This window comes from Balaenoptera ricei, chromosome 2 (genome assembly GCF_028023285.1).
Source record: "Balaenoptera ricei isolate mBalRic1 chromosome 2, mBalRic1.hap2, whole genome shotgun sequence".
NCBI lineage: Eukaryota > Metazoa > Chordata > Mammalia > Artiodactyla > Balaenopteridae > Balaenoptera > Balaenoptera ricei.
The window spans coordinates 161,114,122-161,236,017 of NC_082640.1; the positions used below are offsets into that span (position 1 = coordinate 161,114,122).

Consider the following 121,896-nt stretch of genomic DNA (forward strand, 5'->3'; position numbering starts at 1 on the left):
GATTTGATGCAATCCACATAATTTTCCAACTACCTGTTTTTGCAAAAACTGATAAGCTGATCCTAAAATTCATATGGTATTATAAGGGTTTCAGAATAGCGTAAACAATCTTAAAAAGAATAAAGTTGAAGGACTCACATTTCCCAATTTCAAAATTACTACAAGAAAACAAAACAAAACATACTACAAGACAGGGTACAACTGGCATAAGGATAGACATATAAATCAATGAAGGAGATTTTAGAGTCCAGCAATAGACCCACACATTTATAGATAATTGATTTCTGATAAAGTTTCCAAGACCATTCAATGGGGGAAGAATGGTCTTTTCAACAAATAGTGCTGGGACAATTGGATATCTACATGCAAAAACATTAATTTGAACCCATACTTCACACCCTACAAAAATTAACTCAGAATGGATCAAAGACTTAAATGTAAGATCTACAACTATTAAAACTCTTAGAAGAAAAATGTAGGTGTAAATCTTTGTGACCTTGGGTTAGGCAATAGTTTCTTAGATATGACACCAAAAACACAAGCAACCAAAAGAAAAAAAATTATGTAACTTGGACTTCATTAAAATTAAAATTTTTCTGCTTAAAAGGGCCCTATCAAGAAAGTAAAAGACATTATTTCAATAGAAAAAGTAAGTCATCAATCCAGGTTCAGCTTTAATTTCAGCAATCCCATTCCAAGAGACTTGAAAATATATCTCCATACAAAACTTGTACACAGATGTTTCTAGCTGCATTATTTATAAAAGCCAAAATGTAGAAACAACCCACATGTCCATCAAATGATGAATGGACAAACAAAATGTAGCTTATCTACACAATGGGATATTATTGGGTCATAGAAAGGAATGAAATACTGATACATGCTACAACATGGATAAACCATGAAAAGATTATGCTATATGAAAGAAACCAGTCACAAAGCCTGTGTGACTCTATTTACATGAAATGTCCAAAATAGACAAACCCACAAAGATAGAAAGTATGTTAGTGGTTGCCAGAAAGAGAGGGGAGGAGGGAATGGAGAGTGACTGCTAACAGGTACAGAATTTCTTTCTGAGGTGATGAAAATGTTCTGAAATTAGATAGTGGTGACAGTTGCACAACTCTATGAATAGACTGAATTTTTTACTTTAAAAGGGGAAATTTCATGGTGTGTGAATTATATCTCAATTTTAAAATCCTCTAAGAAGTATGAGCAAATAAAGTAATCCCAGGAATGCAAGGTTGGTTTAACATTCAAAAATCAATTAATGTAATTATCATAAAATGGAATAAAGGAGAGAGATCATGGAATTATATCAATAGATTAAGAAAAAGCATTTGACAAAATTCAGCAAACATACATTCAAGATGAAGGCTCTCAACAGACTAGAAATAGAAGGGAATTTCCTCAACCTGATGAAGGAAAATCTATAAAGTATAAAACTGTATAGGTTACATTCTACTTAATGGTAAAGACTGAATGCTTATCTCTTCAGATTAGAAATAAGGCAAGGATGTCAACTCTCAATACTTTTATTCAACACTGAACTATACACAAAGCCTATGCAACAAAGCAAGAAAAAAAGGCAAATGGGTTGGAAAGGAAAAAGTAAAACTGTCTTTATTCACAGAAAACATAATCATCTAAGAAAATCCTAAGGAATCTACATAAAAGCTACTAGAACTAATAAATGACTACAGCAAGGTTGCAGGTATTCCTATCTAGGTAGTCACCCAAGAAAAATGAAAGCATATATCCCCCAAAAGACTTTTACATTTAATTGGCGTAGCAACTTTACTCATAATAGTCAAAACTTGAAGACAACTCAAATGTCCAACAACAGGCAAATAAATAACAAACTGCCCTTGGAGGAGACATCTTTGTTCAGGGGCCAGTTGCTACTGAACCTTTGCCCTATGGAGCTAGGAGAGGGTGGAAAGGAAGACAATGGGACAGTAAGGTTAGTGATACTAATCTGGCCTGGCCAGCCTATGAACAAAGAACACTTGGTTGGGAGGTAGAGAGGAGAGTTGCTTAGCAAGAGAGGAGTGAAGGTCGCAGACAGGACTGTGAGATTTGGGAAGTAGTAACAAAGATCTCAGAAGAGAAAGGATAGCCTGGTACAATAGCTTTGAGGAGGGTGACTCTGGGGAGAAACTGTGTAAAGAGGACTTCAGAAAGTTGGTATGTGATGTGATTCCCTCTTCTTAATGCTTCTTTTGGATGAGACACTGTACTGGGATAAGCCCAGATCTATTTGGGCTATATAAAATAAATACAACAGCAGTAATACCTATAGGCACCAAATGCTTACTAGGCACCAATCACTGTGCTAAGCAATTTAAATACGTTCAATATTATGAGGTGGGTACTGTAATTCCCATTACATAGATGAGGAAACTGAGGCACAGAATTTTATGTGCTCTGCCCAAGATCACGTGGTTACTAAGTGGCAGAGACAGAACATTTGATTGCATATTCAAACCCAAAGCTAAGAAGCTGTTTCCCTTTTCTCACCTTCTTCCATAGAGCTTTCTCCACACCCTTTCAGGGCTGGGTGGGTGAGGGAGGGGTGCTGAAGAGTGATTTGGTAGACCTCACATTCCCAAAGCACCTTATGTCCAAATGAGGTCATATATCCAGCCAGAAAGACTCAGCCAAGCCCGAGAGAACATCCAGGGATCCATCCAGCATTGAAGCTACTTCCCACTGCCAGTCAGTACCACCTCCAGCGAGCCATGAACTAATAATTGTATAAATACCATAATTATCTGGTTCTAGTGCAAATACCTTGCTTTAAAAATACACCATAATTTTTGTTACCTCATCCTGATATATCTTCAGTTTTTAATCCAGTCGGCAACTAAAAAATGGAATGGCCTCTCTCATCCTTTGAGAGCCCCTGTTCCCTCCCCTCTGGTCTGCGAGGGGCAGATAAGAGGGGAGCCTGCCGGAAGCAGCTCTGAGGCTCACCCTAGGAGCTCCCCATGGCTCCGTGGTCAGCATGGCTACACCCACAGGCTGAAGTAGGTCCAAAACCTGGGGACTCAGAAGCTGCATGGAACAAAGCATATCTGTCCAGAGGTTTCCTGAGCTTTGAGGGGGTTTGTGAGGAGTTTACCAGGTACAGGTTGATAGGGGGCATCGCTGCTTTGGGGTGCATGGTCTTTAATCCATTGGTTCTCACCTGGCAGTTTTGATCCCCCCCTCCCCCCACCAAAAGGACATCTAGCAAGGTCTGGAAACTTTTTTAAAAATTTATTTTATTGAAGTATAGTTGATTTACAATTTATGATGTGTTTTTTTTAAACATCCTTATTTATGATGTTTTGTTAATTTCTGCCATACAGCTAAGTGATTCAGTTATACATATATATACATATACATATATATATTCCTTTTCATATATTTTTCATTACAGTTTATCACAGGATATTGAATATAGTTCCCTGTGCTGTACAGTAGGATCTTGTTGTTTATCCATCCTATATATAATAGTTTGCATCTGCTAATCAAGGTCCGGAAATATTTTCGATTTTCATAAGTGGGGAGTTTTACTGGCATCTAGTGGGTAGAGATCAGAGATGCTGATAAACAGCTTACAATGCACAGCATAGCCCCCCACAACAAAGATTTATCCATTCCAAATGTCAAAATGCTGAAGTTGAGAAACCCTATTTAACCCTTTGGGACCAGCACATTCATGGCGGCCACTCCCTCCTAAGAAGCTTCCTACAAAGCTTTATCTGGGTTTAAAGCCCAGATTAAAGGGTTGGACTACAGGCCCTGCCCATGCCCTCAGGGGGAATTTCCTTATTATCACCTGGCCACCCACTCTGGCCCCTTTGCTGGAGGGCTCTGCCCTCAGGTAAATATTTTCCCTACTTGTTTGGGAAACTTTGAGAAAAATCCCCTTTAGCCATCTTGTAAGCATTGAAGATGTACCATACTGTGCTTTGTGCTTTACCACCAAAAAAAAAAAAAAAAAAAAAAATTTTTTTTTAATAAGGCAGCTAGGGGATTTTTATTATTTTTGCTCAAATAACTAAAGAGTTGCAGTCAGCTCTTAAGATTTCAAAGGTGGCACATCCAGCAAGGTGCTCAGATAGAGCTCAGAAAAAAGAGTGGGTTTGGTGTCAATGCATTAATGGTCTATATGGGAGGGGTGATAACCTAGAAATTCTGACCTGGGCGGGGGCAGCCTGGAAGGGTGGGCAGCCGCTGATGGGAAGGCCTCCCACCTCCCCCCAGCCTCCAGCCACCAGTGAGGGGCCCTTGGGGACCCCGGGGACATTTGCCTGCACTCTCAGGAGACTCTTCTTTCCTCTTCCTGGGTTTCATCTTTACTAACTAGACAGTGAGCTATCAGGGAATGAGGCAAAATGCTCTAGGAATGTGAAACTGCCTCTCAGAGGAAAAGGCACAGGGGCCTGAAAATGCAGCCAGTGGCGCCAGGTGCCCGCTGAGGGCACCTGAGCATCTACGAGGGGAGGGGAGCGCTCCTAACCCTTCCTGACCCTCATCCCCCTCCGCGGCCACCCCCCCTTACCTGGCCTGCTTCGGTGGACTCAACCCTAGGGTTCATGCACCCAGGTCCTGTATCAGCTCAAAGCGGGTGAGGAAAGTAGATTTGGAGCCTGTTAACCCCAGGGTGTGAGGGTCTTTGTGTCCCAGGGCTGGTGAGAGAGAATGAACAGAGATGAAAGAGCTGGGCCTGGAAGCTTAACTGGACTCTGAGGCCACAAAGTGCCCCCTCCTGGAGAAACATGCTCCGCGATTTCCCCTCCATCCAATGGCTTCATGTTAGAACCATCAGGGGAGCTTTTAAAAAATACCTGCGCTCAGACCAATTAAATCAAAATATCTGAGGGGTGTCCCAAGCAAGTATTTCCTTCCTTCTTTTTGACATTGGGTGATTTCCCACCTCCTTCCAGGGAGGGAAGCCTGACTCCTGAAATCACTGTCCTGAAGGAAAAGTACCTAGTTCTGTAGTCAGCCCCCCCCAACCCCCCATGCCGGGGGACATGCCACAGACACTCAGGAAGTTTCTGCTTTGCTAGGTTTCTCAGTTTCAACCCATTTTCTTAACAATTTGGTCAGAGCATCTCTGCTTTCGTAAAACCCGGGTCTTGGAAATGAGCTGATTCAGTAGGGGTTGGACTGAAGTCTATATTTGTGCTGGCACTGGGAAGAGCAAAGGACCAGGAGAACTAGACTGGTGTGAATACAGCAAGTTTGTGGCACTTAAAAAAATATCTATTTTCAATTACCTTAAGAAGCCCATTTGCCTACAACGTATCCTGCTAATTTTAAACAAGGCTGATCTAATAGGCACTTGCATTATGATGCTAGTTATTTAGACACTGAAATACATACTGGCAAATGGCTGCTGCCCTAAATTCCCAGAGTTCCCTTTCCCCCCACTTATGCCCTCCCCTCCTCAGAACCACTCCCTCTCCCACCTCTGTGATCCCGCAACTCAAAAGTTATTTGCTTTCAAAGAATTACACTGCCTTACAGTGTGCCTCTCTCTCTCATGTAATTGGAGATACTGCCTGTCAGCCTATCACAGGTAAAAAGACGTAAAAATGTTTCCCAAACTGTATTATAAATATGACTGTAATACTGTATGCCTTAAAAATTTTATACCAATTCGTTCATTAGCATATAGGCTAGGCTACCATAAAGCAATCATATTGCTGCTTCTTTGTTACCCATGCATGAATCATTATACCTGTAAATAAATATGAATTTCTTCTTTTTCGCATTGTCTTTTTTAAAAAATATTTTTGTTTATTTATTTGGCTGCGTCGGGTGTTAGTTGTGGCATGCGGGATCTTTTGTTGTGGTGAGCGGGCTCTTCATTGTGGCTTGTGGGCTTCTCTCTAGTTGTGGCACGTGGGCTCCAGAGCATGTGGGCTCAGTAGTTGTGGCACATGGGCTTAGCTGCCCCATGGTACATGGGATCTTAGTTCCCCCATGGCACATGGGATCTTAGTTCCCCGACCAGAGATCGAACCCGCATCCCCTGCATTGGAAGGAGGATTTTTTTTTTAATTAATTAATTAAATTTTATTTTTGGCTGTTTTGGGGGTCTTTGTTGCTGTGTGCAGGCTAGCTGCGGCGAGCAGGGGCTACTCTTTGTTGCGGTGTGCGGGCGTCTCATTGTGGTGGCTTCTCGTTGCGGAGCACGGGCTCTAGGTGCACAGGCTTCAGTAGTTGTGGCACGTGGGCTCAGTAGTTGTGGCTCATGGGCTCTAGAGCGCAGGCTCAGTAGTTGTGGCGCGCACGGGCTTAGCTGCTCCACGGTATGTGGGATCTTCCCGGACCAGGGCTTGAACCCTTGTCCCCTGCACTGGCAGGCGGATGCTTAACCACTGCGCCACCAGGGAAGGGAAGTCTGGAAGGAGGATTCTTAACCACTGAACCACCAGGGAAGTCCTCTCACATTGCCTTTTCATTTTTGATGTCTAGTGTTAGTAATATGTATAATATCTACAGTCTTTTGTATCATATAAGACAATATTGATGTAGGTATTGACAGACAATTCATCTTATAAACAGATGATGTAAACTTACAGTATCGATAAATGAAATATAGTACTATAAACATATTTTCTCTTCCTTTTGATTTTCTTAATAACATCTTCTTTCTTCTAGCTTACTTTATTATAAGAATACAGTATACAATACATATTACATACAAAATATGCATTACTCGACTGTTTATGTTATTGGTAAGGTTTCCAGTCAACAGTAAGCTATTAGTAGTTAAAGGTTTGGAGGAGTCAAAAGTTATATGTGGATTTTTGACAATGGGGGGGTCAGCATCCCTCACCCCTGAGTTGTTCAAAGGTCAACTGTACTTACCTCCTGTGACGGTTGTGAGAATTGAGTCATTTTATGTGCCTGACACATAGTAAGTGATACACAGCAAGGGTGCTGGGTACAGTTGTACAAATTGTTCACTGTTCAAGAGCCCTGACCTTAGAAGTCAAATAGGGGCTCACCAGTCCATGCCCTTTGGCCTGCGATTGCCTACCAAGAGGTGGCACTGTTTTCTAATTTGTACCAGGGCCATGCATGAGCCAACAACTGTCGTGACAGGTGTTAGTTGTTAGCATAAAGGATTTAAGTGTCTAGCAAATGCTGCCTTAGCATTATCCTTAGGCTCTGGGCTGATGCTAGCTGAGCTGATGCTGGCTGTTTTACAACAGTTTCTTGGAGGCTTTGTGGTGTTCTCCAGAATAACTTCAGTGAGAATGCCTGTATTCCAAGCCTTGCTGTGACCATTCAGATACTGTGTAATAAAAAATAGAAATTAAATGTAAAAATATTGACAATGTAAAAAGTTAAAAATCATGCACAGCAGCACTATGTATTGCTTAGGTATACATACAGATACGGTTCAAGTATAGAGAAATGCATAAGAATGATAAGAACCACATTCTGGTTAACGGTTACCTGGGTGGAGAGGGAATGGGATTAGGGAGGGATATACAGGGGTCTTCAGTTCTATTCATAACTTATTTATTAAGCTTAATGGTGGATATGCAAGTGTTTATTATTCTTTAATCTTAAATATTTAAAAATAATTTATAATCAATACTATTGAAGAGACCATCTTTCTATGTAAGAGCTAATTTTTCATTTCTCTTCTCATTAGTCTCTGTTAAATACTAAAGCAGTATGTTGATTTGGAACCACTGAATCAAGCAATCATTCATTCAACAAGTATTTACTGTTGAATGGTAGAAAGTTCAGAGTTAAGACCTTCACCTGAACATTATATAACACTTCTGATAGCCTTTTTAGTTATTTGACTTCTTTCTAGGAGGGCAGGGTCTCTGTCTTATCAGACTTACAATTTCTGCTACATAATAGGGATTAATAAATGTTAAATTAAATCGAATGAAACACAAACGTGAAGGTTTTTATCTTTACAGAACTTTCAGTACACTAAGGGTGAGAAAAGTTATAGGACAAGGTAGATAAGAGCCATAAGTTATGAGCAAAGTTCTCTGGGAATTCATTCAGATATTGAGTCCATTGACAACTATTTATTAGGTATCTACCAGGCACTGGGTATATAACTGTAAACAAGAGAGTCACGGTCATCAGTTATTATATGGCCCACTTCTCACCACCTTCATCATTACCTCACTGGTCACTGCCACCAATATTTTTAACTTGGATTCTTAAGATAATCCAATGCTGTAATCCTAACTGGTCTCCCTACTTCCATTTGCTCCTCTACAGTAAATCTCAACTGTGTCCAGAGAGATCCTGTTAAAACCTGAGTTAGAGCTCATCACTCTTCTGCTCTAAAACCTCCAATGGCTTCTCTTCCGTGGGAGACCACAGACATGGCCACAGTTCTTTAAATTCCTCCCATCAAGAGGTGAAGTCTCTTTCTCAACCCAGAGTGCCTGGGCTGGCCTTGTGACTGTCTTTGTCCAGTAGAATGTGGCAGAAGGACCGTGGTGGGAAATCTGAGCCTCAGGAGGCTTTGAATGCTTCCACTATTCCTCTTGGAATCCTGAAGGGCTGTGTTAATGAGCCCGGGTAAGTATGTTGGGGGAGGAGAAACCACGTGCAGCAGAACTCTCCTGGCAAAGGCCATCCTAGACCAGCCAATGATCAGCCAATTTACCAGCTGTCTGAGGACACATGATGCAGCCCTGCTGGAGATCAGCCCAGCACAGCTGCTACCAGAGGAATCTTCCAGATGACCCGCCGACTCACAAGCTAACTAAATGGCTGTTGTTTTAAGCCACTGAGATTTTTTTTTTCTTTTTTTGTGGTTTGTCAGGCAGCAAAACTAACTGATTCATCATCATCTCATTCAGAGAAACAGTCAAAATACTAACTGTATCCTCCGAAGTGGTAGTCGTACAAGGTAGGTGCTCAATAAACATTTGTTGAGTGCAATTCACAAATGGAGCTAACATTCTAATGAGGGAAGCCAGGGGAAACCAAGTAAGTAGTTACCAAGTTTTGTAAGTGCTGGGAAGGGAACAGACAGTGGCTGAGGTAGAGAATCACAGCGTGGAAATGGGAGGGCAGGTCCTCTAGGGAGCTCCCCACTTCTTTCAGAACAAAAGCCAAACTCCTTACAGTGGCCTCCAAGACCCGAAGGAAACTCCTGGTACCTCTCTGACTTCATTTTCCGCCATGCACTGCTTCTCACTCCAGCTACACTGGCCTCCCTGCTGTTCTTCTAACAACCAAACACTCCCACCTCAGGTCCTTGCTGGAATGTCCTTCCCCTAGATACCCATACCATTCACTCCCTCCTTTCCTTCGGGGCTCTGCTCATATATCCCCCTTTCAGGAAGGCCTTCCTAACCATCCTGTAGAAGTAGCAACCCACTGACCCACAGAATTCCCTACCCCTTACCTGCTTTATTTTCCTCCATAGCACTTGTCACCATCTGCTGTATTAGATATTAACTTCTTTGTTTACTGTCTGCTTCTGCCACTCAGATATAATTTCCACGGGGTAAGGAATTTTGCTTTGCTCAACTTACCTCCAGGACAGTATTGTCTTAGGGCAGAAATTCAGCCAGTGGACACAACATCCTTCAGGGGCCAGACTTCCTGCCAATTAGGACTAAGCAAGGCAAGTATTTAGCTTTAAGCCATGCTGGGAATAAGGCAAGACAGTTTTTAAAAGCCAGAATGCCCAGGTGTGTGGGGGATTGCTTACCGAGACCTATTCCAACGTGCTCACAGCAAGACAAGTAACACTACAAGTAACAGCTGACTTCATGGCATATTTTATAGTCTGCTGGGAGCCTTCTAATCCACCCTCTTATTTGCTTCTTGAAACAGCCCTGAGGGGTAGGCAGGGCAGGTTCTATCATTCTCCATTTACAGATGAAGATAATGAGGGGTATAGAGTTCAAGTGAGCTACCCAAGGCCACAGACAAACTAAGTGGTAGAAGCAGAATTCCTGGTTGTTTTGACTCCAAGTACAGTGCTCATTTCACTCTGTGTGTGTGTGTGTGTGTGTGTGTGTGTGTGTTTAACTGTTTCTCCATTCTGGGATCTGACCTTGTGACCTTCTTGAATCATTAAGATTCCAGGTCAATCCTGACCCCCTGAAAGACCTTCAACAGAGGAGGCATCTTTTCTCTAAAGACAGCACCTGCCAAGAGGCATAGGTGATGAGTAAACGTTTAGAGCATCAATTCCAGACCGGCCCCTGTGGCTTTCAGACCTACCACAGTCTCTTCTGTCTGATAGTCAGGAAAGGACCGTGCCCTTGGGTCCCTTCACCCCTAGCCCACCCCAAGGCAGGCCGGGCTGCAAGGGGAAAGGGGAAGGCCTCCCACAAGACAGGACCGGCAGCTGCTTTCAGGTGAAAACCAGAAAGAAATCCCAGCCCCGCTGCTTTATTTTGGTTTAAAAATCAAGTCGGGTGACAATGGAAACTCTTTCCTTGCTGTCCTCTCCTTTCTGCCCATGTTGACAGAAGACAGATCTGCTAATTCTGGCTGGGGTTTTTCCCTCCCTGGGCTGTTTTTCTCTTTTATCTTCATCAATTGAAGAGAGATGTTCTGTCTTTCAAACTGTCGAAAGGTATCTGGGGTTTTGTGTGTGTTTTTTTTTTTTTTCTTTCTTTCACATAATTCTGTGGGTCTTTTCCCAGATATGTATTTTCTCTCAAGTTAACTTCTAACTTGTTTAAGTTTCCGCCCATGTGACTTCCAGCGCGAGTTACCAGAAACCACAAGAGAGAGAGAGAGGGCGCAAGCCCCAAAGCAAGCGACATGTCCCTGTGGGGAGCAGAGCCTCTGCACCCCAGAGTGAGAAGGACGCCGGGGTCAGAGGTGTCTGCAAGGCGGGCAGAGGAGGGCCCTGCGGAGGGGGGGTGGGCTGGTGGCCCGGGAGCAGTCAGGAAGGGAGGCCGGCTGGGGACAGGAGAACCCAGAGGCGCGAGGGGCTGCGTGGAGAGCCCGGAAGACTGCGGCCATGCCTCACAGCTCCGACAGCAGCGACTCCAGCTTCAGCCGCTCTCCGCCCCCCAGCAAACAGGTAGGGTCCTGCCTTCTGATTCTCCGGGGAAGGGCGGGGAGAGGGCCGGGCTGCCTCGGCCTGCCCCGGGAGCCGAGAGGCCAGGAGATGGCTGGTGGCAGGAGCCCTCTGTTAGACTTAAGACACAGGATCTGCGGTGAAGCTGTGCATCTCGGCGGAGACCCTCATCCTTCCGCCCATCCTGCCAAATTACGCCCTCCTCATCCCCCGATGGTGCGCGTCGCCTCCACCTCACCTGGGGTCCCACCCCATGAAGCTTTCGAGGAAGCCAAGAGGAGAATGAACACCAAAGAACTCTGGTCTCTTAGAGGAAAGAGTCTACCTCTCTCCAAGGCAGTAGCAAAATGAGAGGAGGAGTCTTAACGCGGGCTCCGGGCACACACACCCTGAATGCTAGATGGTTGCCCAGGAGACAGCCCGCAGGACAAGAGAGGAAAGGGATGGGGGTAAAGTAAAAGGGGGCAGAAGAGCAGGTTGGAAGGAGGAGGACGCCGTGCCAGCTCCGAGGATCTATCTTCCCTCCTGGGTATGGCTACTGCTGCTAGCACAGGTGGCGGAGAGAGGGCTGGGGGAGGAAGGAAATGAATCAGGAGATGGTTCTGGGGACTTGGAGACATTCCTTAATAGCTCAGCTCAGCTCTGGGGAAACCAGAGAGATGAAGGTGGAGATTCTGGGAGCATTGGGAGTCTAGGTTGTGACTTCCAACTCAAAAGTTTTCAGCTTGAGGGTTGCCAAAAACAAAAAAACAAAAACGGGAGCACCCTCGCTGCCTTGCAGCTCCTGGGGCTTTCTCCTCACCACATCCCTCGACAGCGCCCTCGATAGGAAGCCCTCTTCCTTCTCATCTAATACACCAGTGGGGGGCAATTCCTTATCCAACTCTGTGGTTTAAAAACTGCATTCTTTCGTTAGCATGGATATCCAAGAGGGCTTTCAAAATGCTGCAGCCCAAATAACAGTATGTAAACATATACTACAGCTTCTGTCATCAATATCTAACAGGAGAGCAGCAGGTAGGAAGAAGTCCTAGTGGAGACCTCTAGAGGACAAACAATCCAGTCCTCTGCTCAAGATGGTATCAGAGGGGTTCAGACTGCCTGGAAGTTTGTACTCTTCTTAGGAAGGAAATTACTCACGGCTTTCATGGTAACCTCGTTCCCCATCCCCCTTAGAGAAAGAGCACTTCCTTCCTATCTAACCAAATGCCCTCCGACTGCAATGGCCTGGAAGTATTGGGCACATTGGTGAGACATATGCTTGGTGGGCAGAGTCTTGCCCAAGGAACTGTGTCCCTCTAGCCTGTGGGGACGTGAGAGGGGACAGGGCAGAAGGTACAGAAGGGTTTCACTCAGATTCCTCCACCTACCCTGCAGCATCTGGGGGAAAGCCAGAGCTAACCTCTCTGCCCAAGTAGAGCACATGCCCATCTGTGGGGTGCACTTAGAGAACACCCAAAGTTCCCTGTGTCCTCCTAAGCACCCATCCACTGTCTGCCACGGCCAGGTAATCTCCACCATTAAAACTGTTCTTGGTCTCCAGTTTGTACTAGGCATTGTGCTCAGGGCCATGGGGGATATCAAGGTCACTGAGCATAATGAAGGGAATGCAGGGGAAGAAGAGGCAGATCTGGGGTGGGGACCTCAGTCCAGGGGCACAGCAGAAGACACAAGGGGTACAAACCAGGAAGGTAGTGGTGGCAGGGGCGGGGGCGGCTTGGAAAGGCATCAGACTTAGCATTAGAAGATGTAACTCTCAGATTACTGTGAGCTCTTGGGCAAGCTCTTTGAGCCTCAGTTTCCCCCACATATAAGATGGAAATAAGGGTATCAACTTCACAGAATTGGGGACTTCAACAAGAGCACCTCTGAGAAAAAGCACTTGCACAGAAGCTAGCACATAGTAGGTACTTAACAGAGTTTTGGGAAAAAAAAAATAGCAAGAAGGTTCTAGGCCAAAAGTGAGAGGGTGAGGGTGGAGCAGACCTGAAGAGGAGAGGTGATAAAATACACTTCATCGCCTTAACCATCTTTTTCCAAATACAGCCCTATTGAGTTCTCAAGCTCTTTTGCCCTCTTCCTGTCTCTTTTGGCCAAAGTTATAGAGACCTAAGAGAGTGTAACAGAGTGTGGAGAAAAGTTCCCTTTTGGGTTCAGCCTTTTGGTAAATAGGGGGGTGGACGGGCAAGTAAAGATGAAGAAATGGAAGGGTGGACAGCCGGATATCAAACACCATGAGAGCCTGCCTCCACTCAGAAGAGAGGGTTAGACTCCCCTAATTCTCATCATCCTCTGCTTCCCAGGACTCATCTGATGATGTGAGAAAAGTTCAGAGAAGGGAGAAAAATCGCATTGCTGCCCAGAAGAGCCGGCAGAGGCAGACACAGAAAGCTGACACCCTCCATCTGGTGAGTGTTCAGACCTTTCTTCACCCTCTTGAGCCGTAGGCTTAGCTCCCCACCACCTGTGGACTCCTGGACCATAGCTTTGAGTCTGCCTGCGTGGGGATGTGTATGTGGGGGAGTCGGTGGAGGGATGCAGGTGAGGTGGGGAGGGGAGGCTCTCCTGTGAGTGCATTGAGAAGATTCTGTAACAGGGGATGGGCCAGGAGGCTGAAAGAGAAATGAGCGCCAAGAGGGCACGAGGAGTAAAGGAGCTGAGTGTGGGCAACCCAGAGGCTGGTGGAAGGCAGATCCACCTGCTGAGAGACGGGGTAGCCTGAGACAGCTCCATCCCTCATGAACCCAGAGAGCGGAAGGCAGGACTGCCTTTGGGAGGAATGTAGAGAGTGTTGAGGAGCCCATTGTCCCACAGTGCTAGGAACGCATATAGTCCCATCCCCTGGGAGGCCAGTTGGGCGGCCACCCTGAGGTCTGCATTTGGGACAAGGAGGTCCACAGGGTGCTGCACCCCATACCTCTTTTCTGAACATTATTAAGGTTTGATTTCGAAATTTCTATTTTGATGATATCCCAAGGGGTCTGTGAAAGATACAGTTTCAGGTGCATGTATCTGGGATGGTCACCATCCTGGTTGAGTTGCCTCCAGTCTCACAGTTTCTAGGGAAGCCCTGATCCCTGGCTTGAGCAGGGGCCTTGGGTGATCTGAACTGCATCTCCACCAGCAGCCCAAGATCCTGGTCAGTGTTTCCAAATTCTGGCTGTGTGCTTCATAAAGCAAAGCTTCCTCCTCATCTCCCACACCTTACCACCTCTTCTCTCTTCGCTCTGACCCTTAATTTGCTCCCTGTCCGACCAGCTCTTATTTCACTGGCTCCTTCCTCTTCCATCCCTTCAGCCCTTCCTCTGACGCCTCTGCCTTCTTGTCCCTCCTCCTGAGCCATTCCCAAACCTCTGGCATCCCAGTAATTCATTCCAATGGTAAAAAGGGCAATTGACACCAAAAATGAATATGCTTATGGTTATTTGAAAGATTAGCCTGGTAATTGGCCAGTTAAAGAATAGTTGTTTTATTCCTATCAAGAAAAAGTAAGATGTAGTCTTAGGTAAAAAGATGCTGCTTTTAGCTTTGTAAGGAAGTAGAGAGCAGGCTGCACCAAGATCTCTGATTGGATGCTTGTGTTTTATTTGAAACGTATTCAACATGTCTTCCATTGCATACTAATGTAGTTTTATGTTCATGAGTATTTGTTGAATTGAAAGAAAGAATGAATGAACACCAAGTCTGTTCTTCTCTTTGATAACTGTGATCAGCAGTCTAAATGTTAAGTTGGTGGTGGCCCTGCTTCTTATATGTTCTCCATGATTTCATTATGGCTTAGGGGCTCACAACACTCCAGTTTACTACTTTTTTTTTAAATTTTATTTATTTATTTATTTATTTATTTATTTATTTATTTATGGCTGTGTTGGGTCTTCGTTTCTGTGTGAGGGCTTCCTCTAGTTGCCGCAAGTGGGGACCACTCTTCATCGCAGTGCGCGGGCCTCTCACTATCGCGGCCTCTCTTGTTGCGGAGCACAGGCTCCAGATGCACAGGCTCAGTAATTGTGGCTCACGGGCCTAGTTGCTTCGTGGCCTGTGGGATCTTCCCAGACCAGGGCTCGAACCCGTGTCCCCTGCATTGGCAGGCAGATTCTCAACCACTGCGCCACCAGGGAAGCCCCAGTTTACTATTTTAAGCTTGAAAATCTATGATCACTCACTTGTCTCCATCACAGTCTGATTCTAATTCAATATTCTTTGCAGCAAGCAAATGAACAAATAAATAGAAATTAGTAAGGATAAAACCTACCTTTTTGTATAAGTAGACAATGTCCCAAGACTGGAAATATGCTATAAGCTTTATAAGTTTGTAACATTAAAAAAAAAAACCCTGGAAACTAAGTATAGCTCAGCAGTGCCGCAGTCATAAGGACATGGTTTGAATCCCAGCTCTGCCATTTGTTATCCGTATGACCCACCTTAGACCTTAGAGATGTTCTTAACCTCCCTTAGACTCAGTTTTCTTATTAGGAAAATGGGACAGTAACTACCTACCTCATAGAGATAGTGCATATAAAGAGCTCAAGCATCAGTCGCTGATATATCATAAATATTCAAAAATTTTGAGGATAATAAGAGTAATATTAATAATAGTTATTATTAGAAAAACAAGATAATCACAACTAAGATTTTATGTATATGAATTTATACTTATATATAAATCACAGGATCTCAGGGCTGAAAGATTTCTTAAAGGCTGGAAAGTTCAGACACAGTTTGATGCTTGAGACTTTCTACAACACCCTCCGGAAATGGTCCCCAGTGTATGCCTGGTCACTTCTAGTGACAGAGAGCCCCCTGCCTCCTAACAAGAGCAGAGGAGTCTTCCTTATCTCGAGCTGCGCCACTGTCTCCCTGGAAATTCAACCCCCTGGTCTTTCTTCAACCCCTTGGGGATGTATCAGTGAGGGTGACATGTATGTTTCTTTGCTGTGGCAAGGTTTTCAACACTAACTCAGCTGTCTCTCTTTGCAAGACAAGAGTTAGAACCAGAAGATTTAGCCCATCTGATTTCTTAGTTCCCAGACCAGGGATCGAACCCATGACCCCTGCAGTGGAAGTGAGGAGTCCTAACCACTGGACCACCAGGAATTCTCCCACATTCTGTTTTAATTCTCTTTTGGTTGGTGTCTTAAACAGCACTCATCACACTCAGTTCCTTTTCTGCCACAGTCAACTATAGAGTCCATTAGGCATAGTAAAGGCATTGATTAAAAAGGAGAAAGTCATATCTTGACCCATTCACTTTCAAAAGATATTAGTAGCTAATAAGTGGATCCAAGATAATCAGCTGCAAAACTATGAAAAATAATAGGAATCCAGTCAGTTTTCAAAGTTAACACAAAAAGTAATAACTTTTCCTAGGCAAATTAGATTAGAAAATTTAATAGGGAGAAAGATTCTGTTTATAATACCAAGAACAGCAAATGGAAGGAAGGAATAAATTTAACAAAAAATATGCAGGGTTTAATTTTTTAAACTTCAAAACTATTCTAAGTGATTAAAAATCACTCAAATAAATGGAAAGATATACCTTATGTAAAGATAGCAATTTTCCTTAAGTTAATTTTAAAATTGAATTAATTTAATATGATCTTAATAAACTAGGATTTTCTGGGTATTGGAGGAAAATGAAATTAGCTATTCTAAGTACCTGGAGAAAAATAACCATGTGAGAGTTTCCAGGAAAATTCTAAAGAAGGAGGGTAATTAGAGACGATTAGCTGAATAAGATATTAAAGTGAATTACAAATATAGATTTCAAAGCAGTGTGGAAAAGACAAAACATTGGACAGAATAGAACTCATAAATAGACCCACAAGCAAGCTCAGATTTAAGACCCCAATACATATGTCAGTTCCTAAGACACAAGTACAGATGCAAAATGTCTAGGATGGCATTTCAAACCAGAGAGAGAAAGATGAATTATTCAATAAATAGTGTTGGGACAACTGGCTAGTCATTTGAAAAAAAAAAAAAAAAAAGAAGGTAGAGTCTTCATTTCTTTTTTTTTTTTTTTTTTTTAATATTTTATTTATTTATTTATGGCTGTGTTGGGTCTTCGTTTCTGTGTGAGGGCTTTCTCCCGTTGCAGCAAGTGGGGGCCATTCTTCATCGCGGTGCGCGGGCCTCTCACTATCGCGGCCTCTCTTGTTGCGGAGCACAGGCTCCAGACGCGCAGGCTTAGTAGTTGTGGCTCATGGGCTTAGTTGCTCCGCGGCCTGTGGGATCTTCCCAGACCAGGGCTCGAACCCATGTCCCCTGCATTGGCAGGCAGATTCTCAACCACTGCGCCACCAGGGAAGCCCGAGTCTTCATTTCTTATACAACACACACATAGATTAAATGTGGGAAAAGATTAAAGAAATTTGAAAAAAATAGCATTAAAAATATTTATCTTGGAATGAAGTCTTTTCCAGATAAAATGCAAAACCCTGAAGCCATAAAGGGAAAGACTGATATACATTACCTTTATACATAAAAAGTGAAAGTGTCTATACAGCTCAAAGTACCTAACATGCAAAATCAAAGGCAAGTGAAGACTGGGAAAAATACCTGCAACACGTATGACCAAAAAAGGGCATATTTGCTTAATATATGAGAGCTCTTATGAATAAGGAAGCGATCAACAACCCAAAAGAAAAAATGAGTGATAATTAGGAATAGGCAATTTACAGAAAGAGAGAAATAAATGGCAAATAAGTATGGAAAAGGTGCTAGACCTTACTTAGTTAGGGAAATGACAAAGCAACAGTTAGATCCCCTGCCAGATTGGCAAAGACAAAAAATGTTGCTAATACACCATGTTGCCAAGGTGATGGATAAGCTGGTACCACCACACACTACTAGAAGTCTAAGTGGGTACAGTTCCGTTAGAGGGCAATTTGACCATATCCATCCAAATTACAAGTGCACATACACAGTAACTCGGCAATTTTACATCTGGGTGTCTGTTTAGAAACATACCCACAGATTTCATAATTATGTACATGTAAAGATAACCATTGCTGCATTGTTTGTCATAGCAAAGACTGGAAACAAGCTAAACATTCATCAGTAAGGGACTCAAATAAACTATCGTTTGTTCATTCAGTGGATACCACGAAGGTGTTAAAATAACGAGTTATATCCAGATGTGCTAATCTGAAAAGATTATCAAGCCTCTATACTCTTAAGTGAAAAAGTATGAGTATGGTGTATAGTTTTCTCCCATGCATATTTTTAATAAAAAGAAAAACATATGTGCATGTGTGTATAAACTTTAAAATTTTCAAATAGGTTTTCCCCCAAAATTGCTAACGATATATATTTCTGAAAAGTAGGACAAAAGGTCTAAAGCAGGAGAGAGATACTTTGCATTTATTTTTACCTTTTTATATAGTTTGGATGTTTTTATTATGTGCTTTTATTTTTATAATGTAGATATTTAAATTCCCAATATCGATCATTATTACATATGCATTAGGATGATTTCTTTTCTAATTTGATTTCAAACATTGAATAGTCTTCCACTGTGACATTTTATCCCTTGAACATCCTACATAAATATCTCAGTCCTTTGGGACAACCAACTGTCAGCTGGGATTTGTAATGAGTAATCCTAAGGTCTCCAGCGCTAGTAAGAGATGACAGACCAGTTTCATTTGCGTGGTTATCCTGGTAATTGTAGGATATCTCTGGTGCCTTGGAGCAGGAAGGATTTTGAGTCTGTGTCCCAGGTTAGTGGGAAAGAAAGTTGAGATCAGTTGAGAAGCTTTGTTCATGAAAAGGCTAAAAGTAGAGGGGGTGGTGGGCAGACAGTAATATTAGCCCAGAGCTGTGATGTTGACAAGTCAGATCTGGCCTTGAGGATGGAACTAGAAGAAAAGTACAGTAACAGGGCCAGATCTGGAAGCTGGAACTTCAGGTACTTAGATGGGGGTGGGACAGGTGCTTGCCTGGGGCTGGCTCCTGAAGGAGCCTCACATTAGTTTAAGAAAAGAAAAAGATTTACAGGTTCCAGGGTAGATCTTTAATGCCATATATAACAAACATCATGAGTGTAAATTATGCCTGAAATTAAGCTGATGCTGTGAGAAATAAGGTATTTACAATTGGAGGAAAACTGAGTAATGGAGGAAACGAAGCTCAGCAAAGATGTTAACTTCCTGGGCCTCCTTAGAAGGAGACACTGTTGTTCTTGGTTTTCTGGGAAGGCCTGGGAGAGAAGCCTGTTCATGGTCCTTTTTCATTCCGTCAGTTTTTTTTCTCTCTCTGGGAGACCATGCCATAAGATTTATTGGCATAGAGAAATCACAGGTAAAATAAAATAAAATAAAACAAAACAAAAAGCTAGAAAGTATGTTCTAGCTAGTTCCACCCTAAAGAAGTTCAGTGTTGGGCTTCCCTGGTGGCGCAGTGGTTGACAATCTGCCTGCCAATGCAGGGGACACGGGTTCGAGCCCTGGTCTGGGAAGATCCCACATGCCGCGGAGCAACTGGGCCCGTGAGCCACAACTACTGAGCCTGCGCGTCTGGAGCCTGTGCTCCACAACAAGAGAGGCCGCGATAGTGAGAGGCCTGCGCACCGCGATTAAGAGTGGCCCCCACTCGCCGCAACTAGAGAAAGCCCTCGCACAGAAACGAAGACCCAACACAGCCATAAATAAATACATAAATAAACCCAAAGTTTAAAAAAAAAAAAAGTTGTGCCATTTAAAAAAAAAAAAAAAGTTCAGCGTAAAATCAGTGAACTTTCTGTGGAAAAGAACCATTTCTCTTGGGCCTCTATTGCTATGAACTTCTTTTTATTAAAAACATATTAATTGTATTAGGTTAAGTAACTTGTCTGAGGTCATACCTCTTGTAACTAGGTCTGTCTGACTGAAGAGCCCATCTTCCTAACCACTAGGCAACACAGCCTCTTCCTTTGGACTCGCATGAAGATGTATTCATCTTCCCTAACTGATCCTCCTTGAATCTCTTCCTGAATTTTTTTCTCTTGTTCTTTAAGCAGCATCCTCCAAAGTTGACACTTTTCCTCCTCCATCATTAGGCCTAGTCAAGAAATTAATGATGTCGCTAAGCAATAGATTGATATAGCCATTGAGACCATTTTTAAATAAAGCTGTGTAGCAATAAATATTAACATCTTGCTCTTTGGTGCAGCAATTCCACTTACAGGAATTTGAAGAAACAGTGATGCGCAAAGATGCTCAATTCATCATTATTTGTGAACAGTAAACACTTTATCAATACTATAAAATTGGACATATACCCCACTACTGGAGATTAAGTATATTACGACACATTCATATACTAGAATTTTATGTTGGCAATAAAAATGACTAAGTGGATCTGTATTTATCAACACAGATAACACAGATTTCCTTAGTCTCCTCTGTAGGACTAGGTCTGGCCCTCTGAGTCCTAAGGGGTTCCACAGATTGGTTCCACAGGACAAAGTCTCCTTCAGATTGTGGCGTGTCTGTAGAGGATCCTGTCATGGGTCCACATGGTAGCTTGTGGAGGGAATAACAATAACTATAGTCATACCCCATTCTTGATGGAATCACAGAATTAAAAGGAAACTCAGAGATACTCTAGGTCACGCTGCTGTGTTACCAGTGAGGGTACTGATGTCTTCCTTAAGGACACCCAAGAACCCAAACCTCTTGCCTTCCCACCTCTTGCTTTTGTTTTTGTGCCACTTTGCTGAGCAGGACTTTGCTCGGCAGATGGTGTTGCTTCACATGTCCTTTTGCAAAGGGTGAGCCAAGAAGTAGGCCATTAACTAGGACACGTAAACGGCCTAGGCACTCTTCAGCAACAAAACCCAAGCACACAGCAAGAGACGAAAAAGGCAGAGAGTCCCAGGCTGAGAGGGGCTAAGTTTAAATGTTCCTTTATTTAAAAAAGGTCTTAAAGTTGTAATCCAAAATCAAAAGGACAATGACATATTGGGGGAAATATTTGTGTCAAATTAAATAAATTCAGATTTAATATTTTCTTTTTTAAAGATTTTTTTTTTTGATGTGGACCATTTTTAAAGTCTTTATTGAATTTGTTACAGTATTGCTTCTGTTTTATGTTTTGGTTTTTTGGCCGTGAGGCATGTGGGATCTTAGCTCCCCGACCAGGGATTGAACCTGCTCCCCCTCGTACTGGAAGTCGAAGTCTTAACCACTGGACCGCCAGGGAAGTCCCCTTGATTTAATATTTATACTATAGAAAGAACATTCTTTTTAAGAAAAACATCAAGACTCCAATAGATAAGTGGGCAAAGGCTATGAACAGAAAGCTTACGTAACATTTTTTCCTACCAAAATGAAAATAACCCAATTTTCTATTCTGATTGTGCAAACAATATACACTATGGATTTCTCAACCTCAGCAATATTGACACTCTGAGTTGGACAACTCTTTGTTGTGTATGTGGGAGGGGGTTGGCCCCCCTGCACTGTAAAATGTAAAATCTACCCACTAGATGCCAGTAGCACCACCTCACCCCTCTAGTTGTGAAAATCAAAAATATTTCTAAATCTTCCCAAATGTTCCCTTGGGGGGCAAAATTGTCCTTGGTTGAGAATGCTGTACTAGGGAGTAGACATGCAGAAATCTTACTTCTTGGTAATTGATAACTTGTAACATTAAAATGAAATTAAGAAACCTTCAAAAAGTTAGTTGGCAAAATAAATTATTTAAAATTACAACACCTAAATCCCAACGAAGTTGTAGTAAAATTAATATATACATTCACTGCCGATGACATTGTATATATTACATAACACTTTTACAGCAATACTTACGTGAACTGGAAGATGTTCACTGCAGCATTATTTATAATAGCAGCCAAAATGTCCAGCATTAGAAGGCCATGTTAAGTAAATTGTGGATCATCTATTTGTTGATGTCACCATTAAAAGAATAATTATGGTGATTTTTTAAGTATGACAAAATTATGACAAAAAGGAAAATACAAATTGTATATGTACTCTGAGATTTTATAAAAATAAGTATCCATGTTTGTTAGAAAGGACAAGATGGCAACACATACAAATGAAAAGAATCACGTTTAGAGGACTGGGATCATGGGTGGGTATACTTTTAAAAAAATATCTTTAGTTATACTGTATATTTTTTATTTAAAAACATAAAAAAAAGATCAAATAGAGCACTGAGTGAATTCTGGTAGAAATCGAGCATGAGAGCAGAGAGGGTATCATTGAGTTAGAATTTGGGGGGCAGGCTTTGGTAGGAGATCTTATAATTTATCATCCAAATAGGAACATTTTTGAGTGAAAAGAGGCACTAGTAAAAATTACACTAGGACGATAGCTATGAACTGGGACTGTCCCAGTAAACATCTGGTCACGCTAGATTTAGGGGAACCAAGGAGGGTGACCTAAAGCTAAAGGACCTGAAGGAAAATTCAAGAGCAGTAATAAATTTCAGAGCCAAGCAGAGGGGGCTAGATTCCTGGTACCAAAATGCAATTTCCTGCACTAGATAACCCTGTAACTAACATATTTTCCAGGTACTCAGCTGGCACGAGACTATGCCTTATTGCTAAGAGTTTGGGGAGGTCCAGAAAATGATAAAAGCAAAGGCCATATTCCTAGTACTAGAGCTCACGTCAGCAGAAATGATTCATTCTGTTGTACAAATATATATGAAATGCCTCCTACGGGCATTTTTTCTAGGCGCTGAGAATTCAGCTGGGACAAGACAGACTAAGTCCCTGATTTCAGGGACCTTACGTTCAACCAGAAGTCAGACTGGAAAATCAACTGATCAATCGTTATTTGTTATTTCACTAATCACACAAAGGGAAGAGGGCTTCGAAGAAAACCAAATAGTGCAATACTGACAGTGACTTAGGGACAGAGATGGGGACAGTGATCAAGGAAGGTCTTTCTGAGGCCCTGACATTTGAGATCAAATATGAGTCAAGAGAAGGAGCCTGGGAAGATCTGGGGAAAGGATGTTCTCTTGCAGAGACTTCAGGCCAAACTGTGAGCGGCCTGTCGGGGTCAGAAAGATGCCTTGTGGGGCCCGGGACTGTGAGAGCATGAGGAGGAGCTCAGGAACAAAGGCCATTGTGCTGCAGGGAGCAGGAACCAGACTGGGGGTGGGTGGTGGGTGGAGGGTCAACAGAATGAATTCATATTCAGTGGGGACAGAGTGGGGGCAGATATATCTGAACCTAAATTCTGATCTACAAAATGCGAAGCAATTACACCTCACTGGGCTGTTTGAGAGTTAATGAGAGAGCAAATGTAAAAACAAAGCAATAGTGCATTTTTTGTCTGTTTTGCATTGGAGAGAAGACTTTATTTGTTTGTTTGCTTAATGCAGAGAGGTTGGCATTTTCCTATAAATCAATCAAGTAAAGATATCAGATGTATTATCATATATGAAAACATATGCCCTACTTTCCAGTTGTTTATATGAACTTTAAGAACACAAAGGGACTTCCCTGGCGGTCCAGTGGTTAGTGCTCCGTGCTTCCACTGCAGGGGGCACAAGTTCGATCCCCGGTCGGGGAACTAAGATCCCACATGCCAAAAAAAAAAAAGAACACTAACTGTTTCACTGGCTGGGCTTTTCACCGCCACTGGTCAAGTCTCCTTTGCTTGGTATGGTCCAGACAGGTCAAGTTCAAGCCAGGGAAACTGTATGCAGGGTTCTCACAGTGGTGTGATTCTGCTGCCCCCATTCCATAGCTTCAGTTTGGGGAACAAAAGCAGGGGTTTGACTGGGCCTTTTTTTAAAAAATGAATATCTTACACTTACTTGTAACTATCCTAGAGTTAAAAGTAGAAGCTATAAAAGTACTTAAATGCTTGGTTAAGCACTCCCTGGGAAATTTCATGGACATCACAAACAGCAGACCCTTCAAATGCAGGTCTCAGATTTCGGTAAATTATTATAGACTCCAAGTTGGCAGTCAAGCAACATGATTTTACTTAACACCTACTATGTGCCAGGCACAGTCCCAGTCACTGAGGACAAAACAGTGAAGACAAGGATAGCTCCCGGCCTCATGGAGCTCAACAATCTAAAGGACAACTAATTTGATAAAGTTATCATTAATGAGATTCCAATAAGTGCCCTACCTCTCACCTTTCCGTAAGAATGAACTATTCTGGGCTATTTGAAATTTTCACCAAATATGATTCTTTGCCTTGAACAGTCATTTACTTTTAGAAAAAAAAAATTTTTTTTAAATAATTTTTTAAAATTAATTAATTTATTTATCTTATGGCTGTGTTGGGTCTTCGTTTCTGCGTGAGGGCTTTCTCTAGTTGTGGCAAGCGGGGGCCACTCTTCATCGCGGTGCGCGGGCCTCTCACCGTTGCGGGCTCTCTTGTTGCGGAGCACAGGCTCCAGACGCGCAGGCTCAGTAATTGTGGCTCACGGGCCCAGCCGCTCCGTGTCATGTGGGATCCTCCCAGACCAGGGCTCGAATCCGTGTCCCCTGCATTGGCAGGCAGATTCTCAACCACTGCGCCACCAGGGAAGCCCTAGAAAAAATTTTTGACTTAGAAATGTCCTCCTCCTTCTTTAAAGTTCTTTATATTATATTATTCATACTATGTTATACAATAAAATTATTTAATAAAATCAAAAAATATAAATATATAACATGATATAATAAATTTAATAAAATCAAACATTGCATATATTTATATTGTTATATTATTTTAAAGAGGAATCCACTATGAACATAATTCTCAAGCTAGTTGCTCATTAAGCTCACCTGGGAAGTATTTTTTTAATCTTGATGCCTGAGACCACGTCTGGAACAATTAAATTGGAACCTGTCAGGGGTGAAATCCAGTAATTAAGATTTTTTAAAGCTCTTCAGGCAACTGCAGTGTGCAGCCAGGGTTGAGAATCAGGGAGCAGTGACATTTGAAGCCTGTCAGGTGCATGTGGTAGAATGTGTGGAGTGAATTTGGGGCAATTTTGTGGGTATATACCCAGACACTCTGTCTCAGAGGCCCGGCAGCTTAAAACAAAACAAACAATTCAAACCTTGATGTTGATGGCAATTATTAGTTGTTTGTTTTTCAAAATTGGACTTGCTAGTGATAACCTTTCTAACTTGAGGTATCAGTCAGGATTACATTCTGCTATGAGTTATAGAAAAACTATCAAACAGAGGCATCAACAAGTCACCATTTGTGTTTTATATTTTTCTCATATACTAAGAAGTTCAGAAGTAGACAGTCCAGGGATAGTGCAAGGCTGTCGTCAAAGAACCAAGCTCCTTCTTTCTCTCTGCAGAGCCATCCTCAGTATATGGATGAGTTTTCATCCTCAAGACTGCAAGATGGCTGCTGAACCTCCAGGCATCAATCCGTGTCCAGGGAGGGTAGCCTTTGTCTGGTGAAGCTTTGCCTTTTTCCCTGAGGAGTGAAGCTCGTCCCCTCCCTTCCTACCCCCTGCCCCCCCCCCATTTCTGCTTATGTCTTATTGGTCAGACTCTGTCACATGGTCATACCTACCTGCAGGGGAAGCCGGGTAATTGAGGGATTCTTTTCCCAGCCTCTCTAGAGGAAAGCAGGGGGAAGGAGTTTGGAACAGATATTGAGTGAGCCAACCTATAGTGTTTCTCACATACGAGGTCAATGAAATCATAGCCCTGAAAGCCAAAGAACAGGAGACAGGAACCCAGGCAGGGGCCTGAGGGGCATGGCTGATGTGGCTAAACATCAGTGGATGATGAGGTGCTGACGGTCCTGGAGCTTCAGCTTTAAGGTATGAAAGTGAAGATTTCTCCCGAATTATTCAGTGCAAAGACCTGTGGTTTAGCGATTCCTCTTCTCTTCTCATCCGGTGAGGAACAGGAGTTGGAGTTAATTTCCCCAGGATTCAGGGGAAAGGTAGGCATAGATCCCACTATGGCTTGGGATGTGCCCTACCTCTCAGTTCACAGACTCCTCCGGGAAAGCTGGGCTCCACCCTATGTCTGCATGGGGGACGGGGGCTGGAAACTGCTGGAGACTGAACAAATAACTGGGTGTGAGGGACATGAGCTTGACACACTACTCTCGCATTGAAGTGTGGGTGGGAGCTAAAAGGTCACCTTACCAATAAATGACTGCATGTTCTGTCGAGGAGGAAACACACAGGGACTATTTTCACCCTTCTGGAAAGTGTGATTAGAAAATTCAAGGAGAAGGTCAAGACACAAACCAGAACTGGCAGGAAGGAGGACCAAGCCCTGCTCAGAAGGCCTGGAGAGTCCCTGCCAGAGCCTTGGGTCAGAGCCTGTCCTCAGCCTTGGTCCCAACTGGCTTCCCTGTGGGTAAGGGACCCGCCTGGGGATTCCCCATCATTCAAGCACTCTGCAGTGACCCGCTACTTGGCCCCTCCACTAGGGAATTTCCCAGAATGTTCCCACACCCCCAGAAGCCTCCTCCTTAGCCACCCCCAAGCTGCTTGTGGTTCCTGGTAGGGGTGGCATCAAGTAACCTCACAGGTGAGTGTGAATTGTGAACATTGGCATCTCAATTTGCACGAGGCGGGCAAAGAGGGAAGATGAAATTGGAAAGTCAACCAGGCTGAGGCCTCACAGGAGATAATTACCAGATATCATAAGATTTAAACAGACTTCAAAGGCAAGAGAGGATGGTGGGCACAGACTCTGAAGCCAGACTGTCTCAGTTCAAGCCCTGGTGCTGCAACTGACAAGTTGTGTGACCTTGAACAAGTTACTTAACTTCTCTGTATCTTAGGTTTTCCTCTTCTGTAAAATGTGGCTAATAATATTATCTACCACATAGGATTGTTGCAAAGATTAAATATAATGATAATTGTAATTATGTGATTGGGCACATGGTAGCACCCAATAAATGTTAGTTATTATTAAATCAAACTGGATTATTCTTTTAAAAATATGGTTTCTACTAATCTTTCTCATATAAATTGAGTCTATGTACCTCTGCTCCCAACACACCTACCCCTTCCCAACAGTCAGAGGCTCTGGTTGGCTAATATACACAGGTAGTCAATTTAAAATCTGAAATATTTGAGTTGCAGAGGGCTTGGAGATCTTCTAATCCTGTGGTTTTCAACATTCACTGCACATTAGAATCCCCTGGGGAGCCCTTAACAACCCAATGCCCAGGTGCACCCAGACGGATTAAATCAGAATCAGGCATCAATATTGTTACAACTTTCCAGGGATCCCGCTGATCCCAGCGTGTGACCAAGGCTGAGAATCATTGTGTTGGTCCAGTCTTCCTGTTTTAAAGTGAGGCAACTGGGGCTCAGAGTGGGAAAGGGAGTCACCGAGGGTCACCAAGCCAGGACCAGGACCCCTGTCCACAGTTAACTGATGGAGCCCACCATTGTCATGTATTTCGGACCTCACTGTGCATCTGGGGAAGGTCTGGCCCCGAGTCAACCCTCTCACAGAGTAGCTGGACAGGATATTCCCTCCCAACTCAGGTCAGGAGGCGATGATCAGCTCTGTGATTGGAAGAGTGTAACCGACTCAGGGTTCTTGTACTGTGTTTAAGGATCACCCAAACCAAGACCCAGTTTTCTCTTGGAAGGCTACTGATCTTAGTGACCTCCAGAGACCCTGAGTCACCAAGTCTCTCAGGAGAAGCCATGGGTGTGCTAAAAGGAACACAGGGCTGAGGATGGGGAAGCCCTGAGCCCAGCCCTGCTCTGCACCTACATGGTTATGGGGCTTTGGATCAATCACTCAAAGTTTCTGGCCCTCTGAGAAAATAAGTGTCTTGAGGTGAATCTATAGCCCTTTGTCCTAGCAGCTGCTGCCACCAGCCTGTAATCATTTTGGGGGGTATGCGCAATAGGTTTGTCCCAGGGTCTCAGTTGGCCTCATCTGTAAAGTAGGGGTAATAACAGCTGGCCTTGCATAGCCACCTCAGAGGGTTACTGTGAGGAGCCTGAAGTGCCTAAATGAATTCCGAAAAGTAAAAAGCAGGTTACTTGGAAGCCCAAGGGCAGGCTCACCCCTCCCCCATCAGAGGAGAAGGCATGCATGTTAGAAGCCAAAATTTACTTTCTAAACATTACTTTCCTTTTCCCCTTGAGTTCTTGGTTTCCAGCCCCCACTGGGAATTTAGGGGGAAATTAGAGGGGTGTGATCATGGTACCTCTGGGTCAAGAGCTGCTCCCATGGCCACCTTTGCCATCTGTCCCTGTGTGAGAGCCCCTTCCACAGCATGACGGCCCCAGGGAGGGTCAGAGTGGACCAAGCGGTGGCAGGTGGGGATGTGGAGGGCTGAGAACCCCAGATCAGCCACTTCCTTCTGCAAGCGAAGTCAAACTCTTCCTCTGCGAAGTGTCTGGCTGGCGGCAGGTCCCCTGGGCTGGCAGTACTGGTTTCTCTGGGGCCCTGGCAGGAAGCAGTCTTGCTTCCCAAGGTAAAGACAAGTTTCTTGTCACAGGTGGTTGTTTTCTACTTAGAGGCGGGTGGCGGTTATGAATGCTCTCCTAGCGCTCTGGGATCTCCCAGGGGGGCGGGGAGAGGGAGAGGAGAAAGCCAGAGCTCAGCAGGGCTCGCTGAGGGAGGAAGAGCCTGCTGTAACTTCCCGAAAGCTGGGCCGGCCTCTAGGCGGAGAGAAGGTCGGAGCAATTGGTCCCTGTGGCCCGCCTACCCCACCCCTCCCTTCTGCCTCGGGGTTTGCCCAGGCTCTTTGGAGCACAGAACTTACAGTAAATGTTGTCACCAGTGGAAACTCTCAGAGGGGGTGAGGAAAAGGGCTAGAGGAAGGGGCCAGGACTCCCGGCCCCCAGTTCCCGTCTTACCAACACCCCCCAGTCTCATGTGTTGCTTTATCTTACCTTTTGGTAAAGAGGGGATGCCCTCTCTCTGGGATGTGCCCGGAAACAACCAAATGGTAAGATGAACGAGCCGGTCACACCCCGCAGAAGCAGCAGCCCGTGCCCCTGACTCTACCATCATGGCTGTTGGTATCCCAACTCCCCCACCCCATTTTAGAGATGGGGGTTTTCTTTGTACCGACCTAGGCGCGTTTTCTAGCTCAGTGCCACATACAGGAAATGCCAGGCTGAGGCTGAGCACGCTCACACTTGTTCTGTACAAACGGATGGAATCTGGCTTGATGGATAAGGCCACATTCTCCTCTACCACTTAAAAAGAACCCCCAGGTGCATGGGTTAGGGCAACTGGCAGTGTAACTAGCTCTCATTAACCTGTAGCTCATGCTCCTGATGGATTATCTAAGGCAAATTTTAAATGTCAAGTTATCTCACATCTGCTCACTGCCCACTGTAATTCTGAGTCAACTTCTGGTCCAGCCGTTGATGTCATCAGGCAGCCAATCAACAAACACTTGAGTTCATACTCTAGGCCAGGCACTTAATAAGTGCTTGAATAATTAAAATAAATTTATTATCATATTTAACATTAATATCTATTGTTTCCAAACTTGCCTGATCATCAGAATAATCTGGGGCACTTGTTAAAACTTCAGATTCCCAGAGTTCACAGAAAATCCCAAACCCACTGAGTTCAAATCTCTAGATTTGAGGAAGGGCCTGGAACTATATTTTTATCAGGCCCTCAGATTAATTCTAACGATACAGCAAGTTTGGAAAATACTAACCTAAGTGAAACAGAACTAGAAAAATAAGACCTGGACTCCAAATATTAGGTCACTTTTTGAACTGAAATGTAATTTATTTGCATCTCCAGTGCCATTTTTCCTTCCTCTGTGGGTACCAATGATTAGCCCAGAAGGTCTATTTGAGTCAAGGAATGTGAACCTTAAAATCACATTGGAAATGCAATTCCCCTGGGTTTTCTGAAGGTGGGATCGTTTTCCAGTAAATGCTAATTACCAGGGTGTCACTGTTGATTAATTAATGATGTGATCAGTAATCAGCGCTCTTTACCCTGAGTTTTTCTGATTAGCATGTATCTGATGGGTCCCTTAAGCAACAGGGGAAAGGTGTTTCTGGAAAAAAGGAAGCACAGGTGCTTGGGACACACCCAGAGTACTACAGAACAAGCTGCTGGAAGAGCAGAATGGCGTGGAGTCGAACACTGTGCTGGAGTTTGACTATTTACTATTTAGAAAGACCCTAAACATTCTAGAATCTGGGTGAAGTAGACAATTAACCATGGACTCCATTTGTAAGACTAAATGCAAATGCTGGTAACGTTAGGAGAAGACACTGTACAACATAGAGAAGAAAAGAGTGAAATTAGTTTAAGACGGTCTCACAAACTCTTTTCCATTTTGCTGGGCTCTGGCCTCCAGCCGGTTTCCCTTGACATGTACTTGCCACTCTCAACCCTCATACACACTCACAGAGATCTATGCATGTACACCTGCACACAAAGGAGCACACATGCAAATTCACACATGCCTTCACACACACGTCTCTCTTAGTTGGGACCATATGAAACTGCCATTCTTATAGGTCAAAACAGACAAATATCAGCAATTTCACATGGTTCAAGCTAATAGCTATGCATATACATGCACAAATATACGTGTGTTATAGATGCACCCATCCACACACAGGACACATACAAATATATATCACACGTGCACACTCGCATGTGCAGAAAAAGTCACCGATGCCCTTCTCCATGGCTGTCCTAGTGAAAATTTAACGCAGACTCCCGCTTCACAACGCCCCCCCCCCACCCCCCGCAATCTTGCCTAGTGCTGACATTAACCTGCAACGTCCATCCTTTCCGCTCGCAGGAGAGTGAAGACCTGGAGAAACAGAACGCGGCGCTGCGGAAGGAGATCAAACAGCTCACGGAGGAGCTGAAATACTTCACATCGGTGCTGAGCAGCCACGAGCCCCTGTGCTCGGTGCTGGCCCCCGGCGCGCCCTCGCCCCCCGAGGTGGTGTACAGCGCCCACGCCTTCCACCAGCCTCACGTCAGTTCCCCGCGCTTCCAGCCCTGAGCTCCCCGAGGGCGGGAGAGAGCGGAGCCCCCAGCCCCAGCTGCTCCCAGGCCTCGGGAGGGGCACGCAGACTGTGGCCAGCGGCCCTCGTCCCTCAGCACCCTCTCCACCCGGAGACCCGGAGGCGGAGGCCTGGACCGGGATGGAGCACAGGACGCAGCTGCTGGACGTGTGTGCGGCCTCCCGAAGTGTGGCCGACTGCCCGGCGCCGTGGGCTGGACCTTCACGTGGGTGGGAGGCCGGATCCAGAGCTACGTCAAGCATAACGCCCAAGTCCCGTTGCACAGAGGGAGGAGGGGTAGGGAAGGGTTATTTTTCTAAATAAATGTCTTAAAAGAAACCAGTCTGGCCAGGGCTTGAAACCTTAAGTTCTGTGGGGTTGGGGTCTTTTTTGGTTCTTGGCCTCAGGAGCCCTTAAAGCTCAGGAGACTCTGCTAATATCGCTTCTTTTCCATGGCTTGTTAATCTGCTTGGGAAGCTGGGTTTTTGCAAAGAATCTTCAATTCTCCTTCTAGGCATCTTCTTGATTTTCCTCCCCAAATCACCTCACTGTGACCTCTCACTTTCCATTCCTTGCATCATGCTTTCTAGATTGTCTAGACGTTTCTAGGGTCATTCTCTAGACAGGAGAAGGACCAGCGCCAGATGTTGTGGAGTGGGATGGTCATTCGAGTTGGTACCCTCGTCTCCCACGACTTCACTGACTCAGCCCCATCCAGACGGCCAGCGCTGGGGGATGCTGCGTGCCAGGCCCCATGCAAGGAACTCCAGTAACACAAGGAGCACCTCACGTGAAGGCGAGGCTTTCCTCATGCTCCCGTGGGGCAACACGTGGTTCAGAGACACAGGTGCTACGTGTCCTGCTGAGGACTCCACCTCCCCTGGGAAGCTGTGATAAAGCACACACAACTTTGCCATCTCCACAGGCTGCCATTTTGAGCACAGTCTGAGGACAGCAGCGGCTCAGATAACATAGGACTATCTTCAGGGCTTCAGATCCACAAGTCTGGCAGAGCTGAAACCAGTGTGCTCTGCTTCCCCTGCTCTGATGTCCACCTGCTCCTCAGAAATCCCCAGGCTAAGTGCCTGCTGGCCTTACCCACACCACTCTCCAAGAGCCATGGCAGGGCCTTCCCACACACGTGGCCCCTGTTGAGCCAGCTGGGGCCCAAAGCGACAGGGATCGCCATGGAAGGTGTCGGGTGCAGCCCCTTCAGCAGCCTCCCCATCTCACCCCTTGGTCCTTCAGTGGGCCTGCCACTGCCTGCGGCCCCCCTGCTGGTGGCCATCTTGGTGAGCACAGGAGAAAGGGAGGAACAGGCCAGCTCCCCTGTGCCGGCACCTTCTCAGCCTGCCCACCAACAGCTCTGGTTGGCTTGAGGCAAGGTTTCAGCTCTGGACCTCCCCTGCCCAAGTCTCTCCTAATGCCTGGGATTATGCCAGTGTTGTGCTAGTGTGATTACTAAACTCTGCAGAGGCCTGGGAAAGCTGTGTCCTAGCACGTGGGCACCTGACTTCCTTGCAGCCTAACTATGGGAGGAGTCCAGCCCAAGAGCCTCTGAAGGCACACTGCCACCGTTGGGCCGCCCACCCCTGAAGCCAATGCCTGTGGATGCCCAGAGTGCGGGAAGTGGGCTCAGAGCCTGTTGGAGACAGGCCAGAAGACCTTCCCCAAGGATCGGCATTGCGTCCAGTGCAGAGTCCTGCATTTTAACCTTTCGTCTCCCTACAAAACTTGGTAAATGAGGCTCCCCTTCCAGTGCACGGACTCGGTGTAGGCTGGGGTGTGTGATGAGGGGCTACAGCAAGGAGGTTCTCTCTCATCAGTTTCCTCAGGGCTTGGTTTCCGGTAGCTGATGCTCTGGGTAGCTCCTTCCCACCCCCGCTGTAACAGGCAAAGCAAAGAAGCCTATGGTCACTTCAGATGTGGCCTGCGTTGAATAGAATTCATTTTTCTTTCTTAGTCTTAGGAAGCAGAACTTTCCAGCTAGCTCTACCTGCACCAGGCCTCTCGTGGGCCTCCTTCCAATCAGAGATGTTTCTCCCCCCAACCCTGCTCTAGGGCTGTGATTTCCCCCCAGAAACCCCCACAGAAGGCACATGACCAGCGCTGAGCATCTTCAGATGACATTCAGAGCCAGAACCAGAAATGCAGAGCTCACATGTGCTGCTCCCATCTCTCGGAAGGACTTCTCTTCCCCTTTCATTCTCTACTTTCTAATGACCCGGGGCAGTTCCACTTCTCCTTTCTGATCAGTCTGACAGAGGCTGCAGAAATCTAGGGTGAGTACCAAAGCTGCCTTCATTGCCACACAGGGAAATTGGAGGGGCAGCTGCAGATAGGTATGAACTTCCAGAGCCTTGAACACGGATGTCGCACCATACAGGTTCTGTCTCAGCCTCCTACCCATGACAGGGATATTTCCCTCAGGCTGGTGGACCAGTGACACACAAATGCCTCCAGGGCCCAGGCAGGGACTATAAATACATGAAACTCACCAGAAGCAGGACAGTTGGGAGTGGCAGGGAGTGTGGCAAACTGAGGAGTGAGTGCTTACCTGCCTAAAGCAGACAGCCGCCCCTCGGTTCTACCCCATGCTGCCATGGATAGCACAGGGAGCACAGGGAGAAACAGCCCCCAGACTGCAGCCTATTCTCTTCTCGTCTCTCCCCCGGCTCCTCCTCAGCGGCCTCACGTGCATGTTGGTGGACATACCAGCCTACAAAACTGGTCCATCCACACTCCTCCCCCACAGCAGCCATCCCTGAGCCACCCCCTCAGGTCCAGGGGTGCACCTACCAGTGTCTGATCTACTCTGGCAAAGAGTTATCCAGGGAAGAGGACTACAGCTGCTGGAAGCCAGCTCAGGGACACGGACAGCGGATTCCGATCTGCTGGGTATATGGAGCTTGGTCTAAAGAGAACAGAGGGCTCTGGGTAGGCATGTCCCCTTGGTCCTCAGGACTCCCGGCCCCATGAGAAGGGTATAGCAGGGGGAGGGGAGTCCCTGTAATGTGGGGAGTCCAGAGCAGGGGCCTCTTTTGCTCGGGTCTGAGGGTGGCCCTGCAGAGGTCTGCCAGTTTGTCACTCTGATCTAGGTTAACGACGTCTCCGTGGAAAGCCCAGGCAAGGGGAAGGCTCCTTGCAGCCAGAAATGGGCACATCGCTATCTGTCAGTTTGACGTGAGGGTTCCTGGGGAATGTTTGTTTCCCCACCTGCCGTCTCAGTGTCTATCTCCTACTCACCGCAGTGTTCTTCCCTGAGTTCGTGTCAAAACAAATGACAGGAAAGGCAGAATTTTCGTCTTCGGGTTGAGAAGTGTGGGTGGGGAGAGAAAGGGAGGCAAATTCAACTCAGAGGTCATGGGGTTGCCATCTGCTGGACCCAAACTTCCCAGCAGTGTTTATTCATACCGCCAGCCAATGTCCCAGCTGCGGTTGCGGCTTCACAGTGAAGGAACAGAGCCAGCTGGGGAGCCCACTTCTCTTCAGGACAGACAGGCCGGCTCAGTGTGCTGCCCTGGCCTCCTTCTCCCTCACGGGATTCAGTGCCCCCAGGCTGCTCCGGAATTCCAAGGGGCAAAAGGATAGTCAGGCGAGCTAAGATCAACACCAAGGTGAGAAAGACTGAATCATCTTTACCTCTGTCAGAGGGCATTGGCATTTTAAGAGGTACCTAAGGAGAGTAATGCCTGGCCCAAAGGAACAATGCCTAATGGTGCATTTTAGGCTTGGCAGCCAGTGTGTATGTAATGGAATTCTTGCTATGTGGATGACAGGCTACCGCATTGGCCTTGTGTGGGTACGAGGCGACTGGGGGCTGGGGGCTGGGGGCTGGAAAGGAATATAGACATATCCCTCCTGAAAATCTTGTTTCTCAACTGCTTGATATGTGATTTGAGTTAATCTACTTCCAGGAAGATGGAATAAAAACTTGATCCTGGTTTAAACAGTCTACCAGCAGGCAGAGATAAAGAGCCCCCTCTTAGAGGAGAAATTTACGGAGGTAAATTTCATTGCTGCTTAGGAAGTTTGTCTGCCTCCTTCTGGAAGATTCCTGGTGAGAGGGCAAGGTTAGGAGCAGTGGCAGAGACTGACAATTGACCTCTCAAGGCCATTCTCCCCTTTTCCCTTACTGCAGAACCCTCGTTTTGTCTAGGAAGGCAGTGTGCCCAGCTAACAAGATTACATTTCCCAGACTTTCTTGCAACTAAGGATGGCCATGTGATGCAGGCCAATGAGATATAAGCAGAAATTGTTGGGTAGGGCTTATGGGAAAGCTCTTTAAAAGGTGGGGCCATCTCGGGACTTCCCTGGTGGTCCAGTGGCTAAGACTCCATGCTCCCAATGCAGGGGGCCCAGGTTCGATCCCTGATCAGGGAACTAGATCCCACATGCATGCCGCAACTAAGAGTTCCCAAGCTGCAACAAAGATCCCGCATGTCGCAACTAAGACCCGGCACAGCCTAAATAAATAAATAAATATTAAGGAAAAAAAAAAGGTGGGGCCATCTCAATTGGCACATGCCTTTCTCCTTTCTGGAAGGTGGGTGCAATGTAGGAGGTGGGGCAACCATTTTAGGACCATGAGACAAGCATGTATACAAAGGAGGAAAAGAGATTCCAGATCCCTGGTAATGCTGAAGAAATGTGATGATACAAACTCTGGAAGGCCTGTCTCTGGGTTTCTTTTAATTGAAAGTGGATAAGAGTTTATTTGGTTAAGCCACTATGCATAGCAGTATTAAATGCCGCTTACCTTAGTCTGTCTAATGCAGGAGCCAAGAGAAGCAAACAACCAAACAAGGAATTTAAACCATTACCCCAAGTCAGTGGTGCTCAACTCAGGGTGATTTTGTCCCTCGAGGGACATTGGGCAATGTCTGGAGACGTTTTTGGTTGTTACAACTTGGGAGACAAGTGTTACTGGCATCTAGTGGGTAGAGGACAGGGATTCTGCTAAACATTCTACAATGCACAGGACAGACTCCACAACAAAGACTTATCCAGCCCCAAGTGTCAGTAGAGCCAAGGTTGAGAAACCCTGCAGCTAGGGAGTTCCCCGGCGGTCCAGTGGTTAGGATTCGGCACTTTCACTGCCGAGTGCACGGGTTCAATCCCTGGTCAGGGAACTAAGATCCCACAAGCCTCACAGCATGGCCAAAAAAAAAAAAAAAAAAAGAGAAACCTTGCAGCTAGCACTGTGCTTCCAGAGCACTAGACCTTAGCCTACTAACCTGCCCTGGCACCCTTGTCCATCCCTCTTCTCTTGGAAGCAAACCCTGTATACTGGCCAGGCTGAAAAATTCATGTCCTTGACCATATCCTGCACTTTCCTTTCGCTAAGCCTTTGCTCATGTGCTGTTTCCTTTGCCTAGAATCTCTCTATCATCTCTTCAGTGAGTCTTTAAGTGAGTCTTCATTTTTAATAAGATTCCCTGTTGTTTCCCATATAAGTAGCATGAGGTGAATCTGATCTAAATGGCATGAGATGCATGACTTTACTATGCCACCTTAGTTTTTTGAAATTCTACCCGCTTTTCAAAGTTCAACTCGGTCACCACAGGGCCTGCCAGGAATGCAAGATGATTTTAGATGATACTCGGATAAAACTTATTTACTTTAGTCAGTATATATTTTTTTCCAATAAGGTTAGAGGTTTTCCATTTCTTATAATGATATACATCTTCCTTTACATATAAATTTACTTTCATAAAAAAGTGAAATGATTTAAAGAAACATGCTAAAAACTACAGTCGATTAGGAAACATCACTTGTTAATGTACGCAGTATGTAAATATTTGCTCTGTTTTCTATGTTGTTGCTTTTTAATGTGCATTGAAGACAAGGACAAAAGGGGTAAAAGAGAGATGAATAAAACTTCCATGTTGGTCAAAACCGACTCTCTCTCTCTCTCTCTAGATATATATATCTATATATGAATATATATAGATTAGATAGATAGATTTAGATTTAGATTTTTAAAGCTGGCAAATATAAGGTATAAATACTAAAGTTTGGAAGCCCAGCAGCATCTCTGAAATTTCCCCTTTCTGTTTTCTCTAGAGAAACATACAAGTCTGAAAAGTGAAAAGCAACATATCTCATTTCCCCATCTGGAGGCATTTCCAGACCATCTTGCTACGGTGCAGTCATAGATCAGGTGTGGAGATCGGCTCTTCATAGCTGTGCATTGGAGCAGTGAAATTAGGTTAAGAGTCTCATCAGTATCAGGTCCCGCCCCATCCCTATTAGTGCATCTTCTCTGAGTGAAGTCAGCATTATTCATATCAAATGCTTATCAACTGCCCACTGGCACAGGGCATGTTTGGGGTGTAATAGTTACTCCAGGTGACTATTAAGGTGAAGACCCAAATCCTTGATGGGACCCTGGACACCTTACATCCTCTACCCTCCAGCTCATCTCACACCACCCTCATCTCCTCTGTACTGGCCTCTGTCCCTTTCCCCAGTTCTCTGTCCTCCCTCCGACTTCAGAGTCTTACTCATGCTGTTCAGTGTCAACTGACTGCTCTTCATCCTGTACTCCCCCTCCATCTAGTTATCTCCTACCTTTTCTTCAAATATCGGTTTAGGGAAGTTTTGCCTGATTCCTCAGCTAGATCAGATTCCAACTATCACATGGTTTCATAGCACCACACACACTTCCTTCATAGCCATTAACAGACTGAAATTTCACATATATCTGTGTGGTTATTTGGCTAACATTTGTCTCCATTCCTAGACCATGAGGTTCTATGATGGCAGAACCTTGCAAAAGTTTTGCTCACCTTTGTATTCTCAGCCCCATGCACAGTAGCAAAGAGCCTGCCACACAGTAGCAACTCAATAAATATTTGTTGACTGAATGAGTGAAAGAATGGATGGATGAATGAATGAATGGATGGATGGATGGATGGATGGGCGGATGGATGAAGCACAGGGCCTGCCTTTTAGGAATATATAATCCAAGACAATTCTTGTTCTGACAGTGGAATACAAGCAACAAAATGACCATTTGCCCAACATATGGAGAGTAAGCATCAATCAGATCTTTTAAGAGCAGGAATCAAGGGAAGGGACTCATTCCTGCAGAGATGGTAGAAATTGGGGACAGGAGCCCTAGATGGGGCCACAGGAGACATAGGTGAGCTGTGTCTCTTGAGTCACACTGTCGTCTAGCTTTTAGTCTTGTTTCTAGATGTCACCAATCAGAGGCAAGGATCAAGATCAAAGTGAAAGCAAGTCGGAGTCCTAAACAGGACTCTCTAAAAGGACATTTGTGTCTGTCTACCCTCATCAGTCTCTGTTCTATTCCTCAAAGTCCTGTTTCCATGATAATGTACAATGGAAGTTTGCCTGCCTCCCTGCCCAGCTGGCTCTCCATGCCCTCACCCCCTATACACGCGTGTGTGTGTGTGCACATGCACACACACACACACATACACACACTCCCTCTCTATAAACCAGTCTTCTGACCCAGAAAGCAAGAGGACACATTCTTAAGCAACCTCTTCAACTGGAGCCTCAAATATGACTGCAAATACATTGGTTTCTCCTGAGAGATAATGATAAAGACAAGCCATCCACCCATATCATGGACAAAGCCACCAGTAGTGACTAATGGTGGACAGTCAAATGGCTGTCTAAATAGGCCATTCATAACCCATGAGCAAAGGCAGAGACTGTCTCTGTCTTGGTTACTTCTGTATCCCTAGTGCCCAGCAAAGGAGACACAATATTTGTTTGTTCGATAAATGAAGGAAGGGAAGAAGGAAGGACTTCTTGTAGTCTTTTTTTTTTTTTTAATGTATTTATTTATGGCTGCATTGGGTCTTCTTTGCTGTGCACGGGCTTTCTCTAGTTGCGGTGAGCGAGGGCTACTCTTCGTTGTGATGCGCGGGCTTCTCACTGTGGTGGCTTCTCTTCTTGCAGAGCATGGACTCTAGGCGCATGGGCTCAGTAGTTCTGTCTTGTGGACTCTAGAACACAGGCTCAGTAGTTGTGGTGCATGGGCTTAGTTGCTCTGGGGCATGTGGGATCTTCCCGGACCAGGGCTTGATCTCGTGTCCCCTGCATTGGCAGGAGGATTCTTAACCACTGCACCACCAGGGAAGTCCACATCTTATAGTCTTAAGGCTTGTCTACTTCAGGTTAAAGTCACGTATGGCCCCCTCAGATGCTGTCCCATTGTTTATCCCCAGGGGTAGGAAGAACAAAGCTGTAGGAACCTGAAATCCTGAGGAACCAGGCTGACTGGGTTGATCTGGTGGCCTCCAGGAAGTTTATTAGGATGGGGATCTAGTTCTGTCTGGGTCTAACACCTGGGGGCTGAAGACAGGGTGTCATTTGAGCTGTGACCTAGAACTGAGATGCAGGTGCTTAGAAGGGTCATTTTTCACCACCCAGAATCCATGCCTCCTTCTTTTGGTAAAGCACCCTAATTTCCTTTTCAAGAACTGCCTCTTTCCCATGTGTAGAGCTGTCAGTCAGGTGCCTTGACTTACCTGTCCAAGGTGCAATCATGTGACCCAGGCTGGTTCAATCAGACTCTGTCCTTGGAATGACTCTTGAGCAGAGCAAAGGCAAGACCCAAAAGAGAGAGGGAGACTTCCACTCCCACTGTGAACCCTGACTAGAGAATTCTAAGGCAGAGAACTATCCTGAATCCTGCCTTATTTTGAGCCTTTTCTTCAGCATTCCTTTGGATTCTGTGAGCCACACCATCTCCTTCCAACAAATTCACTTCCTCCTTAAATCAGCCAGAGTCACCTTCTATTAAGAAACCCCAAACTCAGGAATGATGACTCATACCTGGGTTTCCCAGGAAGGCAGGGGGCACTGGATCCTAATTCTCAGGGGCCAACAGGAGTAGACTGTATTCCGAGAGGGTTCTGGGATGCCCTGTGCTCCAAGAGACGTGGGCGTTCAGCCATCCCTGCACCAGCCTCTGGTGTGCCTGACCTGAATAAGACCCATCAATGCCTCTGGCAAGAACCAAAGGCTCTAATTTGAAAACCATCCCTGAGATGGACTTTGCTTGCAACTCAGCCTCCAGGCTGTACTCTCCATCCCCCTTAGTTGATTCTGTGTGGAGTCCAGCCAACCTGCTCAGGGGTAATATTCAAAATTCAGGCCAGGCACTGGCCAATCAGAATGGACGTTGACGCTGGAGCAGAGTGGCGTGTGCTCTGCACTGCAGCGAGGAGCAGCACGAGGGCAGGGGTTATTGACCAGCGAGAATGTAAATATGTTAACGCTTTAACAACTGGTTCAGCTGCACTGGGTGCACACCACCTGGGTATCAGCTCGGCGCCTACAGGACTGGGAACACCTCTGAGGGAGGACTCTCTCCAGTGTGTATAATTCTGCTCTCCTCTGGGAGTTCCCTGGTGGTCCAATGGTTAGGACCAGGTGCTTCCACTGCAGGGAACCTGGGTTCGATCCCTGGTCAGGGAACTAAGATCCCACAAGCCCCGTGTCAGGGCCAGAAAAAAAGAAAAAATTCTGCTCTTCTCTCCGTTTGCACACCCCACCCCTGACCTGTCCCTACCTAGCCCAGGGCTTTGCATTTGCCAGAGCAGGTGGTTAACATACATTTGTAAAAAAAAAAATAAAAATCCCAGGGTAGAAGAAAGAAAATGACGAGAAAGAAAAGGGGTAGAAGGAGGGAAGGAAGGGGGAAAGTTGAGTCTGTTCTAGGAAAATCACACTGGACCTTCCCCCTGCCTTCCCACTCCCCCAGCCCAAAATGTTTATCTATGTGCTTATTTGAAATAAGCAACAGGGGTGCACTTGAAAGAGGAAAAAGGCGCAAAATAAGAGTGATAAAAGAGGAAGGGGGCTATGCTGTTTAATCTTCTTGCTGGGGGCAGGGATGATAGTGGCTGCCACTTATCAAACATTTACCTTATTGTCTGTTCACTATTATTTTAGGAACTATTATTATCCCCATTTTACAGATAAAGAAACAGACTCAAAAGAGGTTAAGTGGTTTGCCCAAGGTTACACAGCTAAGTGCAGATATGGGACTCAAACTTGCCCTTGTTGCCTCCAAAGCTGGAGCTATATACCAAGCTTGAGCGCACGTGAGGGAATTTCTCAAGTTCCAGGTTACAGGCAGGACTATGGGGACAGCAGCCTTGAGTTGGTGCTGCCACCTAGTGAAAAGGCAGAGAACTGTGGAGACAAACCCCCTCTTTCCTTCCCTTTCCTGGATCCATCCTCACCTTCCAGCTTGAGAGAGACCCGGAGAGTTTGCATTCTACCTCTGGCAGCCAACCATTTCTGTGTTTCTGGGATACAGAGAACTGACCTCTAGATGCAAGCTGGTGCCTCATCAGGCTTCAGCATAGCGCTGTAGAAACATCTGTTGAATAAATGAATGGCCAGGGATGCAAATCTCTGCAGGTCTGGGGATCAACCTGGTCTCCATAGACAACATCTGAAGACACTTCACTGTGAAGATCTGGGTTGATCACATCCTGGTCTAGGGCCAAGACTTCTGCCTCACTGTGAGTCCTGCACAATCCATCTCACTGAGCACCTTCTACTCCTTGGGACCAGGTTCATGCAGCATGTTTTGCGTTATCTAATTTCATCTGACACTCAAAGAGATCAACGTGGCAGGCCCAAGTTCACAGGGCAGGGAATGGAACCCAGATCCTTGGACTCCAAGTGCAGTGTTTTTCTTGCTCCACCACTCTGCCCTGCCACCCAGCTTCCCACCAATTCGACTCACCCCCCGAAACCTTGTTTTTGTCAGCCTAGTCATCCAGACGTGATGACTCAAGAGTCGTGGGGCAGACTGCCAGGGCAGGAGGGCTGTGTCAGCACAGCGGCTTTCCTGACCTTTAAGGTAGCAGGGAGTTACCTCAATCTGAAACGTGTGGCTGCCGAGCGATCTCGGTCTCGACCATAATAGGACATCATAGCTGGGCAGATAAGCAGAAGCAATTCCCACTCCCTGCGCTTCCCACGGCTCTTTCTGGGTCTTCACCCAAACCCAAAGTCACCTGAAACATGAAAGCCAGAAGCTAAATTTTCCTTTTAGACCCGGTTCTTGGAATCTTGTTGGAAATGGAGAGAGAATAAAGGGTCACCTTCTAGAAGGCAGGAATGGTTTCACGAAATGGGCTTCACTCTGCCCAAAATTAATCCAGTCACTTCTCTGTTTAGTCCTCAAAGGTTGCCTCCAAAGTGCATCATTTGTGTCAGGAAATCCACTTAACATTTGGGCTATATAAACTGGTTGCCCATAGTGATGAAATAAACGTAACAGAAGAGTCAGCTCCTAACGCTGTGTATCTAGTGAGGGCAGATATTAGGTGGCATACTCCAAAGTAGACTTTTTTTTTAACCTGAAATATTTGATTACCTATCGAAACCAGTGATTTTGATCTCAGAGAGACAGCAGTGAGCGGTCCTGAAGAGAGATCTCAGTTCCCTGCCCAGGAATTGAATGTGGGTAGCCTGGATGAAAACCAGGAATCCTAGCCACTAGACCACCAGGCACTAGAGGCTAGAAGCAAAATTCCCCTGGCTCTTACCCCCACTGAAAGCAAGAATGTTTCAAGGAAGCAAAAACTCTACAAACAGGTACAAAGTTTATTATTAGAGACACAGCATAACATGTGGGAGAGCACACAGAGAAGCAGTTTATTTAAGACAGAAGCAAAGCAGAAATACACACCTGGAGAGAAAGGGTGTGGGCGTCCTCTCTAATGAGGAGGGGCACAGTAAAGAGGTGATTTAAATCACTTACATAGGACGGTTCTTCCGGGTCTTTGTTTACCTTTGGCGAATCATCTTGCTGCTTTTTTCACACCTGACCTGCCCTAGGACCCTCCCCAACGTGCATGTGCAACTTTTTGTTAAGATGGATCCCACCGCAGAGGCCTGTGGGGGAACGTCCACACTTACTATGGGGTGGCGCCCCTCCCTTTTTGACCCCCAAGGAGCCTTCCTGTGCCTGTGCAGACAGGGACGTTTTCCTTGACCTCAGGAGTGGTCATCTTATCTCTTTACTCCAACAGAGCTCAGCTTCTGCCACTACCTTTGTCCTTGGAGTGTCTGGGGGAGAACAGAGCTTCAGTTTTACTCCACTTGACAAACACCAGCTGTCCAGCCCAGGGGCCCATCTATCTCCTACCTCAATTTCTTACATTTGGGGGCCATCGGAATGCTTTGAAGAGCTGATGAAAACTAGGGATTCCCCCTTCCCTTTACCAAATATATAGGTACTCACCAAATGTGGATTATACGATTTCAGGGGTTGATAGACTCTTGAAACCTATTTGTAGACCCAGCCGCCAAGGTAAAAACAATTCATCAGTTCACACAGCAAGCACCTAAGATTCAAGAAACTCAGCTGCTGGTAGACAGTGTGGTCCAGGGCAGGGAGTGTTCAACTGGCGATCAAAAGTTCTCATCTGTTGTCACTATTTAGTGAGCCAGGACAGCCTGATACTTGCGAGAAGTAAACTTACTTGACATGAAGCAGAATGTTTGACTCAAGGGGCCATTTTGATCTGGCAACTCTGATACAATGTGTCATAAATGGTGAGAAGGAAGGAGTCGGGGTGAGATGGAATGAGGTTCAGGGATGGAAGGAAGATGTATGTTAAGTATTTTACTTGATAATTTTATAACGGTTGGAAGCTTAATGGTTTTTAAAATAGTGTATAAAAATGTCCCTTTGACACAATGCTCTTGTGCTAAAACAGCCATGTCAAGTGCCTTCCAAGTACAGTGAATGAAAGATTAGGACAACCTTTGTGAGACACGTGGCTGTTGATAGAATCCAATTACAAGGGCAGAAGAACTCCAGACTTTGTTCCTGTGGCGTAAGGTATTTATTACATCCAAAGTACAAATGCTCCCAGTAAGAGTAATACTTTGTCTTATCAGCCATTTACACTGTAGACAGAATTTTTGCCTCTTCCTTCTCTGAAGGTCTTTTTTTTTTTTTTTTAATTACAGGAGGTTAGAGAGAGCATAAGAATGCTAGAGATTGGAGGCAGTGGTATAGGAGGGCGCTAAAGGCATTGAAACCAAATTGAACATATCATGATTTCTATCAGGATTGATCCTGATTTCAATTGAGACTCATTTGATTGAGTTGATTGAATCGCTTGCCTCAAGGACAAATTCTGGCCATCTAAATATTAGTCCCGGTTCTTGCTCCAACTTCAGTAAGTGTCCTGAGTCAAGATTTTATGTTATCAACATATCTTTATGCTTCACAGCAAGAGACACTGCTGTTACTGCTGTGTGTGTGTGTGTGTGTGTGTGTGTGTGTGTGTGTGTGTGTGGCTTGAGACACCCAAATAACTGGAGACATGGCTCAACCTCTTTGGTGCTGAGTTACATTTCCACAGAGGGATCCACCATTTTTGACAGTTGGTGACATGACCCACCCAGCCCACCTGTCGATGCCTCTTACCCCAGAACAGACACTTCTGCCCCCTCCTTCCTCCCTTGCCAGGGTCCCCCAGCTGCTCCTCTGCTTCTACCTTTGCTCCCCTGTCTACTCCCCATATGGCAGCCAGAATGATCCTTTCACAGTGCAAGTTGACCACCTCAATCCTCTACTTAAAACCCTCTCCTAGCTTCTTACCTCAGCCAAAGCCCAAGTCCTCCCCAGAGCCCACAAAACCCCATGCAACGTGGCCCCCACTTACCAAACTGACCATCTGTCCTCCACTCTCCCTTTCAGTCTCTCTGCTCCAGCCACACCCAAGGGGAGACTGAGTCTGGGCTCCTGTGCCAGGGAGGCTGCAGGGGATGGAAACAGGGTTTGTGAGTAGTTTCATGTTGTGGTTACCTTATTCACAGAAAGAGGGGCTGTGCCAACAGTGAAATTACATGACACAGCTGTTGTCACTGTATGAGTCCGGTGGCTGTTTTCCATCTGAGTTTATACCCATTCCTCTAACTCGGTATTTCCCACACTGTAGTCACCCACATACCAGCACCACCATTTCTGCAGCATCCATGAACTCTCTTCACTGTGACTTCATTTTTTTTTTTAAATTGAAGTGTAGTTGATTTACCATGTTGTGTTAATTTCTGCTGTACAGCAAAGTGATTCAGTTATACATATATATACATTCTTTTTTAAATATTCTTTTCCATTATGGTTTATCATAGGATATTAAATATAGTTCTCTGTGCTAGAGTAGGACCTTGTTGTTTATCCATTCTGTATATAATAGCTTACATCTGCTGACCCCAACCTCCCACTCCATCCCTCCCCCAACCCCCTCCCCCTTGGCAACCACAAGTCTGTTCTATGTCCCTGAGTCTCTTTCTGTTTTGTAGATTGGTTCATTTGTATCATATTTTAGATTCCACATATAAGTGATATAATATGGTATTTGTCTTTCTCTTTCTGACTTACTTCACTTAGTATGATAATATCTAGTTGCAACCATGTTGCTGCAAATGGCATTATTTCATTCTTTTTTGTGGCTGAGTAGTATTCCATTGTATAATATATATGTACCATGTCTTCTTTATCCATTCATCTGTTGCTTCCGTCTCTTGGTTATTGTGAATAGTGCTACTATGAACATAGGGGTGCATGTATCTTTTTGAATTAGAGTTTTGTCTGGATATATGCCCAGGATGGGACTGCAGGATAATATGGTAACTCTATTTTTAGTTTTCTGAGGAACCTCCACACTGTTTTCCACAGTGGCTGCACCAATTTACATTCCCACCAACAGTGTAAGAGGGTTCCCTTTTCTCCACATCCTCTCCAGCATTTGTTATTTGCAGACTTTTTAACGATGGCCATTCTGGTGTGAAGTGGTATCTCATCGTAGTTTTGATTTGCATTTCTCTAATAATTAGTGATGTTGAGCATCTTTTCATGTGCCTATTGGCCATTTGTATTTCTTCTTTGGAGAAATGTCTATTTAGGTTTTCTGCCCATTTTTTGATTGGGTTGTTTGTTTTTTTGTTGTTGAGTTGTATGAGCTGTTGGTATGTTTGGGAAATTAAGCTCTTGCTGGTTGGATCGTTTGCAAATATTTTCTCCCATTCTGTAGGTTGTCTTTTCGTTTTGTTTATGGTTTCCTTTACTGTGCAAAAGCTTGTAAGTTTAATTAGATCCCATTTGTTTATTTTTGTTTTTATTGGGAGACTGACCTAAGAAAACATTGGTACGATTTATGTCAGAATGTTTTGCCTATGATCTCTTTTAGGAGTTTTATGGTGTCATGTCTTATGTTTAAGTCTTTAAGCCATTTTGAGTTTATTTTTGTGTATGGTGGGAGGGTGTGTTCTAATTTCACTGATTTACATGCGGCTGTCCAGCTTTCCCAACACCACTTCCTGAAGGGACTGTGTGACTTCATTTTTTAAATCACCTTACTTCCATTACTTGAATACATGGATTTGAAAAGGGAGCTACCAGATAAGGGAGAACAACAAGAAAGGTGAGAGCAGCCTGACAAAGGAGGAGCTGCCTGCCGTGCCGGTGGGGAGGGGCTGGGAGGGGGAGGCAGGTCCCAGGGGCTGAGCAGAGGGGAGGAGGAAGGGGCAGGGAAGAGGCCACGGGACCCTGGGAGGAGGGGCAGGAGGAGGGTGCAGCCTGGGACTGAGAGCTGGGCTTGGGAGGCTGTGGAGGGGAATCTGAGCGACCCTGAGGTGGGGATGGACTTTGGGGTGCTGTTGGGGGGGATCGGGGAGCTGCGCTGGGGGTGAGACAGGGCGGAGGCCACGGGGGGGGCCCTGAGGAGGGCGTGGAGGAGAGGAGGGGGCTGCAGGGGGAGGGGTGAGACAAAAGCAGGCTGAGGAAGGGGCTGCTGGGAGTGGGGCACAACGAAGGTGGCCCTGAAGAGTTAAGGGAGGAAGACTGGGGGACGCGGAGGAGAAAGCGGAGGTTGAGGGATCACACTGGGGTGAGCCAGAAACGAGCTTGGAGGAAGGGCAGTGATGGGGAGAGATGGCGCTGGGTGTCCCCCTTTCCGGATGGGCCTGGCTTGTCCTCCTGGGACTGGACAGTGAGTGTGTTGGCCTCGGCTGGGCGGCAGCCCTTGTGTTGCTCACGTCTGAAATGGGTTCACAAACCCCTGGTATGGGGACCCCTACTCTAAAGGAGGTCCGTCAGGGAGTTTGTGGGCCAGAAACCCATTTGTGCTCTCCTGCTGGGCAGATAAAGGAGGTCTTGGGAGCACCGGGGACTAAAGCATGTTAAGGAATGAGAAAGAAGTGGGGGAAGGACCAGAAAGATACATTGTCACAGGGAAATCTGTAACGTCGTGAAATTCCAACAGCAAAGACAGGAAGCTGTGTTTGGATTCTAGAGTCACCTGCAGCATCCACAACTTACTGTGCATGAGAAATTGACACAGGCAGCCTCAGATGTGGTTGTGATCCTGAGTCGTTACTCTGGAGAGTGTGATGGTGTTTATCAGGAGATGCTTCCAAGCACCAAGAAGAGGGGAACTAGGTACCTCACTTCTAAAGGCCTCTGATTCTCAATTCATATGAGTTAACGGTCATGGAAGGCACTGCTGGTTTTATCTCCTGGTTTTATCCACTCTCTTTATGGGAACTGTCCTCCTCGACTCCATTGTGGCCCCCGTGGAGCTGGCTCCCTCACCCCCATGGTCATGGTTGATGGGTCTTGGAATGGGCATCTGGGAGTTTGTGTTTAGGACAGAAAATCAGGACAGCCTTTCTCAGGCAGCTGAAGATGTCAAGAGGTGGAACTCCAGCTGGAGAAAACTAGTCTTCAGGAAGAGAGACAAAGAAAGCTGACATGCAGGATGCTATGAACTGTTTGTGTCCCCAAAATTTATATACTGAAACCTAACCCCCCAAATGTGACAGTGTTAGGTGGTGTGGCCTTCCGAGGTGACTGGGTCATGAGGGTTGTGCCCCCACGAATGGGATCAGTGCCCTTATAAAAAAAAGTCCCCGGAGAGCTCCCTCACCCCTTCTCCAGGCAGGGACATGGTAAGAGAAGCCTCCTAGGAAAAGGAAGGGGGCCTCACCAGACATGGAATCTGCCGGCACCTAGAACCTGGGACGTCCCAGCCTGTAGAACTGTGAGAAATAAATTTCTGTCATGTAGAAGGTATTTTGCCTACAGCAGCTCAGGGGGACTGAGACACAGGGAGACTCAGAGAAGGAAAGAGTCCTAAGCGCCGTCCAGCCCTTGGTTGGGGCGTCCCCAGAGCGTCAGCCGTGCTCTGCCCCTTCTGCCACTTGACTGGTCATCTCCTCCTTGAAGTCTGTGAGCTCCCCCAGCGCCCTTGAAACACATTCTCTTTGCACCTAAGCTGGTTCAAGTTGGGCATCTGTCCTTTGCAGTCAATGCAACAATCAAAGGAAAGGGTGATTGAAAAAAGTGGGGTGCAGTCACCATTCTTGGTCTCCCAACTTGAGACACCAGGAAGCACTTTCAAGGCTGCTCAGAGCTCAGGGCAGCTGACGGCATCAACCGCAGGGACCTCACCCAGCTATTGACTTGGGAAAACATAAGCGAATCTATAAATCCTTGGGTTTCATTTTGGACTTGCTTGTTTCTTTCTAATTAATCTATTTATTCACAGAATTAAGGTGAACCTGAGCCAAGTGTCCCGCCCTGAAGTCTCGAGGGGGTATGAAGCCAACGAGTGAAAGATGAAAGGATTTACTTTCCATATGATTTGATTATTGGATTTTCATGGGAATCACACTCTGAATTTCGAGCAGCTTCTGTGGCCTCTGGACCTTGCAGTGGCTGCAGCAGCTGCAGGAAGGGGTGGGAGGCCAATAGGGAAGCAGGAGAGAGAAACAACTCAAGGCAGGATGGCGGGGGGCGGGGGGACAGATAATACAGGGCACTTTTCCTTTACAGCTTGTCTCTCTGCAAGATTTCCAGGACGAGGCTGTTCCTCTCCCTCCAAGGGCATCGTCCTGAGTCCTCCCCCTGCCTCCCCTTCCCCATCCAATCCCGTCCAGCCCTCGCTCTCAATGCCCACTGCTCCCCATCCTCCCGTCATTACCCGTGTTCAGTTCACAAACTCCATTCTCACCTGGGTGACCACACCAGCCTCCTGAGAGGTCTCTCTGTCCCCTCGCTCACCACCCCCCCACCCCAACTGGGTTCTCCAGGAAGTCGCCAGAGCAACCTCTCCCAGTCTGACGATGTCCCTCATCTGTTCGAAACCTCTCAGTGGCTCCCCTTTGCTCTCAGGATAAAGTGAAAAGCCCTTGATTGTTCCTGCCCCACTAGCTGCTGCCTCTCTCTCCAACCTTGCCCTCACCCTCACTCTGCTCCACACATGTGGACTTTGTTTAACTCCTTGAAGGGCTGTGCTCCCTCCTGCCTCAGGGCCTTTGCATGTACTGTTCCCTCTGTCTGGAATGCCTTTCCCCTGTCTTTCACTTACTTAGTTCTCACTCTTTCTTAAGATCTGCTTTAAGATCTAGCTCATCTGTTCTTTATAAATTCTTACAAATAACCATCATGGCACTTATCCCAGTTTTACTTATAGGCGTGACTGTTTGGTTGATGGCTGTCCTCCCAACTAGACTGCAAGCTCTGTGCAGGGAGGGAGGGAACATATCTGTTTTGCTCACCACTGGACCCTAACTCTGCCACAGGCCCTGGCTGAGTCTTACCTGCCCCTCAAGATTCTGTTGGAGCATCTCTCTGAGGAGCCCCCTCTGGCTCCCTGCTTTGTCAACCGTGAACCAGCATGGATCTCTACCATGTGTTCACGGCACCGACCTGCAATGATGTGCTCACATATCTGTCTCACCTCTAATCTGCGGGTTTCCTGAGTGCAAGAACCGTGGTCTTTGTTGTGTCAGTTTCCCTGACACCCAGCACTGCACTGGGCATGTGGGAGATGATTGTGAGAATGAAGGAATGATTGTGAAGACAGCTCCCCAAGCCTGAGACTATCACTATATAGCAAGGGGCCGGACCAGATGATTCTGTCTCTTCTATACACTGCGGTTCCAACGCCACATAACCCTGCCTGGTCAGCACCCCTCTGCTTTGTCACCCTGTGTGCTTTTAACTGTTGCCCAGGCAATCAACAAATCTCGAAGCTAATGCAGGTCCTCTATTTCATTATGCAAAGAAAGCTTCGCACCTCTGGGCTTTCTATAGATTATGCAAAAAAAAGTCATTTTAATATCTCCTTCTTCTTTGACTCATGTTTTTTAGTGAGGGCTTTCTCATGTTTGCGAGCAACTTTTTTTGGTTCTCTAATTATTAAGAAGTACTCAAAACATATAAAAAGGTATGAAGAACAACTTAGTGGACCCCCAAGAATATACACAAGGAAATAAAATGGGACCCAGGTACATGGCCTTTAGGGCTGATACCATTTGCGGTCTCTTTAGATGCAGCCATGTATTTCCAAGGAACTCAAACCGTGCGCCCAGGGCAGAGCCTGGCATCTCCACATCCAGGCAGGAGACTCTCATCCTGTCCTCTCTTCTAAGGAGAAGGGGTCTCCCTCCTGCCTTAGGCCTCAGCAGGCCTTGCCCTACATCCCCTTCAGGATGGAGACTCTCTGAACTGAGAGGACCCTAGAGAGGAAGAAATCCAGAATCCCCCTCGGCACATGAGTACCCCCAATCATCCTGACCAGGGACTCCATGAGATGGGGGGGGGCAACTCCCATGGGGGAGGCGCCTTAGGAAAGAAAAGGGCAAACAAAATAAACAGAGGAGACGTGAGCATTCAGGACAGCTGGACCTGCTTTCATTCATGCTGAGGCCTCTGGAGGGGCGACTCATCAGGAATTGCATCTCAAAAGTCAGTTCAATCACGTCTTCATGTCCCCTCTGGGTGCCAGACAGCCAGCTAGAGGTTGGGGATTGAATATGAATGGAAATGATTCATAACCTCGAGGGACTCACAGTAAATGGATGACTTACTGAAGAAAATAAACATTCATGCTACAGTGAGACAGAGGGTGCCATAAAGGTGGGCAGGCAGGGTGTGAGGGAAGCCACTTAGGACACTGGGGAAGGCTTCCTGGAGGAGGTGATGCTTGTCCTGAAGTGAAGCATGGCACATGCTAGGTCTGATGTGTTCATAATGCTGGCAGGGAGCTGCAGGTGGGTCCACCCTCCTGGAGCGGAAGGTGGGAGTGGGCGGTGGTGGGAGAGGTGGCCAGAGCGACATCACAAAGACCTGTGTGCTAAGTCAAGGAGTGAGAACCTTCTGCAAGCTAGGGGTGGCCCCTGGAGGACATAAGGCAGGGGAGAGGCCCAGAGAGAAGTGGAGAGCCCTGTGGAGCTGCGTGACGGGGAACAGGACGAGGAAGAACAATGAGGAGGGCATCGTAGAATCAAGGTGAGATGCCACGAGGATCTGAACTAAAATGGTGAGGAGGTCAGCACCCAGTGGACAGAGTGATGGGTGGTTCTCAACGTTTGGGTTTGGCTTGACTGGGAGCTGGCAGAGCTATTCATTGACACAAAGAATTCCAGGGGAGAAGCAGACCCGGGCATGGCCTTTGGGTGCTGGGGCAGAAGTTGAGTCATAAATAGAAGGAATTAGACCCCCACAGAGTTTGCAAGCCTGAAAGTCACTAGAAGCAGACAGAGGGTCAGAGAAGGGTAAAGACTTGAGTGTGGGTAACAGGGCCTCTGACCACACACCCACTTTTCTAAGGTGACACCCCAGCACAACGTTGGAGGACACAGTTCGACTGAAAAGGCATCCCTGAGGCCCCAGGGTTGGAGTCTTGGGTGTTCATTTTAGCACCAACATTATAAAGTCCAGGATGGAATTGACCTCACCCCTGGACATCACCTGTGGGCCTCGGTGAAGCAGCTCAATCTCCATTCAATTTGATTCCATCTTTAAATTTTAGAGTTTTTTTTAATGAAAGTTATATGTAGTTTAAAAACTCAAATAGTCATGTAACAAAAAGATCATTGCTTACCCTGCTTTCCTGGTTCTCTGAGGCAACTACTTCCAGCCATTAGTAAATGATGTTTTGGTATTTACCTCCATAACTCTGAGTAACATGGGTATATTGATGCTGTCTGATTTTGTCCGTGTTAGGCATTATCCATTGACTTTCCAGTATGGCAGACGAAGATTTAGGTCTGCTCACCCCACCCTCATCTCCATCACATACATATGCCCACTTCCCATTCCCCCATCCTCCCAATAGAGTTATGTCATATTTGATTATATCAATTTTCTGTCTTTACATTATTATGGTTGTGTTCATGCTGTTCACAACTGAGTCACTTAAGGTAACCATGACTTAGTTCCTGTTTCCTCCATAGCTTTTTATATTTCACTAGAGTTTAAAACTGCCTCTCCCTCCCTATTTATTTAGTTATATTTGTGGTACTTATCACTAGTCCAATCCTAATTCTCTCCCAACTCTGTAAACCCCTCTCAATATTTTCAAACACAATCCACTCAGTGTCATCTTTTTGATAAATCTTTCCTGTAGTCTTTGATCAGCTTCAATCTGAACAGGCTGCTTCTGTGCCTGGCTCATAGCTGTCCACCTGGGTTGTTCCTTTACCGCGATCTTGGTGATTCCCATCACCTGCCCTCATGTCCCAGTTTCCTGGATCTTACATCTTACTCTCTCTAGGTTTTCTCCCTTGTTTTGGTAGAGCACATCCTTTAGCAGCTTCCTGAGAGAGAAGATATGCCACTACCTATTTTTTTTTTTAATTTTTTTAAATAAATTTATTTATTTTTGGCTGCATTGGGTCTTCGTTGCTGCACGTGGGCTTCTCACTGCAGTGGCTTCTCTTCTTGCGGAGCATGGGCTCTAGGCGCATGGGCTTCAGTAGTTGTGGCACACGGGCTCAGTAGTTGTGGCTCATAGGCTCTAGAACGCAGGCTCAGTAGTTGTGGAGCATGGGCTTGGTTGCATCGCGGCATGTGTGATCTTCCCGGACCAGGGTTCGAACCCATGCCCCCTGCATTGGCAGGCGGATTCTTAACTACTGCACTACCAGGGAAGTCCGCCACTACCTTTTAAAAAAACTATTTGTGTGTGAAAATGTTTGATTTTTTTCCAATACTTTTTTTTGGTAGTTTGGGTGTAGGATTCTAGGCAGGAAATGATTCTCTCTCAGACGGCATTGTTCGACTGACCTCCAGGTTCCTGGCTTGATGATGACATTCTGTACCTGTTTTCTTGAAAATGTTTTATGAAACCTGTTCTTATACCTCTGAAAACTCACTGGATCTCTTCTTTGTCCCAGTTTTCTGAAATTCCGTGGTGATGTGGAATTCAGCTCAATTCTGTGGACAGGTATTGAGACAGGCATGTGTCGTGGAGCTTCCCTCACTCAGGGTTCCAGGCTGTACAGAGACGTGCACAAGAGCTTAGTGCTGGAATATACAGGAAGTGCGGCAGGTGAGGCAGACAGGGTGTGGGTGAGTGTGCAGTATTACACATGTAAATTACACACACAAGATGTGTAAGAGCAACATTTTTACAAATTCCAAGTGTCAGTATTTTTTAAGGGGGACTCATCCAGGGTCTCAACCTGATTCATTAGCCATTTAGCCTTCCCATGCCCTCCGCATGCTCCATGCTCCCACAACTACAGCTCCTGTGGAGGTGCTGGTAAGCTATCATAAACAGCGCCACAGTTTGACTTCAATCCAGGAGTAGTTTGCCTCTAGGGAGCAGACTTTGCTACCTTTCTGTAGAGAGCCAGGAATGCTTGAGTTCAAGGCCAGTGGGTACCACCAGCTCCCTGGGGAGTCAGTTGAAAGAGAACCAGGAACGAGGGCCCCTTTTTAGGAAGCAGTCCCTAAAATGTGCTTCTCCTTCTCCCTGAAGGTGTACCTATCAATACCGATAGATAGACATACTGAAAAATAAATGTAACATATAGTAAGCTGCTGAATTAATGTTTCTTCAATGGATGAATACAGAATATTTCTCTCAATGTAAAATCTACCTGACATTTGTATACCTGTCCTGCCCCTGGTGGGAATCAGCCAAGAGACAGCACCACCCAGGTAGGTGGCTGCCAGAGTATCATTACTGAAACAATTGGCACACATTATATTAATTAATTCTCACAACAACCCTATGAGGCAAGTAGTTTTTATCCTCAATTTACAGATTCAGAAACTGAAGGCCAGAGAGCTAAAGTAACTTGTCCAAGATCCCAAAGCTCATAATGGCAGAACAGAGCTTCAAATCCTGAGTAGACTGAATCCAGAGCTCACAACAGATCAAACTCGCTCCACACCAAAGGCAACCCCAAATATCACTTGAATCTCAGGTTAGACCCCTTGGGAATTGTCACCAAACTGAAGCATTGCCCTCGAGGAGCACATGGGAGAGATGTGTGGAAGGGAACCCAGGAAACCTGTCTCACTGTTGCTTGTTCTGATGCTAATTAGCTGTGGGACTCTGATAACACACTCTGACTCTGGACCTCAGTTTCCAGATCTGTAAAATGAAGTTAAGAATGTATGTGCAGAGTTTTGGGAGAGGACCATGGTAACCTAGGGAAAGAAACAGTGAGAGGTCTCAGAAGGCTTTCTGAGAGAATGGAGGTTCTGTGTTCCCTGGAGAAAGAAGGGAAACACTGTTGGAATTAGAGAATAGGAGATGTGATATTAATGTAGAAATTTTTAGATGGGTATGAGTTCCCTCTTCAAACATTTCATTATAATCCAAGGCCCCATAATTTCTACCAAAAAATGGGTGCCTCCAAGCAATGTTCCCTCTCCTGGGAACCAGTGATTCTAACACCACAGGGGTGCTCAATCTTGGCTGCAAGTTAAGATCACCTGGGTAGCTTTAAACATGCAGATGCTGGGGTCCACCCTCAGAGATCCTGATCTGGCATGTGGCAGAGGCATTGGGAATGTGAAGAGTTCCCCATGTGATTTTAATGTGCAACCCAAGTTGAGAATCACAGCCCCAGAGCTTTAAATTCTTCATTTTTGGTGTGAAGATTTAAAAAGAAGACAAGAAAGCACATGCACCCAGTGGCTCTTTAATGTTCAAACAAATCACCTAGAGGTCTTTTAAAATGCAGCATCTAATTCAGTAGGTCCAGAGTGACCCTGGGCTTCTGCCTTTGTAACAAGCTCCCAGGGGATGCCCACACTGCTGTCCCCAGACTGTGCCTGAGTAGCTAGGCTGTAGCTTGAATGATTTTGAGAGTGAGAATTATGGCTCTTTAGGTCAGTGGTGACTTTAAGAAGTAACTTCACTTCTATGAGGGTCAGTTTTCTGATCTATAAAATGCAGACAACAGTAACACTTACACCACAGAATTCTTGTGATACTTAAATGAGGTAATACAGTAAACACAATATAAATGTTCAATTTTTAATTGTTAGGATATCTGACACTCCTGAAATGCTTACTATCTGCCAGGAATTTTCCAAGTGCTTTCAAGTCTTAACTCATTCAAGCCTCAAAACAACACTGTGAGGTGTGTACTATTATTTCATCATCAGATTTTCCAAGAAACTGAGGCACAGACAGGTGGTGTATCTTAATTTACATAACACACCAAGAGCAGCTTAGCCAGTGTTTGAACCCAGGGAAGATCTGGGCTCTTATCCCTCCCCAGGGCTGATCAATCAGTGCAGGCCTGACCTTCTGGAGGCCCTGACTTGAGGGCTTACCTTCTGGAATGGGCTGTAGACCAGCAGGTGGCAGCCTAGGGCTACGTGGGTGCGGAGACCATTTACAGCCTAAGCCCAGAGCCAGCGCTGTGCTGGGCATTTCACCACAAAACCGCCACAGGGTCTTCAGCGTCTCCGAACTCGCCTCTTCCCTCCACCCTCAGTTCCTCGCCTGGAGGTCGCCCGGGGATCCATCAGGAAAGAAGAGTCCTAACGAACAGGTTCAGATCTGAGTTCCCCGATGTAAGACCAGGTTCACAGGGAAAGCAAGGAGCGGAGCGAGTTTTCCGCAGCTCGCCTTTACTCCCGACCCCAGCCAGCCCGGGAAATCTACAAATGTCTCTTTATACCGAAAGTCCAGCAAGGGTTGGGGAGCCCAGCCAAGTGCAAAAAGTCGGGAATCCCTCTTGGATACCACAGAGCAGTTTGGGGGCGCCTGGCATCCGTGTGGGCGCGCAGGGCATGCGGACCGGCACGGAGGAGACTCTATTTAGAGGATCACCTCGGAAGGACAGAGGGTCTTTTCTTGCGGAGTCCGCCGGGAGGGGACAAATGAATTTGAGGGGCAGTACCCGGGTGCGGGTTAACCCGGCCGTTTCCATGGTGCCCGGGGCGTGGGGGAGGAATGCACCCGCAGGCGGTGGCGAAACCACTGTATAGCCGGGCCAGCAGCTGGCGAAGGCGGGAGGGGCAGGGGGCGGGGGCGAGCGGGTGGGTCGTGGGTGGGGAAGCCGCGCGGGGCGGGGGCGGGGCGGTCACGTGCGCCGGAGGGGGCGAGGCCGCCAGTCCGCCCGGGAGCGACCAGAGTCCGGCGGAGTGGCTGCGCCCGGAGAGAGCTCTTTCCAGGACGGAGAGGGTGAACGTCGACAGGCGCTTCGGCAGGACTCAAGGCACCGGGGGCCAGGACCAGGCTGAGGCGTCTGCAGCTGGGGGACAGCAATCAGGGACAGAGGACGCCAAGGAAAAGTGAGAGCAGAAGCTTGGGGGTGAGCAAAAGAGCCCCACTCGCGGCTTTTACGCAGGCTGGGGACTCCATTTATTCCTTCCGGGCTGGCCGGGTAAGTGCTACGTCAGCTTGAGGTGACCAGACGACGCCACTGCCCCTTAAGTCGACTAGAGTCCTCAGCACCTGTCTAGGGCTGCAGGAGAGGCTGTGGTCATGGTGAATGAAGAGCCTAACCAGCAAGAGCGCGATGGCACCGCTTCGCAGACTTCCGCCCTCGGGGAGAACCCCAGCCTCTCGGCCCATCCCAGCGTCTCAGCCCGTCCAAGCGTCTCCATCCACCCCAGTGTCTCCGCGCACCGCAGTAGTTCGGCCCACCCCAGTACGTTGGCTCAGCCCAGTGGCTCGGCCCACCCCAGTAGCTCGGGCCCGGAGGACCTTGGCGTGATCAAGGTGAGCAAGCGCCGATGGGCTGTGGTCCTGGTGTTTAGCTGCTACTCCATGTGCAACGCCTTCCAGTGGATCCAGTACAGCTCCATCAATAACATCTTCATGAACTTCTACGGGGTCAGTGCCTTTGCCATCGACTGGCTTTCCATGTGCTACATGCTGACCTACATTCCTCTGCTCCTGCCGGTGGCCTGGCTCCTGGAGAAGTTCGGCCTGCGCACCATCGCCCTCACCGGCTCCGCTCTCAACTGCCTGGGGGCCTGGGTGAAGCTGGGCAGCCTGAAGCCGCATCTCTTCCCAGTCACCCTGCTGGGCCAGGTCATCTGCTCCGTGGCCCAGGTCTTCATCCTGGGCATGCCCTCCCGCATTGCTTCTGTCTGGTTCGGGGCTAATGAGGTGTCAACAGCCTGCTCCGTAGCTGTCTTTGGCAATCAGGTGGGTAGCGAGTGGGTGGTGTTCACTGTGGGACTGAGTGTGTTGATTGTACCGCACGCCTCCCTGTGTGGAGACCGTAGTTTTCTGACTTCAGTGTGTTTGTGACTCTGGGTGACTGTGGCTGGGTGTGACTGATAGTGTGAGTGAGTGATTGTGACTGGGTGACTGTGTAAGAGAAGTGGGGAAACAAAAGGAGGGGCCTTTGCTGTCATTCACAGTTTCTCCTCCACCAGCAGAAAGGGTGCTTCTGGAACACATGGTGTTTTTATGATCTCATTCCTGAACTTACTTCACCAGCTTGGAGAGGAAAGCTGTTCTTTCCCGGGGAGCAGTCCCTGGGCGTCAGACTATTCTGTGTCATCAGAAGTTGGCAGGTGCTTTTTTCCTGTCCAACCAGCTTTCCTAGAGCACAGTATCTCCTGCACCACATGGAAAGGCAGAGCGGGGCCCTGGTGGCGTTGGCGCTGCTCTCACCTTCTTTATACACAGCTGAAGCCAGGACAGTGGGAACAATGCTTTGTGCCAACCTCCTTCCCTGGGGTTTAGAGCCAAGGGCAGCAGGATGGAGTCGAATTCTTGCTCTGAATTTTCATGGCCTAGAAACCTTGGAAAGACCTGGAAAGCTCATATCTTAATCCTTTGTCTTTCCTTCTTCTGGGAAGGAGAATCTCAAATTCTTTGCATCTCAGTGTGGATATGACCCAGAAAGGTGGGCATGTCGTGAGTCTGATTGCTGTCCCTGAAAGGCTGAAGCAACTATTTACGGGGCCCTTCTTTATCTGGACCACTGCCTGGCGTCTCACTTCTTCCCAAGCACATGCATTTGTGGCTATGCATTTAACAAATGACCAGTAACCCTTAGTTCTTGTAGGCTTGTTTTCTCTTACCTGTTCATTGCATTTAGAATATTTAAGCTTTCGTTTAAAAAGTTCTTATTTGGGTCAGAAATTTCCAAACTTCTCTAAAGGTAAATTTCCATTCTGTTCATCTTTACCACCAAAAAGGTAACTTCAGCTAAATTTTTTCAGGCCAGTAAGGCCTGCCACTTGGGTAATAGTGTAAGCCATCAGTGAAAGCAACAGACAGGCCTTCTTCAGCACAAACAAGCAACATAAAATTCTTTACCCAGTTTTCTTTAACCTGTGGGTTTGAATGTTCAGAAGATTGAATGGATTTGAAGTCTGGGGATGAAACAGGTTGGATCTTTTTGTTCAAGGCAATTAAAAAATAGGTATTAAGGGTGACATTTACCAACCCCCTCTTCTCGAAGGTGATGTGACTGTGAATTTGAACATCTCCATTGCAGCTTTGCTGGCAGGTTTGACATTATTGGATGTTTTCTTTATAGGAGGGTAAAGCTGGGGAGAGATGCGCAGGACTTTTCAAGCTTCCAGAGGGTTAAATCTCCCTATTCGCAGCCCCAACAGGATTCAGACAGGGTCACTGCAATCCCAAACCCATTGTTTGGGGAGGGCAGAAGAGCTAACCGGGCCCTCAGGTGGCCTGGTGAGATCAGAGAACCCAACACTTTTTTTCGTTCACCATGGAGCAAAAACGAATTGGTTTTCACACCCCTCTGCACACAGCTGTAAAGGAACTTAAAACCAAATATATCTTTAAAATTTAGTAAGAATAGTTACTCATTGCCCATGCCCACTCCCCACCAAGGTCAGAAAATGCTAAGAATTTTACATTTAAAAACACCCTGACAGCATATATTTGTATCACAGAGCCATCAATTTAGTGTGTTCTTTTAGGCTTAACCCACTGTGCTAAGTTAAAAAAAAAAAGAAATATGAAAAGCTGAATTGTTTATGCTTCCTCACGTAGTTGTGACTGTGTTTGGTTCTTGGCATATGTTTTAACCTTTCTCTCTGAGGAAAGCATGGCCGAATGGAGGAGAAATATTAACAGAACACCTTGAGCTTTGCAGTTAAAAAAAAAAAAAAAAAGGCTCCACAAAGCTGTCTAAACAGATTGGAAGCATCTTTCCGGAGAGTAACTCTTTGTGGCCACAGACTTCACACTGATCAGCCAAACCCCTGTTTCATGGTAATTCTGACCCCTCCTAGTGCTTCTCTGATAGGCTCCACGAGGCACCAGTCCCTGCTGGCCTAAATCCAACACTCATTCCTTCACTCAACAAGCATTTGCCTAGCACCTGCCTTGCCAGACGCTGTGCTAGGGCTGCAAAGAGAATCCCTGCTTCGCAGAGTTCTGCTACCACCCTCTTAAATTGTATCAGGCACCAACATTCAGATTTTAAAAAGCACACGCACAAGAAGCAACCAGATGAGAGTACAGAGGATTTGTTTTCAGTTCTCCGCGAGGTTTTTAAGTATCTTCTCCGTGTCATTGCTATGGGAAGACTGAAGGGGAAGGAAGCTAATATCTATCAAACACCTATTATGTGCAAGGCACTTTTTCATGCATTATTTAATTTTTTTAACCTTTGAGGTGGGTGGGGTTGTCCCTGTTGTTATAGGTGAGGAACTTGAGACCCAGATAAATGGAACAACCTTATCCAGGGTCCTACTGGTGCTGAGTGGTAGAAAGGAGGTTTGAAGCCAGCTCCAGCCCCAGAGCCCCTGTCAGTGGGCCGTTATTGAGTCTTCAGGTGGACAAAGCGTATATTAAAAAAAAAAAAAAAAAAAAGGCAGGATTCTGAGTTTCAAGTTTTGGCCCTGTGTCTCAAGGGTTGTGGCTTGTCGGTGGTGATAAAGTGTCCAGCAGTTTCTCTAGAATTTGAGAGCTAGCACCTGCCTTCTGTTTTGAAGTTCCAGGCATTGGCAGTGCCTCCCCACGTGCTGGTTGCTGAGGGGCTGGTTCTCCCTCTCTCAGCCTCAGGAAGGTGGGACTCCAGGCTCTGGGGAGAAGAAACCAGTGGATCCTGAGCTGGCGTGAGAGAGGGCAGGGAGTCTTGGACTGCAGCTGGGGCACTTCCCTGTGACCCTCACACAGGTGGTAGCAGCCCGGCAGTGTTAACAACACTGGTTCCATTGTTTCCAGGGAAAACCATCTGGGGTTTTGAGTGATGTGGACATATGGTTATTGAGCAAGGCTGAGAAGAGAGCCTCGTGAGAGAGTCTGGTGACGGCTTGGTGGCACAGGGTGAGGGAGATGTGGGAGCGGGAAGAGATCTTCAAGGCAGCCCCAGCCCCGACGAAGAGCCTCCAGCCCTGAGACCAGAAGGGAGTTCCTCCGGGACCCTTGCGCAGGTCATAGCACAGCGCCACCCAGAAAAAGTCTAGAGAGAATCAGTTTGCTTTTCGAGGAAAAGAAAATACAGTCACCTGGGAATTCCCTGGCGGTCCAGTGGTTAGGACTCTGAGCTTTCATTGCCGTGGCCTGGGTTCAGTCCCTGGCTGGGGAACTAAGATCCCGCAAGCCGCGCGGCACGGCCAAAAAAAAGAAAAAAAAAATACAGTAACCTTACAGAATCAGTTCTGCAGCAGCCACGGTCTATCTGTCCGATAGAAATATAATGAAAGCCACAAATGCAAACCACATATATGACTAAATTTTCTAGTAGCCACTTGAGAAACAGGTAAAATGTAAATTTTTTACCAAAGTATAAAGAACAAGTGAAATTAGTTTTAGGACTATATTCGGTTTTACTCAATATATCCAGAATAGTATTTCAACAGGTAATCAATATAATAAAATTACTAACAAGCTGGTTCACATTCTTTTCCTATGGTGAGTCTTTGGAAGTTGGCATGGATTTTACGCTTACAGACTAGCAACATTTCCCACCATGTCTGGAACAATGATGCTAATTGTAGGGGAGGAAAAGGTTTTCCTTGACTGTCTTAGAGTCCCCAGCTAAAAATTAAATTGATGAAGTCAGATTAATAAGAGAAAATCATCCGTAATTATTTCATATAAGTATTAGGTGACACGGGAGTCTTTGTAAGGAAATGAAGGAAGAGTTAGACTTGTGCACTTCTATGCCATATTTGCTGGAGAGCAGACAGTGGTGGAGGGATGTGACAGGTTAAGGATTCTGAGGTCTGTAGAACCGGGGGACCACTGAGCAAGGCCTGTTTGTCAGGATTCTTGGAGGCAGTGCCCCTTTATCTTCAGAGACAAGGGTCTTGAGAGACAAGGACGCTCCCTTCCTCTGTGTACCAGGAGGGCATCTCCCACAGGAGGGTTTTAAGGCTTGTTTCGGGGAAGGAGGGGGAGGAGGTCAGAGTGACCTTCCTGCTTTTCAATTCTCTCAAATTGCTTCAGCTGAAAATATTCACTATGCCAAGGTACCAAATTTGGGGGTATTGTGTCCTGAACCCCATCATATTTCAAGCATTTGGAAATCAGGTTCTAGCAGACAAAGATGGACTCTAAGAAAGTGAGTCCAGTCTTGAGGAGGTTGTGTTTGCTGGACTGGCTGATCCTCTGTCACCCAGCGGGTGGTCCAGAGGCTGACTCAAGAGTCCAGGTCATGAGGTGAATGGTCAGCCTCATCTTGTTCCAGACTCCTGGGCACTTGGGTGTGTTAAAGTCCAGGCTTATCAATCTGGCTGTTGCAATGTCAGAGAAACTTTCAAGCTGAGTGACATCTGGGGAGGTGAAGGCAAGCTCTTCTGTGCTTTCATTTGTGGTCATTGTCAAGGCACATGAAGCACCTGCCCATGGGGCTGACCACTTGCTGGCCTCCCCTTCTGACTGGAAGAGAGGACCAGGCAGGGGCTGGGAGAGCAGAGCAAGGCTAGTGGAGACTGAAATGAGAAGGGGTAGAGCCAAGACCAACCCTCAAATGCTCATAGGGGCAGCCAGGTCGTAGAAAGTGTGACAAAGGAAAAGTGACATTGGAGTGTGGAGGGGTCACAGCATCATAAGAGCACGTGTCCCAGCTGGAGGTGGCAGCTGCTTCAGCCTCTGCCAACTGTTCACATACACAGCATGACCAGCGTTGTCAGATCGTCTCATTTGTTTTTTCTTTAAAGAGAAACCAGAAATCCAGATTTTTATGTGAAGTCTGTTTTTTTAACTGTGGTAAAATAGACATATTTATAATTTTAACCATTCATAAGTGTACAATTCAATGGCATTAAATAGTTTCACAATGTTGTGTAAGAATTACCAGTATCTATACCCCAAACACTTTTATCACCCCCAACAACTCTGTGCCCATTAAACTGTAACTCCTCCTCTGTAACCTCTATTCTACTTTCTATCTCTATTAATTTGCCTATTCTAGGTACCGCATATAACCAAAATCATGCAATATTTGTCTTTGTGTCTGGCTTATGAAATCTGTTTTTTATTACAACATTGAATTTTTTTTAAAATTATTTAATTATTTATTTTATTTATTTATTTTTAGCTGTGTTGGGTCTTCGTTTCTGTGCAAGGGCTTTCTCCAGTTGCGGCGAGCGGGGGCCACTCTTCATCGCGGTGCGCGGGCCTGTCACTATCGCGGCCTCTCTTGTTGCGGAGCACAGGCTCCAGACGCGCAGGCTCAGTAGTTGTGGCTCACGGGCCCAGTTGCTCCGCGGCATGTGGGATCTTCCCAGACCAGGGCTCGAACCCGTGTCCCCTGCATTGACAGGCAGATTCTCAGCCACTGCGCCACCAGGAAAGCCCCTGTTTTTTAAAATGCTGATAAAACTCAAAATTTTATTTTATTATTATTATTTTCCATGTTTTAAAATTGTGGGTCAGATAAAACTTCTAGTTTGAAACTTCTGGGGAAGGTAAAGTGGAACCGAATTCCAGTTCTGGTTTGTCCTTCATCGCAAAGCCCTCACCAAAGATGCGGGCAGGTGGATGAGCTCAGAGTCTGGCGACTCTGGGAAGGAAGCTAGACCAGTGCTCCCCCAAATAGTGACCATTTGCCTCACCTCTGGGGTCAGGACAAAACACAGATGCCTGGGCCTTCACCTGGACTTCCTAATCAGCCTCTCTAGGGGAGAGGCCCAGGCGCCTGTGTTTTTACCTGGCTTCCCAGGAGAGGCTCATGAGCAGACTTGAAATCTCTAGGAGAGGAGCAGCGTGCTGAGGGAAGGCGCCCTCCTGCTTGGAGCCAGGTTCTTGTCAGGGCTGGTGTGTTTTGTGCTGCTGTGTGATGGGTCCAGTTCCCAGGTGGATGCAGCTGGACGCTCAGCCACTCACTCTCCAGATTGAGGGGAGAGGATGGGCTTGGGATGGGGCTCGTAATTCTGATTCACTTAAGGTTCTGAAAATAGACTCAGGGTCCTGGGGGTCTGGGTAAGGGCAGCCCTGAAGGCCTGTGAGGTGGAACCATAGCAGAAGCTCCTAATCCTTCTGTTTCTTTGACCTTCAACTCAGTGCACTACATGAGAAGAGGCTCTGGCTGGCCTGGCCTGACTTCTGTCTTGGCCGTGTTGCCTTGGCAGGCGTTCTTCAGGGCCTGACAATTCCGTGGAATCGAGTCTGAGTGTTCAGTTTAGCATGCAGGACCCCTCCTCCCTCGTCCTTCCCATCCAGCCTGTCTCTTCTTCCCTCCCAGCCTTGTCTCTGCTCTGACCAGTCTGGCTTCTTGATTCTCTCCTTGAAGATACACCTCTTGGAGGTTAAGCCTAAAGCCTCGGAGAGTGACATCAGTAGATGGTGGACCAGGAAGCTCCAGACCCTTGTTCCCCCACAGAAACATTAAATAAACTAGAAACTGGCTAAAATATCTTCCCTATGGGAGTTTGGAAATCAGTCAAAGATCTACAGCAACCAAGTAAACGCCCAACCAAGAAAAAACCACATTCAGAATGGTAGAAAGTTTCATGGCCATTTTGCTCACCCTTGCCCTGACCCCATCCAACTGCTGTGCCTCCCAGTACCCAGTTCCTTTCTGCAAACCTGAGAACGCGAAGCAGACCAAATTTGCAACGTTTTAAACCAACTGTGTTTTTATACACTAACAATGAAAAATCCACAAAGGAAATTAAGGAAACAATTCCATTTACAGTAGCATCCAAAAAAATACTTAGGAATCAGTTTAACCAAGGAGGTGAAAGACCTGTATGCTGAAAACTATAAAATGTTACTGAAAGAAATTAAAGAAGTCACAAATAAATGGTAAAACATCTGTGTTCATGGATTGGAAGACCTAATATTGTTAAGATGTCAATACTACACAAAGCAGTCTATAAATTCAGTGCAGTCACTATCAAAATCCTGATGATGTTTTTCACAGATGAAGAAAAATGCATCCTAAAATTCATGTGGAAGTTTAAGGGATGCTGAATAGCCAAAACAATTTTGGAAAAGAATCACAAAGTTGGAGGTCTGACACTTCTTGATATCAAAACTAATAACAAAGCTACAGTAATCATGACAGTGTGGTTTCAGCATAAAGACAAACAGAGAGACCAAAGGAATAGAGAGTCCAGAAATAAACCCTCACATATATATGGTCAAATGGTTTTTAACGAGGGTGACAAGACCATTCAAGAGGAAAAGGACAGCCTTTTTAAAAAAATACACTTTATTTTTTAGAGCAGTTTTAGGTTCACAGCAAAATTAAGAGGAAGGTACAGAGATTTCTTACATACTCCCTTCATCCCCTCCTGGTGTAGTCTCCCTCATTTTCAACACCCCCACCAGAGTGGTGCATTGGTTACAATTGATGAACCTACATGGACACATAATTATCACCAGTCTCTTCAACAGATGGTATTGGGAAAAACTACAAAACTCTTGGAAGAAAACATAAGGAAAAAGCTTCATGATAATGGATTTGGCAGTGATGGCAGTGATTTCTTGGATGTGATACTAAAAGCGTCAGCAACAACAACAGCAAATAATTGGACTACATCTAAATTAAAAGCTTTTGTGCATCAGAGGACACTATCAATAGAGTGAAAAGGCAGTCCATGGAATGGGAGAAAATATTTGCACATCATATATCTGATATGGGGTTAAGCGCCAGACTATATAAAGAATTCCTGCAGCTGAACAACAACAAAAACACAACCCAATTGAAACATGAGCCGAGGACTTGAATAGACATTTCTCCCCCAAAAAAGATACATAGACGGTCAATAGGCACATGAATAGAAGCTCAACATTAGGGAAATGCAAATCAAAACTACAATGAGATGCCACTTCATACCTCTTAAGACAGTTATCAATAAGAAAAAAGAAAAAGAAAAATGTAAGAAATGTCGGCAAGAATGTGGAGAAATTGGAACCCTTGTGCATTGCCGATGGGAACGTAAAATGGTGCAGTCACATGGAAGACAGTATGGCATTTCCTCAAAAAAATTAAAAATAGAATTACTATATGATTTAGCATTTATACTTCTGGGTAGTTACCCAAGAGAACTGAAAGCAGGAACTTGAACAGATATTTGTACACCCATGTTTATAGCATCATTCTTCACAATAGCTGAAAGGTGGAAGGATCCCAAGTGTTCATCTATGGATGATTGTTAAAATATGAAATATACATATGATAGAATATTATTCATTCTTGAAAGGAAATTCTGACACGTGCTACACATGGCTGAACCTTGAAGGCATTATGCTGAGTGACATAAGGTAGTCACAAAAAACAGATACTCTGTAATTCTACCTATGTGAGGTATTGAGCTGTCTTTTTTTCTGACACTAATCAATTCTTCAATTCTCTAACACCAACTGGCTGTCCTACGATTCAATTCAGTTCAACTCTTGACACTAATGAGTTAGTGCAGACCCCACAAGTTAAGAGCTCAGTCCCGTAAAACTGTCTCCATTTGCAAGCCCTGGGGGCCACCCAGACTTCTGACTGACTAGCTATAAGTTGGGGGTTCCCACGAGCCCTACTCAGGTTCTGTAATTTGCTAGAATGGCTCAGGGAACTCAGGTAAGCACTAACTGTTTTTCCTGGTTTATTATAAAGGCTACAAGTCAGGAACAGCCAAATGGAGGAGATGCTAGAGCCTCTGTGGGCCACCCTCCTAGCACTTTGATGTGATGTGTTCACCAGCCTGTAAGCTCACCGAATTTCCTTGTTCAAGAGTTTTTCTAGAGCTCAATTTCCAGTTCCCTTTTGCTTCTCAGGGGTGGGGGGAGGGTGGGGCTGAAAGTTCCCAAACTTTAATCACTTGGTCTTCTGGAAACCACCTCCATCCTGAGGCTCTGGAGGGGTCCCACTCTAAGTCACCTCATAGCCTAAACTCAGGTGTGATGGAAACAGGATCCTTATGAATAACAAAGGACAGTCCTTGGAAACAGGATCCTTATGTATAACAAAGGACAGTCCTATCACTCAGGAAATGCCCAGGGTTTAGAGCTCTGTGCCAGGAACCAGAAGTGAAGACCAAATATATTTTTATTATACCACAGATAATCTCGAGTAATCAAATTCATAGAGACAAAAGGTATAATGGTGGTTGGGGGGCTGGGGGAGGAGGGAACGAGGAGTTAGTGTTTAATGGGTACAGAGTTTCAGTTTGGGAAGATGAAAAAAGTTCTGGAGATGGATGGAGGTGATGGTTGCACAATGATGTGAATGTACTTAATGCCACTGAACTGTACAGCTAAAAATGATTAAAATAGTAAATGTTATGATATATATATATATATATATATATATATATATATTTACCACTGGCACCAAAAACGAAAAGATACACTGCTTGGGAAGTGTTCCCTCTGGCTGGGTACCTGGGTAGCTGCTCACCCCTGCCGTCATCTCCTCAGTCTCTGTGCTGGAGGAAAGCGGTCCTTGCCCTTCTGTGTGCTTGCTGAGTTTCTGTGGATACTGGCCTTTTGTTTTCTACGGTTTGTGTTTCCCCCTCTTCCGTAACTTTTCTCCTGTCCTCTTCCCCTCTTCCTCCACCTCCTCTTCTTACTAAATGGGAAACTTGTCAAAGGACTGGAACCTTGACTAATACATCTCTCCCTTATGTCAAGGCTCTGGGCATAACAGGCGCTTAAAAATGGATGGACAAATTAATAAACAGGTATTCCTTTCCTGAAAGGAATTAAGGTGACCACTCAGTTAGCTGAGAGCTCAGGTGGTTGCAGGAAGGGACTCTCATGCCTGGATTGTCTTCCTGACGTGACTCAATCTTACTCCTTCAGTGGAAAAAGCTATTCAGTCCTTACGGGGTGCCTTGAACTCTGCTGGACCCAGGGTGGTTGAGAACACATCTTTAGCTCTGCTGTGTACCCTTGGACAAGACCCTTAACTTTTCTAACTTTTGGCTTCTTCTTTTGTAAGATGGAGATAATATTGGCTCCTGCAATAGTGGAGGAGGGGAGTAAATGAGACAGTAAGTGGAGGGCGCTTAGCCAGCAGAGTTTGTCTGCTAAATGAAGAACAGGTGTTGTCACTACTATATCATCAATAAAGGTAATTGGCCACTGATCTAGAAGGAGAGGCCAACACTTAAATGCTCCCAATACCACCGTGTGGCAGGCTTAAGGGTACATGTGCACAGGACATTGAGGGGTCACAGCGTGTGGGAGGACACACCCCAGAGTGAGTGTAGTGGGGAGCCAGTGGGACCGCTTCCCTGAGGAGGTGATGGTTATGAGCCGATTCTCAACAAGCGAAGTGACCAGGAGTTGGGTGAATAGGGGAAGGTGGGCCTTTCTGGAAGTTTCCAGGCAGTATCTTGATGGGGACTTGTTCCTCTTGAGAGCTACTCAAACTAAGAGATGTGCTGGTGCCAGGAGATGGTGTTATCTTCCCAGTATGTGGCTGATGAGACCGGTTGTCTTTGGTGAAGATTTTGGGGTCTTAGGGATGACATAGGTACTGGGCCAGTTCTCATCCCCACACATCAGACCTTAGTCTTACAAACCTAAGACTCTACTGAAGGAAGTGGGATGCCCAGGCTTATCAGGTGGACCCAGCTGTTTTCCACTGCCTGATTCTTGATCTTTATCCAACAACGCTGTTAACAGGATGTCCTTCCGTTGCCTTCACCTCCCCCAACCCCCAACATCAAACAGCCCCATGCGAATTGGTTTGATCCCCATCAGGGATGACGAAGAACTATAGGGCTAAGGTGAAAGCGGGTGTTTCCTCTTCTTTCTTCTCTGTCTCCTGACTTCTATCTAGCACCGTCCCAAACTTAACCCAAGGGAGCATCTCCTTTCTCTCTGTTCTTCAGGACGGAGGCCTTTGTCTTTGCTGAGTCATTCAGAGGTCGGAGGTATCCTGCAGGTTCTGGCAGCCCATCCTGGCTCTTCTGCCTCCCCACCTTATTCCAGGCATCTCTCCTTTTTTAGGCTTTGCAAAAACTGTAGCTTGGCCTCTGAGCCCCACACAGTTCAAGATGAGGTCTTGCCCCAGCGTAAGGGCAGAGAGCACCAGCACCATGTGTGTTTGCAGGAGGAGGGTGGGAGGTAGGGCTGGCTTTCACTTGCTTACCAACTTCTCCGGATTAGACAGTGTGCCTCGCAACCACGAGTGGAGTGGTGTTTGCTTTGGCTCCCATCCGATTCTTTCTCTAGAGAGGAGGTGAACACAAGCCCTTTTCAGTTCCAGGAGATCCCTTTTGACTAGACAACCCTGCCGGCTCCAGAAGGGAGGGGGCACGGAAGCTGGAGCAAGGTTGGAGGTTATTTTTTTTCCTTTTTGTTTTTTTTTTCCTTTTCCTCTCCCCTGGAAATTCCTGATTTCTGCTCCACGTTGTGGTGTTGGCATGGCTGGGTCTCCCATGCTGGCTCTGGAAGTAGCTGTCTGCGCTCAGGGCCATTTGCTGTGCCCATCAACTCAGAAATATAGGAAGTGAACCGCCCTGAGTCTTGGCGTTAAAGCAGGGTCCGTCGCAATGGGCTGTTTGTTTGGGGTGGTGACTGCCCTTTGAGCAGTCCTCGCCTCCTCAGACCTTTGTCCGCAGCTTCCTGTTTGGGGCTGGACATGTTTGTGGAGCCACTCAGTGAACTCAGAGGCCGGTTGCTTCTCTACCGAGGAGCTAGGCAGGAACACACACCGGTCCCACCATCTGTCCCTGCCTGGGACGCCGAGGGAAGCCAGCAGCTGAGAATTAGCTCTTGATTTCTGTCCTTGGGGCAGTGGAGGTCAATTGTTTCTAAGTGTGCTCCATGAACCACCAGCACCACCTGGGGTGTTTGTTAGAAATGCAGATTCCTGGGCACTGGGGCAGATCCAAGGAATTAGCCTGTCCGGGATGGAGCTCAGGGATTGTGATGCGCCCTGAAGTTGGAGAACTCCTGGTGTGGGAGCCATGGGACCCTGACCCGGCTCTGCTGACCCCTGTATTTGGGGCCTCTGGCTAGACACCTGCTCTCTTTGGGCATCAGCTTACCTATCTGTAATAAGGAAGCCAGCCTCACAGGGTGGCCACTTAAGTCAAAGGAGTTGTGAAAGCTCCTGAACCAGATGAGTCTCTGCAGACATTCACTGAATGCACATCCGTCTTCTCCCTCCCTGCCAAACTCAGGTTCTGCAGCATTCCTTCTGGTATCTCTGGATTCTGGGCCTTTCTTTCATCGCAGCTGCTGTCCCAGGAATATTTGCTGACAGATCCTCCTCCCTGACACCATAGGTCAGGAACTTAAGCAGACTTGCCTGTCCAGTCTCTGCTGATGAGTTAGGTTGGGGCTGACATCACCACCCTTCTAGAAATAGGTCACCCCCCTAAAGACCTTGCTCATAGAACACAGGCCAGAAGAAGCCACATTCCTGGCACGTGGTGGGGACTGAGAACATGTGAATGGAAAGATGGACGACTGGTGTTCTGGTTTTACACTTTGGGGAATGGTCTTCTCATTGCTGAAGGAAGATTCCAGAGCATGTTCTGTGATTGCCATCGAATAACATGTCAGCTGTGGCCTCGGGAGGATGGGGGTGGTGGGTGGGGGAAGAGTGCAGCTTGACCCAACCCTCTTACTAATCTTTTTCACCTTTTATGTGTAAGTGGGCCTCCTGAGAAAATCCCCTCCACCTGCTTCCTCAACTCTATGGCCTTGGAAGCAGGTCCTCAGGAAGAGCTGCAGGTGTTAGAGCTCCTCCCTCTTTGGGGCTGGCTGACTTGGGAGGGTAAGGCCTGGGAAGACCGGGCCACCAAGAGACATTCTCGGCCTCTGGCCTTGGGACAGGCATCTTGACAATGTTTTGCTTTATTTGTGGAGTAAGGAGAGCCCTCCTTGGGAATGTTTGCTTCTCTCAAGGCTACTGTGGGGGGTAGGAAGTTGTGTCCGCAGGGCCCAGATCACCACTGTAAGTTTGTTGAGAGACTCCCAGAGACATTGATGTTCTCTCCACTCATTGAACTGCCTCTGACTCACTGTCCAGAAAGAACTTTGATAAGAGGTACAGAGTAACTGTTAGCCATTGTATGATGACCCAGATGCATTTCTCAGTTACATAACAAACACCCATTGCAAAGGACCCCATCAGACCCTGGTTCATCTTGGGTCTCAGACCATGTCTTCCTGGGCTACGTGGCTGCTTGGTGCCTTGTCGTGGCTCAGCAAGGCTCTGTGGGAAGAGAGCAGGGCTGCGAATGGGACCATCAGAAGTCCCGATGTTACCTCACTGCTGATCACCTCTGTGACTTCAGCAAGTTGAGCCAACTCAGTTACAAAATGGAGAAAAGGACGGTCCCCTCCCAGGCTCTGTGCCTCTCCTGTGCTATGGGCATCTGGCTCTTCACCTCACTGGATGGTTTTGAGGCTCAGTTTATATGCTGGATGTGCAAGTGCCTTGAAAACTGAAATTTTGTGCAAATGTGGGCTTTTACGTGCCCTTAAAAAAAAAGAAAAAAGGACTCTGGACTTGCCTCGTGACACTCAGAGAGTAAAAGGGCTTCCTGTACATAAATCAGGTCCTGTCCATCTGGTAAAGAGCCACCTTGGATTAGGGGACCATACCCTCGGTTTACAGGGCTCACCATTCTTGGCTTTAGAGTCAGCTATTCATTTCAGAAAAAGTTCCGGTCATTCTGGCTGTAGGAGCCTCTCCCAGAGCTCCTGGTTTCTGGAGCATCCCTGCTGATTTGGTCCTTTTGACTTCAGCCATGATGCAGCTCCTAAGGTCCTGTGGACCATTCTAATTCCTTTTGATGCCAAGAAGGGCCTTTTGCCAGAGATTGGCACAAAGCAGCTTTTCAATCTCTGTGTGCCTTGGATGGCTCCTCTCTTCAGTGTACGAAATGGCAGTGGTGGCAGAGCACAGAACTGACTTAGTCCCTACCATCAGGAGACGGGTCCCGCGAGTAAGAAGTCTTCTCCTAAGGGCCTGGTGTCCTGATGTTACCACATTTTCTCCCAGGCCCCTTACATTTAGCAAGTGGCACCGACCCATGGTAACAAGTGGGGACTGGTGGGGCTCAGACAGCCCTTGTGACTGTGATAATTGACTTTTCTCTCTCCGGAATTCTTCTGTCTCTCCTTAGGGAAGAGGGGATCCCATTATTGGCCCAAGAATGCTGGCCCTGTATTCTCATGGTACTCCACAAAAATCCAAGTCCTTTACGAGGGTGCCCCCACGGTGGGCCAGATCTCTGTCGCTTGTGAGTAAACCACACAGGCCCCTGGCCATCCAGTCTTTGTTTCTCTTTGAATTCTGCTTGTCCTGGATTGCATCCACTCTGGCCAGCCTCCAGGTGTCTCCCCAGTTGACAGCAGGTAATGTGACAAATGAGAGTCAGTGAACGAAGGCTCTCATCCCCTTGGCTGTCTATCTCATGAAGTACAACCTCAGATTAAGGGCTATACTCTCCATTTATAGGGCCAAGCACTCTGACCTTTATGTCAATTCTTGGGAGCTATGGTTTCTTTGAGACAGTGCACCACAGCTTTTGTTTATTGTTTGAACAAATACTTATTGAATATCCACTCTGTGCCAACCCACATTCTGAGCTCTGAGGATGCAGTAGTGAATAGAAAAGTTCCTGAGTTCACACTTAAGAGAAGAGGGATTAGACTGTAAGGCATTACTTATGGAGTGACTAGTGGTGGAAATGTCAGGCCAAGTAGGAGGGGAGATGACCTCATGTATGTAGGTCCTGATTAACTCCCTGAATCCCAGGGCGAGAGCTGATGGCATTGCTTTCTTGGGGTGGTGGTAGATATGGGTGATTAATAGCTTTCCTGGTGCAAGGTTTAGATTTCTTTTTCTTTGCAGATCCCTCTGGGATAATGAGGCAAGGGTAGTTGCCTTATGAAGTTGGCTCTTTGGAAAAATCTACTTAGAGCCCAGCCTGTTTCTGGATGGGCACCCTGAAGTGGGTCTGGCCTGTGGCAGCCCTTTAAGAAATCACTCTTCCAGTGCCTGCCTGTGAGTAAACCCCCTGGTCTCAGTTTCACCTCTGAAAGTTGGAAGGGGAGAGCTGTCACCAAGAAAGCCCAACCAGACTCAGAAGAAAACTTGGGAGGATTAGAAACATGTTTTGTCACATGAATTACTTTTAGGAATGACAGTTCGTGACATATCAGACAAAGGAAACAGTTCTTCTGCTTTGGGCTGTTTCACCATCTGTCACCAGGCAGGGAGTGGTAAGGTTGAGCGCAGCAACACCACACAAGACGTTTGGGTTCATCTGTTGGCTGCTGCGGGCTGGCATCTGGTTGGGAGTTGGTGGAAGTGCCAAAGCATCTGCTTGGAGCTTTTCACTTTCTCCAAAAGTTGGAGAAAGTATGGTCTGCATCTGCCTCTTTGCTGGCCTGGTCATTGGAAAGATGCCCCTCATCTTTCCTCTTCCCCGGCTGAGTCACTGGGGAAGTTCTAGGAGCCTATGGTCGTTGACTGTCAGCTCTGTCGTGAGAGGGACCTTTGGGTGGAGAAGCCGGCATTGAGGTGGGCGCTCGGGGAAAGGGGAGCAGAGGAACCTTGGCATATGGTCTCACCTAGACCAGGACTGAGCCTTTGCAGATGTTGCCACAAGGACAATTCCAGGAGGAACACCTACCCTTAAAAGGAGGCATGTGTGCACCAGGAGCCTCTTGAGTTGATGACTGAAAGCAGCAAATTGCTACTGTGCCCAACTTCTTTGCTGTAGAAGAAACGGGAAATACTTGAGTTACTTTTGAGCTGCACAGTTCTAAAAGTCTTCTCTTTATTCAGAAGATATTTCCTGATCCGCTTCTCTGTTCTTAGCATTGTACTGCGTGCGGGGGGAGGGGGGTCACACAAGGAAATGTTAGTCAATGTCCCTGTCCTCACGGTGCTAAAATCTAGCTGGGGAGACAACAAACACCCTACATGGAAAACAACCAAAAGTCAGCATTGCATAAGAACAAGAAACCCCATAGGGTGCAACTAAGTGGTCAACAAAACAGACTATAGCCGGAGACACCTCTCACGGTCACTTCCTCCAATAGCTAGACAAACGGGGGGCACTTGAATGACAGAATCGAGTGTGTAAGACTGGAGATATTGTCAGGTCTCTGAGGCAGTTACTTCCATGAAGTTCACCTGTTTCATCAAGGGGTTTGGAGTCCGATTGCCATGGGCTTGAATCTCAGTTCTGCCATTAGAAGCTGGGTGAACTTGGGCAAGTTACGGTTTTCTCATCTGTAAAAACCAAACCAGAGATAATCCTAACAACTTTAGGGGGTTGTTGGAAGGGATTAAATGAAATAATGTGAAAAATCATTTAGCAACTGCCTAGCACACAGTAGGTGCTCATTATGTATTAGTTTCCTTCCTTCTAGTTTGAATAACAGCCAAGACCTGAGCATTCAGCCAAATGGTTAATGGTTCAAACTCTAGTACCCGTGGCCTGAACTTGAAGCCCAGCATAGAACACTTGCTGTTCTATGACCCTGGGCAAGCTACTTAAAGGCCAGTTTTCTCCATTTTAAAATAGGGATTAAAAGAGTGTGTCTATATGTATAGCGCTTAATAGTGCCTAGGCCAGTAACTGTGGTGTGGCGAGCACAATGGATCAGCCATGATCACTATTCTTACCTTCCCTGGGAAGCAGTGATTACAGGCTGTCCTGATTTCACTAGTGCTCTTCTTGCCTATTCCTAACCTCTTTCCCCCGAAGGACTGAGGAAATCCAAGAGTGCTGAGGTTATATAAGCCACCAGCACAATCACAGATTTGAAGACAAACCCTGTGATTGGGGAGGGACTCTAAGAAAGTCTAGAGTCAACCAGCTGTGACCCTGCTTCCCAAGTTCTTAGGAGCCTAAGCCTAGCCTTTTAAATCCATAAACCTCTTTCATGGGCGATTTGCCCCCAAGTCAGTGGGACTGTTTTTGTTCCTGAAGGTCTGCTGCCTCCTTAATCCTGAGTTGGCCTTTTTAGAAGAAGGCAAAGGGGTTGGATTTGGGAATTTCAAAAATACAGTCATGTGAGCAGGCTTTGCGTGCACGTGATTGCTGAATGTGGTGTGTTCCTAGACGCTGCCTGGTGGTCCTGGGTGGCTGGGAGCTTGTCCTCATGATTAAACTGTTGTTCAAGTTCAGTGTTTCAGTGCCCAGCAGCCACCTCGCTCTCCTTGCTTCTTTCTGGGGCATCCAAGACTCAGACCCAGGACCGCCCTCTGAGCCTCCCCCACATCCAAAGTTGGCTTTCCTGCCACGTGCCTTCACTCTAACGGAGACCCACATTGGGGATCCTGGAACCTTTGTGCATCATTTTACCCAAATTAGTTATTCTTCGATCACTGAGGTGTAGTGTTTTCACTGAGGTGTAAACACACGTCTAAGTTTACTTGGCACTGGCCAAGAGGAGAGAGAGGTATTAATAGGAGCAGAACTATGTCGCGAGTGTGTAGACTTGCCTAGCAGCACCACTTCATGGTGTTTAAATGCGCACAGCAGGGCGTAGGGATGGGCCGTGAGTGTTGAAGTCACTTGCGAGCGCTGTGTATAATTCCCACGTGGACGTGGTCCTGGGAGACAGGTTGTAGTGGTGGCCTCCCTGCTGGTGGCCCTGATGGCCACGCCTGAGGTACCAGTGTCCAGACACGCAGCCCCAGGAGAGGGTGGGCGCGTTTTGTATGAGATGGAAATTAGACATAGTATAATTGTAGCACATTTTAATGCCCATAAATTCTGCATGGACTTAAATGACCCTTTATGTAGTAACATTTTCATACATTTGTCTATGTAGCTAAGTTTTCCTCAACTGTTGTACTCTGTGACACTTAGCGTCTGATTAATCTTTAGATCATTAAGATCATTGCTAGTGTATATAGACATGTATAGATACACACCTGTATGTGGTCACCCATCACGTAAAAACACCCTTGTGAGGGTGGCATCCTGCTGTGTGCTTAAGGTTGCTCATAGGGGTTGATCAGCTTTGAGCAAACCTGGTGTGTGGAAATCTAGATTGAACCCAAATTTATCTTTCATGTGGTGTTGATTTTAAAACAACCCCCAACGATGTTTTTTTAAATAGCATACTTTCTCTGAGAGTCTTGTCTAGATTCAAATTTCCAACCACATCTTTCCCCAGGTCTGGACTCATGGCTAATCTGGAAGGGAAGTGATGTTTTCCTGACATGCCATTTAACTGCAGCCCGTTCATTCGGTACCCATTTATCGAGTAAACTCCTGTTGTGTTTACCAGGCACCAGACTAGTGTCACAAATAAGGTTGAAAACCAAAGGATTAGAGGAGTTAGGGCAAGGAGATCAAGCCTCACTAGCATGACCAAGGAAAACTCAGTGAAGGAACTGAGGGTGAGATGGGCTCTAAAAGACTCAAGTAGGGAGATCTTTGCAAACAATGAATCTGCTGGGATAAAGGCTGAGACCAGACAATGAAAGGTTGGACTTGTGAATCATTCCGTCTGGGGACATCCAGGGAAGCAGATGGAGATGGGACGGGAGGTGAAGAAAGCTAAGAACAGCAGGCTGAGGGGTGTGGATGTGGTCCTCCCTGGGAGAGGGCTGGCTCCTTGAGGGTCCTTGAGCAGGACCGCGTGGTCAGAGCAGCAACGAGGAAGGTGCCCCTGAACACGCTATTCAGGCTGGTGGGGGAGAGGTCACATCATCTGAAAGGGGGCGGGGAGCCGATGCAATGTGGACGTCCAAGGACAGTGGGGGAGGGTCGGGACAGCGTGGATGTGAGAGGGCAGAGGCCAGGGGGCTGAGAGATGAGAAAGGGCAGAGAGAAGGAGCAGAGAAGGATGAGGAGGAGAGCCAGGGGAGGTGTCTGTGCGGCTGCCATCGGTCAACCAAGCACGTCTTGTTTGTCCCAGTGGCCTCTCCCCCCCTGCCTGTCGCCATTGCTGTGGGAGAGTGTGCGGGGTGGGAGAGCCAGGCTTGCAGAAGAGGAGCAAGCCCCCCTGGTGTAAAGCATTCTGCAGAGTAGTCCATTCAAATGGGCTCACTAGGCGTCAGAGCAACCCCCTGAGCTAGAGGGTATGAACTAGGCAGTACCTTCCTTTGTGGATTAGGAAACAGGCACAAAGAGGGGAATTAACTTGCCAATGCCAGACATCTCCTAACTGGCAGAGCTGGTATGTGAACACAGACCTTTCTGACCTTGGAGCCCTAGGCCTTAACCACTGTGTAGAGTGATGACGTGTCTGAGGGATGTTGGGGTGGAAAGGAGGAAGGGGGAGGGGTTCACTTCAAAATGAACAATGTTCACTGTTAAAATGAACCACATGGGTGTGAGCTCCTTGAGGAGCATGGTGACCCCCCGATTAGGTCATAAGGAGACCAAGTTTGAAGCAAGCCTTCAAGCCCAGGAGCTTTGCTGCAGGGAAAGCTGCTGACCCAGTAAGGGGACATTTTTGACCCTTGACGCCAGAAAGCCAGCTGTTGGGAGCCCTGAAATCCAAGAGACATGCCACCCTGATCGGGTGACTGTGCCCAGGGGGAAGGAATGAGACAATGGGGACCCAGCCATGGGGCTGAGGGTGGGCCCATCTTTCTCTGATCAGCAGGTATGCCTGGGGCAGGAATGGGCCGAGGAGGAATGAGGTTGGGCGGGTGAGAACCTGCTTGCTGATGTGGTTGTCTCCTACCAAGGTGAGCAGGATCCTCCTGGCCAATACCTGGGTGTGGAGGATGAGGTGCCTGGGACCCTGGAAGAGGATTCAGATGGGGACCAGTGGTCTGTCCTTGTTCCAGTGGACTACACCCTCACCATGGTGTTGACACAGAGCTCCCTGCCTTTTGTGAAAGCCCAAGGGTCTTCCTTTGATGGTCTGGGCATGTTCATGACCAGGCAGCACTGGGAGGGCAGCTTTGTGCCTGGATTCTGATTGTGCCTGGGTTCAGTTGTGACTTGGGGCTTTGCAGGGGTGCCCCACATGGATGGTGATGGGGACAGTAGTTCTGTGGATCTCAGAGCCAACATAACACGTGTTGTGTCGTGTTGTGGGTCAAGTGTGGGCATCTTACCCCAGATGCAGCCTAGTGGTTTCTGGGTTTATTTTGGCTCTGCCAAGTGCATGAGCTGGAATGACAAGTGATGCATGACACAGAGTATGGCTTCTTCCTGTCACCCGAAGCCCTCAGGCTGCACAGGCATGTTTTTAACTGTGACATTTGCTCTGGAAGTGCTCGTGACCACTGCTATTGCAACAGTGTTTAGATATCACCCTTGAGTTTGCAAAAAGGGCAAAAATCAAATCGAAAACAAAAATTGAGTATCCCAGTCTGCCTCTCCAGCCTTTATTCACCCCATTTTGGTAAAACATCTTCTTTTGGGGTGAAGTGAACCATTGTGATTAGGCTCATAGGCTCTGAAGAGCGGAAACTGTCTGTGTATTGTGTATTTTGCCCCTGACTGTATTTTGTTGAGGAGGATAAAACTACAGAACAAATGCTGGGGCATAAGGCAAGTCAAAACCAGTTAGCGGTGATTTTTAATCCTTTACATTCACAGTCTGGGTCTTTGGTTTTTTGTGAGTGTGGGAAAGGTATGGATCCCACCCTTGGGAGCAGCATTCCGTCAACTCTTTAAATTATTCTTGTCCTGACTTGGGCTGCGGGTCTCTGGTTTTTACCCTGGTGGTGTCCTATCAAATGCCAGACCGAACTCAAAGGAGTGAAAATACAGGCTTCTGTGTTGACTAGTGTCACACCAGCAGCATTTCCTGGTAGGCAGGAGGTGAGCTGGGGCCTGGAGTCAGACAGAACTGGTTTAGGAGCCCAGCTCTTCTGCTACCTGCCTGTGTGCCCACGGGCTGGCTGGGTGCCCACCCCCAGTTTTTCTCATTTTTGTCTTTGTTGTAAAAGTTCATGGGCTAAATGAAAAAGATAAACTCTATTAGATACCCAATGCCTAGTAGATGCTCAAAAACTAGTCGGCCATTCTGCCATCTTCCCAGTCCCCCGTGTACCCATTTTCTGCCCTTACCACTGAGAGTATAATGTGGTTTGTAGAAAGAATGTGGTCCCTAGTGGGCAGACCTGTGTGTTTCTGCCAGCTTTGTGTAGACAAGACCTTCCACCAACGTCCATCTGTCCGTCTGTCCAGCCAGCCAACATGACTGAGTTCCTGCTAAGGGACAGACTCAGGAACTAGGAGCTGGGTATAGAGCTGTGCACGCTCACTGAACACGGCTCTCAAGAAGTAGGAAAAAATATGCCCTGAAAAAAACAGAAGAGGCAGCAGCTTACAGTCCAATCCCTATGTTTTGGTTTCCACACTGGGCATGAAAGTACTGCCAAAGCCGATTTCCTCCTGGAGAAAAGTCACTGTGGGATGGTGTCGATATGTTTGAAGTGATGAGAGGGAAAAACCTACAACCAAGAGTACTCTGCCCGGCAAGGATCTCATTCAGATTTGACAGAGAAATCAAAAGCTTTATAGACAAGCAAAAGCTAAGAGAATTCAGCACCACCAAACCAGCTCTACAACAAATGCTAAAGGAACTTGTCTAAGTGAAGAGAAGAAAGGGACCTACAAAACACAAGAGAAGAAGGGACCTACAAAAACAAACCCAAAACAATTAAGAAAAAGGTAACAGGAACAAACATATCGATAATTACCTTAAATGTGAATGGATTAAATGCTCCAACCAAAAGACACAGATTCACTGAATGGATACAAAAACAAGATCCATATATATGCTGTCTACAAGAGACCCACTTCCGACCTAGGGACACATACAGAGAAAGTGAGGGGATGGAAAAAGATATTCCATGCAAATGGAAATCAAAAGGAAGCTGGAGTAGCAATACTCATATCAGATAAAATAGACTTTAAAATAAAGAATGTTACAAGAGACAAGGAAGGACACTACATAACGATCAAAGGATCAATCCAAGAAGAAGATGTAACAATTATAAATATATATGCACCCAAAATAGGAGCACCTCAATACAGAAGGCAAATGCTAACAGCTATAAAGGAGGAAATCAACAGTAACACAATAATACTGGTGGACTTTAATACCTCACTGACACCAATGGGCAGATTCATCCGGACAGAAAATTAATAAGGAAACACAAGCTTTAAGTGACACAATAGGGGCTTCCCTGGTGGCGCAGTGGTTGAGAGTCCGCCTGCCAATGCGGGGGACACGGGTTCGAGCCCTGGTCCTGGAAGATCCCACATGCCACGGAGCAGCTGGGCCCGTGAGCCACAACTGCTGAGCCTGCGCGTCTGGAGCCTGTGCTCCGCGACAAGAGAGGCCGCAATAGTGGGAGGCCCGCGCACCGCGATGAAGAGTGGCCCCCACTTGCCACAACTGGAGAAAGCCCTCGCACAGGAAGTAAGACCCAACACAGTCATAAATAAATAAATAAAATAAAATAAAATTAAAAAAATGACACAATAGACCAGATAGATTTAATTGATATTTATAGGGTATTCCACCCCAAAACAGCAGATTACACTTTCTTCTCAAGTGCATATGGAACATTCTCCAAGATAGATCACATCTTGGGTCACAAATCAAGCCTCGGTAAATTTAAGAAAATTGAAATCATATCAAGCATCTTTTCTGAACAAAACGCTATGAGATTAGAAAACAATTGCAGGGAAAAAAGCATAAAAAACACAAACACATGGAGGCTAAATAATATGTTACTAAATAACCAAGAGATCACTGAAGAGATCAAAGAGGAAATCAAAAATACCTAGAGACAAATGACAATGAAAACACGACAATTCAAAACCTATGGGATGCAGCAAAAGCAGTTCTAAGAGGGAAGTTTATAGCAATACAAGCCTACCTGAAGAAACAAGAAAAAGGCTTCCCTGGTCGTGCAGTTGTTAAGAACCTGCCTGCCAATGCAGGGGACACAGGTTGAAGCCCTGGTCCAGGAAGATCCCACATGCTGTGGAGCAACTAAGCCTGTGCACCACAACTACTGAGCTTGTGCTCTAGAGTCCGCGAGCCACAACTACTGAGCCCGTGTGCCACAACTACTGAAGCCTGCTCACCTAGAGCCCATGCTCCACAACAAGAGCAGCCACCGCAATGAGAAGCCCGTGCACCGCAACGAAGAGTAGCCCTCGCTCGCTGCAACTAGAGAAAGCCTGCGCACGGCAACAGACCCAATGCAACCAAAAATAAATAATTAAAAAAAAACAACAACAAGAAAAATCTCAAACAATCTAACCTTACATCTAAAGGAACTAGAGAAAGGAGAAAAACAAAACCCAAAGTTAGTAGAAGGAAAGAAATCATAAAGATCAGAGCAGAAATAAATGAAATAGAAACAAAGAAAACTATTTTAAAAAAAAGATCTTGCTGTGATTCATGTCAAAGAGTGTTCTTCCTGTGTTTTCCCCTAAGAGTTTTATAGTGTCCGGTCTTACGTTTAGGTCTTTAATCCATTTTGAGTTTATTTTTGTGTATGGTTTAGGGAGTGTTCTAATATCATTTTTTTACATGTAGCTGTCCAGGTTTTGCAGCACCACTTATTGAAGAGACTGTCTTTTCTCCATTGTATATCCTTGCCTCCTTTGTCATAAATTAGTTGACCATAGGTGCGTGGTTTTATCTCTGGGCTTTGTATCCTGTTCCATTGATCTATATTTCTGTTTTTTGCCAGTAGCATATTGTCTTGATTACTGTAGCTTTGTAGTATAGTCTGAAGTCAGGGAGTCTAATTCCTCCAGATCCTTTTTTTTTTCCCCTCAAGATTGCTTTGGCTATTTGGGGTCTTTTGTGTCTCCATATAAATTTTAAGATTTTTTTGTTCTAGTTCTGTAAAAAATGCCATTGGTAATTTGATAGGGATTGCATTGAATCTGTAGATTGCTTTGGGTAGTATAGTCATTTTCACAATGTTGATTCTTCCAATCCAAGAACATGGTATATCTCTCCATCTATTTGTGTCATCCTTGATTTCTTTCATCAGTGTCTTATAGTTTTCTTAGTACAGGTCTTTTACCTCCTTAAGTAGGTTTATTCCTAGGTATTTTATTCTTTTTGTTGCAATGGTGAATGGGATTGTTTCCTTAATTTCTCTTTCTGATCTTTCATTGTTAGTGTATAAGAATGCAAGAGATTTCTGTGCATTAATTTTGTATCATACAGCTTTACCAGATTCACTGATTAGCTCTAGTAGTTTTCTGGTGGCATCTTTAGGATTCTGTATGTATAGTATCATGTCGTCTGCAAACAGGGACAGTTTTACTTCTTTGTGTCCAATTTGTATTCCTTTTATTTCTTTTTCTTCTCTGATTGCCGTGGCTAGGACTTCCAAAACTATGTTGAATAACAATGGCGAGAGTGGCCATCCTTGTCTTGTTCCTGATCTTAGAGGAAATGCTTTCAGTTTTTCACCATTGAGAATGATGTTTGCTGTGGGTTTGTCATATATGGCCTTCATCATGTTGAGGTAGTTTCCCTCTATGCCCACTATCTGCAGAGTTTTTATCATAAATGGGTGTTGAATTTTGTCAAAAGCTTTTTCTGCATCTATTGAGATGATCATATGGTGTTTATTCTTCAGTTTGTTAATATGGTGTATCACATTGATTGATTTCAGTATATTGAAGAATCCTTGCACCCCTGGGATAATTCCCACTTGATCATGGTGTGTGATCCTTTTAATGTGTTGTTGGATTCTGTTTGGTAGTATTTTGTTGAGGATTTTTGTGTCTATATTCATCAGTGATATTGGTCTGTAATTTTCTTTTTTTGTAGTGTCTTTGTTTGGTTTTGGTATCAGGGTGATGGTGGCCTCATAGAATGAGTTTGGGAGTGTTCCTTCCTCTGCAATTTTTTGGAAGAGTTTGAGAAGGATGGGTGTTAGCTCTTCTCTAAATGTTTGATAGAATTCACCTGTTAAGCCATCTGGTCCTGGACTTTCCTTTGTTGGAAGATTTGTTGTTTTTTTTTAACAACTTTATTGGAGTATAATTGCTTTACAATGGTATGTTAGTTTATGCTTTATAACAAAGTGAATCAGCTATACATATACATATATCCCCGTATCTCCTCCCTCTTGTGTCTGCCTCCCACCCTCCCTACCCCACTCTTCTAGGTGGTCATAAAGCACTGAGCTGATCTCCCTGTGCTATGTGGCTGCTTCCCACTAGCTATCTATTTTACATTTGGTGGTGTATATATGTCCATGCCACTCTCTCACTTGGTCGCAGCTCACCCTTCCCCCTCCCTGTGTCCTCAAGTCCAACCTCTAAATCTGTGTCTTTATTCCTGTCCTGCCCCTAGGTTCTTCAGAACCATTTTTTTTTTTTTTTAGATTCCATATATATGTTTTAGCATACGGTATTTGTTTTTCTCTTTCTGACTTACCCCACCCTGCATGACAGACTCTAGGTCCATCCGCCTCACTGCAAACAACTCAATTTCGTTTCTTTTTATGGCTGAGTAATATTCCATTGTATATATGTGCCACATCTTCTTTATCCATTCATCTGTCGATGGACACTTAGGTTGCTTCCATGTCCTGGCTATTGTAAATAGAGCTGCAGTGAACACAGTGGTACATGACTCTTTTTGAATTATGGTTTTCTCAGGGTATATGCCCAGTAGAGGGATTGCTGGGTCATATGGTAGTTCTATTTTTAGTTTTTTAAGGAACCTCCATACTGTTCTCCATAGTGGCTGTATCAACTTACAGTCCCACCAACAGTGCAAGAGGGTTCCCTTTTCTCCACACCCTCTCCAGCATTGATTATTTGTAGATTTTTTGATGATGGCCATTCTGACTGGTGTGAGTTGATAGCTCATTGTAGTTTTGACTTGCATTTCTCTAATGATTAGTGATGTTGAGCATCCTTTCATGTGTTTGTTAGCAATCTGTATATCTTTGGAGAAATGTCAATTTAGGTCTTCTGCCCATTTTTGGATTGTGTTGTTTGTTTTTTTTAATATTGAGTTGCATGAGCTGCTTGTAAATTTTGGAGATCAATCCTTTGTCAGTTGCTTCATTTGCAAATATTTTCTCCCATTCTGAGGGTTGTCTTTTTGTCTTGTTTATGGTTTCCTTTGCTGTGCAAAAACTTTTAAGTTTCATTAGGTCCCATTTGTTTATTTTTGTTTTTATTTCCATTTCTCTAGGAGGTGGGTCAAAAAGGATCTTGCTGTGATTTATGTCATAGAGTGTTCTGCCTATGTTTTCCTCTAAGAGTTTTATAGTGTCTGGCCTTACATTTAGGTCTTTAATCCATTTTGAGTTTATTTTGTGTATGGTGTTAGGGAGTGTTCTAATTTCATTCTTTTACATGTAGTTGCCCAGTTTTCCCAGCACCACTTACTGAAGAGGCTGTCTTTTCTCCATTGTATATTCTTGCCTCCTTTATCAAAAATAAGGTGACCATATGTGTGTGGGTTTATCTCTGGGCTTTCTATCCTGTTCCATTGATCTATATTTCTGTTTTTGTGCCAGTACCATATTGTCTTAATTACTGTAGCTTTGTAGTATAGTCTGAAGTCTGGAAGCCTGATTCCTCCAGCTCCGTTTTTCTTTCTTAGGATTGCTTTGGCTATTCAGGGTCTTTTGTATTTCCATACAAATTGTGAAATTTTTTTGTTTTAGTTGGGTGAAAAATGCCATTGGTAGTTTGATAGGGATTGCATTGAATCTGTAGATTGCTTTGGGTAGTATAGTCATTTTCACAATGTTGATTCTTCCAATCCAAGAACATGGTATATCTCTCCATCTGTTTGTATCATATTTAATTTCTTTCATCAGGGTCTTATAGTTTTCTTCATACAGTTCTTTTGTCTCCTTAGGAAGGTTTAATCCTAAGTATTTTATTCTTTTTGTTGCAGTGGTAAATGGGAGTGTTTCCTTAATTTCTCTTCCAGATTTTTCATCATTAGTGTATAGGAATACAAGAGATTTCTGTGCATTAATTTTGTATCCTGCTACTTTACCAAATTCATTGATTAGCTCTAGTAGTTTTCTGGTGGCATCTTTAGGATTCTCTGTGTATAGTATCATGTCATCTGCAAACAGTGACAGCTTTACTTCTTTTCCAACTTGGATTCCTTTGATTCCTTTTTCTTCTCTGATTGCTGTGGCTAAAACTTCCAAAACTATGTTGAATAATAGTGGTGAAAGTGGCCAACCTTGTCGTGTTCCTGATCTTAGAGGAAATGGTTTCAGTTTTTCACCATTGAGAACGATGTTGGCCGTGGGTTTGTCATATATGGCCTTTATTATGTTGAGGTAAGTTCCCTCTATGCCTGCTTTCTGGAGGGTTTTTATCATAAATGGGTGTTGAATTTTGTCAAAAGCTTTTTCTGCATCTATTGAGATGATTATATGGTTTTTCTCCTTCCATTTGTTAATATGGTTTATCACATTGATTGATTTGCATATATTGAAGAATCCTTGCATTCCTGGGATAAACCCCAGTTGATCATGGTGAATGATCCTTTTAATGTGCTGTTGGATTCTGTTGCTAGTATTTTGTTGAGGATTTTTGCATCTATGTTCATTAGTGATATTGGCCTGTAGTTTTCTTTCTTTGTGACATCTTTGTCTGGTTTTGGTATCAGGGTGATGGTGGCCTCATAGTATGAGTTTGGGAGTGTTCCTCCCTCTGCTATATTTTGGAAGAGTTTGAGAAGGATAAGTGTTAGCTCTTCTCTAAATGTTTGATAGAATTGGCCTGTGAAGCCATCTGGTCTTGGGCTTTTGTTTGTTGGAAGATTTTTAATCACAGTTTGAATTTCAGTGCTTGTGACTGGCCTGTTCATATTTTCTATTTCTTCCTGGTTCAGTCTCTGAAGGTTGTGCATTTCTAAGAATTTGTCCATTTCTTCCAGGTTGTCCATTTTATTGGCATAGAGTTGCTTGTAGTAGTCTCTTAGGATGCTTTGTATTTCTGCGGTGTCTGTTGTAACTTCTCCTTTTTCATTTCTAATTTTATTGATTTGAGTCCTCTCCCTCATTTTCTTGATGAGTCTGGCTAAAGGTTTATCAATTTTGTTTATCTTCTCAAAGAACCAGCTTTTAGTTTTATTGATCTTTGCTATTGTTTTCTTTGTTTCTATTTCATTTATTTCTGCTCTGATCTTCGTGATTTCTTTCCTTCTACTAACTTTGGGTTTTGTTTGTTCTTCTTTCTCTAGTTCCTTTAGGTGCAAGGTTAGATTGTTTATTTGAGATTTTCCTTGTTTCTTGAGGTAGGCTTGTATTGTTATAAACTTCCCTCTTAGAACTGCTTTTGCTGCATCCCATAGGTTTTGGATCATCGTGTTTTCATTGTCATTTGTCTCTAGGTATTTTTTGATTTCCTCTTTGATTTCTTCAGTGATCTCTTGGTTATTTACTAACGTATTGTTTAGCCTCCATGTGTTTGTGTTTTTTACGCTTTTTTCCCTGCAGTTGTTTTCTAATCTCATAGCGTTTTGTTCAGAAAAGATGCTTGATATGATTTCAATTTTCTTAAATTTATTGAGGCTTGATTTGTGACCCAAGATGTGATCTATCCTGGAGAATGTTCTGTGCACACTTGAGAAGAAAGTGTAATCTGCTGTTTTGGGATGGAATACCCTATAAATATCAATTAAATCTATCTGGTCTATTGTGTCATTTAAAGCTTGTGTTTCCTTATTAATTTTCTGTCTGGATTATCTGTCCATTGGTGTAAGTGAGGTGTTAAAGTCCCCCAGTATTATTGTGTTACTGTTGATTTCCTCTTTTATAGCTGTTAGCATTTGCCTTCTGTATTGAGGTGCTCCTATGTTGGGTGCATATATATTTATAATTGTTATATCTTCTTCTTGGATTGATCCCTTGATCATTGTGTAGTGTCCTTCCTTGTCTCTTGTAACATTCTTTATTTTAAAGTCTATTTTATCTGATATGAGTATTGCTACTCCAGCTTTCTTTTGATTTCCATTTGCATGGAATATCTTTTTCCATCCCCTCACTTTCAGTCTGTATGTGTCCCTAGGTAGGAAGTGGATCTCTTGTAGACAGCATGTATATGGGTCTTGTTTTGTATCCATTCAGTGAATCTGTGTCTTTTGGTTGGGGCATTTAATCCATTCACATTTAAGGTAATTATCAATATGTTTGTTCCTGTTACCTTTTTCTTAATTGTTTTGGGTTTGTTTTTGTAGGTCCTTTTCTTCTCTTGTGTTTCCCACTTAGAGAAGTTCCTTTAGCATTTGTTGTAGAGCTGGTTTGGTGGTGCTAAATTCTCTTAGCTTTTGCTTGTCTAAAAAGCTTTTGATTTCTCTGTTGGAGCTGAATGAGATCCTTGGGGGGTAGAGTAATCTTGTTCGTAGGTCTTCCGTTTCATTGCTTTAAATATCTGGTGCCACTCCCTTCTGGCTTGTAGAGTTTCTGCTGAGAAATCCACTGTTAACCTTATGGTAGTTCCCTTGTATGTTATTTGTCATTTTTCCCTTGTTGCTTTTAATAATTTTTCTTTGTCTTTAATTTTTGTCAATTTGATTACTATGTGTCTCAGCATGTTTCTCCTTGAGTTTATCTGGCCTGGGACTCTCTGCGCTTCCTGGACTTGGGTGACTGTTTCCTTTCCCACGTTAGGGAGGTTTTCGACTATAATCTCTTCAAATATTTTCTTGGTTCCTTTCTCTCTCTCTTCTCCTTCTGGGACCTCTCTAATGCGAATGTTGGTGTGTTTAATGTTGTCCCAGAGGTCTCTTAGGCTGTCTTCATTTCTTTTCACTCTTTTTTTAAAATTCTGTTCTGTGGCAGTGAATTCCACCATTCTGTCTTCCAAGTCACTTATCTGTTCTTCTGCCTCAATTATTCTGCTCTGGATTCTTTCTAGTGTATTTTTCATTTCAGTTATAGTATTATCATCTCTGTTTATTTGTTCTTTAATTCTTCTAGGTGTTTGTTCTTTAATTCCTCTAGGTGTTTGTGAAACATTTCTTGCATCTTTTTGATCTTTGCCTCCATTCTTTTTCTGAGGTCCTGGATCATCTTCACTATCATTATTCTGAATTATTTTTCTAGAAGGTTGCCTATCTCCACTTCATTTAGTTGTTTTTCTGGGGCTTTATCTTGTTCCTTCAACTGGTACATAGTCCTCTGTCTTTTTATTTTGTGTATCTTTCTGTGAATGTGGTTTTTGTTCTACAGGCTGCAGGATTGTAGTTTTTCTTGCTTCTGCTGTCTGCCCTCTGGTGGATGAGGCTATCTAAGAGGCTTGTGCATGCTTCCTGATGGGAGGGACTGGTGGTGCATAGAGCTGGGTGTTGCTCTGGTGGGCAGGGCTCAGTAATAGTTTAATCTGCTTGTCTGCTGATGAGTGGGGCTGAGTTCCCTCCCTGTTGGTTGTTTGGCCTGAGACGACCCAGCCCTGGAGCCTCCAGGCTCTTTGGTAGGGTGAATGAGGGACTCTGGGAGGGCTCATGCCAAGGAGTACTTCCCAGAACTTCTGCTGCCAGTGTCCTTGTCCCTGTGGTGAGCCACACCTGTCCCCCGCCTCTGCAGGAGACCCTCCAACACTAGCAGATAGGTCTGGTTCAGTCTCCTATGGGTCACTGCTCCTTTGCCCTGGGTCCTTATGTGCACATGACTTAGTGTGTGCCCTGCAAGAGTGGAGTCTCTGTTTCCGCCAGTCCTGTCGAAGTCCTGCAATCAAATCCCGCTAGCCTTTAAAGTCTGAATCCAGAATTCCTCCTCCCGTTGCCGGACCACCATGTTGGGAAGCCTGACGTGGGGCTCAGAACCTTCACTCCAGTGGGTGGACTTCTGTGGTATAATTGTTCTCCAGTTTTTGAGTCGCCCACCCAGCGGTTATGGGATTTAATTTTATTGTGATTGTGCCCCTCCTACCATCTCATTGTAACTTCTCCTTTGTCTTTGGATGTGGGGTATCTTTTTTCGTGAGTTCCATTGTCTTCCTGTTGATTGTTCAGCAGTTCGTTGTGATTCCTGTGCTCTTGCAAGAGGGAGTGAGCACACGTCCTTCTACTCGGCCATCTTGAACCAATCTCCTCAAATAGTAGATGCTTTAAAGATCAGTTTGATTTGTTGATTGTATACAGTGTACATTGGAACAACCCTGCACTGAGCCTATTGATGATGACTTCTGAGAATATTTCAGAGCTGAGAATCACTAGTGACCACCCTGAGTGGCTATAATTGACGGGCTGGAAAACCAATAAGGATGATCAGCTCATTGGCAGCTGATGAATGGTGTTGGGCTGAAAGCAAATTGCTTCTCTACCTGCAGTTGCTTTCAAGTCCAATAAACGAAAAATGGGACCTTAACACAAAAGGCTTACTCAGCTTCTCTCACTCTTACAATCTGGACCTTGGTACTTCGTGTGCTCTCACACTATTTTCAAATTTCCACCTTGGTATTTCGTGTGGCAGAAGGGTTTGGGCAGTTCTATCACAGCTAGTCACTCCTGAATCAAGGCATTTCTGCCCTCAGAAACACCCAAGGCACGTTATCTGTCAGGTCACTGGAGTTTGAACTGCACCGCAGATATAAGATGTTTCAGTTTGTTGGGTTGTGTTTGTATGTGTATTTATAGCCACTTTGCATGTGCCCATGTCTTGTGTGTATAAATTTATGCAGTTGTGTGACTTCACACCACAGATGCTTTATAAATTACAAAGTTAACTTACACAATGAACTTAAGCTTCTATGTTTGTAAATGTGGTAACAACGTTAGGCTTCTATCTCTCACTGAATGCAAGTTCTTGGGGTTGTAGGGTGTAGAATTTTCCCCTCAGCTGGTCTCTCAGCTCCAGGTTAACAGATACAGTGAAATCAAGAATTTAAATGGCACAAAAAGCAAAACCAGCATTGTTTTACTCTACCATAGAGATGGGAGTATAGGAACCATTCTTCATTAGTTTGTAGCTAGAGAAAAGCCAGTCAGCATTGAGAACCCCAGCTATAAACGTTTTCACAATCTGTGATAGTGAGGGTGGTCAAGGGTGTGTGAGTTGAGCTGTCAGTCAAAAGAAAGATCTCTCTGATGTCTTGAGGGGGGAAACAATCCCTGTTTGAGGTTTAAGAAGGACTGGAAGTTGGGGATTATGTTTCTAATTAGGAGGCTCTTAAACGTGTGCTGTCACCTCTGGGCCATTGATACAACGATTGATTGTCTCTGTCTTCTATAGCTTGGAATTGCCATTGGGTTCTTGGTCCCTCCTGTCTTGGTACCCAACATCAAAGACCAGGACAAGCTTGCCTACCACATCAGCATCATGTTCTACATAATAGCAGGTGTGGCCACTCTGCTTTTCATCCTTGTCATCATCGGTAAGGTCATTAATAGGCTCATGGGGGTTGGGGAGGCAGGGAGGTCCTGCTGACTTGGGTGAGGACCTTGTGAATATGGCCCTAGAGCAGCATTCTAGGTCCCATGTAATCTATAAAATATATCTATAGAAACTGGAAGCCAGGCTTCCAATGGTCTTCAAATGTTTTAGCCTGAGTAGTTGCTGCCGATTCAGTGCTAGCTGGTCCTGTGTACTTTGTTAGCTGTTCAGTAAAGGTTAGTTGTAATTAACCAGTTCCCCAGTATGACCTCATTAGAATGAATGGGCAGCCTGCTGATCCCCTTGATGAAGCCCCGGTGAGCACTTACGATGTCACAGGCCCTGTGCTGAGTGTGCCTGATCTCACTGACTCCTCAATGGCCCTATAGGGGAGGTACCAGCATCAGTCTCACTTAACCAAGAGGAAACAGTGACTTACGAGGAGATAAGGGTATTATTCAAGATTAGACAGTAAGTAGCAGAGGCTGGATTCCAGCCTAGGCTTGTCTAAGTCCATACCCTAAATTTCTGGAACACAAGAAAACAAAATAGGACTGACCCACAAACACTAATACTTTCGTACATTCACCTGGGAATGCCTGGGGCCCACATTTTAAAATGCTTTTTTAAAATGTGTATAAGATACGCTCATTATGGAAAAAATCTAGAAAATACAAAAAAGCATAAAGAAAAGAATGACCATTAACTTAGCCTTGTACCTGTTAATCCCAACCACCAGCCCCAGAGAATTATTATTAATATTCTATGTATGTATATTTAATCATTGAGATATTTGGTTAATTTATATCCTTTTTTCTCTTCTGAGCGATATCACACGGGCTGTGATAAATTCAGAAAGAGCATAGTAGAGGTTTTCATTTTCAGTGAGTCATTTGTCTTTATAAGTTAACCAGCTGTCTTCCTAATATCTGAAAGTTCCACCTCACACGTTAAAGGTTTCATTCCTTCCTGCCGGCCTCAACTCCAGAGTCAAACAGTTTTATAATCATGTATCTCATCCAGCTATTCTCACTGTGTCATTCCCTCCCCGGGGTCCAAGCTGAGGAAGGGCTACCCGATGGCTTTTCAAAGCTCACAGGATCTCTTGGACGGAGAACTTGGTGTTCCTGGAAAGGTGAAAAGCCTTGAAGCTGTGGTTGAGAACAGGAAAGAACAATCTCGGCCAGACTTGAAGTTTCAAATTGTAATGTGCTCAGCTCCAAATTCTTGTGTTTGTAGCAGATGAGGGCCTGGTTCTTTGCAGAGATCCTGGAGGTAGGCCATTTCTACACTTTGCATTTTACTAGTAAGCACAGACGGTTGCTCATTGAATAAAGAGCTGAAAAATCTTATCCAAACTGTGGTTTGTGGTTGCCAAATCCTTGAGCAAACAGCTGCTGTTGCCGAGATTAAAAAAATCCTCTTGCCTTGATTTCTTTCCCCTTATAGAAGGGGAGGTGAACAGGCAAGACAATGGTTGAGAAGTACCCAGCGGTGGGAAGTTGCCCAGGACTGTTTCCGGAGAAGGAAGAAGCAGGGCTCTGAAGTCAGGGCTGGAGGGTTATCTGGATGGAGGGGGGGAGACCTTTGATCTTCAAGAGACTAAACCTCATTTCCAGAGCTTCCTCTAGCTGGAGGCAGTTTCCTGACCTTTCAGGGGTGTTCTCATGGGGGCTGGGGACACAACAAGGTGCTTATTTACTTGGACCCAATTGGGGGACCAATTTAGCCAAACAACTGGTTAAACTGATTTGGCCCCCAGAGAACTGAGCCGCAATCAATGCAGTCAAATGGATTGTACCAGTTGTACTGAAAATAGAACATAAAGCAAATGGTTTTCCCACTGTCCCTCCCCAGTCCTTCCTATCAGAGTGGTCACACCTACAGGAGCATGTGTTAATTCTCTGGTTTCTCATGGGGCAGATGTCTGATTCAGACTTCGAGAAACTAGGGATGGACTCCGGGTCTTTCCAATAGAAGAAGATCCTTCCCCTTGTTCAGGGAATGTTGATTGACAGCATGTGCCGGACTCTGCGCTCAGCATGGGCAGCGCAGTCCCCTCCCCCTTGGGGGGAGCCCTGGTGCTGAGTCCTTAACTGGGCTCACTAATCCCAGAGCCTCAGCTCTCACTTCCTTTCTATCCCCGTGTTACTACTGCATTTCTTCAGTGTTCTGCCGTATGTTATTCCCCGGTTGTTACTCGGCTGCTTGATCCTTGAATACTGCCTGGGAAGCCCAGTGATCGCAGCCGTCCAAAGGCCATTAAGAAAAAGTAATCCAAGGCACAGTCACGGAGCCACAGACAGTGAGATGCAGCTTCAAGAGAGGAGACTATAAAGGATTTCACTGAAGAATTAATATTTCCTTTTGGAGTCTTAGTTCCTTCTCAGATGAGGGAGTCAGCTCTCATCCATGTATCAGCTCTGCAGGGTGGGACCATAGGGATTTGCAGTGATCTCTCTGTTTCTTTCCTTTCAGTATTCAAGGAGAAGCCGAAACATCCCCCCAGCAGGGCCCAATCCCTAAGCTATGCCTTGGCATCCCCTGATGCTTCATACTTAAGTTCCATCGTCCGACTCTTCAAAAACCTCAACTTTGTGCTGCTTATCATCACCTATGGTAAGATACAGATGTGTCCAGGAGTGTAATGGAACTGGGAGTGTGAGAAGAGAGGCCTGATGTGTCTGTGCATCTTACTGTTTCCAAATCCCAAATGTATATGTAAAGTCATCGTTTAGGGTCAACCAGAAGAGACAGCTCTGTCTCAGGGTCTTTGATGTTGGGTTACCTAGACAACCATTCCTTCCCATATCAAGTTGTCTGGCAAAATGCCTGCTGATCCTCCGAGTCTTATCTCAGTATGACTGCTGTAAAGCAGTATTAGGTGACCTTTCCTCTTTTATTGTGCTGTTCCTGGTACATCTTAACACTTACCATTAAAAAAAAAAAAAGATTATTTCCAGGTCTGTTTTCCCACTAAACTGGGAACTCCCTGAGAGTAGGGATTTATGTCTTTTTATCTTTATAATTCCTCAGCAGTGGCCAGCCTGGAGTAGATACTCCAACAGTTATTAAATGAGTGATTGAATGAACGAGTGGATGGATATTTATATGAGTCTTGTGACATGAATCACTCTCCAGCCAATCCTTCATCTTGGAACAGTGCTCCTTTTTTACCTGAATGCAAGACAACATCCCTCTTTCATTTCATTTTCTTGGCTTTGGTAAGATAAATTTCAATATTTATGCTGGTGTATTGGCTTGCCTTTCCAGCAAGGTGTTTGCTGCATCTTCAGTCTAACGTTTAATGAGAATGTTGTTCTAGACAGGGGCAAGGACAGAACCTCAGGGCATTCCATTAAAGGTGTCTTTACAGATCCACCCAGCTCTGCTGCTATCCAGCCTACCCTTGACCATTTAACCCTCCAGTTTGTTTGATTAAAATCAAGAGTATATCATGCTCAGTAACCAGAAGAAGAAAAGAAATGAGATTGGTTGACGTGACTTATTCTTAGTGAAACCCCAGTTGGCTATAACCTCACGTTTTCTCTAGGCTCCCAAACTGTATCTTACAACAATACTAGCATTTAACTATGTGCCAAGACTTTTTATATATTATTTTATTTAACTCTCACCACACCAGTGAGAGGTAAATAGTATAATTTTCCCCATTTAACAGATGAGGAAACAAACTCAGAGAGATTAGGTAATAGCTCAAGAACACACAGTTTTCAAAGGGCAGAGCCAGGATTCAAGTACAGATTTGTCAGACTCCAAAGCCTATACTCCTGATCCGTGATTGCCTATGCTCCTTCCTTGAATTGTACCAGGGCTTCACTTTAGGCTTATCAATGCCCTTCACCTGAATTAAAGTGTTTATCTGCTGAAGCATTAGATAAGAGGTGGTATCATCCACAGTAGAGAGGCACACCTGGTTTTTCAGGCGTATGCACAGATTAGGTGACCTCTCATCTGGAATAGCCCCAGGTACCCACGTTAGTCTCCAGGGCCTCTAGTCTCCATTCTTCCTTCTCTCCAGCTTCTCAGTTCTGAGTATGTCTCTGCATTCATTCACAAAACAAAGAGAAAGTTTCCAATACTTAGGATGGCCAGCTAAAGATATTATGAGTTGCCCATCACTGAGAGGTATTCAAGTGTAGGTGGAACAACCACTTAGTGAGGATATTGTGGGGAACATCAGGCTATAGATGGATAGTGAAACCTGATGATCTTTGGGTTCCCTTCCAGACTCAGGATTCCATGCCTCTAAGAACTTTCACTTTTCCCTAGAGTTAAACATCTTGAGTGCATCAACCTTTGACCACCATAAACCTTACGGCATCTGACAACAGGGCATTTGAGGCTTACCTTGGAACCTCAGGGCAGATGAGTGCTTAATAAATATCTTCTGTGAACGAGAGTGGTGATGGTGGCAATAACCGGGCAATGGCCTTATTCCAGAGGCTGAGGTCTTCAGTTCTGGACGCTGTTTATGGCAGGGTCAGGTCACTGACCCATGATAGCAAGAAATAAGAACAAAATGTACCAGGAACAGTGCTGCTTCTGGTCGCTGTGGCTCAGCTCTGGGCCATGCTCTAGGGGCAAAGCAACTCCTTTTCCTTCCATCTTGTACGGCTGGTTGCTTATATGGTCTTCAATCTGGCAGAGTGGCGTTAATCCTATGGTCTGGACACTCTGCCTTAATCTATTTGGTTAAGTGATAACACAGGGAATAAATGGGTTAGCACCTCTGGAATGGTGGAGTGAGGACCTTGCATCGTCTGTTCCTCCGTGAAAACAAGAACAACACTGGCAGACATTATCAAAATCAGTTGTTTCAGGGTTCTTAACCAAAGGCTTGAAACAATCCAGTGAGCATCTATTCAAGACAAATATCTAAATAACAGTAAAGTAGCAAGCTTTGTATTTTAACTTGTCCTATTCCGATCCCCTCTTCCAGGCTCTGTGGTAGCCTTGAAAACCAGCAGCCTCCCAGACATGGTAGCTGTGAAAACTAGCAGCCTCACAGCCACTGGAGGGGGCCAAACAATTATGGAGCTCCCCCAGAAGTCCCATCCCTAGGTCACTATTTGACTTCTGTGGCAGTTCCCTGCAAAGGCCCCATTCAGAGGATTTGCCTATATTTGACCTGACTCAGAGCTTTCTCAGTGGGAAAGCGCTATTTCCAGGGCATTTGTTGAAAGCGATCACTGTTTAACATCACAGCTGCCTGAGGTAGCAATACCGGTTGGTGTAATCAAGAGGCTGACCAAAGATGTTGAAAGGAAAATCTGGAGAATGAGATGTCCAGGGGGCTTTGGAAAGCTCTGACATATTCTTAGGAATCTAGAAATCCACATGCACATGCAGAGTTGTGCACATGCCCAGGAAAGACCCGAGAAAGCCCTGAAGTCTCACCTCTGGCTGAACTTGAGGCTCTGTGTAAGCAGAAAGGGAGGGCTAAGGCAGAGTTGTCACCACCCTGCTGGAGCATCACAGGCGAGTCCCAATGCACACATAGAGGTCCTCAGCAAAGGTGGGAGACTTGTGGGCTTAAAGTATTTAAGGAAATCCCTGTCTAATCATTAGCTCAAAACTAAGCTAGTGGAGCAGAAACCTCAGTGGCTGCACATGACAAAGAACACAGACTTTACAAAATGAGTCCAGGAAAGTCAGTGAACAAACAGCAGCAACAGTAACAAATCCTGGGGCAAGAGGAGAATCTCATTTCTAGAGTTGACATTATATTTAAAATGTCCAGTTTCAACACAAAAATATGAGACATGCAAAGAAACAGGAAAGCAGGGCCCATACATAGTTAGAAAACTGTTCCTGAGGAAGCCCAGAGGTTGGACATAACAGAAAAAGATAGTAGCTCAGCTATTATAAGTATATTCAAGAACTAAAGGAAACCAGTGTGTAAAGAATGAAAGAAAAGTAGAGAATGATGTCTCACCAAATAGGGAATATCAAGAAAGACAAATCAAAAAGAACCAAATATAAATTCTAGAGTTGAAAATACAATAACTGAAATGAAAAACTCACTAGAAGGTTCAGCACTAGATTTGAGCTGGCAGAAAAAAGAATCAGTTAACTTGAAGATAGGTCAAATGCAATTATCCTGTCTGGGGAACAGAAAGAAAAAAGAAAGAAGAAAAATGAGCAGATCCTCATAGACCTGTGGGAAACCATCAAGCATACCAACACATGCCTAACAGGAGTCCCAGAAGAAGAGGAGAGAGAAACAGGGTGGAAGTAAATTGCCATTAAATTGAGACGGTGCTAAACTAGAAAAACAGTTCACTTCTGTGCCTCTGGAAGCATTTGACTCGGTTGTGTATAGATAGAATTTATTAACATTTTTCTCAAAGGCCTGAGGTGATCCCAGTGAGGAGTTAAACTAATCTGGTTGTTTGTACACATTTCATTATAGTCAGAGAACCACAAGCCTTATTTTTGTGGTATAGAATTAGACTTGGTGACAGGGATCTTTGCCAACAAGGAAATGGTTCTTAGGCTGAATCACAGATTTGGGAAAACATGTTATTGAGCCTTTACTCTGTGTCAGGCACCATGTGAAGTGCTTCATATGCATTATCTCATTTAATCTTCAAAAGAAACCCATGAACTAGGTGTTCAACTGCTCCATTTTATACCTGAAAAAACTGAGGCTCTGATTGAGCTCCTTGTCCGTAATTAGACAGCTAGCAAGCAACAGAGCTTAGATATAAACTTCTGTCTGTCTGAGATCAAAGCCTATCTTCCTAACCACCGCACCATTTCGCCTTCCCGTGCAGAAAGGAGCCTCTTGGAGACAGAGCCAGGGGTCTGTTTTCAGCCTCACTCGACTGAGTAGCCACTGGGTCTATCTAGCAGGGGTGGTAGTGGTGTATGTCCTTCCTCAGATTCAGTCCTCAGACCAATGGCCTTTCTTCTGAGATGAGGGTCTGGAGTTCTGGGGTTTAGAAGCAGGACCTATACCTACACTGACCGGCCATCTTTGGGACTTGGGGATGGTGAGGTTTCATCCGTAGTGTGTCTCTCTAAGGGTTACAGGTCATGTAAAGGCAGTGTTTGGCACTCAGTCCACCTAAGAATCCCTGCTTTCTTCTCCCACTATATCTTTGCTCCAGATTAAAAATGCACACACAACCAAAAAAACCCTCTATAAATTCAACTAAATCCTTTGAGACCTCCCAGAATTCCTCCCACCTTCCATGCAGTTTCAGGTTGAGCTTTGAAGAGGGAAACGGTTCACAGTTTATATATACACACATATAACCATGTAGTGCATATGTACATTATATAGTACATATGATGTTCCTACTTTCCTCTGAATTATAAACACTTAAGAGCATGTAGTTGGGAATCAAGCAGTTGATAGTGTTTCATGGAGGTATTTGCTGGATCTGGGTGGACATGTTTTGGAGTAAGAGCCTTGACTGGGGGACCCGTGAGTTCAGAGTTGGTACATAAGGAATATAAGGTCTAAGTTTTAGTGTCAGCTCTGCTAATTACTGAGTGTACCACCTTCACCCATCCTGTGCCCATCGTGTGCCTCTCTAAGAACCACCCCTCAGAAAAGAGTAATAACATTTGCTTCCCATTGGAGTTCCCTGGATGGAAATGAAAGCTTTTAAAGTAATTGTGAATCAAAACACTGTGTGCAGCCACAATGCTGTTGTGTTGGTAAACTTGCCCATTTCCTACAGTCTTTTTGTTTTTTTGAATGAACTAGATTTCCACACGTAGGGAGTAGCTCTCGTGCAGCTGGTGGGATGTCCAGTATTGTACTGGTAGTGACTTTCCAAGTGCTTCTCCAAGCTGCTGAGTCAGCTGCCCCGAGCTAAGGTGCGGTGATACAGTAAAGGCTTTGGAGGAATGCCAGTGCCGCTGCCTTTTCCCCATGGGCTTCTGGCCACACTCTTAGAGGTAGGTTTCAGACATAAATTAAGGGCCATCCGGCTAAGTTGGAATTTCAGATCCACAACAAATTCTTTTTTAGTATAAACATGTCCCACAACTATTTGAAGCATTCTTATGCTGAAATTCAAATTTAATTGGGTGTGCTGTTTGTTTTTGTTTTTTTCCTAAATCTAGCAGCCCAATTTAGAGGGAAGGAGGTGCAGAGGCTGGGTTTGTGCTTGATGTTGCTGAAATATCACAGGAATGAGAAACTACCGCCGCCTCTAGCAAAATACCCTCCCTATTCTAACATGGCACCGCAGGAAGACACAGGGCTGGAAGCAGATTCTCAGTGGGTCCACCAGAGCCTGGGGCTGGGCAGGTCCTGTGGTGAGCGTCAGCCACGGGGCGTGGGGTGGGGTGAAGTAAGGACCTTTCTTTGGCTCCTCCTCGGATCTCCAGGCCTTGCTTTCACATGGCTTCCCTAACGTCTTTGCATTGATGACGAATGCCTGCCCGTGGTAAACAGATTGGTGAAAGGCTCCTCTTCTGGAGAGTGGCCTCCAAGGGATTACTCTTCCCTGTCATCCCCCAGCCTTGCCTCCAGCTATGCTTCTGAAGAATCTGTGCAGTGTTGGGCATCTGAATTCAGAGCCTCAACATGTGTCCTGAGGACACCTTTCCTTTCCTTGGGGCTCTCAAAGGCTTTACACTGCCCGACCTGGGCAGGGGCTTTGTGCCCCCTCAAGATGCTGGCTTCAGGGTGGGTATAAGATCCTTCTGGGATTCCCTGGAGCTTTGCCGAGGTCAGGCTGGCCCTTTAAAAAGAGGGTTTCCTACAAGTTCAGAAAGGACAAAAGGGAAATGAACACAGAGTAACCAGAACCCAGAGATGGGATCTGGGATCAGTGTTTCCCACGCTGGCCTGATGATAGAGTCCCCTGGGGTGCTGGGTGGCGTGTGCCTCGATTCCTGCCTCTCTTCTGGAAAGTCAAATTCAGATAGTCTGGTCCGGGCCTGGGAATCTGCTTTTCACAAGCATTCCTGGAGATTCTGGTTTGCAGCAGGGTTGAGAACCTCTAAAGTAGGTGTGCTATGGGTGATTCTCTTGAAGCCCCTTCCCATCCCAGCTGCCTCCATGTTAACCCCAGCCTCTGACAGCCTGGACCTGGTCTGTGATCTTCCTATGCCCAAGGCCATTTATCCCCAAGTTTAAGAAATGCCAAGGGTTTTTGTTGTGTTGTTGTTAAAATGCGGATTCCTAGCCCCAATCCAGGGGAATCAGATTTAGTTGGTCCAGGGTGCAGCCCAGGAATCTGCATTTTTAGACTCTGAGGCTTTCTAATGCCAGTGGTTTCTAAATGCCACCACCCTTTGAAAAAAATTAGTCTTGACACAGGAGAGAAACTCAGAGTGATGACAAGTCAGTCCCTTCTGCCTTCCTAAAGCTCACCCCCTCAGTGACCTGCACTTCTCCCAGGTGGCTGATACCAGGGGTGACCAGGCCTTTCAGGGGCCATCACATTTCCTCACCTGGCAGGCTTACCTTGTTGGGGATGATCATACCCGAATATAACACAGTCACCTGCATTCCTGTAAGAGGTACTTATGCACAGGGCAGAGCACACATTTCATTCCTGCCCTTCAGTGTGGACACCGGAACCTTTGGTTTGGGCAGTGGAGAGGACTTGTGCCGTTTAACTGTGTCTGGCAACCTTTGGCAGTATGGGAGGGACATCTAGATTCAAGAGTGATTCAGAATTTCTAATTCCTTTAAGGTTGGACTGTAGAAAGAATTGGAAAGAATGGTAGCCTTCCAGGGTGAACCCCTGCTCCCCTCCACATCCTCCCTACCTTAGCCCTGATTCCTTCTCCTGTCTGGCTGGGAGCAGGGGATGGTTACTGGTAAACCAAACTAGTCTAGCAGAGCCAGTAGGTCTCAAACTTTGAGGCTTATCAGAGTTACCTGGAGGGCTTGTTCAAACACAGATTGCCTGAGGAACCCCACTCCCAGTGTCTACAGCAGGAGGTCTGGGTGGGGTCAGGATTTGCATTTCTAACAAGCTGCCGGGGATGCTGATCTGGAAGTGATTTCTCTAAACCTTTAAGCCTCACAAAGCTGCTCAGCCTCTATAGCCTGGGTTAGCCTGATCAGGACTGTTTCTCCACATTTTTCAGGGTCAGGAAAGTGCTGGTGTTTGAAGTGGGGTTTTTTTCTCCCAGTCCTCCTGGATTTCGCAGTTTCCTGAGGATTCTGCCCTCCTCGTTCATTCCAGGTGGGCACAAGCTGAGCTTGACCTCGTGTATGCCCAGGCCCCTGGCCCTGTTAGGCTGAGGGGCAGGAAGGGGGCTGAGTTCATCCTCCTCCCTGCACGCTTCTCCCCGACACCCGCCCACATTTCAGGAATGTGTCTCCTTGTGGGCTCTCTTGACCCAGGAATGGAGTTTCCGAGTGGCTGGGTGTGTGGTATGAAGGTGAGGCGGGTATGCTTGTTGGGTGAGAAGTTGCCGAGAGTCTCAGAGTCCTCCTGACCATGAGTGTGGCAGTTGCAGTCACAGTTGGTGACACCTCTGGGTTTGCCGACTGACTGTGGCCCTGTGCCCCTCAGGCGGTGGCATTGAGCTCAACCTTGTTGCATCCCTGAGGTGACCTGGCTGGGAGAGGCTGGGGCACGAAATTGCCAGTAACCTGAGCTGGGGAAATCATTGAGGATCAGTTCTGTAAGGTTATGAAATCAAAGGTTTAAGATGGAGGACCTGGAGTCCATACAGTCTGGGTTTGAATCGAACCCTGCCTCTTACTACCCGTGTGATGGTGGGAAGGGCAAACCAAACTCCCTTCCCCATTTTGCAGGAGAATTTGACCTTCACTTAACTTTGTATCTCATTCCTCCAGGAACCTGACAAAGGGAGTAAGTCAACTGCATTTAGGCAACACATTGCTTCTGATAAGAATGACCTATTGTGATATAAATGACTGCAAGTGAGCTGGGCGATCTTCTTACCCCTGTTGGGAAGCCATTCTTTGTGCTTCTCTTTCCACTGGCCTGTCCTTTATGGAGATCCTGGTAGCTATGCCTGTGGACGAGTCACAAGCAATAGTGGCTCCTGGGAAGGGTTAAGCCAGGGTGGGTGCCATACCACCTTTCTCTGTGTTGAGCTGTCACCTCGGGGGCAAAAGAGAATAGCTTCTGAATGGCTGTATGGACTGGGGTTCTGTGGACTGGCTCCGGTGAAGAGGAGCTCCCGAGGCTGCCCTGTCTATGAACTGTGTCCTCTCTTACATGCTGCTAAGTGGACCTAATGCCAGGTGTGCCAGTGGTAGTTGTGTGAGCCTCAAAATTAGTCAAAATTAAAAAGACTCCTGGTGGGCCTTCCAGAGTAACCTCTGTATTTGTTTTTAAAATCTGTGTGCATTTTTCTTACCTACAAAATGGGAATGAGAATATTAGCTACTTTCTAGGATTATTATGAGGATTGTAAGGTGTTTAGAAAAGTGCCTAGTACATAAGTGTATGCTACTGCCATCACCACCACCATCACCACCACCATTACCATCATCACCACCGTCACCACTACCACCAGCACCATCACCACCATCATCATCACCATCATTATGAAGGGAGGGCAGAAGGCCCTTCTCCTTTGGATCAGTTTCAGTCTCATCTTAGTTACTAAGTCACTGTATGGCTTTTGACAAATAACCTTATCTTCTAAGGACAGATTCTTACAGTATATGCTAGGTGCCCCATTTATTTCTTGGATGAATCAATAAATTAGGAGAGTCAACTAAATGCTCTTTAGGGTCCTTTATGGTTTTTTTTTTTTTTTTTTTAATTTGTTTTTCAATTTTTTTTTTTTTTTAAAGTTACATTTAGTTGCCTTGGAAATATATTTATTTATTTTATTTTATTTTTGACTGTGTTGGGTCTTCAGTTCGTGCGAGGGCTTTCTCTAGTTGCGGCAAGCGGGGGCCACTCTTCATCGCGGTGCGGGGACCACTCTTCATCGCGGTGCGCGGGCCTTTCACTATCGCGGCCCCTCCCGTTGCGGGGCACAGGCTCCAAACGCGCAGGCTCAGTAGTTGTGGCTCACGGGCCCAGCTGCTCCGCGGCATGTGGGATCTTCCCAGACCAGGGCTCGAACCCGTGTCCCCTGCATTAGCAGGCAGATTCTCAACCACTGCGCCACCAGGGAAGCCCCCCTTTATGGTTTTGAATATAAGATTTTGTGTGATGTTGAATCTGAGAAAAAAGTTGGAGGGATGTGGAAAGAGGTGAGAATCTACCTGCAGAGGGAGTGTTGTCAGGGGTCAGAGGTCTGGAGCATTCTGGTGAGAGGACAGGTCATCAGGAGGAGGTAGAAGGGGTCCAGTACTTCTGCTGGCCCCTTAGGTCAGGCCAGCGCTTAAGAGGAATGTAGATGGCTCTGACTTGGGAGTAATACTTTCTGGAGCCTGTGTTTCCAGGACAGGGATAAAGGGATGAGAGGGCAGTGGTGTGTGGCTAAGAAGAGGTTCAAATGGTTAGTTTTGGTTGTTTTGGAGTATTTCTTCTTGAAACACTACCTCCAGTGGCAACAAGGATGAGGATTTCTTTCTTTTTTTTTTTTTTTAATTTTTCTAGATTATACTCCATTTAAAGTCATTAGAGAGTGCTTGGGTTTTTTTTTTTTTTTTTTTTAAGATAGTAATCATCTTTTCTTTTTAAATTTTATTTATTTATTTTTGGCTGTGTTGGGTCTTTCGTTTCCGTGTGAGGGCTTTCTCTAGTTGTGGCAAGCGAGGGCCACTCTTCATCGCGGTGCGCGGGCCTCTCACTATCGTGGCCTCTCTGGTTGCGGAGCACAGCCTCCAGACGCGCAGGCTCAGTAGTTGTGGCTCACGGGCCCAGTTGCTCCGCGGCATGTGGGATCTTCCCAGACCAGGGCTCGAACCCGTGTCCCCTGCATTGGCAGGTGGATTCTCAACCACTGCACCACCAGGGAAGCCCAAGGATGAGGATTTCTGGCCTCCCTCACCACTGTGGGGAGAAGCCCGCAATGGCCCCAACAGGAGAATGACCCTAATACTGTGTTTCTCCCTCCCTCCTTCAGGTCTGAATGCTGGTGCTTTTTATGCCTTGTCCACTCTGCTGAATCGCATGGTGATCTTGCACTACCCGGTAAGGGTGTTCCCTAAGCTTGCTGGGCCCTGAGAGAAGGAGGTTTCTGGTCTGTCTGGGCAGGAGCTGGGGTGGCAGCGTGGTATGGTGTGTGCTTCTGAGATTTGGAGGGAGGCGGCCCTGGGTCTCAGCCCCAGCTCCGGTGGTCCTTAGCTGTGTAATAAGCTGGTTAGTGCCTTGAGCTCTCATTCTCTTTTCTGTAAAGGAAGCCTAATTACTTACTGAAAGATTGATTTTAGGATTAGAAAGTAAATAATAAGGTTTATATATGTAAAGCGCATAGCATGGTGCCTGGCAACACAGTAGGTAAACATATATACACATAGAATCACATATGAAATAAACTTAGCTGTGAAATATGGGCAAGATTTAATTTTAAAGTCTTATTTGCTCAGCAGAAAGCATGTTTTAAATGTTTCCAGAACCAGCGAGGGCTGGATACTGGGAATGGGACACTGAGTATCCTGGAGTCGGGATCCCGGGTCCAGCCCTCTTCTGAAAGGTTGAGGGTCTCACGCTTGTGGGAGGGGTGAGCCATCGTGGCTGAGCGTTCCAGTGTTGGAGGTTGACAGGTCTGAGTTCACATCCTGCCTCTGCTCTTACTAAAGGCCTCATGACCTTGGGCTAGTAGGTTAATTTCACTGTGCCTCAGTGTCTTCATCTGTAAAATGGAGAATATTGATTAACCTTCTGGTGGGGAATTAGGAGAATTAAATGAGATGATGCTATAAAATCCTGGCTTTGAATAAACGCTCAAAAATATATAATTATTATCTTCCTATCTCTTCAAAAGTGATAACTGAAAAAACCTAAGTATGGAATGTTTGGATATACATAATTCAGTTTTTCCATCTGTGAAACGGGAATAATGATAAAGGTTTGCTATAAGGTTTACATTTAAAGAAATCCATCTAAAAGTGGTTTCTAAGGACAGAATTTGGTTCACCCCAGCATCTAGTATAATGCACACACATCCAGGGTTATATTATGTTGGGAGGAGCAATTATTCTAGGATTCTCTCTCCACTGGCAGCTTCTTACAGGCCATCTTGTCCTGATACTTTCTGAGAATCGGCTCTAATGAAGCCGGAGTTACTTGCCTTTGCCCCTTTGCCCTCTGCTGACTGCACCCTGTCAGATATCTTGTCCCATCACTGAGCAGTCACTGGGGCTGTGGTTTCCCCAGGGCGAAGAAGTGAATGCTGGAAGAATCGGCCTGACCATCGTCATTTCAGGAATGCTTGGGGCTATGATCTCAGGTATCTGGCTGGATAGGACCAAAACCTACAAGTAAGTGACTCTTCCTCTTGGACTGAATCGGGGACCCTTGTCTTGAAATGACATATTCATTAGCAACACGGCTCCAAAGATGTGGGTTTCGTAGCTGGGGGTCTGAGTGGTCAAGTGGGGAGTTCAAATGTATCTTCTCTGAGCCTCAGTTTCCCCATTTATAAAATGAGGGAAGCAATGCCTGCCCTGTGGGGATCGTAGGAAGGTTAGAGATAAGGCACATGAGGCCTGTCAGAGTTCCATCCCCCAAGTAGCTTGTGGAAGGAGCAGAGGAAGGAGAAAATAAATGTGGAAAAGCATCAACAGTTGGACAGTTCGTGGAAACTCCACAGAGTGGGGACGAGGAGGTGGTTCCCCTGCCCTGTTCCCATAGCTCCCCTGTGGAGCCCATGGGGTTAACCAAGGTGCTCTGTGCTTCCAACAATTTACAGTGTGTTATTTTGCAATTGCTTCCACTTCATTGGTAAGTATTACGACATGCTTTAGTCCTGATTGCCCAGTGCATTTCTAATAGCCACGAAGATTTTAGTGGATGTCAGGCTAATCCAGGACGCTTACTAAAAATACAGATTCCTGGGCCCCACCCTCATGGATGCCAATTCAGTAGGGGAATCTGCATTTATAAAAATCAACCCGGATGCCTCAATTCAGTAGCCAGCCTTGAGGAAAATGCTCTGGAAACAGAGGCCCAACTTGTGTCTTTCTTGTGCTCCGCATGCACTGGGCACTCAATTAATGCTGGCCAGTAGGGCAGCTGCCAGGCCAGAGTTGTCCTGCTCTGGGGCCGATCAACATTCTGGGCTGCTTTGTCAAGGCCTCCAAAGTTCCCAGTGTCTGGAGGCAACAGACAGTCGCAGACCTGTTCTCTGCCACACAGATCCGCTTGTGAGGCTCTGGTCAGACCAGGGCTCTCTCTGTCTGCCTTTGTCAAAGGCCACCCCTGGGGATGTGGCTGCCTGGCTTGACACGACGAGGAGCCCAGCTGGGCTTAATTACTGCTGGTGGAGCTGGGCTGCCGCCTCGTCTTTGCCATATGTCAGTTGTTTGCTTTGGGCAGTGAGGACTGGCCACTCCCGAACCAGGGCACAGCAGCGTCCCCTTTTCTGGGCTTGCTGTGTGGCAAGAGAAGGGAGGGATTGGAATGTTGCCTGGGCGGGGATGTGGGCAGCCAGATGATTCAGGTGAACTAGAAAATATGGTGAAAATACAGGGAAAGGTCTGGGGAGGACACTGCAGAATCCTGCTGCCACCAGTTCCTAGTGTCACTGCATCCTGCAGTCAGCATGGGACAGTCTTCTCCCTGCTCTACTACTTAGGCAGAGAAAGGGTGAGAGAGCTCTGTCATCTGGTCATTTTGGTGCCAGTTTCCTTTTCCCTGAGCCTCCCAGATTTGTCCTGTTTGGTTTGGAGGCTGGAAATTGGATGGTCAGGTCCCTTTATCTCTGGCTGAGACTACAGTTTTGTAGACAGGCTAGTGGTTTAAGAAGAAGCTATATGTAAACAAATATGGGAAAGATGAGCTTGTGGGGTCAGTGAGGGAGATGGGTGTCCTTGGAGTTGGGTTCTGCAGAGGGGGAGGGACTGGATGTGGGGAGCAGGGGGAGGAGGGATGAAGCTCCTCTGCCCTCAGCAGCTGCTTTGAGGACCCAGGAGGGAAGGGCATCCTTCAGAGGCTGTTGGTCTTTTCCAAAGATGCAGCCCCATCCTGTGTTAGTATTCCTGTGTGTGGGAGTAGAGGGAGCACAGGTTTCAAATCCAACCTCTGGGTTCGAATCTTAGCTGTGCACTTCCTGGGCAGGTGACTTTGGACAAGTAACTTGACTGGTCTGAGCTCAGTTTCCTCATCTGTCATATTAGGAAGAGTCATACATCTCTTTTTTTCCTACCAGTTTTATTGAGATATAATTGACATACAGCATTGTATAAGTTTGAGGTATACAGCATAATGATTTGATTTACATACATCATGAAATGATTGTCGTGATAAGTTTAGTGAACATCCATCATCATATATAGATACAAAATTAAAGAAATAGAAAAAAAATTTCATGATGAGGACCCTTAGGATTTACTCTCAACAACTTGCGTGTATAACATACAGCAGTGTTCATTATATTTATCGTATTGTACATTACATCCCTAGTACTTACTTACAACTGGAAGTTTGTACATTTTGACTGCTTTCTTCCAATTCTCCCTCCCCCTACCCCATCCCCACCTCTGGTAACCACAAATCTGGTCTCTTTTTCTATGAGTTTTTCTATGAGTTTGCATGCTTGTTTGTGTTTGAAGTATTATTGACCTACTACACTATGTTAGTTCCTATACACAACATAGTGATTTGATGTTTCTATACATTTCAAAATGATCCCCAAGATAAATCTAATTTGGATCTGTCACCATACAAAGAGATTACATAGTTATTGACTGTATTCCCCACACCATACATTTCATTCCTTTGACTCATTTATTTTCTAACTGAAAGTTTGTACCTCTTAATCTCTCTCACCTGTTTCTTTCCTCTCCCCCATTCCTTCCCCTCTGACAACCATCTGTTTGTTCTCTGTATCTGTGACTCTGTTTCTGTTTTGTTTGTTCATTTGTTTTGCTGTTTAGATTCCACATATAAATGATATTATATAGTATTTGTCTTTCTCTGTCTAAATTATTTCACTTAGCATAATATCATCTAGGTCCATACATGTCGTTGCAAATGGCAAGATTTCATTCTTTTTTATGGCTGAAATATATGTATATGTACCACATCTTCTTTATCCATTTGTCTGTTGATGGGCACTTAGGTTGCTTCCATATCTTGGCTATTGTACATAATGCTACAGTGAATATAGGGGTAGTACATATATCTTTTTGAATTAGTGTTTTCATTTTCTTGGGATAAATGCTCAGGAGTGAAATTGCTGGATCATCTGGGTGTTCTATTTTAAAATTTTTCTGAGGAATCGCCGTCCTGTTTTCCATAGTGGCTGCACCAATTTATATTCCCACCAGCAGTTCACGAGGGTTCCCTTTTTCATGTACTTGTTGGCCATCTGTATGTCTTCTTTGGGAAAATGTCCATTCAGATCCTCTGCCCCCTTTTTAATTGGGTTGTTTGTTTTTTGATGTTGAGTTGTATTAGTTCTTTGTATATCTTGGATATTAACCCCTTATCAGATATGTCTTCTCCCATTCAATAGCTGGCCTTTTAATTTTGTTGATAGTTTCCTTTGCTGTGCAAAAGCTTTTTAGTTTGAAGTAGTCCCATTTGTTTGTTTTTTGCTTCTCTTTCCCTTGCCTGAGGAGATATATCAAAAAAAAATTACTAAGACTGATGTCAAACACTATACTGCCTATATTTTCTTCTAGAATTTTTGTGGTTTCAGGTCTTAAATTTAAGTCTAATCCATTTTGACTTTATTTTTCTGCATGGTGTGAGAGAGTAGTTGAGTTTGATTCTTTTGTGTATAGCCGTCCAGTTTTCCCAACACCATTTATTGAAGAGTCTGTCTTTTCCTCATTGTATGTTCTTGCCTCCTTTGTCATAGGTTAATTGCTCACATAAATGTGCGTTCATTTTTGAAACGCTATTCAGTTCCATTGATCTGTGTGTCTGTTTTTTGCCAGTACCATACTATTTTGATTACTATAGCTTTGTAGTATAGTTTGAAATCTGGGCAAACTGATACTTCTAGTTTTGTTCTACTTCCTTAAGATTGTTTTGGCTATTTGGGGTCTTTTGTATTTACATACAAATTTTAGAATTATTTGTTCTAATTCTGTGAAAAATTTCATTAGTGTTTTGATAGGAATTGCATTGAATCTGCTGATTGCCTTGGATTAGGTTGTTTATTTGAGATTTTTTTTTTTTGTTTCCTGAGACAGGCTTGTGTCACTATAAACTTGCTTCTTAGAACTGCTTTTCCTGTGTCCCATATATTTTATTATTTAATTAATTAATTAATTAATTATTTTGACTTGAAATATTCTTTATTTTGTAAACATCTGTGTTTAAAATAGATGAACCCTGCTCACAATTCATATCCTGGACCCAAGACACAGCACACAAAGTTCACAGGGAGGTGGTGGGGCTCAGGAGCAGGTGGAGTGCCTGGGGCTGTGCCGAGTCTCAAGACAACAGGTGCAAAGGTGGTGAGGAGTCAACAGGCAGGCACACCTGCTCAACAGTCTGGCACACCTGCTCAACAGTCTAAGGCCAGGTCCCAGGCTACCTCCGGGACCGGAGAAGTTTAGGGGTGAGAGGCTGACTCTGGTACCTCATGAGCATAGCTGCACCCTAAAATCCCAACCCCTCTCCTGCCCCATACCTCTCCCCAGCTGTGGCCGTTATGGATGGGGCTTCTCAGGCCATAGAATCCTAACCCCAAGTTTTCCCTTCCAGAACCCCTAGGGTACAGTAAAAATATAGTCCCTCTTCCCTGAGGGGGCTAGGAGAGAAAGGCAATGGTGCTCGGCCAGATCTTCAGGGAAAGCAGCGACACTGACCACAGGTTGGAGCCAATGGCCAGTATAACTTCCCCTCCCTCGAGTCCCTGGCTGAGGGCACACTGAGAGTTGGCACTGCTGACCTCCCCACCCCAGAGTGATGCTGCAATTTCTAACACCTGAGGAGTTAGTCCTCAAGGAAACATCCTCAGCTGTGGTCATGACTTCGTCCTAAAGAGTCAGCTCTTTACATTTCTCATTAGCCGACAATTTATAACTATTCCTGCCTTCCTTTTCCTTCCACTACGATAACTCATCCCCCATTCCTTCATCCTGAGCTACCCTCTCCTGCTCTCTCCTGATTTGATAAGAGTCAGAAGGAAAGGTTTGGTGATTTCATCCCCCAACCTTTTTTTCAGAAGAGTAAGGAAGTGGGGCTCTTAATTCTTCACATGTGTGTGTCCTGGATTTTAGTATTTAATTAGTGAATGTTCGATGCCTAGTTTTGTTTTCACTCCAGTGCCAGCCATGCAATGCAGCTTAAGACTGATCCTCCTCCCTAGGCTTCTCCCATCTTGGGAAGGTGGGGAGGAACGCTACTAGGGCTGGTAACTGACTTGTTCCCTCCTTAAAGGGTCTCCTGCAAACTACTCTTGGACCATATGGGGTTAAAGAAACTGCTTCCTGAAACAAAGGGCCCTGGAGGAGGGAGTCCGCTTCCCTCCACCTGTAGCCACAGTGCAGTTGGCAAACCCTCAAGCCTCTGAGTCAGGAGCTAGAGGAACAAGATGAGCACTTGGTCTTGAAGGCTGAAGGGAATAGCACCAAGCATTCCTACCCAGGGCTTGCCTGCTTTTTGCCCATGAGCTCCCTGCCCTTCTCCCACAAACTTTGGGTCTCGGGAAAGCCTTGAGAGCTGAAGGCTGGGCTCGGTGAAAGACCACCAGCATGGTTCTGTCACCTCTCACCTGCCAGGGTGGTGGGGAGATGCCCATCTTACATAAGAAATGGAAGATTGCTTTGGCTATTTGGGGTCTTTTGTGTTTCCATACAAATTGTGAAATTTTTTGTTCTAGTTCTGTGAAAAATGCCAGTGGTAATTTGGTAGGGATTGCATTGAATCTGTAGATTGCTTTGGGTAGTATAGTCATTTTCACAGTGTTGATTCTTCCAATCCAAGAACGTGGTATATCTCTCCATCTGTTTGTATCATCTTTAATTTCTTTCATCAGTGTCTTACAGTTTTCTGCATACAGGTCTTTTGTCTCCTTAGGTAGGTTTATTCCTAGGTATTTTATTCTTTTTGTTGCAATGGTAAGTGGGAGTGTTTCCTTAATTTCTCTTTCAGATTTTTCATCATTAGTGTATAGGAATGCAAGAGACTTCTGTGCATTAATTTTGTATCCTGCTACTTTACCAAATTCATTGATTAGCTCTAGTAGAACTACCGTATGACACAGCAATCCCACTACTGGGCATATACCCTGAGAAAACCATAATTCAAAAAGAGTCATGTACCACTATGTTCATTGCAGCTCTATTTACAATAGCCAGGACATGGAAGCAACCTAAGTGTCCATTGACAGATGAATGGATAAAGAAGATGTGGCACATATATACAACGGAATATTACTCAGCCATAAAAAGAAACAAAACTGAGTTGTTTGTAGTGAGGTGGATGGACCTAGAGTCTGTCATACAGAGTGAAGTAAGTCAGAAAGAAAAAAACAAATACCGTATGCTAACACATATATATGGAATCTAAAAAAAAAAAAAAAAAAAAAAAGATGGTCATGAGGAACCTAGAGGCAGGATGGGAATAAAGACACAGACCTACTAGAGAATGGACTTGAGGACACGGGGAAGGGGAAGGTCAAGCTGGGACAAAGTGAGAGAATGGCATGGACATATATACACTACCAAATGTAAAACCGATAGCTAGTGGGAAGCAGCTGCATAGCACAGGGAGATCAGCTCAGTGCTTTGTGAGAACCTAGAGGGGTAGGAAGGAGGGAGACACAAGAGGGAAGAGATATGAGGATATATGTATATGTATAGCTAATTCACTTTGTTATAAAGCAGAAACTAACACACCATTGTAAAGCAATTATACTCCAATAAAGATGTTAAAAAAAAAAAAAAGAAAATGAAATGGAAGATGGGGCCCAGGAATTCCTGCTGCTGCTGAATTCCCCTCTGCTTTGCAAACTGCTGTCCCGGCTCTTAACCTGATATATAGGAGCTGGCTCTTCATTTCCAAACACTCCCCTTCCTGGAGTGTGTGGTTGGCCCCAGGGCTCTCCTTGCCCTGCAGTGCCCTCAGGCCTTGGTCCACATCTTTAAATTCGGGGGCAGGGAGAAATAGTGTACACGCTGCAGGGCAGGTAGAGAATGAAGGTTACTTCTTATCCCTGCCACCCCTCATCATTTTTTTTTCTTCTCTGAAGCTCAGTTCCCTCAAGAGGCAGGAGGGCAGGCAGCCAAGTGCAGTGGAAGCTGGGGATGGGGGTGGGGGGAGGTGTAGGACAGCCCCAGGCGTGGGGACCACCAGTTTGGGCTTTCCTTCCTCTCTTGCCGTTCCTCTTTCCTCGGTCACTGGGGAGGCAGGCCCATGGCACAAGAGGGGGCGGTGGGGAGGAGAGGACGGGAAGAATTTCCCACAAAGCAGGGTGGGGCTTCTCCCGGAGCAGAGCAGGGAACGTGCCCCTGAGCCTGAGTCCATTCCCTCGTCCCGGCAAAGAGGGAGGCATTGAAAGGTGCTGTACCAGCAGCCACACGGGACACGTGGAGGGGGGGAGGGCTTTGATAGGAACACAGCTGAGGGGAAGGGACAGAAAGAGAGGTGTGAAGAAGCGAGGAGAAGCGGAGAGGAGACCAGATGCACTGAGAGAGAAGGAACCTACAGTGGCTTTGACTCCGGACTGGGCCATCTTCTGGGACCTCGGGGTAGTGAGGCGGTGCTCGTAGCACATCAGGGGCTCGAGGCAGGCCTGTGGCTGGGGAAACAGGCTGGAGGGGGCCATCCCGGGGGGGGGGGGAGGGCGGGGGAAGGGGGGCGAGGCTGCTCCTCGGAGCCAGGCAGGGGGAGGAGCAGCGGCCGAGATTCCACAGGGTCACCGGAAGGAGAAGAGAAGCAGGGCAAAGCCCAGGCTCCCTGTGTGCCCGCAGCCCTCCTGCGGGGAGAGGGGACTGTGCGGGGCGGGGGTGCTCCACGCAAGATGCTCAGCACCAGCAGGTTTTCGAAGAGTTCTCCGGGCCCTCGGGTTTGCCCTCATCCTCCTCCAGCTCCGCCAAGGCCAACTCATCGTTGGCGCGTGTCCGCAGACCTTCCAGCTCCTTCCTGTGGGCCTGCAGCACCAGCTCCGTCAGGCGCGTGAAGGACTCTTTAATGTTGAGGCTGGTGCAGGCACTTGCTTCATAGAAGTCCATGCCATACTCTTCAGCCAGCTGCTGCCCTTGCTCTCTTCCCACCTGCCGTTTCTGCTCTTCATCAGCCTTATTCCCTGTAAGGATCTTCTGGACACCTTCTGGTGCATTCTCATCCACATCACTGACCCACTTCATGATGTGCTGGTAAGAGCGCTCACTGCTAATGTCGCAGACTAAAAACATTCCCTGGGCCCGTCGATAGTACTGCTTTGTGATGGTCTGCTATCTCTCCTGCCCCGCTGTGTCCCAAATCTGTATCCGCACTTTGATGCCATCTACCTCTATGGTCTTCATCTTAAAGTCAACACCGATGGTGGAGATGTGCGAGAAGTGGAACTCGTTGTCGGTGAAGCCGCGCGGCAGGCAGGTCTTGCCTACCCCAGAGTCCCCAAGTCCCTGATCAGCAGCAGCTGGAACAGCGCATCGTACTGCTTCGCCGTGGCTGGGCCGGAGGGGCCGGGGGCTGTGGGCCGGCGGGCGGGAGGGCGGGCGGCGGGCTCGTCCTGGCTCGGCCGGGCCATCGCGACGCGCGCCCCACCCTCCTCCTCGAGAATGGCGCCGGCGGCGAGAAGGAAGCGGGGCCGGCTCGCACCGCCTCGCCGCCGCTCGCTCGGTGCCAGGAATATATTTTATATTGTGTTTTTTGTTAGTTTATCGCCAGGTGTTTTTAAAATTTCTTCTTTGATTTCTTCGGTGACCTGATGGTTGTTTAGTAGATAAATGTTTAGCCTCCGCGTGTTTGTGTTTTTGGCACTTTTTGTAGTTGACTTCTGATCTCATAGTTTTGTGATTAGAAGAGATGCTTGATATGATTTCAGTTTTCTTAAATTAGTCGTACTTTTCTTGCATGGCTTTTGCAAGGGTTGAATGAAATAATAAATGCATGTAAAGCACTTAGCAGAATCCCTGGCATCCAGTAAATGCAGTGTTAGTTTCACATAACCACAGTACACACCTGCTGGCAACCCCTCTGTGTTTCTGGCTTCAGCAGAGATGAGTGAAGGCTTTGAGCTTTCATAGTCTGAGTTCCCACGTTCGTGGCCAGAGCGCAGAAAGATGTGCAGAGTCCCTGCCCTCAGTCAGTAGGACAGAGAGGGATGCAGGTCCCAGTGCAGGAGTCAGGGCCACAGCAGAGTCCTGAGTGGGCAACATGGGGGGAGAGGTGTGGGGAAGGGCACAAGCAGGGTGAGCCAGAAACAGAAACCAGTAGGTTGCTGAGGGTCCTTCTGAGGGACCAACAAGGGGAAATGCAACTGGGAGTGGGCGGAGCTTTCTCCCCTCGGCTTTGGAGTCAAGGACTTAGTTCAGGGCTGGAGAATGTTCTCTCTTAGTTGCCACTGTCAGGAGCAGAGTAGTTCAGATTCAGCAGGAAAAACGGTGCTGGACGTGTGCAGGTGGCAACAGGAAGAACTCAAGGATGACAGAGACTCTCACAGCCAGGGCTCTGCCCAGCATTGTCCTGGGGTCTGGGGGCAAAGCAGACAAGCAGAACGGGCTTCTGGGGTCGTCTGCATGCCACTGCCGCCTGACCACAGCTGTTGTGTGTCCCATTTGTTTTTTCAGTGGGGGAGGAGGAGAGGAAAGGGTTATGCCTTCTTGCTTGTGGGTAGGACGTGACAAGTCCAGGTACAGCGTGATCTTGTTGAGAGGGTTTTGCAGGAGAACACACGTGCCGCAAGATGACTTCATACTGTCCTGGTCTTACCCTTTGTAGCTCTGAACACAGTGTGATCATTGGTCCAATGTCCATCAACCTCATGGGCAGAAAATTCTATGAGAGCAAATAGCTCAAAGAAGTGGGCTTGGCATGCAGTAGGTGCCCAGTAGATAGAAGGTGGGACGGAGGGAGAGAGAGAGGAAGGAAGGAGGGAGGGAAGGAAGGAAGGAATGGAAGGAAGGGAGGGAGAGAGGGAGGGAAAGATCCTGTTAAAGTCCGCAGTATATGACTCAACTTCGTTGCCTCTGCTTGTAGGGAGACAACTTTGGTGGTCTACATCATGGCTCTGGTGGGCATGGTGGTTTACACGTTGACCTTGAACCTGGGACACCTGTGGGTAGTGTTCATCACGGCTGGTGCAATGGGGTAAGTTTCACCTCTAACCTGCTTAACTGGAAAGCTCCACCCATGGTTCCTGAGCTGCCAACATCCTAGGAAGCAATAGGTATCCCTCTGCTGCCTTCTCACTGACCTCCTGAAATGCGGAAATGGTGGCCAGAGGTCAGGTTCACTTGTAACACTTCGAAAGGCCACCTGGGGCTTCCAGGCCCATCCATGCTGTTGGGATGGACTGTGTCCTTCACAGATCTCTGGGAGGCTAGGAAATGTATGGAGTCTTTATTAGCTCTGCCTGGGACAACATGGCCTCAGAGAAAGTACACAGGGCTGGGAATCAGAAAGTGTGGGTCCTGATTTCAGTTTTGCTGTTGACTATCTATTAGACCACAGGCACCTCCCTTAATCACTCTGAGACTCAGTTTCTTCATCTATAATTTAAGATGAGTGGCCTGCCTTGTGGAGTTGTTGGAAAGAATGACAGAGATAGCGGATGTGAAAGCAGCAGGAAGTGTGGTGCAGGTGTAAGAGATCAGAGCTGGAATTTTCTAGACTTGTATGAGAAAGTGTAGGAAATGGTACCTCTTCCACAGGGGTCTCTACTCAGCTTCACCTCCCACTTATTTTCCTGTGGGCGGTACGTGTGTGTGTGTGTGTGTGTGTGTGTGTGTGTGTGTGTGTGTGTAATGGCTGCGTAGGGGATGGCCTGATTTTCAAGGGCCTGGCATGTCTTGATGGAAAGAAAGAGAATAGGAAAAGGAGTTGTAGGGCAGGAGATAGGCTCCCTTTTCTCCTTGTTCCGGAAGTTCTCCATCACCTTGTTTCTGTGATCTGGGCTTCAGCTTCTTTATGACTGGCTACCTCCCGCTGGGATTTGAGTTTGCTGTGGAGCTGACATACCCAGAATCAGAAGGCATATCGTCTGGCCTCCTCAACATGTCTGCCCAGGTAGGCCTCTCATTTCGTGGTGGCCCTAGAGCCGTGGCTCTTTGTTCCCTGCTGGGCTTGTCCGGTGCAGACACTACATTATGGCAGCTCAGCTCCCCTGTGGGCTGGTTGGCTGGGCCCTTGTTTCCAGTCTTCTCTGTGCCTTTGCAGGTATTCGGGATCATCTTCACCATCTCCCAGGGCCAGATTATCGACAACTATGGAACCAGGCCTGGGAACATCTTCCTGTGTGTGTTCCTCACCCTTGGAGCCGTCCTCACTGGTGAGTCAGGGCCTCAGGACAACATGATGCTCTGACTGCTCATGGGTTTAGGCTGTTGGCAGTTTGGCACCCAGTGCCTTGATTGATCATACAATTGGGGGTTCATGTGCAGTGGGGCAGACGAGAGGGCTTGTTAGGAAGTCTTTGGGGAGGCATTAGCATATTTCGGTGGAATGAGCTTGGGTTTTGGCCCCAAAAGACCCTTGTTTGAATCCTATACTGTGACACCGACCTCCATAGCTGTTTGACCTTGGGCAAGTGGACCCACTTCTGGGAGCCCCACTTTCCTAATCCGTAGACTGGGGATTGTTGTGAGGATTGGAGCAATGTGTGCAAACTCCCTGCAAATATCAGGGATCTATAAATGAAGGGCAGTGTCATCACTGGCTTCTGCCTGTCAGGGACAGCAGTGGTCCCCAGGCTTATCAAGTTGGCTGACTGAACCTCCAGATCCCTGGAATATCTGAAGGAGGTGGGATACCTGTGGCCCTTAGGAGAGTGAGGGCTCCCTCTCGTGGATGAACGTGACCATTGCTCTGCTTGATAACTGTCTCTTTTGCCCTTCCTTCTGCAATCCTGGACCTCAGCGTTCATTCGGGCAGATCTCCGGAGGCAGAAAGCAAACAAAGAAACTCTTGAGAATGTGAGTACGTTGGGAGCTGCTGGGCTGAGATCTGGGTCCCGGCTTTGCTGAGACTGCGGCAGCAGGGATGGGGAGGCTCCCAGAGTGACGGGTGGCTATGACAGCAACTCAGCATCACGCACGTGGAGACAGAGAGTTTCCTTGGGAGCTGCCTCAGCCCTGCTTTTCTGCTGCCCTGTCTGGGCTCTGCTCCCGCTTCCTTCCCTTCTCCTGGCCTCCCTGCTCTGGTCCCCGGAGCTCCTCACTGTGTCACAGGCTGTTGAGCAGCACCCACCCCTGGATCCTGAGACACGTCCTCAGGCCCTGGGTCCTCTCCTTTCAGCCTGGGGTTGGTGACTGGAGAGGAAAGGTGGCCACCTGGGGCCCCCATTCTGTCATGGCGGTGGTGGCCTCGAGACAGTGGCCCTCTTGGCACGTGACAGCCCCCCAGGCAGTGCCGTGGGATAGAGGGATCGGGGCCAATGGGTTGCCATCAGGGCTCTAAAAGGACAAGTCAGGAAGCAGGAGTTGATGGTGATGGAAGGGGAGAGGACCAGGAGTTTGATCTAGAACAGAAAAGTGTTTCCCATAGGTCTTAATTGGCTGGGAAGTATTTTAACCAAAGTGTTAGGTGTCAAATCTGAGCCAGGATGAAAGGAATTTCAGCTCTAAGAGCGTAGTAGGATTTTCTTCAAAAACAGAACAAAACACCCAAAACTTATTACAGAGGTAATACATATTCTGTAAAAAAATACAGAAAGGTGTACAAAATTTAAGTCATCCTGTAATAGCATCAGCTAGAGATGAGATGCTGTTTTTTTACATTTTCTTATGCATATCTGTGTCCACATATGATATATACATATAGATATATGTATGTATTTTTTCAACAAAAGTGGAATCTTGTTCTATGTGCCTTTTTACTTGTTGCGAGTGCTTTATCAGGTCATTAGTCTCTTACAACATACTTTTAATGACTGCACAGTGTTCTAATGACCGCACATGGATAAACATGATTTGTTTAACAGTTTTCCTGTCCGGGAACATTAAGGTTGTTTCTGATTGTTGTTATAAATGATACTGGGATTAATGTCCTGGAGCTGAATCTTTGGACATGTTCTTAAGCACAGTATTTCCCCGAGAAATGGATCAGTGGTCATGCCCATTTTTAAGCTTTGATGTGTATTGCCAGACTGTCCTCTAGAAAGGTACTGTCAACGCTACCAATGCTCACTGCTCTCGCAGTGTATGAGGCCAACACTGAGTGTTTATCATTTTTTAAATTCTCTGCCAATTTTCTAAGGCAAAAATGTTATCTGAAAGAGGTACATGTAGCGCTTTAAGAATATGTGTTGGCAGATGGATGCTAATCTTTAGTTCCTTACTGTTTGTCCTCTGATCTCACACTCTGGGGTTGGCAGGTAGCAGCAGGGAACAGGTGGAGGGAGGTGGCTGGGACTGGACATTCAGCGGGGACACAGGGAAAGCCTGAGACAGGAGTGTTATTCTCAGCAGCCTGTGAGAACTGTGGCATCACCACTGTGGAGATGGGTTTGCCCCTGTGCCATGGATGAGGAAACATGTGATTCGGGACACTTTGGCGAATATATCCTGAGCCTGGGGAAATGGTGACCGTGATAACAGGATAGGTTTCTCGTGAAAAGGTTTCAATTTGAAATGTGACGCCTTGTGTCAAGTGATATGTGATTTTGCTATGTTTACTTTATAATCTGTATTTCCCTGGGCAGATAAAGGCAAACAGAAGAAAGTAAAGGTCACCTATAGTCCTAGCGCCCAGAGATAACCTAGTAACATTTCGTCATTTCCCAGTGTATTTTCTATGAATATGCTTGTGCACATTGGGTTTTCTACCCTGATTGTTTCTTTACTAGGGCTTGACAACCTTTCTACACCATTGCACCCCCAAAACCCCACATCTACCTATACACATTTCCATTTCCTCTTGTTTGCTATTTAGGTTGTTCCCGTATTTCACAGCCAGATCCTTGTCCACGAGGACCAGGTTTGTTAATCCAGGATGGAGGTGTTGGCTCGTCTGAATGGACTATGGGAAATAGCACCGAGTAGGACCAGGAGGCCAGTCCGGTGCCAGTCCGGTGCTGTCAGTGTCCTGGATACTCACTGTGTGTCTCTGCACCTCCCTTGCATCTGGGGGAGCCTGGTGTGATGGGGGGTCAGAGTCATGCTGGGCTAATGCCCAGGGAAGCCAGCGCTGTCAGAGGGCATCCCTGCAAGGGCTGTCATTTGACACTCCGAGGTGGTGGGTGTAAGTGGGACCTGCGAACTGTCACAGGGATTCAATCTCAGCTCCAGGTGAACGCAGGGCAGGCAGCACATCTGGCCAGAGCTGCTCTTTCTTTTTCTGTTTTAACATCTTTATTGGAGTATAATTGCTTTACAATGGTGTGCTAGTTTCTGCTTTATAACAAAGTGAATCAGCTATACATATACATAATCCCCATATCTCCTCCCTCTTGCGTCTCCCTCCCACCCTCCCTATCCCACCCCTCCAGGTGGTCACAAAGCACCGAGCTGATCTCCCTGTGCTATGGGGCTGCTTCCCACTAGCTATCTGTTTTACATTTGGTAGTGTATATATGTCCATGCCACTCTCTCACTTTGTCCCAGCTTACCCTTTCCCTCCCCGTGTTCTCAAGTCCATTCTCTACATCTGCGTCTTTATTCCTGTCCTGCCCCTAGGTTCTTTTTTTTTTTTTTTTAGGTTCCACATATATGTGTTAGCATATGGTATTTGCTTTTCTCTTTCAGAGCTGCTCTTTCTAATCAGTGAAGTGTGTCATTTTGGTAGAAGGAGCCAGAACTTCTGGCTGGGGGGTCATGACTGACCTTCACGGCAACAGTCTGCATTTGGGTTTCCATTCTTCTTCCAGTTAGTAGTTCTTGGCCACAGAGGCACTAAGCCCTGTTTGATTGTGATTTCAAGGTGATGGCTCTGGAAGAGGCAGGAGCGTGTGCATGAGTGTGTCAGAGAGAGGAGACAGCCTGAGTGGCTGAAGTCGGCTGCTGGCTGCCTGAGTGAGGGCTTCTCAGGGCTGAGGCCGAGCTGGTGCCAAAAAGTTAGCAAGATGGAGAACAGGAAGCTGGATCTGCCGCTGTTATCTCTGCTACAGGCTGCCCTGAGAGTGTCCTTGGAGAGGGAGTGCCATATGTCCAGCTGACGTGCCCTGGAGGTGCTCCTCCAGCCTCGATGGTGGGGGCTGTGTGGGGCGGGGCCTGTGCACGAGGCCTTGTTGGGAACTGGATGAGCCCCTGATGGAAGAAGCCAAGTGTTCCTAAAACGGTAGACAAATGCCCAAGTTGGCCGCTGGCACCTAGGGGCCTCACAGAATAATTTCCATGTATAAATCCCACCCAGCTAACAAGTGTGACCCAGAAGTTCTTCTAATCCTGTGCCATTCGCCCCCAAGAAAACTGAAGACAAACTGACCCAAAGTCTCTTTTTCTATGCGGAAATTATATATACATTATTTTCAGCCCCAGAGTTGACATATGCCATTAAGCATCCTGCCTTTATAACAGTTCTCTGCTGCATCTGTTCCACGCACACGGTAACAGTATTCCTCATCCTGGGGCTGCCCCTGACCGAGGGTGGTCAGCAGTCCTGAGGGAGGTGCAGACCTGGCCCGTTGCACAGCCGCCTGGGGGTCCGTCCAGCTGGGCTGAGGCTGTCAGAAGGGGGAGGAGGGTGAGCGGAACTCAGTGGCACTCGCAGTGAGGTGGCCCGTGGTGGCTGTGGTGTCACAGAAAGCTGCCTTTTTGTTCTTCCTTTGATCCTGTCGTGATGGTGTGTGTGTCTGGGGAGCACACTTGTGGCCGGGCCGGAGCTTCTGTTCCTGTTCCCTTTGTCGCTGTCAGGGGTGCCGAGTGCCTGGGACTCTGGTTTTCCCCGCGGATTACAGACCCACTGGCAGGCAGATGCTCCGGTCGAGATGGAGTCCCTGCCTCTTCACCCCAAGGGCTGCCCACTTGTTTGCCTTGTAGAAACCTGCGGAGGAGGAGGAGGAGGAGGAGGAGGAGGAGAGCAAAACCAGCAAAGCCCCCACTAGTGTACTGGAGGAGCAACTCTGAGAGAGAAAGGTGGTGGGACTCAGGGAACACGGACCACGCCCACCTCTTCAGCCAGCACAGCTCTCCCTGCCAGCACCACGGGCAGGCTTCCCCGGAGCAGCTTTTGGAGGGAACCAGGGGGCATAGCTGGGGCTTGGACAGCAGTGCCTCCGCCTGGAACCCACCGCAGAGCTGGTGTCGTCTGCCTGGGGGAGACTGCGGTTTTCACCACGTGCCGATCGGCTCCCCGCCCCTCCCCGCGTAGGTCTGGCAGCTGGTGGGCGGGGGCAGAGGGAATCCTGGAGTCAGTCCTGGCCGGCTGCCTTGCCTTCCCTCCACCCCATCCCGCGGGAGAGAGCCTGCCAATTATCACGGAAAGCAAGCTTACTCCGGAGGTTAACTTTTTCTAGTGTCTTCAGACCCTTAGGAGCCCAATTCTAAGGGGCGGCAGCTGCTCTGGACGAGGGTCATTCTTGGGCCACCAGACTGACCGCTAACGTTCGGAGGGAGAGAAAACACCATCAGGACAAACCCCTCAGGACTCTGGGACCAGGTTCTCCCGGCTCATGTTGGCGTCTGTCTCCAAACCCTCTTTCCCAAGAGCTGATAAAACCAAACATCAGTAAACTTGACAAAAACTTTGCTGTGGCTGTGAAGGAGAAGCCGATTTCAGAGAGTTGACCTTCTCAGGATGTGAGGGTGCTTACGAACTTGGGGACTCTGGTCCCCAAATGATTTAGGAATGGAAAGGTTCTTTTCTAAAATAGATGTCCTGGCCTAGGGCCTTGTGTGTGTGTCACTGTCACCTCTGCTGCTGTCATCTGGACGCTGCCCACGTGTTCTCCAGAGGGAGGGCAAGCCCAGCCAACTGCCTGCCTGTACCCTTTAGTGAAAACCAACCTGGATACCTTCCCCCCTGCGAACTCCAGAACGCTTCTGAGAGATGAAAGGGGCAGCAGGTGGCCACTGAACGGGACTCGGGTCTGCTGGGTTAGATAAGAGCATTCCATCTCTGATGGGGACAGTATTTGCATCCCCACCTCTCCCCTCACCCCCTTCTTTAATAGCAATAATTTTTTCTCAGATGTTCTGAATTTAAAGAGATTCCCTTTCAATCAGCCCTAGCTGACCTCTCCTGCTTTGCCTGCTGTCTGGCTCTACCCATGGGCTTGGGTAGTATTTCCAAAAATAAGATGTTTTGGTCATTTCTCCTGTGCGTTGAGTTCCGTGATCATGACCCCTATGCTGCCCCGGCCTCAGCATATTGGAGCAGCCTGTGTGGCAGCGGTGCTGGGGTACTTGAGCCACTGCCCAAGGGGAGCCAAGTGTGTGTGTGTGTGTGTGTGTGTGTGTGTCTGTGTCTCTGTGTGTGTCTGTGTGTACAGATATTCTGTACATAATAAAAGAAGTTCACACTTCTGGTGGGAGGACTGAGGTAGGGGTGGAGGGGAGGTGGAGAGTGATGGCGCCTTTTTGATAAAGAGTGTTTACTCTTCAGTCCCTTAAAATGTATCAACAAAATGTTTACTGAAACCATTGATTTATTTAAAAAACATAATTAATATTTTCTACTTGTTAATGTCAGATATTTTAAGGCAATAAAAGATTCTCCATGTGGTCTGCCTTGTCATTTATTGGGGCAGAGATGGCTTTGGTGGCGGGAGCGGGCTGGAGGGGCAGGGGCTCGGGGTAGAGGAGGAGCTCCTGTGGGTTCCGTACCCTGGAAGGTGGTCTTCTGCTGACACAGATACTGCCATCCTAGTGGGTGAGTTTTAAAAGATAAGGCTGCAGAGGTGACAGCTGGCCTTTGTGGGGGACTGCA

General features: G+C 46.1%; 2 protein-coding genes, 1 long non-coding RNA gene and 1 pseudogene across 4 annotated transcripts; 2 read left to right on the forward strand and 2 right to left on the reverse strand.

Moving 5' to 3' along the window:
• Nucleotides 1–9,937: 9,937 nt before the first annotated feature.
• Nucleotides 9,938–31,260, forward strand: BATF (basic leucine zipper ATF-like transcription factor). The gene is made up of 3 exons (XM_059915794.1): nt 9,938–11,044; nt 13,345–13,449; nt 30,748–31,260. Exons 1-3 carry the CDS (start codon nt 10,982–10,984, stop codon nt 30,955–30,957), a joined length of 378 nt encoding a protein of 125 aa, XP_059771777.1. The 5' UTR covers nt 9,938–10,981; the 3' UTR covers nt 30,958–31,260.
• On the reverse strand, nt 24,257–28,870 carry LOC132360708 (uncharacterized). Its single transcript, XR_009501163.1, has 3 exons — nt 28,162–28,870; nt 24,786–24,846; nt 24,257–24,549 (listed from the first exon to the last, which is right to left on the reverse strand). It is a non-coding gene; the product is annotated as an uncharacterized LOC132360708 (long non-coding RNA).
• Nucleotides 31,261–56,365: 25,105 nt separating the features above from the next.
• FLVCR2 (FLVCR choline and putative heme transporter 2) lies at nt 56,366–121,692 on the forward strand. 2 transcript variants are annotated; one of them, XM_059914709.1, is made up of 11 exons: nt 56,366–57,390; nt 89,732–89,873; nt 92,351–92,491; nt 102,872–102,939; nt 104,125–104,228; nt 114,073–114,183; nt 114,996–115,101; nt 115,252–115,363; nt 115,951–116,006; nt 117,964–118,008; nt 120,009–121,692. In XM_059914709.1, exons 1-11 carry the CDS (start codon nt 56,722–56,724, stop codon nt 120,093–120,095), a joined length of 1,641 nt encoding a protein of 546 aa, XP_059770692.1. In that variant the 5' UTR covers nt 56,366–56,721; the 3' UTR covers nt 120,096–121,692. The 2 variants fall into 2 exon arrangements, with proteins under 2 accessions (XP_059770692.1, XP_059770693.1); XM_059914710.1 differs by lacking the exon at nt 117,964–118,008.
• On the reverse strand, nt 111,894–112,621 carry LOC132360844 (ras-related protein Rab-15-like; annotated as a pseudogene).
• Nucleotides 121,693–121,896: the final 204 nt, after the last annotated feature.

Excerpts from the sequence above, each read along its gene's own strand:
- FLVCR2 (XM_059914709.1), top strand. The coding sequence starts at position 56,722 with ATGGTGAATGAAGAGCCTAACCAGCAAGAGCGCGATGGCACCGCTTCG. Across the intron at positions 115,364-115,950 it reads CCTTGGAGCCGTCCTCACTG|CGTTCATTCGGGCAGATCTC; the intron begins GTGAGTCAGGGC and ends CCTGGACCTCAG. Across the intron at positions 118,009-120,008 it reads TCCTTGTCCACGAGGACCAG|AAACCTGCGGAGGAGGAGGA; the intron begins GTTTGTTAATCC and ends TTTGCCTTGTAG.
- BATF (XM_059915794.1), top strand. The coding sequence starts at position 10,982 with ATGCCTCACAGCTCCGACAGCAGCGACTCCAGCTTCAGCCGCTCTCCG. Across the intron at positions 11,045-13,344 it reads CTCCGCCCCCCAGCAAACAG|GACTCATCTGATGATGTGAG; the intron begins GTAGGGTCCTGC and ends TCTGCTTCCCAG. Across the intron at positions 13,450-30,747 it reads AAGCTGACACCCTCCATCTG|GAGAGTGAAGACCTGGAGAA; the intron begins GTGAGTGTTCAG and ends TTCCGCTCGCAG.